Source organism: Furipterus horrens, unplaced genomic scaffold (genome assembly GCF_987537825.1).
Source record: "Furipterus horrens unplaced genomic scaffold, mFurHor1.1.pri manual_scaffold_2, whole genome shotgun sequence".
Classification (NCBI taxonomy): domain Eukaryota; kingdom Metazoa; phylum Chordata; class Mammalia; order Chiroptera; family Furipteridae; genus Furipterus; species Furipterus horrens.
The window spans coordinates 83568679-83712857 of record NW_028327172.1 but is presented as its reverse complement, the minus strand read 5'-3'; the positions used below and the strand labels follow the sequence as shown (position 1 = coordinate 83712857).

The 144179-nt window shown below is 41.3% G+C and overlaps 1 pseudogene; it reads right to left on the bottom strand.

Annotated features, from left to right (window-relative positions):
- Positions 1 to 41600: 41600 nt before the first annotated feature.
- LOC150018945 (glutamyl-tRNA(Gln) amidotransferase subunit A, mitochondrial-like) lies at positions 41601 to 143952 on the bottom strand (annotated as a pseudogene).
- Between the last annotated feature and the right edge of the window lie 227 nt (positions 143953 to 144179).

Here is a 144179-nt window from a genome sequence, read left to right as displayed (position 1 = left end):
CTGGACCAGATGGCTTCATGGGTGAATTTTACCAAACATTCAAAGAAAAATTAACACATGTCTTTCTCAAACTATTTCAGAAAATTCAAGATTCCAGAAAATTCAAGAGGGAAGGATCTCAAGATTATTCTATGAGCTAGCCCAGTATTACCCTGATTCCAAAACCAAAGAGATTATTCAAAACCCAAAAATTATAGGGCAATATCTCTGATGAACAAAGATGCAAAAATCCTCAAAAAAATTAGCATATCAAATTTAACAATACATTAAAAAGATTATACAGCACATTCAAGTGAGATTTATTCTTAGGATACAAGCTTGGTTCAATATCCACAATTCAATTAAGGTGATACTCCACATAAGCAAAATGAAGAATAAAAATTTTATGATCATATCAATAGATGCAGAAAAACATTTGACAAAATATAGTATCCATTCATGGTGAAAACTCTCAGCAAAGTGGGAATAGAGATAACATATCGCAACATGATAAAGGCTATATATGATCAACTCACAGCTAACATCATATTCAACGGGGATAAACTAAAAGCCTTTTCTTTAATATCAGAAACAAGACAAAGCTGTCTACTTTCACCACTTTTATTCAACATAGCATTGGAAGTCCTAGCCACAGCAATCAGACATGATAAAGAAATAAAGGCATTCTAGTTGAAAAGGAAGAAGTAAACCTAGTGTTTTCTGCAGATGACATAATACTATATAGAGAGAACCCTAAAGATTCCACCAATAAACTACTAGAACTGATTAATGAATTCAGTAAAGTAACAGGATACAAAATTAATATGTAGAAATTGGTCACATTTTTATACACCAATAAGAAACTATCAGAGAGAGAAATTACGAAAACAATCCCATTTGCAATTGCATCAAAAAATTCACAGGAATAAACTTAACCAATGAGGTAAAAGACTTGTACTTGGAATAACACATTGAAGATAGAAGTTGAAGAAGGCATACATAAATGGAAGCATATACCATGCTAATGGATATGAAGCATTAGCACAGTTAAAATGTCCATACTACCCAAAGCAACCTATAGTTTAATGCAATTTCCATCAAAATACTAATGGCATTTGTTACAGAATTAGAACAAATAATTTTAAAATGTATGTGGAAACACAAAAGACCCCAAATAGCCACAGCAGTCTTGAGGAAAGAAGAACCAAGTTGGAGGAATCACGCTACCTGATATCAAACTCTACTACAAGTTCTATAGTAATCAAAACAACATGGTACTTGCATAAAAACAGAAATATAGATCAATGGAACAGAACAGAGGATCTAGAAATAAAGCCATGCCTGTATGGTCAATTAATTTATGACAAAGGAGTGAAGGATATACAATAAGGTAAAGACAGCCTATTCAATAAATGGTGTTGAGAAAACTGAGATATGCAAAAAATAATTAGAGAGTCTTCTTACATCACATACAAGAATAAACTAAAAATGGATTAAAGCCTTAAATGTAAGAGAAACCATAAAAGTCCTAGAAGTAAACAGGCAGCAAACTATCTGACATTGCTCTTAGTAATATTTTTTCTCTATATATCATTGGACAAAGGAAACAAAAGAAAAAAAAAAAAGCAAACTAAAAAAATTTTCACAGCAAACAAAATTGAAAAGTGCAAAGACAACCTATTGTTTAGAAGAAGATATTTACCAATGACACATCTGATAAGGGGTTAATATCCAAAATTTATAAAGAATTCATACAACTTAACACCAAAAACATCACATACAATCCAATTTAAAAATGGGCTGAGGACCTGAATAGACATTTCTCCAAAGGGGAAATACAAATGGCTAATAGATATATGCAAAAGATGCTCAATATCACTAATTATCAGAGAAATACAAATTAAAACAATAAGATATCACTTCACACCTGTCTGAATGGCTATTATCAAAAAATCAACAAACAACAGAGTTGGCGAGGATGTGGAAAAAAGGAAAACCTCATGCATTGTTGATGGGATTGCTAATTGGTGTATCCACTATGGAAAAACAGTATGGAGTTTCCTCAAAAAATTAAAAATAGAACTACCTTATGACCCAACAATTCCACTTCTGGGTATTTATCCAAAAAATCCAAAACAGTAATTTGAAAAAAATATATGCACTTCTATGTTCATTGCAGCATTATATACAATAGCCAAGATATGGAACCCAAGTAGACTATTGGATAAAGAAGAAGTGGTACGTATATTCAATGGAATATTACTCAGCCATAAAAAAGAATGGCATTTTACTAGTGTGATAACATGGATGGATCTAGAGGATAGTATGCTAAGTGAAATAAGTCATACAGTGGAAGGCAAATACCACATGATTTCACCTACATGTGAAATCTAAAGAACAAAATAAACAAACAAACAAAACAGAAACAGACACATGCTCAACCCAGTTGCCTGGCACAGCATCAGCTGGCTGGTGACTCAGCCAAGGACTCTCGGGGTGCATGCACCCTATTCTGTTTTAGGGAAGAAACATCTCTGGAGTTCTGTTTATGCGGTCCTTTGGGGTACACTGGAGACCAAGCACAGGCCTCAGGCGTAGAGGAAAGCATCTCTGGCAGCTGATGTGCCCAGGCTTGGATATAGTTCCTCATCCAATCACAAGCACATTCTCCAGAGGGCAGTGTTCTATGTCCCTGGAAATGATAAAATAACAAAGATTCCATCCCTAAATGTAGATTATGTGGTGCTTGACTATGAGGATGGCATGTCTATGAACAAAAAGCTCCTTTGTGTCAAGGAAGACACTACCAGCTCACCTTACCAAGCATGGGTGATGAAAAGACTGTCTCCACTTCTCCCTCATCTTCTCCTTTTCATAGTTAGATGCATGAGAAGATGCAGGACTGTCTAAGCCCCTGCATACTGGAACACGATGAAAATAAGCGAAGTAATTAGATTTCTGGTGAATCTCCATGACACTTGGGTGAGGCCATCAAGGTAGAAGTGGAATAAATAGAAGCAGGATTCCAGGGATGCTATTTTTATTTAAATATTTACTTAATATTTGAGTGGCAAGATGGCTGTGGAGTAGGAGAGTTTATCTTGCACAGTATCCCAGAACCAAGCTGAAAATAAAAAGGGGACTATCCACCTGAAATAAACAACTGAGAACTACCTGAGGAGGAGATATTTAACCAAGGGTGGGGAAAAACACTTTGTGACTGGTAGAAAGGGCAGGGATGTGAAACGGGCCAGCACTGCTTTCACGGGCCATGGCTGAGGCAGCTACATGGCTGAGAAAGCTTCCCCCAGAGAAGGAGTGAGGCCTAGACCTCAGACTGGGTTCCCAAGCACATGCAGCATCCAGCAGTAAGAAGGTCACAGTTTTTGTTTGTGTTTGTTTTCTGTTTTTTTGTTTGTTTGGTTCGTTTTATTGCCTGCTGGAGAAAGATGGAGCCTGCTGGAGACAAAGTCACCTCTTTCCCCTTTCTTTTGTTCTAAGGGGCCAATGCACTGGTTTTGGGTTCTCAGCCACTCACCTTTGGCTTGGGCAAAGGGAGGGCAGCATGGTCTGCAGTCCTTTGAGGAGAGTCTGAAGTGGGAGGCTTGGGGGAGAGATATGGCAGAGTGGCTGCTGGGTTTCCAGTACTGAAATATAACATCATACCACAGCAGCCATTTTTCTTAAGAGCAAGCCCCTCCCAGTGGAAAAACAATAACCCCACTGGTGGGAAAACCATTGGTTCCAGGCTCTGAAGGCCTCCTAGCTTGATCCTCTGGAATCCTGTTTGCCACACCCACCATCTTTCTTACTATCCCTCAACCTGCATCTTATCCTCTGCTGAAGAGATAGCAATATAGGTGTACTCAGGGGCCTTAAAGACTGGCTTCAGGGCACAGCCATTCCATACACTTTTCCAGGAACCAAACTGGCACTTCCCCCTCAAAGGAGAGCCTAAGAATGCCATCTGAATCAAGCTCTGTGCTCTGGAGGCCCCAGCTGCTGCCTTACTAAGGGCTTTGTCCTGCCAAGGTCTGGGGATTTGGGACAGACTCAGATGTGTGAACACACCCATTATCTTCCCTGAAGTCTGAATGACATTTCCCACAGAAGATCCAGAACTTTAATTTTCCCAATTCCACCAGAAGCCCTCTCAGAAACAAATGAGTCAGCAGCTAGACTAAGACTGGGGGCAGGACCACAGGCAGAGGCAGGTGGAGGTGGTACCTGCAGTGCTTTCAGTCATTAGTTGACCCATCTCTAGGCCTTGTGCTGATAAAAAGCCAGCAGTGCAGAGGAGCAAGGACAATCCTGGACACAGCCAAGCCTGAAAGAGACAGCCACAGATTGTGGATTGCTTATAGCTCCAAATAGACTGCCGAGTGCTAGATAGGGAGAGCATCTAACATTGGCTTACACTGGCTTCAGAACACCAGAGGCACAGCATGAAGGAGAAGCCAGCAGGCAACCACTAGAAAGAGATGCATTCTACCTCGGTCTCTTTCATTGTTTGCATTATTTTTTCTCTATTTAAACATTTTTTCTTTTTCTTCAATTTTGTTCCTATTTATTCCCTATTCTTTATTTCAAATCTCATATTTTACTCTTTTTTCTTACTACATTTTGCCTTCTTTCTTCTTTTTCTTATTTTCATTTTAAGTTTTATTTATTCCTTTCTTTCACCTTGTCTCTATTCCTTACTCTTATTATTTCTCCCTCTACAATCCTCTCAAAATCATTTTTTTCCTTTAGTCAACTCATATTCTTTTTTTCTTTCTTATAATATTCTTATCTTTTCCACCTTTATGAATCTTGCTCATTTGTCATTGACATTGCTGTTGTGATTGCAGAGTATTTTCTTCTGGTGTGGGTTTTATTTTCTGTGTTGTTTTGTTTTGTCAGCACCTGTACAACAGCATACAAGACACGGTGGGGTTAGAGACACTCAGTCAGCTAGCCAGAGGGGAGAACCAACCAATGAATGTACCAACAACAATCAAAACCCAGATACAACAGGAGAGCACACATAAACTCCATAAAGGACGTCCCTAGAGCACCCAGCTCAGGAGATCCAGGAGACTGCACCACTGCGTCCCACAGGACTCCTACCACAGTAGGCAACCCCGTGAAGACAAGAAGTCAAAGCAGCTCAATCTAATATATAGAAAAAAAAAGTCACCTAAAATGAGGAGACAAAGAAAAAACCCTTAATTGAAAGAAAAGGAGGAATCCCCACAAAAAGAGATAAATGAAATTGAGGCAAGCAATTTATCAGACCTAGAGTTCAAAGCAATGGTTATAAGGATGCTCAAGGAAGTTATTGAGAACTACAGGACCTTTATGGCATCTACAAAAAACTTGATGAGAACTACATCAGCATGAAAAAGAACATAGAAACTATGAATAAGAACCAGGTTGAAAAGAAAAACACAATATTTGAAATGAAGAATATACTAGGAGGAATTAAAAGCAAGTTAGATGAAGCAGGGGATAAAATCAGTGAGTTTGAAGATAAGGTAGGAAAAAAAAAAAAACACCCAGTCAGAGCAAAAAAATGAAAAAAGACTAAAAAAGAATGAGGATAGTTTAAAGGTGCTTTGGGACAACATGAAATGTAACATAGGGTTACCAGAAAGACAAGAAAGGAAGTAAGGGATAGAACAAATATTCCAAAAATTTATATAGAACCAAAAAAAGACCATAAATAGTCTCAGCAATCTTGAGAAAGAAGAACAATGTTGGAGGGATCACAATACCTGATATCAAACTATACTACAAGGCCACTGTAATTAAAATAGTCTGGTACTGGCATAAGAACAGACACATAGGTCAATGGAATAGAATAGAGAGGCCAGAAATAAACCTAGGTCTGTATGGTCAATTAATACTTGACAAAGGAGACACAAGCATGCAATGGAGTAAAAATAGCCTCTTCAATAAATGGTGTTGGAAGAACTAGACTGGTACACCCAAATAATGAAACTAGACCACCTGCTTACACCATACACCAGAATGAACTCAAAATTAATAAAAAACTTAAATATAAGTTGTGACACCATAAAAGTCCTAGAGGAAAACATAGGCAGTAAAATTTCAGATATCTCACATAGCAATATTTTTGCTGATATATCTCCTAGGGCAAGGGAAACAAAGGAAAAAAATAAACAAATGGGACTACATCAAATCAAAAAGCTTCTGCATGGCTAAAGAAACCATCACCAAAATGAAAAGGGAACTGACAACATGGGAGAACGTATTTGCCAATGATACATTGGACAAGAGTTTAATCTCCAAAATGTATAAAGAGCTTATACAACTCAACACCAGGAAGATAAACAATTCAGTTAAAAAATGGGCAAAGGACCTAAATAGATACTTCTCCAAAGAGGACGTACAGATGGCCCATAGACATGAAAAAATGTTCAACATGACTAGCCATTAGAGAGATGCAAATTAAAACAACAGTAAACATGGACAACAGTGTGGTGATTGCAGGGGGAAGGGGGTATAAAGGGACTAAATGAAAATAAAAAATACAATCAATAAATTATTAAATTAAAATGAAAAACACAATGAGATATCACTTCACACCTGCCAAAGTGGCTATCATTAATAAATCAACAAACAACAAGTGCTGGCGAGGATGTGGAGTAAAGGGAACCCTAGTGCACTGTTGGTGGGAATGTAGACTGGTGCAGCCACTGTGGAAAACAGTATGGAATTTCCTCAAAAAATTAAAAATAGAACTACCATTTGATGCAGCAATTCAACTGCTGGGAATATACCCTAAGAAACCTGAAACATCAATTCAAAAAATTTATACACTCCTATGTTTATAGTAACACTATTTACAATAGCCAAGATTTGGAAACAGTCTAAGTGCCCATGAGTAGATAAATGGATTAAAAAACTGTGGTGCATTTACACAATGGAATACTATGCAGCAGAAAGAAAGAAGAAATTTCTACCTTTTGCAATAGCATGGATGCAACTGGAGACAATTATGCTAAGTGAATAAGCCAATCAGTGAAAGACAAATACCATATGATCTCATTTATAAGAGGAATATAATGAACTAAATAAACTAATGAGCAAAAGAGAACCAGAGGCATAGAATCATGTAATAGCAGTAAAAGGGAGGAGGGAGGCAGGGACTGTTTGAAAGAAGGTGAAGGGATTAGTCAAAGAACATATTTGAAGGGCCCATTGGAAACGGATAATGGCAGGAGGATTGACTATTGGTGTGAGGGCCGCCTGGGCAGAGGGGAGCAAAGGCGAACAAAAAAATTGGGACAACTGTAACAGCATAAACAATAAAATATTATTTAAAAAATAGAAACAGACTCATAGATACGAAGAACAAACTAAATGTTGTCAGATAGGAATGGTTTGGGGGCTGGGTGAAAAAGTTAAAGGGATTCCGTCGTTGGCAGCCGTCCGTCTAGAGAGACAATGGTGTAGCTTCTTAAGAGTCTATCTGCACCGCCGAGAATGGCTGTGCAGTCCGACTCGGGAGTGACACGGTATCTGTCTCCTCCCGTGTTGAATCGACATCTGGAGTGTCCTCTCCAGTGAAGCTGAAGCTACAGAGCCTGGGCAGGGTGATATGGAGGGCCTGCTGTTGCCCATGCAGCAGACCCCCCCTCTCTTCGCAGCTGAAGGGTCCAAGGGAAAGACGGAGTCAATACAGCTTGGCTTCAGGTGCGCCGCAGGAGTTGCCGGTGTTGACTACAACGTCAAACCGCCTTAGGGACTCCGGCTCCGGATTTTCTGTCGGGGTTTACTCCCTTAGCCTTTCCCCTGAAGAGGTATGCTGCAAGGCAGCGGAGGTTTTTTGGGGTCGGAGTTTTCCTTCTCTGATGTGCCCTGACTGGAAGATCGAACCAGCGACACTTAGCTCGCAGGCCGACGCTCAATCCACTGAGCCAAACCAGCCAGGGTTAAAGGGATTAAGAAGTACAAATTAGTAGTTACAAAATAGTCATGATGATGTAAAGTACAGCATAGAAAATGTAATCAGTAATATTGTAATAACTTGTGTATGATGCCAGGTGGATACTTAACTTATTTCAGGAATCATTTTGTAAATTATATAAATGTCTAACTGCTATGCACCTGAAACTAATATAAAATGATACTGAATGTCAACAGTAACTGACAAATTAAAAAGTCCACATTTTTTTTTGTATTCAGCTTCTTGGGAGAATCAGAACCAAGTTAGAAGACTTTTGTAATAATTGAAGCATCATGTTATTTTCTCAAACTTGTTTCCTCTAATCTTTTCATTGCCAAGTATTGCTTGTTTATTCTCTAATGCCCATCTTTATCAGCAATCTGCTTTATACAACCCTCTGATTCCCCAGTTAATCATAACTTCATAATCCTGTTGCTATACCTGGTTTGTAGATGCTTATCTTGTCTCTTCATTTTTCTCTAACCTTTAAAATAGGGACGATGGAATAGTGCATGGCCTTGAGAATCTTTGGTCTCTTGGACTCAATAATCTCACTTTCCCCTCACTAACCCTTGTCAGCTATATGGTCATCATTCATTGATTACTCTCCCCATCCCTCCAGGTTTATCACTCATCATTTATGAATTCCTTGTTAGTAATTGCTCAATAAATACTAGCTTTTGGAGGGGGGAGGTGAGTGGGAGAAAGATAAGTCAGCTAAAGAGACAGAGATAATTCCTAGGGAGAAGAAATAGCCCTGTGGGTAGAGTTTATCTTATGTCATGTGGAGGCCAGGAAAGATCATTACTGTATATCTATTCTGTGCCAGGGATTTAATGACATTGCCTAATCTACTCTCCACAATAAAATTGTATAAATTTGTCTCTGTGTTTTTATTTTACTGAAATAAACTAAGTTCAGTGAGATTAAGTAAAACATTGTAGGTCTTTCAACTCATGGTGACAATGCCAGGCCTTGAACTCACATCTGTGTGATTGCCAGCCCTCTGATATAGGAGATGAAGAACTCATGGCAGAGAGACTACTGCAGGACAACAGGGGCTCAGGACCCAAGTTATGCCCAAGGATCGCAGCTCCACTTTCCAGATTGTAGGTGATTCCCTCTGTCCTTTCAGCTGTTGCTTACCTGCCAATTTCTCTAAAGAGGCTAAAGAGGCCCCAGGCAATGACTAAGCTGGAAGCTGTCCAGTACAACCTTCCAAACCTAGTGGGAGAGACTTCTGAGGTATGTAATGGCTTTTAAAATGTAATTTAATTTAATGCATTGCTGTATTGTTATTAATGTAAGCCACATTTTGTGTGTCTCTGAGGCAGCCGATCATATAAAGTTTTGTAAAGAAAATGTCTAAGCCAAGGCAGTTGCTGTTTTTCTGAACAAATGGAATGGGGTTTAAGCCATCTGGCCAGAGGCTGGCATTGGTGGCCTCAGTGACTGTAGTTGAGATTCTAGGCTTCCAAGAAAATATTAGGGAGAAGGCTCCCATTATCCCTTCAGTAGTAGCACAAAATCCTGTGCCGAGGACCCCTTTGCTCCCATGTCCCCACAACACCAACCCTACAGCCAGCATTGTTGAAACAAGGCTGCCAACATCTCCAAGGGAATTCTGTGTGCACATGGGTTAAATTCTTCACATTAACACAAAGACATCTCAGAAGAAAGAAACAAGAACTTGTAATATTCTTCAGGCTAAGTATTTAGAGGGGGTCTTGTAAAAGATTGCTAGCATCTGAGGATGTAGAGTCCAATCTCAATTCAACCCTCATCTGACTAGTATATAGAGCAGATGCTTAAAATACACTCAGGTAGGGGCTCCACTTACCTTCCTTCCAATTTCTGACATTAATCTCCCCTCCTCTTCCCTCCCACACCAAAGCTGTCACTGAGGGGTTCCACTGGGTTCCCTGCAGGGAGCCATCCTCCCTCCTCCTCTCTGTCACTCAAGCCATGCTTCAAAACTCCTGCTTCAGAGGCAGGGAGCAAATGTGCGACCCACTTCCCAGGAGGGTGTCTTCCCTGTAACATCTACGCTGTAGCCCTATGCGCTGCTGAGATTTCTAAGGGCCACAAATGGGATCTCAAAGCAACTCTCTTGAAATCCTCAGTTTTTAAAATGATGATGGGAAAAAAAATTAGATAATCTGAGTATCCAATGTTAAGAAATTCTCTCTTTGAGACAGTCAGCTGAGAGATGTCCTTCCTCAAGGACTTGGAGGTCAAGGGTCTTTAGGTAGGGCATTTGAAGTGTATATGTTGACATGAAGTGACTAGAGCCACTAAGAAGTGTTGCATGGACAAGGAGAACCTCTATCTGTCCTCAGGAGAGGACACTGGGTTTCAGGCTTTAGCCTCTGCTCTTCCAGCCCTGGCCATCTGAAACTAATGCATCAGAAGTTCAACTAAACACCACAGTCTTGGTCAAGCCTAGGTTGTAGTTTTGCTTCAGGCCCTGCTGTTATATCCAAGACCTTTCATTCATCATCACTCCAGCAATCCAGCAATCTGTTTATCTTCCTATCTGTCTAGCCTTATACTTTTTCCAAATGAGTCAGAAATTTCACCTTTAAGAGTCCAGACTTTGATGAAGCCAGACCTTGTCTCCCTTCCAAACTTGTCTCTCTTGACCCTCTACGTCACGGTCTATACCCCATTTAACTGGCCACATTCTCATCTCCCAGCTGTGGCACATGCTATCTCTCCTACCTCTGAATAGAACAAAAAGGCAGAGAAAGGGTGAATTTACTCCCCATGCTTGAACTGAGACATCCATCTTCTCCTGCTCTCTGATATCAGTGTTCCTGGTTCTCAGGTTTTAGGATTCAGACTGGGATATACACCAGTGGCTGTGATTCTCAGGCCTTCAGACTCAGACTGAATTACACCACTAGTTTATCTGGCTTTTCAGCTTGTAGATGGCAGATTGTGGGACTTCACAGCCTCCATAACTACATGATCTAGTTCTCCTAACAAATCTCTCCCCCCCCACCCCCATATATATGTGTGTGTGTGTGTGTGTATATATATATATATATATATATATATATATATATATAAAATCTCCCATTAGTGTTCTGGTTCTATGGAGAATCCTGACTAATATAGGAGAGTGATATATATTTTTCTTTCTGTACATTACTTGAATCTGGTCTCATGCCTAATCCACGCCTCATAGAGCTCTGCATTCAAGCAGGGTGGGAAGTTATCAGACAGCCCGTATCTAGTCATTCTGAAACTCTAGGGTTCCCAAAGTGTGTGAAGGTGGGAAAGTCAAAGGAGGTATTTTGGGTTGGCTTGTGGAGAGGGAGGTAGGCAGTTCCACTGCCTGATGGCCTACATTTGCTGGTGACTGCAGTCTCATTTCATGTTTCATGGGGTTTATCTTTCCTGTCCAGGTAGACTTTCAAAGCCTGTTGAAGCAGAGAATTCTGGGACAGAAGTAGGAACATGGCACAGGTTTTTATGGCAGAGTCATCCCTGGAATTTTAATTACAATATCTTCACACTATTATATATATACATATTCTAATGATGAGATTACACATTTCAATTAGTATGTAATTATGAGTTCCATTACTTAAAGAAAAATACCTGGGGATAATTACACAATTAGGAAGTACAATTAGAAAATGATATAATTAAAGTTAGAAAAGCTTTTGAAACATTCCCTCTACCCTCCTACCCTGCCTTCCTGTACAGAAGATTTCTTGTATTTATTCGCTTTCCTCTTGTTCAAGTGCAAGTGAAGCAAAGTCCAGTCAGGTATGAACAAGGGGTGGATATTCCCCTGGAGGATCCAGGGACATTGTATCTTGGGGATGTAAGCCCTTATGTCCTCTTGGGGGGTTTAGGAACATCTCTCAACTTTGGAAGCTCTACCTGTGGCTGTGGAATCACAGGGGCATTTTTTTGATCCTGGGCAGTATTGTCTAAGCTTCCTTGGTACTCCATCTGCTGGGAGTGCAGAAGAGGAGAAATTCCAGTGGCTGGAAATGTTGCAGGAGGCTGGGCTTTTGACTGGCAAGAACCAGATTATTGAAGGTCATCTCTTACATGGCTACAGCAGTTTATCATTTTGAAAACATCTTACTTTTCCCCACTCATTCAATTCTCAGCACCATCTGATGAGGCAGGAATATAGGGTAAGTGTTCTCGCTTCCCTTTTGGAACTCATTCTTTTGGTCTCTGTCTCCATGCTCTGGGTTTTTGTCTTTAGTTCTCCAATTTCCCTTTTTAGTCTTATTTATTACTTCTTTTTCTAATTGGCTTACATATCAAACTTTATTGTTCGTCAGCATTCCATCCTGTCTCTTGTTCTTTTTTTCTCTCTTTGGCAGTTCAAATGGGTTGGAAGAAGCAGGTTGGGTGAAGTTGGGTGGTAGTGGGGAAGGCAGTCAGATCGTGCTCAACAGCCACAGTGACAAAGACTGGCCACTATGTACACTCCCATTTCTCTTTCTCTGCAGCAGAGTTAGTGTGTCTTTCTCAGACTTCCTTGCTGCTATGGGGTAGCATGGAACTAAGGAACCCTACTCCTAAACTTGGACCAAAAACTTCCTTTCAATCGACCACTTTCTCTTCCAGCATCTGCTGAATGTTGATGTCCAGGATTACATCCAAAGTCACTTTGAAGAAGGCAAGGACCCCGCAGTCTTTAGAGCAGAACACTCATATCACTCTCCTCTTGCTATGATTTCGAGTTTGAGCAAGAAAAATTTTAATCGCATTAAATCATTGAGATTTCTAGGTTTATCTGTTACCACAGCTGCTGTCTTATTAATATGAAATACAACCTGAACCTTAGTATTTGTATTGGCAGAAGTTTCCTTCTCTCTTCTGGCAGGTCTAAACAGAAATCCAACTTTATATTCAGTAGTTTATAAAATTGGTTAGTGTGGTGGATGTCTTAGTGGCCTCCCTGACATTCATAACCCTTTCATTTGGTAATTATCCCAGTTATATTCAGGTCCCCAAACCTTGCCCACACAGCCCTGTGCTTGAGGGTAAGCTGACCCCACCCTTAGCTTCAAGGTTGGGCTTAATGGGCCTAGGCACGACCTCGCTCCCTCGAGGCAGGAATCCAGGCCAATGTGAGTCCAGGCTTTAGGATTTGTTCAGGAAGGACTACCACACAGGGCAAGTTTTCTGGGTTGCTTGGAAAGATGCTTTTTCACTCTTAAGAGAGAGCCACAGAAGCTGATGAGCCCAGAGTTCTGAAAACAGAAAGCCGAACTTCTAGACCCTGTCCTAGCAATGAGCATGGGAGCATGGCCAGTCTCTCAGATGTGAGTGCTTTGGTCCCTGGGAAGCTGTCTCTATTAGAACTCACTTATTACCATCTCTTACTATGCTTCTAAGCTCACCAAGTACTAACTAAAGATGCCTTCCACTGAAAGGATCAGAAAACCCAACTGAAATCAAATGAAAACAATTACAGGGATTTCTTGATCATGCAACTGAAAGTAGGTAGGGATGAATCTGGGTTCAAACATGGCTCTTGCCTGGTTTTTTGAGTTGCTTCTGCCATACTGTCTTTTCTTTAGGCTGGTACCCCACAGTAATTCCAGGCTGCACAGACATAGACAAGGAAGGTCAAATCAGGCCATTCTGATTGACGTTTTAGGCCATCTCACATTCTCTGGGCACTTGACTATAGACATCTTAGTTTACTCCCACAGTTAGCTCCTCACATTCATTATCCATATATTACTATTTAAATATTAAAAGATGACAGGATTTTCCTATTTCCAAGTACTTGGGCAGAATGAGTACCTCCCTGTGGCTCCCATGTGTGGCCAACATAGGTCATGTTCTCTCCTTGATTGATCTCATCCTCTCCCATGGCTAGAGCCATCACCTGTCCATTGATGAACTCAAACCCACAACTCCAGGGCAGACTCCTCCACAGGCTCATCTCAGTCTTCCAGTTTCAATGACCTGCCGCACAGCTTCATGTGCACACGGGGCAAGTGCCTCAAACACACAGAGAGATCAAGTGGAAACTCCTCGCCTACTCTTTGGTCAGTGTTCTCTGTCTCAGTTAATGGTGTGTTAACTGAGTTAACTCAAGTTTGAAACCTCAGCACCATCTTTGCCTCTTAGTTTTTCTTTCCTCTGACACAGCCACTGGGTTACCAAGTACCCTGATGACATTTCCTAGATTGGTTTTTAATCTTTGCCCTCTTCATTATCTCAATGGCCATAATTTTAGCCCAACCTCTTCTTCTATTTCACTTGGACTATGAAGGTATTGATAATTTCCTGACAGGTCCCTCCACTTCTAGTCTCACTCCCCCTAAATCCATCCTGCTGATTACCCCTAGATCAACTTTTTTACAATACAAATATTCATTTCTTGGTTTAAAATCCCTTCATTGGTTCTCCATTATTGCTAGAGAATAAGATTCAACTATCTTAGGCTGATATTCAAAGCTCTTCACATGGGGCACCAGCCACCTCTACGTGATACTCCTCACACTCTATCTTTCAGGTATACTGAATTATTTGCTCTTCTCTGGGAATATGTTGCTATATTATAACTAGGAGCTTTTCTATACATTTAACTCCCTGCCTAAGATGTCTGTACTCCATACTTTCAAACTCCTGTACTCTCTTTCATTCTTAAGCCCTACTGCGCGGGTCACCACCTCAGTGCGCCCTCCCTGAGCCCATCTGCCACAGTGAGCAGCTGGGTCTTGCTGTCCATCACTGCACACCTTCATGGCAGGCACTGCACTGCACTGCCATTATTTACTTACATGTCTGTCTTCCGTGCTGGAGGATGAAGGTCTTTCACTCATTCCACCAGCATTTATTGATTGAACACTCAGCATGTGCTAGACACTGTGCTAGGTGCTGGGGACATGGAGGTAAACAATACTAACTACTAACATTCATATAATGTTCACTATAGACCAGGTACTACTCAAAGCACTTTTTTGTATATTAACTTAAAGAGCAATAATTTGTTGGGAGCCAGGGAGAGAATGTGACCTATGCACATGGGTGCAACAGTAGGTGCCCATTCCCTCCTCAACAACTTAGAAATACAGTAATTCTTCTAAGAATTAGATAGTAATATATACACACAATTATTTTTTGTAAATTTAGGTTGTAGGAGAGGCAAGGCTTGAATCCAGATCTTTCATCCCTAAATCTTATGTTCTTTCTGCTATGTCACACCTGTTTCACTTAACTTCCTCCCAGCTTCCTCATCTGTCAGGTGGTAATGGAAATAATACCTTTTCTTTTATACTTCGTTTAATTTATGAAGAAGATCCAATACGATGATGATAAACATTTTGCAAACTATTAAGCTCTATGCAAATGTGAGTTGTCATTATATCTATATATGTGCCTGAGGAGCCATATTTAACATCTATTTTTGTCTAGAATAAGGCACCTCTTAAAGTCACTCATCCTTTAGAGTTCAGAATTGCACAAGAAAATACTTTTGCCCTGATGAGGTCAAGAGTCTTTAGTTGCTTCCTGATTCCTCTTGGCACTTGAGGCATAGACATTTTTAATTAAATAGATCACTTGCCTTCATTTAAAGAGTTTTAGTCCCCTCTTTATTCTTCTCTCACCACTGTATGTGCCTCCATACTCTTCCATTTCTCCTTCAGGCTAAATGATTCTGAACTCCCAATTCCAGATTATTGCCATTAGTGGGAAGCCCTACACTCGCTGAGAACTGATGGAGGTTACAACCTGAAGCTTGCTTCCCAATGTCCTCCCATCCTCTCAGTTCCAGGGTAGAAACCCTGCTAAGCTCAGAGGCTGTACACTGTCTTTCTGGGATGGTGCAGCAAGCCTCAGGCAGGCCCTGTAGAAAAGGTGTCTACTGCATAGACAGCAATGCAGTCCTCAGGCAACTTGCTCTCCAGAGTTTACCCTAGGGCAACTCCAGTAGCCTCACTCTGGCCGTGTGCTGACTGAGGGCAGGAGGTATGGGATGCTCCTGGGGGATTGGGGTGTTGGCATGGAGCAGTGTGACTCTTCTCTTTTTTGCACACAAATTCGACTTTATCTGATGCTGGCTGGCTTTTTGGTTGGCTGGAAAACAATGAGAAGTTTAACAGAGGTTCACTGTGGGGCAATGAACAGAGAGGCTGGTCTCGCTGCAGCATCACCCCTTTTCTCCTGGCCTTTCCCTGGCATTTAAAGAAGGGGAGGGCATTTCCTTCAGAGGTAGTAGATTCTAGGGAGCTTTGGACCCTGCAGGCCTTAAGCTGGCTTTGCATAATGACACTTGAATATTAAGGGATTCCTCCCATCTTAAGTCTCCTACCTTCTTTTAAAAAAATGTTTTAGTTTTTACCAATTGCCACAAAAGCAGTGCTGGGTATGTCAAAATAACTAAGAGCCCAAGGTCAAGGTGCTGCCTGTAAGAGCAATGATTCTAAATCACAGGTCTGACAATGTTATTTGTTCCGCATCTTCATTGTCTTCCTCTTCTCCCACTTAATACTATCCAGACTCCTTAAAACACCTATAAACAACCACCCAGCTTCTGTCTCCTTCTCTTGTCCTATCCTCCGTACCCAGCCCCCTCCACCTTTCTGTTCCAGTGAAACTGAACTTCTTTCAATGTCATAGAATATGGAAACTCTCTTTGTCACTCCAAGACCTTGGGGTGAGCTGTCAGAAACACTCATTTATCCCTCTTCTCCTGGCCAATTTCTTTTCTGTCTTAATTCTCAGTTTAGACAGGACTTCCTCCTGGATCCCCACCTGGGTGTTAGGTCTGCCTCCTTTGTGTACTCTCAACACTTCAACTTGTGTGTTTCTGAGAAAACTTATTTAATGTTTTATGATCACAAATTTGCTTGTTTATTTTCCCATTAGAGGAGAAAGACTGCTAAGACCCATGACTGCTGAATGAATGAATGAATGAATGATTAGAAACCTGTCCAGTCTGGAGCTACCTGGGCTTTTGAGAGCCAAAAGATGGTGACTACTAACATCTCTGCTTCCTACTGGGCTAGTTCTTAGATTTCAACCCTCTTTCCTCTGCCATCAGGCCACAATGTCTCCTCATACACAAAGCCCTTGTGCCACTGGAGGAAACTCCAGCCTCTTTAGGGGTTCTTGGAAGCTCTGAAATTGAATGCTTTTGTTTGGCCTTTCAGTATTTGTGAAGGCAAAGCATCCCCGGGGAAGAGATTGCTTCTAGCCTCAGAATAATGGCTTTCTGAGTCTCCCCAGGGCAGGCTTAAAACAACAACTCACTTTATCCCCCCTCCCCCCAATCTTATGCTTTTCTACTTCCTACAGTTAATGAAATCTTTTGAGTACTGCTGCAAGCTCTTGGGGGAGAGCGGCCCTGTGGCATTTCTAAGGTTACCCTGCAGGTAGAGATTCTGAACAGGGAGGAGTGGGCTGGGAGGACCACTCAGGCTGGCTCTGTAGCTCACAGACCTTCTGCTAGGGTGGGGTGAACTAGCCGTTCCTCTGAGCACTCAGAAAATAAAACACTGTTGACATTCTGGTGAAGACTAATGTGACACACAATTGAGGAAGTTTCAAAGCCAGTCCATGAGGGAGGTAAGGAAGTTAGTCATAGGATGACTTATTTGAAACAATTGATCCCCTGAAATCTACAGTGCTTGCCTTGCCCCGGGGCTTGTTCTTTAGCATATCAGATTATGGACCCAGACCTTCCTCAACCCCCATAACAGGCAGCAGAGTTACCACGTAATTGGTTTTGAACTGAACATTCTGACATTTGAGCTTAATGTCTTTTGGAGAAGAAAATATTGACCATGTACAGGTTTGTCTATTTTTTTTTCAATTAATTATGGATTTTATTATGACATGATGATTGTATAAAACCAGTGACCTTGAATGCAAAATCAAGATTTGGTGGTAATAGTTGTCCATTTGTTCTCCATCTGTCTTTTGGTTTGGTGTGTATATTTTTTATCAAGCGTGCCTAGTATTTATTTTTGGTTGGGAACCATATAGCACCTCTAACAAGGAAGGCATAGAAATCCTATAGCAAGTCTCTCTTGTCATACTCACTTCTCGCCTGGTAATGGGATGTGAGGAACAGCAAATGTTAATATTTGGAGCCAAATTTTTATGGTGCTTTGTTAAGAATGCTGGAGTCCTCCATGTATCTTCATTAAAGAATAATAATAATAATAACAACAACAACAACAAAAAAGGAGTACAGAATTAGCAGCTGAATGAAAGAGTAAATAAGCCTGTTGAATAAAGGTGAGGAAATAGGAGATGAATAAAGATGTTAGAGGAAATCAGTCCTCTGAGGAAGCATATGTTCCCATGTCCTTCAGCCCGGGTGTCCTGTGTCTCAGATAAGCAAGCTGCCCTTGCTGATGCCTGCAGCTGCAAGCTGTATCAGGCCGCTGAGCCGTGGTATCCTGCGTGCAAAGAGACCTTGCTGAGTACTCCATCTCCTTGCCTTATAGATAACATCTTGTCTGAAACCAGACCTAAGGACAAAGTTATAAATCTTTAGGAAGTTAAAGCCTCATCATATGTTATCCTGCTTAACTTTTATAGAAAATGATTGTGTTCTGTAAAATTTTTAAAATTCGTTACCTTGAGCCTGTTCTCATTAATCTATTTTTAGTATCATGTTAAACTCAATAAAAGGATGGACTTCTGCGCTGCTCTTGACTGACTTGCCTGAGTGCGCAGCAGCCCCCCATTCATCCAATAATTCTGTCTGCTGGAATTACCTCAGTGGCACTTGATTACACACAACACTACATCTACATAAAGAAATAAAGAATTCTGCTCTATCTTCTTCAGAGGTCAAAGAAGAACTCCAGAATTGGGATTCAGAAGAAGTAAGGAGTCCTACCCAAAAGCAAAAATCTGTAAGAGGTAGCAAAGACTCTTGGTTGAGAAGATGAGTAAGATCAGCCCCAGAGAGAGCCCCTTCAAGGCAGGAGAATAGGACAAGCTAGGCTTGGATGAGAGGAGAAGAAAAATTCCCTGAGCAAGAAACTGATGATCAGATGTACATCTCACAATGGAGATGGCAGTTCCTAGGCTGAACAACTTCAACTCTATGGTTAGAATTTAGGGACCTTCAAGGTCAAATTATTTGCCTCTTCCCAATACCTCCCACACACCCTAAGAGGAAACAGAAGCTTAGTAAGTTGAAGTGGGCAGCTAAGTTGAAGTCACACAGCTAATTTATAAAGATGAACCGAAAGCTAATTGTATCTCTTTGGGGTTGCAAGTAGGGCTCTCAAAGAGTGACACTGGGTTTGGTGAAGAAAGCCCAGGCAGGCAAAGGGGAGCAGGGCTTTCAGGACAAGGAAATGCTGGCATCTGTTAAATTCTAATTTTTCTAGAAAAGATAAAGACTTTTTTTTTTTTTTTGCTGGTGGTAACTTGGAAAATGTTCTTTAGTAGGTAAAATTAAGAAACTCTGCAGGGAAGAATAAAATGACTTCTCAAGAGGGGCTCAAGGTACATTTAGACCTAGGTTTATATGGCTTATAAAAACTACATCTCTTACTCTCATAATGTATGTCAGAAAGAGTAGTGGCTTGAATGGTGACATCCTCCCGGATTTGGCCATGTTCTAACTCATGGAACCTGTGACTTTGACATTAGTTGAAAAAATCATCTTTGCAAATAGTAATTAAGTTGCTCAAGATGAGATCATCCTGAACTTAGAGTATGCCCTAAATCCAATGACAAGTGTCCTTATTAAACAAAGTAGAGGAAGATTTGAGACATAGATAGGCCATGAGATTGGGCAGAGGTTGAAGGGATGCTACTATAAGCCAAGGAACACTTGGAGCCATCAGAAGCTCCATGGGAACAGGCAGGGAAAGATTATCTTCTAGAGCCTTTAGAGGGAGCATGGCCCTGCTGACATTGATTTCAGACACCTGGCCTCCAGCACCATGAAAGAATAAATTTATGTGGTCATAGCCACAAGTTTGTTATGGCAGTCCTAGAAAATCAATACAGAAGAAGACGTTCTACTTTATGTCTTCTGAGGCCTTAAGTTCTCTCTGTTATTTGTGGTCTTCAACACCATCAGGTCTAAATTGGACCATCTCTGACCATCCAGATTTTTTGGAGTAAAGCTCTAGTATCTCTGGTAGCAGCGATGGATAATGGTTAAGAGCACAGATTCTGAAGACAGTTTGTGTAATTCCTGTGCCTTGATTTTCTCATATGTAAAATGGGAAGAACAATTGTACCTAACTTTATAAAGAGTTGGTAAAAATTGAAGACATTTATATATTTAGAATCTTCATATTTAGACCTCTTTGAAGTGCTCAGTCTCCATTTTCCATATTCAGTGATTCCAGAGGCTATTTTAATAAAACAAGCTGACATTCTATTGCAAAGGACCATGGATGCCTACCTTCCTTGCTGAAGTCCTTTACAAAGACCACTGGAAGACCTAGTGATTATGCAAAACTGTGTTTATTAAACATGCTGAGAAAGGAGGAGCATTATCTTGACAGTCTCAGTAGTGGCTTAAAAGGGGGAATTTAGTAAGCCTTTGTGATAGGCTGGTTTTAGGGAAGAAGTTAGTAAGTGAGGTGTGGGTAAAGATTGGCTTAGAATTTATAAACCAAGTGAATTCCTGGAACAGCCAGTTGTCTTGTCTCTGGTACTTGAGTGGACATGGAATTACTGTTAAATGATTTTCCCTGTGATCTTATAATTGAGCCTATAAGTCTGTATGAGTTGGTGTTAAAATATTTTGACCTTAGTTTGTTCTGCAAGACATGTTTTCATACAACTGGTCTATTTTGCAAGTCATAGTACAGCTTTTCATTTTGTACTTTCAGTTGTATTTCTTATCTCTGAGGACAGAAGAATTGGATTTCCAAAGAGCAGCCTCTCCTTTGATTTGATCCCGAAAGAAATCCCTAATGGAAGCAAGAATGAATGCTTATTCCCATTGGAAGCCTCCAATTCACTGCCTCCTCATGCTCTACCAGAGAAAGTCTAAGTCTTCTTGCTGTATTAGGGACCTCCAAGGCCCTGGATTCCATCAATGTTCCATTTGTGTTAATTTCATATAACACAACACTTCACCACCCACCACCCACCATCCACTATTATTACTCACCACCTCCACTGGCATAACCCACCTTCCATCACCATCACTCATTACCACTTCACCCCACTTCACTATTCCCATCACCATCACCATCCAAAACAGCACCACTTATTAAGTGAATACGTGTGCCAGGAATGGGACAATGTGGATTTGTAATGACTGTTTTGCTCAATTTCCTCTGAAGTTTTTTTATATGGTTTAGTGGTTCTCAGTTTAAAAGATACTGATAGGTCCTAGCCCAGAAGTACTGAATTAGAAGTTCTTGAATGAGGGCTCAGGAATCTGGATTTTAAAAATATTCCAGGGGTGATTTTGATGCATAGATAACACCCAAGAACCACAAATGTAAACAATATTATCTTTGTTTTACAGATCGGCTAAAGGAGAGGGGATTAAAACACAAAACAAAACACAAAAACAATTTCCCTTGTGATCCCAGGAATGACTGTATCTAAGATAAGTTTGAAAAAATAATCTTAAAGAATCAACAACAAAAAAGTTACTGCTTCTTAGTGACCTATTATTTATCTCAGTTTATAGAGGAGAAAACTGAAGCCCAGAAAGGTTAAATAAATTGTCCGAAACAGCTCATGAGGTCAGAGCCAGGATTCAGAAGCACATCTGCCTGATTGCATGTGGTGTGCTCTTTTCTGAATACCACAGTGTTCTCCAGGAAGCTTTACTCAGTCTGGCCAAGGTGTTTTCTTTATTTTATAGACATACTGCTCATGTTTCTGCTTCTACACAAGTGGAAACATAGCTTTCCAACTAAGAATGACCTCTCTGATATCCTGGCCTTTATGAGCACAGAATCTCACCATCATCACCTTCCTTTGCCTCTAACAGGTTCTCACAACACTTCTGTCAAGCTCTGTCCTTCTTCCTCGCATTTGGTTTATGACTTTAATATTTTTTCCTAGACTGGCACATGATCTGAAGCCACCAGATGCAGATACAGGAAGTGCAGATCAATCTAAAAAGCATCAACAAACAATAGGAGTCACAAAAATGGGGAGACAGAGAAACAACCCCCATTGAAAGGAAAGGAAGAATCCCCAGAAACAGCGCTAAATGAAATAGAGGGAAGCAAACTATCAGATATGGAATTCAAAACATGGATTATGGCGAATATCAATGAGCTCAGAGAGCTCAAGGAAGACTACAAAGAACTCCAGGGAAACTACAAGGAACTTACTGAGAATTACACCAGCATGAAAAAGGACATAGAAGCTATCAATAAGAGCCAGAAGGAAATAAAGAATACAATTTCTGAATTGAAGAACACAGTAGAAGGAATTAAAGCAGGCTAGAGGAAGCAGAAGATTGGATCAGCGAGATGGAGGACAACGTAGACAAAAACTCCCAGATAGTGCAACAAAATGAAAAAAGACTGCATAAGAATGAAGAGGTTTTAAGACAGTTGCATGACAACATGAAACATAATAATATCCATATCCTAGGAATTCCAGAAGGAGAAGAAGAAGAACAAGAAATAGAAAACCTCTTTGAAAAACTAATGACAGAAAACTTCCCTAACATGAGGAGAGAAAGAGTCACACAAGTCCAGGAAGCACAGAGGGTCCTGATGAAGATGAATCCAACAGGCCCACTTTAAGACACATCATAATTAGAATGGCAACATTCAAAGACAAAGAGAGAATCCTAAGAGCAGCAAGAGAGAAACAACTCATAACATACAAGGGAGCTCCAATAAGGCTATCATCAGATTCCTCAGCAGAAACACTACAAGTCAGAAAGGAATGGCAAAAAGTACTCCAAGCAATGAAAAACAAAGGCCTACAACCAAGAATACTCTACTCAGCAAGGCTCTCATTCAAAATGGAAGGTGAAATAAGGAGTTTCCAAGACAAAAAAGGGTAAAAGAATACATCTCCACCAAACCAGCATTGCAAGAGATGCTAAAGGGTCTGCTTTAAGAAGATGAAGAAACAGAGAAAGACAGAGAGGAACACAGGTACAAAAGGGGAAAATGACAATGAATAAGTACCTATTGGTAACTTAAATGTAAATGGATTAAATGCTCCAATTAAAAGACATAGGGTAACTGAATGGATATGAAAACATGACCCACATATATGCTGTCTACAAGATACCCACCTTAGAACAAAAGATCTACACAGACTGAAATTGAAGGAATGTAAAAAAGTATTCCAAGCAAATGGACATGAAAAAAAAGCTGGGGTAGCAATACTTATATCAGACAAAACAGATTTCACAGCAAAGGCCATAAAAAGAGACAAAGAAGGGCATTTCATGATACTTAAGGGAACAATCCATCAAGAAGATATAACCCTGGTAAACATATATGCACCCAAATTAGGAGCACACAAATATGTAAGAAAAATTTTGAAAGACTTCAGAAAAGATATAGACAGCAACACACTCTTAGTAGGGGGCCTTAACACCCCATTTTTAACAATGGACAGATATTCGAAGCAACGAAACACCAAAGATATTGAGGTGTTGAACAACACTCTAGATCAAATGGACTTAGTTGATATATATAGAACTTTTCACTCCAAAGAAGCAAAATATTCATTCTTTTCAAGTGCACATGGAACATTTTCAAAGGTAGACCACATAGTAGGACACAAAACAAACCTTAACAAATTCAAGAAAATTGAAATTATGTTAAGCATCTTCTCAGATCAAAATGGCTTAAAATTGGAAATAAAGCTCAAGTAAATAACTCAAAAACATTCAAACTCATGGAGAATGAATAACATGCTATTAAATAATGGATGGGTTAACAATGACATCAAGGAAGAAATCAAAAAGTTTCTGGAAACAAATGATAATGAACAAACAACAACCCAAAACCTATGGGATATAGCAAAAGCAGTCCGGAGAGGAAAGTTTAAAACAATTCAGGCCTACCTAAAAATGACAGAAGAATCTCTAATAAAAAATTTAACCCTCCAGCTACAAGAACTAGAGGAAGAACAACAAACAAAGCCCAGAGCGAGTAGAAGGAAGAAAATCATCAAGATCAGAGCAGAATTAAATGACATAGAGACTAAACAAACAATTCAAAAGATCAACAAAACTAGGAGCTGGTTCTTTGAAAAGATAAACAAATTTGACAAGCCTTTAACCAGGCTCATCAAGAAAAAAGGAGAGGGGACGCAAATAAATAAAATCAGAAATGAAAGAGGAGAAATCACAACTGATACCACAGAAATACAAAGAATTGTAAGAAATTATTATGAACAACTTTATGGCAAGAAATCTGACAACCTAGATGAAATGGACAAATTTCTGGAAACATATAATCTTCCAAAACTGAATCAAGAAGAAGCAGAAAACCTGAATAGACCAATAACAACTAGTGAAATTGAAGCAGTAATCAAAAAACTCCTGGCACACAAAAGCCCTGGACCAGAAGGTTTCACAGGTGAATTTTACAAAACATTTAGGGAAGAACTAACTCCTGTCTTCCTCAGACTATTCCAAAAAATCCAAGAAGAAGGAAAACTCCCAAACTCATTCTATGAAGCCAGTATTACCCTAATTCCAAAACCAGGTCAAGACAACAACAAAGAAAGAAAACTACAGGCCAGTATCGTTGATGAACATAGATGCTAAAATCCTCAACAAAATATTGGCAAACTGGATCCAGCAACACATTAGAAAGATTATACACAACGATAAAGTGGGATTCATCCCAGAGATGCAAGGATGGTTTATATTCACAAATCAATAAACATAATATACCACATAAACAAAATGAAAGACAAAAACCACATGGGCATATCAATAGATGCAGAAAAAGCATTTGATAAAGTACAACACCAATTTATGATAAAAACGCTCAGCAAAATGGGAATAGAGGGAGCATACCTCAACATAATAAAGGCCATATACGAGAAACCTGAAGCCAATATCATACTCAATGGGCAAAAACTGAGAGCATTCCGCATGAGGTCAGGAACAAGACAAGGATGTCCACTCTCTCCACTCCTATTCAACATAGTCTTGGAGGTTCTAGCCATAGCAATCAGACAAGAAAGAGAAATAAAAGGCATCCAAATTGGAAAGGAGGAAGTAAAACTGTCATTATTTGCAGATGACATGATAGTGTACATAGAAAACCCTATAGACTCCACACAAAAAAAACTACTTGACCTAATAAATGAATTCAGCAAAACAGCAGGGTACAAAGTCAATATTCAGAAATCAAAGGCATTTCTGTACGCCAACAATAAAATTTCAAAGATAGAAACTAAAAGAAAAATCCCATTTACCATAGCAACAAGAAAAATAAAGTACCTAGGAATAAACTTAACCAAGGAAGTAAAAGACCTGTATTCAGAAAGCTACATAACAATGAAGAAAGAAATTAAGGAAGATACAAATAAATGGAAGCATATACCATGTTCATGTATGGGAAGAATCAACATCATTAAAATATCCATACTACCCAAAGCAATTTACAGATTTAATGCAATCCCTATTAAAATACCAATGACATATTTCACAGACCTAGAACAAATACTTCAAAAATTTATATGGAACCAAAAAAGAGCCCGAATAGCCACAGCAATCTTGAGGAAGAATAGAACAGTAGGAGGAATCACAATACCTGATATCAAAGTATACTACAAGGCCGCGGTAATCAAAACAGACTGGTACTGGCATAAGAACAGACATATAAATCAATGGAACAGAATAGAGAACCCAGAAATAATCCCAGGTCTATATGGTCAACTAATATTAGACAAAGGGGGAAGAAACATAAAATGGAGTGAGAAGAGCCTCTTCAACAAATGGTGTTGGGAGAACTGGACAGGGACATGCAAAAAAATGAAACTAGACCACCAACTTACACCACACACCAGAATAAACTCAAGATGAATCAAAGACTTAAATGTAAGCCATGGTACCATAAAACTCCTAGAGGAAAACATAGACAGGAAGACTTCAGATATTCCACGCAGCAACATTTTCACTGATATATCTCCTAAGGCAAGGGAAATAAAGGAAAGAATAAATAAATGGGACTATGTCAAACTAAAGATTTTCTGCTCAAGAAAAGAAAACATCAGCAAGATGAAAAAGGAACCAACTGTATGGGAAACTATATTTGCCAATGATACCTCAGACAAGATATTGATCTCCAAAATAGATAAAGAACTTATATGACTCAACACCAAGAAAGCAGACAACCCAAATTAAAAATGGGCAAAGGACCTAAACAAACACTTCTCCAAAGAGGACATACAGAGGGTCCATAGACATATGAAAAAATGCTCAACATCACTATCTATCAGAGAGATGCAAATAAAAACCACAATCAGATACCACCTCATACCAATCAGAATGGCCATCATCAACAAAAGAGCAAACAACTTATGCTGGCGAGGATGCAGAGAAAAGGGAACCCTGGTGCACTGCTGGTGGGAATGCAGACTGGTTCAGCCACTATGGAAAACAGTTAGGAATTTCCTCAAAAAACTATAAATGGAACTGCCTTTTGAACCAGCACTTCCATTGCTAGGATTATATCCGAAAAATCCTGAAACACCAATTCAAAAGAACCTATGCACCCCTATGTTCATAGCAGCACTATTTACAATAGCTAAGTGCTGGAAACAACCTAAGTGCCCATCTGTAGATGAATGGATAAAAAAACTGTGGTACATTTACACAATGGAATACTATGTAGCAGAAAGAAAGAAGGAACTCCTACCATTTACATCAACATGAATAGGACTAGAGAGAATTATGCTTAGTGAAATAAGCCAGGCAACAAAAGAAAAATACCTTATGTTATCATCTATTACAGGAGACTAATGAACAACAAAACAAATGAACAAAATTGAACCAGAGGTATGTAAACAAGGAATAAACTAACAGTAACAAGGCGAGGGAGAGAGAAGGGGGTAAGAAGGGGAAGGGTCTAGTCAAAGAATATGTATAAATGATCCACGGACATGGACAACTGGGTGGAAACTGACTGTGGGAGAAGGGGAGGGCATGGAGCAGGGAAGCAAGACAGGGAAAAAAGTGGGATAACTGTAATGGAAAAACAAACAAAAAAAATTTTTAGTGGGGAAAAAGAAAAAATATATAAAGAATTGAAATGTAATTTTAGTGAATATTAGAAGGATAAGGATTTTTCTTTACACTGCATACTTTTCTATCTGATCCCTCCAGAATTTGGCATTCTGAAGAAGTAAGTAATGACATAAGGTTCTTTGCATAAAACTAATAAGACCAGATGTTAATATAGGTTTTGTTGACCAAGACTTTGACTGGAATGTCATGCCTAAAGGAGACATGCTTGGGCTTTGGTTGTTACCAAAAAGCCTTGAGCAACTGGGACTGACTTTCAAAGGTAATAAAAGTCCACGAGATAAAAGGCCTGGTACCTTGGTTGGTTGTGCGGTCCATGGCAATCTTTCCAGGGAAGGAATGAAGGTTGCTTTCCTGAAAGATGACTAGAACGAACCTTAAGGCACAATGGAAAACCTGAAGGACTTGGAGAAGACAGGTGTTTACAGGCAAGGCTGAATGGCAGGTATGTGGCTCAGCTTCTGTGACCTGAAGGGCAGACTGAAGGTCACCCTAAATGTTCCTTGTGGAAGTTCCAGCAAAGCAGAACTAAAGATCGTAAGTGATCATTTGCTGCTCTTGTTGTGTTTATGCAAATGAACAGGATAAATTAAAAATGGACTTAATGCAGTCCCTTTAATGACAAGAAGAGTAATCTTAAGGAGAAAAATCGTGATTCAAGGAAAATCACAATGCTCAGTGGTAGACTATAAAGTAGTGCAGCTAACAGTCTTTAAAGTTTCTTTTCATTTAAAATTTGTTTTCATTTGAAAGTTAAACTATATCTATGGTATCATCAAAGATGTTTAATTTACAGGCAAGAAGAATGTCAAATGCCTTGCAACTGGATGTCTTTCCAATATGACTGTCTTACAGACTTAGAGACTTGCACAAATTAACATGTGTTTTCTGTTTTCAAAGGGCATAAGCCTATAATCTCATTACCTGAGTGACCATCTGTACATATGGCCTCACTTAAACCTGTCTGCATCACTGCCTCCTGAGACTCAACAGTTTGGCTGAACTAAGTGGCTGGGTTGGTGAAGTATGGGGTGGTCTGTGGGCTTCACTTTAAAACTGGTTTCTCTTTTTTATCCTAATGGCTTGGACAGAAAGGGCCCACAGGTCTGAGAGGGGGGAAACCTAAAATATTTCCCTCAGCCCAAACTAAGTATAATGGGCAAAATGGTTTTGGACAGGTGAGACGTGCCTGGCACACCTTCCTCCAAAGAAGCCCTTTTTCCCTAATATGGGACGTTGAAAAATTAATACCTGCCTTTTGTCATCTAATGGTTATGGATTGAATGATGTCTTTTAACCCTGTTGCCCCCAGAATACAACAAGGATGCCAGCCTGTTAAATCAAGCACGCTGTTGTCTGGGGACAGCCAACTGACCTGGAGTCTGAAAGATCCTTCCCGATGTGGGAAGGGCACCCTCCCCTCCACACCCCCATTTTTATTAGGGAGTCCTGGACCCCAAGGGTAGATAGGACGACGACCATGTCCAGCTTGAAGCAGCTAGAGGAGCTCGAGACCTTTGCCCATTGTCCTTTATAGGATTATAAAGGGTCTTAAGTCTGAGAGGCAGGGATTGTTATTTTTTTATTGTTAAAATAACTAATTTATTATTATTATTTTTTAAAGAATAATATAGGAAAGGGCGAAGCCAGGGAACTTGTATGTATGACCCATGGGCATGGACTGGGTGTCGGGTGGGGGGTATTGCTGGGGGATGGGTGGTGCTGAGCAGAGGGGAGCAAAGGGGAAAAAATTGGAACTATAGTAACAATATAATCAATAAAATATACTTAAAAATATTTTTTCCTCCTTTATTTCTGTCAAGTCATTGTTTCCTGCCTATCTTTATTTCTGGTGTATTTCTGTCTTCTGTCTTTCCTCAATTCCACTGCTATTATTCTAGGTCTTCACGCTCTCTAAATCTCTGTAAATCTCTGAAGCTGGCCTTACACCTCCAGTTTCTTCCCCATATCATGTATTTGGAGATAAGAGAAAAAATATATATGTATGTACATGTATGTATATATACATATTGGTCTTTGTCCCTGGTTTCTGACACAGAGCTTCTATAATCCTTGTAAATTCCTAAGTGATAAGAGCACTAGGAGCATCTTTGATTCTAATGAGGTAACTCTAGGTAGGCTCTTGGATGGCTCCTGGATAGGAGCTGATCACCAGAAAAACAAAACCAAAATTACAATAGAGGCTTGGATTTTTCAGTCATCCCTCTCACCCACTTCTCTGGAGAAGGGAAAAGAGCTGGAAGATGGAGTTAATTGGTCATGTCTACATAATGAAGCTTCCACAAAAACCCCAATAGTATGGGGTTTGGAGACCTTCTAGGTTGGCAAAAACTTTCACATCCTGAAAGGGTGATTATCCTCAACTCCATGGGGACAGAGCTCCTGCTCTTGAGACCCTTCTAGACCTTGTCTTATGTATCACTTCATCTGGCTATTCTTCTGTATCCTTTATCATATTCTTTAATAAGTTAGCAAATATAGTGAATGTTTCCCCAAGGGACTTCCCAAGATGGAGGTATCGGTAGACATGCTTTGCCTCCTTGCACAACCACAAAAAGAATTACAACTAACCTCAGAACAGATAACACCCAGAACTGCCAGAAAATAGAACTCTATGGAAGTCTGACAACTAAAAATTTAAAGAAGTAATTCTAATAGAGATGGGTAGGAGGGGTGGAGATGCAGAGTTAAGGAGGAGAGGGGGTGGTGGTGGCAGAATGGGCAGTCCCACATTCATGTGTAGTGGATAAAAATCAGGGATAACTTGTGAGTGAGAAACCTCAGCCCCAGGCCAGACTGCACAGCACAGGGTTCCAGTGCCAGGAAGATAAAGCCCCATAACTTCTGGCTGTAAAAGTCAATGGGGGCTGGGGCAGCAGGAGAAGCTGCTGGTTTCACAGGAGAGTCCATTTAAAGGGCATGGCCCACACAGACTTAGAACATATGCAAATTTACCCACTCTGACATTCACCACCACAGCAACAGCTGGAAGGGTGCTAGTCATATACAGGAAGTGGGTGAAAAGACTGGAAATGGGGTGAGTGCTGGGCAAACCGCCAGAAGACAGGCAGTGGCATTATCCCCTCTCGGAGCCCTCCCCCCACCACAGAGCCACAAAGTGATAAAGCTGGTTGTGCCACCAAGGCAAATACCTAAGGCTCCACCACATACAATTTAATAAGTATGCTAACATAGGGAGTCAGAGCAACACTACCTAATACACAGAAACACAAACAGGAAGGCTGCCAAATTGAGGAGACAAAGAAATATGGCCTAAATGAAAGAACACAACAAAACGCCAAAAAAAGAACTAAGCAAAATGGAGATAGTCAACCTATCAGATGCAGAGTTCAAAACACTGGTAATTAGGATGCTCAGAGAACTCATTGAGTACAGCAATAACATAACACAAGAAATGAAGGTTACACTGAGTGAAGTAAAGAAAAGTCCACAGGGAAACAACAGGGAAGGGAAGGAAGAAGGGATTTAAATCAATAATTTGGAACATAAGGAAGAAAGAAACATTGAACCAGAACAGAAAAAAGAAATGGAATTTAAAATAAATGAATATAGTATAAGAAGACTCTAGGACATCTCCAAAAGTGCCACATTCAAATCACTGGGATACCAGAAAGAGAGGAGGAAGAGCAAGAAATTGAAAACTTATTTGAAAAAATAATGAAAAAGAACTTCCCTAATTTGGCAAAGGAAATAAACATACAAGTCCAGGAAGCACAGAGAGTCCCAAACAAGTTGGACTCAAAGAGAACCACACTAAGGCACATCATAATTAAAATGCCAAAGGTTAAAGATAAAGAGAGAATATTAAAAGCAGCAAGAAAAAAGCAAAGAGCTACCTACAAAGGAGTTACCATAAGACTGTCAGCTGATTTCTCAAAAGAAACTTTGCAGGCAGGAAGGGACTGGCAAGAAGTATTCAAAGTGATGAAAAGCAAGGACCTACAACCTAGATTACTCTATCTGGCAAAGCTATCATTTAGAATGGAAGGGCAGACAAAGTGCTTCCCAGACAAGGTAAAGCTAAAGGAGTTCATCATCAACAAGCCATTATTGTATGAAATGTTAAGGGAATTTATTTAAGAAAAAGAAGAATATTGAAAGGATGAACATTAAAATGGGAACAAATTTAGAACTATCAACAACTAAATCTAAAAAAACAAACTAAGCAAGCAACCAGAACAAGAACAAAATCATAGATATGAAGATCATTTCGGAGGGTTATCATCTGGGAGGGGGAAGGGGGAGAAAGGGGGAAATGGTGCAGAGATCAAGAAGCATAATTGGTAGGTGCAAAATAGGCAGGGGATGTTAAAAATAGTATAGAAAATGAAGAAGCCAAGGACTTATATTCATGACCCATGGACAGGAACAAAGTGGGGGGTGGGGGGATTGCTGGAGGGAAAGGGGGTATTAGGTAGAGGGGAGAAAAGGGGGAAAAATTGGGACAGCTGTACATCATAATCAACAAAATATATCTAAAATGTCTCCCTGAGTTCCATGAGCCACTCTAGAAAATTAATTAAACCCAAGGAAGGGATCCTGAGAACCTCTGATTTATAGCTGATCCATTAGAAGCACAGATGACAACCTGGACTTGCAATTGGCATCTGAAACATGGGGTTAAGGTAAATTTGTGAGACTGAGCACTTAATCTGTGGAATATGATGCTCTCTCCAGGTAAATAATGTCAGAATTAAGTTAAATTATACGACACCCAACTGGTGGTATGGAGAATTGTTTGGTGGAGGAAAACCGCACACATCTGGTGTCAGAGTGTTGTGACTGTGGTACAAGTATGAGAGTAAAGGAGAGTAGAGGAGAGTTGTGTTTTTTCCTACCCAGAAGGAAGGAACTAATATTTTTCCAGTACATCTACCCTACACTCAATGAAAGCTTTATTCTCCAAAAACACTTTTGTTGTCACTCCTGGCTCTAAAACACCATCATGCTCAAACCGTTCATTCAAGGCTCTCCCAAAAGGGGTTCCACTGAGCATATAGGTTCATTAATAATAACAAATGATAATAAACCCATTTTTGTTTAAAAATTACTGCACAAAGACCTAAGCAATTTGGACATTCCACTCAATATTTGTGTTCTTACTGACACATTAACAAATTGTCTTCAACATAATGTCAGTTTTGATTTAAAAAATTAAAGTGAATTTGGACCTAAATGTTTGCTCAAATTTCATATAATACAAACACTTCTAATATTTATTCAGCTTCTGTTCTTATAAATCAGTTTATTTCTATGTAATTAAGATTTTTGTAATGTTCAATATCCAGTGCTCAAAGTATCTTTTATATGCATTCTTTGCTACTTCAAGAAATAGTTGCTTGCCCTGGCCAAGTGGCTCAGTTGGTTGGAGCATCATTCCATGCACCAAAAATGTGAGGGTCCTATCCCCTTTGGGGCATGTACAGGGGGCAACCAACCGATGTTTCTCTCACATCAATGTTTTGGTCCCTCTCTCTCCCTTCCTGTCTTTCTAAAATCAATTAACATATCTTCAGGTGAGGATTGAAAAAAAGAAATAGTTCTCTTCACTTTATATTCTGCTTGAGATAAGATTTCTAACCTAGCACAATTACATTCCATAGGTATATAAAATAAGGCCATTAATTCTAACAACAAATCTATAATCAACAATCATATAAAAAAGAATCTTTGGCTGTTTCAGAAAGTTTCTGAACACTAAATATTTCACTACCCCTCTATCCAAGCCTGTTGAATTTAGTAACAATTCTCTGATTTCATATATAAAAAATTATAGATATGATTTCACCTCTATTCTAATGTAGAACTTTAATTCACCAGTTGGAAAACTAGTTTATACACATAGTGCAAAAACCAACACGACTTTAAACATTATTTTCCAGTAAATGGACATTTTGTATGTTGGAGTGACTCTGAGAAATATAAAAGCAATGACTTTCATCTACTCTTATCTCAAATGCTCAAAAAATCTTAACTCCTTGGCTTCTTGGGCTAGATTCCAGCTTGAACCATATGTTAGAGCTATCTAGCCACTCTAACGAACACCAGTCACTGTTACAATCCTCACATCTCAGTGGCTTATCACCATAAAAATTTATGTTGATGGAGATAGGCTATATCACTGGGCAGCTCACTTCCAAGTGGTGACTCAGGAATCCAGCCAGGCCTCTTTTGTTTTGAGGTTCTACCAGGCTCTCACAGAGGTGCAGCAATGCATTTGATAATATTCAACATTCTTTTGAGATTAAAAAGAAAAACCTTCTCAGTAGATTATTATTAGACAGGGGACAGGAATTTTTTAATCTGATAAGGACACTTCTGAAAGACATACAGTAAACATTATGGTTAATGGTGAGATTGTAGAAGTATTCCCATTAAAAACTGGAATAAGACAAGAACAATTGTCATTGATTCTATAGCCAATGCAATAAACCAGGAAAAAGAGGTAAAGGATTGGAAAGAAATATATAACTCTTTTTCTAGTTCTAGATAAGATTGCCTACATCAAAAATCTAAGAGCATCTACAAATTATTAGAGCTAATAAAAATTTTGGCATATTTGTTGAATACCAAACCAATATACAAAATAAATGACATTCCCACATAAAATGATAACCAATCAGAAACAATAAAATTAGAAAAGAATGTCATTCACAAAAACTAAAGAAGCTTTAAGATATCTATATATAAATTTATCAAGTTTTTGTAAACAAAGTATTTTGAGTGAAAGGTTTAATCTATTTTCTTTCCCTTTTCCTCTATCCTCACCCCTTCTTGACTAGTATTTGCATTTACTTCCTCCCACCTTACTTGGTCCCTGTTCCAGAACTAAGTCTTATAAATAACTACTCAGAGTTCTCTCACAGGTATTGATAGGTTTTTATAGATCCCAGGGTCTGATTTGAGGTTGTCTCTGGTCTCCCACATCTCTGGGCTGCAGCTTAAAAAGAGATGTACTACTCTTGGACAGCATTTGTCAGTAGTAGTTTATAGCCTCTTTTTTTCCACCTGAAAGGGGAACAGGGTGGTAAAAACTCAGAACTCCATCCCTGGGTTTGTGTAAATTATTTAAAGCTCTTTTATCCTCAGGAGCTCAACACCCAAGCTCTATTCCGTGTTCCTGGGCCCAAGCCCAGCAAGCCCATAGCTCCATACAGGCTCACCTTTTATGTTTGTGTCCTGTTTCTGATCAAGAGAGATGCATATCTCATATTTAAGCTTGGTTATGTAATTTTTTGTTTTCACTTTTTACTTCATTGCTGTGTGTTTGATATAGCGGAAGTTATCAAGCATGAAATTACTGCCCATCTTGACCAGAGATATTTCATTCCTTTTTTGTGGAGAATAAATAGGGGAGAAAAGGATGAGAAAAGATACATTGTTCATCTCAATGGTTACCAATTAACACCAATTTATGTAAACATTTATTTTTAAAACCTTTTGGGAAGTGGACAAGATAACAAGTGAAGGGCAGGTGTAGCAGTAATCAGAGATTCAGGTGCTTGGGAAAGGGGAAATAGGTGAGGAACTTGAGCACCTGCTTCTCTTTGGTCATCATGAATTCTGCCCCTTTTCTTTAGTGTGGGCAAGAAGAGCTTTTCTCCCATCCCTCCTGCTCTTTCTATTTCTTCACCCACTTCTTCCCTTTCTTCTAAGAAAGGAAAATTGAGCTTTGTGATCTCTTTTTCCTACTTTCCTCTTGGATTTTTACAAAGAAGACACCAGGAGATGCTCCCAAAAGTCAGCTAGGCTTGTTCCTCTGTTCCTGAATAACAATCTCCAGGTTGGAAAACTAATCAGAAATAAAATTCTCTTCAGAGACCAGATCAAGGGTTTGCATTTATAAACTCTCCCTTATTTTCTTCTTTGTAGTATTTTTGAATAGCTAATATGTTCCAGGCTCAGAGAGCTCAAAGGAAAATTCACAGATAAGAAATGAGTAATGATGTTTAGTAGTCACTGAGTCCTGAAGAAATCTTTGATTTCCAAACTCCTTTTCCAGCCTTTGCTTTTCCTTTCCTCACAAGGCTGCCAGGCTCTGAACCAAGAGGCAAGAGCCAGCCTTCTGGTTAAAGAGCCAAGGCCCCTGCTTATTCCTGCCTCTCTTGTTTTACTGTGAGGGCCTTGGCTTTGAAAGCATATCTACTTTGGCTGCTGGCCATTATCTGCTGAGGTCGCCTGAGTAGGCCAGTGCTGTGACCACAGCCACCAGTTTGTGAGGGCCTGTCCTGGGGCTTATCCAAGCACCTGCTCCAGGAGGCAAACTGCAGATGGTTCTTCTATTTTTAGATCCTGGACGTAGCCAATGAATGATCCAGTGACCTGGAAGAGGCAACTCCCCCTCCAGTCTCTGTTTCAGACTCTCTTGTTTCCCTTCATTGTCCTACCAGAATTTCTCTCTGTTTAGGAAATGAATTTCCCTCTGACTAGGATGAAATGACCCAGAGTTACCTGAGCTGGACCTTGGTTTAAGGACACAGACCTGATGTACCAGGTACTTGCCAAGACTGTGGCTACCAAGACTTGTTTTAGGCATAACACGCTGGAGTGCTTGTTACATCAGGAGTCTTCAAAATATTTCATTATACTTTCCTATTAGTAAAACATGTTTGAGTATACACCCCAGTTTTTGCCTATGTATTTATTCATAAATTCCATACATGCAAATTTTACTGATACATATGTTATTAAGCTTATACAGAAAGTGGGATATTTGTAGGCTGAGATAGCGCTAAAAGATTAGAAGTGCTCATATTTTTTCTTATACCACATAGAATCCTGGCACATCCCACTGTGGAAATCACTGCCTAAATAGAGAAATGAGAAAATGCTCTTTGGAGACATATTTTGAGCTGCAAAATCAACCATTGTTGATTTCAAAAATAATGGAAAGGCCTTTGTTGGTCAAATTATTTCCTCTTTCCAAATAATTAGCAGTATCTAAAAATTCTCTATTAGAGAAGTGATTATCCTTGAGTTAAGCATTGCCTTCTCTCCAAGATTTCTGAGAACTCAGATCCTCCTAAAAGTTGAGAGAAGTAGCATGTTACACTTCCAATCCTTTGGATTGAATCCTAAATCCTTGCTTTCCTCAGAGCCCTGGATGCCTGGCACAGAGCTTGGCCAATGAAAGAGCTCAATGAGTCTTTGCTGAACAAGAGGATGATTGGAAGGAACATAGAAGAGAAATACCAAGAAGAGCAAGAAGGAGAAAGGGTGCTGAGAGATAGGGTGAAGTTGAGTTTTTTCATCTTCCTAATTTTGCTGGGCTGAGAGTAATCATTCAGCATAGTGTGATTCCTCCCAGCACGGGTCTTCTTTTTCTCTGAAATTCTATTTACCAAGATTGCTGGGGAGTTTGGGTCTCATCAGGTTTAAGAATAGACCTTCTACCATCTAGACATCTGGAAAGAGGACCATATCTGCCTTTCCAATAAGCTTAGCAGTGTCATGTTTGGATTTTTTTCTCTTTCTTGTATATCTCTTGTAGATTTCTCGTTTTTGATAAACATGTGTTTTATATATACCAAGCATGTTTATAGCAGTCAGTCTATTTTAATACGATAATCACTTAAGTTTGAACGCATTCTAAAATCACTTCCATTTTTACTCACACTCTCCACATAAGTTTTTGTCATTACTTTTTCACTTCTTTTGTGTGTGTGTTTGTGTGTACCCCTTAATTTATTGTTGTAATTACATATGATCTTACTACTTTGGCCTTTTAACCTTTGTATTAGTTTTAGTGTTGGTTGGTCCACTGCTTTTATTATGTGTTTGCCTTTGTCATTGAGACTTTTTCTTTGTAATATTTTCTTTTCCATATTTAAGAAAGTTTTTCTTCTTAAAAGACACCCTTTAACATTTCTCGTAATACTCCTTGTGTGGTGATTAACTCCTTCAGCTTTTTCTTGTCTTGGAAGTGCTTTATCTGTCCTTTGACTCTAAATGGTAGCTTTGATGGGTAGAGTAATCTTGGTTGTAGGTCCTTGCTTTTCATCACTTTGAACATTTTGTGCCAATTTCTTCTGGCCTGCAAAGTTTCTGTTGAGAAATCAGCTGACATTTTTATGGAAACTCCCTTGTAGGTAACTACTTTTCTCTTGCTGTTCTTAAGATTCATTCTTTGACTTTAATCTTTCTTATTTTAATTACAATATATCTTGGTGTGAGCCTCTTTGGTTTCATCTTGTTTCAGATTCTCTGCACTTCCTGGACTTGTATGAATATTTTCTTAACCAGGTTAGGGAAGTTTTCAGTCATTATTTTCTCAAATGGATTTTCAATCCCTTTTTCTCTCTCTTCTCCTTCTGGTACACCCATGACATGAATGTTACATGTGGTATTATACCATAAGTCACTTACACAATCTTTATTTTAATTCTTTTTTCTGTTCCAGCTAGGTGTTTTCTACTACCTTGTCTTAAAAATCACTGATTTGATTCTCTGCTTTATCTGCTCTCATGTTAATTCCATCTAAGGTATTCTTCATTTCTGACTGGTTCTTTTTTATGTTTTCAATCTCTTTTTTTTTTAATGTTTCCTTTTGCTTTTGTTGAAATCTCACTAAATTCATCTATTCTTCCCCTAAGTTCAGTGAGCATCCTTATAACCAGTGCTTTGAACTCTACATCTGGTAGATTGCTTGCCACCATTTTGTTAAGTTTATTTTCTGGAGTTTTGTCTTGTTCTTTCATTTGGACATGTTTCTTTGTCTCCTCATTTTGGCAGCCTTCCTATGTTTGTTTCTACGTATTAGGTAGATCTGCTATATCTCCTAGTCTTGGCAGAGTGGGCCAGTCACACCGTATCATCGGTCACCTGAGCTAGGTGCTCCAGGGCGTCCCTTGTGTGGGTTGTGTGTGCCCTCCCGTTGTAATTGAGCTTTGATTGCTGCTGTGCCAATGGCATGTCAGTGGATGGGATTGACCCTTAGGCTGACTGGCTGTGAGGACTGGCCATGACTATAGCAGACAAGCTGTTGTGTTGGGGCTAACCCTATGGAGTGGGGTCACTTTAGCAGGGCTGCCATGTTCACTCTCTGGGTGTATTGTTTGTTGTGCAAATTGGATGCTGCTCTGGTGTGGACTAAAGCTGGCCACTAGGTGTGTTAGTTCTGGAGCCTCTTGGGAGGAGCTCCAGTACAGTCCAAAGTTGATACCTGTGCCCAGTCCAGGACCACCTGGTAGGAGCTACAAATTGATCTGCTGTTGATAGCTACCTTTGCTAGGCTTGGAGGCACCTGGGAGTAGTTATGCTGTGAACCAAGGCCAGCTGCCATTAGTTCCAGGCTTAGGATAAGAGGTACAGGGCTTGCTGAGACCATATGCTGCTTATTTAGGTTTTATGGACCTTTGAGAGGTTTTAGAAAAGTCCAAAGCACAGGCCAAAGGCAACAGCTTCTGAGGAACAGCTGCTGAAATCTTCTGAGTTGGATGAGGCAGGGTCTCAGAGAATCACCAGGGTGGGGCAAAAGCAGTGTCAGCCAGATTAACGAAAACTCAGATTTAGGCACTCCTCTGTCTGCAGGCTGGGTATGAGGAGGGCTCAATAAAGGAACGATGTGCCTGCTGGCACGTTAGTCCAAAAGAGAGCTACTCCTCCAGCCTTTGCCCTGAAGCCATACAATTAAGTCCCTCCCCATATGTCCCTGGAACTTTATGACCTGCTGTTACTTTACCAGAGCTTAGGGTGAGTGTTTGTGAATGAGTGAATCTGTGCTTGGTCCCTTTAAGAAGATGCCTCAGTATACAACAGCCCTCTGTCTCACCTGGACTGAGTCCCTGCTGATTTTCAGAGCCATAAGAGGACATCTCTTCTTGAGACTGTTGCTCTGGGCTGGGGAGACCAATCTGGGGTTGGGGCTCCTTGCTCCTCAGGGGGGGACTTCACAGATATCCCTCTGGATTCTTAATCACCGCATGTGGTTATAGGACCAGCCTGGTTTTCATCTATGCCCCACCAGTCTGGATGCATCTTCTTTTTAATATTATTAGTTATAGGACTTCTGTTCAGCTGGTCTTCAAGTGGTTCTCAGGTGTAGTTGTTCTATAATTTAGCTGTAATTTTGATGCGGTCATGGGATGAAGTGTGCAAAGTGTTTACCTACTCTGCCATCTTGACCAAAAGTCCTGGTTTCCATTGATTTTATAGATTTGTATCAGTAAAAATAGAGCTCTCCATTTATTCATCTTGATGTCTTTGAAACAAACTTTTAAGTATTTAAGTTTTAAATTTATGTCCTTAGAAGCATGTGAATTCTTTATTAGTTCATTTCCTAGATATGTTATATATTTTCTTACTACTGTGAACAATATCTTATTTTCTATTTTCTAGGTAGTTATTAGAGGTCTGCAGATATTCTACAAATTTACATAGATTGATTTTGTATCCAGCCATCTTATTGAACTCTTATTATGACTTACAGTTTGTCTTTGACTCTATTGGCATTCCTCATAGATAAGCATATAATTTGCAAATAAGAGCAGTTTCATCACTTTCATTCACTTCTTAAAACCTGTTATTGTCACTGTTATTATTATTATAAGTCTTGTGTACCATTAGCTAGGACACCAAGAAATGATAATATTGAACACTCTTTGCCTAATTTCTGATCTTCTCTGTTAAGTATGATGTTTGCTGTACATTTTGAGTAGAGATTGTTTATTAATTTAAAGCAGTTTACTTTAATTTTTTTCTGAGGATTTTTATCATAAATATATGCAAAACTTAAAAAAATCTCGAGAAATCATTTAATTTTTTTCCTTTGCTTTAGTGTGTAAATTATATTCAATGATTTCTGTTGTCAAGTAATCTTTATATTACTGATGTAAATCTTACTTAATCATGATATATTCCTTTTTTTCGATCTTGTTGAATTAGGTTGGCTTATATTTTATTTAAGATTTTTTTGTATCGATAAGTGAAAAAGAGATGCTCTTTCCTTCTATTCTTAGTAGGATTTGGAATTAATCTAATAATAATTTAATAAAATGAGTTGGGTAGCTTTTATTCTTTCTTGACTCTCTGAAGCAAATTGTTCTAGAATGGAGGACCTTGTTTTTGAAATAGCATCTGAAGAATAAATGATCTAGGTATTTTCCTCCCTAGAGATAGTGGTGTGTGTCTTTTTTTGTTGTTAAGCACTCTGATATCTTTGTTATTAATCTGTTTATATTTTCTAATTTTTCTTAGGCCAGTTTTATATTTTATATTTTTATAAATTTTTTAATGTTTTAATAAATTTTAAAATATATTTTATCTTGGTTTTTATTTTATTAGTGAATGGCTATTAATAATACTCTTTTATTATTATTTTAATGTCTGTGTCTGTTTTTTTTTAATTCTGAATTTTGTATATCTGCTTTTTTCCACTTGGTCACTTTTTGGTGGAGGTTAATACATTTTAGCAATCTTTTCAAATGTCCAGTTTTTGGTGTGGTTATTCTTTTTCTTATTTTTAAAATGACATTTTATTTCTTATGTTATTATAGTTGTAGCAGTTTTTCCCCCTTGCCCCCCTCCACCAAGCCTCCCACACCCACTCCCTCAGGCAATCCACCATCATCTCTGTTCATGGGTCATGCATATATATTCTTTGGCTACTCTGTTTCCTATTCTATACTTTACATCCCTATGATATTCTGTAACTACAAATTTGTACTTCTTAATTCCCTTACCTTTTTTGCATATGCCCCCAACCCCCTCCCATCTGTCAGTAATCAAAACATTCTCTATTCTGCTTATTTGTTTATTTTGTTTTTTAGATTCAATTGATATATAAGTATTTATTGCCATTTTTATTATTCATATTTTTCATCTTCTTTTTCTCAAAGAAGACCCTTGAACATTTTATATAATACCGGTTTGGTGGTGAACTCCTTTAGCTTTTTCTTGTCTGGTAAGCTCTTTTGATTCTAAATGAGAGCTTTGCTGGATAGAGTAATCTTGGTTGTAGGTCCTTGCTTTTTGTCACTTTGAATACTTTTTGCCAGTCCCTTCAGAGTTTCTTTTGAGAAATCAGCTGACAGTCTTATGGGAGCTCCCTTGTAGGTAACTAACTGCTTTTCTCTTGCTGCTTTTTAGATTCTCTCTTTGTCTTTAAACTTTTTCATTTTTATTATGATGTGTCTTGGTGTGGACCTCTTTGGGTTCATCTTGTTTAGCTCTGTTCTTTTTAATAAACATTTTTTCAAAATGTGTCATTTTTCAGGAACGTATATCTTGTGCTATAGTAGAAATCCTGTACTTGGCACTTAGCAGATGCTTAATAAATGCTGGAAAAATACTTATAATTAACTATGTTAAAATAATTTTAAAATGTGATTCCAAGGAATGATTATGTTGACAATGAATCAAGTTATAAGAACTTAGCAAGATCACTTGACTTTTCTAGAGCATAAAATCTTTAAGTCATTTTAATTTGCATGATATATTTATCACTAACTACTCTTTTAGAGAAACAGAAGCTAACTTTTCATTTTAAAAGACTGTTGAACAATCATCCATGATATCCTGAGGTTGAATAATAGGAAATTATACTTGTTTCTCAAACCGTTTGTCAATTTTAAGAAGCTGCTGATCACAAAACGCACGTCCAATAAACTGTAGTCCTGTTGGCAATCCTTGACTTGAGATGGCCATAGGGACACTCTCTGCTGGCAATCCTGCCATATTTATAGCCTGTGTAAAAATGATGTCATCCTGGGCATTTCAGGTTCTGTTGTCTTCTTTGATGAACTCCACATATGGTACTGCCTCACTCAAGGTGGTGGGAGTGAGCAAAACATCCACTCCAGAGTTTAGAATGTTCACAAAATCATTAACAATGAGTCATCACACTTTCTGTGCTTTGACAAAATAATTCTTATAGTTTTCTTTAAATAAAAAATTTTCTGAGAGAATTCATCCTCTCACCACATCATCAAAGCCTTCTTACCTGGTTGCAGCATACATGGCTTTAGTAGACACATTAATGTCAAATCTTTGACCGTATTCTAGCCTGTCAAATCTTGCCATATTTGATGTCTCTCCTGATGTACTTAATACATGGTAGCAAACAATTGAATAACTGGTGTGGGGCAGGGACATTTCAGTTGCTTTGGCCCTTTGGACTCAAAGAGTTTAGCAGCTTTGGACCAAAGAGATTGTACTTCCTTTAAGAATTCTGGTACATACAAGATATTCCTTCAGAATTCCCATACATAGTTTGCTCACAGCTGACAAGCTGGGGAGAATAAATGGTTTAACAAGATTTTGTATTGTGGTAGAATCTTTGCAGTCATTCCCAGCCAGTACACCCAACATAACTGCTGCATCATCCATGTATCTGGTTACGATTCTGGGCACATCCATTGCATTTACCAGCAGAATGAGACCATGATGAGAAACTAAGCTATAGCTTGCTTTTAAACCAACAACCCCACAGTGGGCAGCTGGATTTCTGGTTGATCCTCCTTTATCTTCCCCTAAAGCCACAAAGCATGTGAACACTGATACAGCTGCTGCACACTCTCCTGAGCTTCCTCCCATTATAAGACATTCTGAATCCTCATTCTCACCATGGGGTTTCTGCTTTCTCTTTTCTCTATACTGTTTTGAATAACTTCAGGGATTTTTAACTGGTCCAAATATACCATCTGTGCTTCCAGATCCCATAGCAAACTCATTTAAGTTTGTTTTTCCCATTAGAAGAGCTCCCTGATCTAACAACTTTTGAGCTACTGTGGCGTTATAAGGTAGTACATAACCTTTCAACATGTTTGATGCACATGTTGTCTCAATGCCAGACATGCTAAAGTTGTCTTTTACTACAACAGGAATCCCATCTAACTCCCCCAGTGAGTGACCTTTCTTATATCTTTTCTCTGATTCTTCAGCTTGCTTTAAGGCCACTTCTTATAATACAGTAATATAAGCATTTAAAAACTTGGTCTTCTTGATAAGGGAGACACACTTTTGACAGCTCGATTGGAGTAATTTGGCCTTATTTCAGTGCCACAGAAACCTCTCTGGGCCCTCAGCAGCCAATTTCACTCACTTCTCAGAGGGCCCAGCTCAGCATGGTCCTCATGCCCAGGGGCCAGGTGACAAAGGGTGTGGTTATTCTTATCTGTTTTGTAGTTGCTGCTGCTGTAGTCCACTTGTTTATTGAACACTGCCCTTTTGTTTTCTTACTTTTGTATTTGCTCTATTGTTCATTCTCTAAACTCAAGTTAAAACCTTAGTTCCTTTGTTTTCAATTGTTTTTTTTTAATAAATGTGTTCAAAGTTAAAAATTTTATTGTTAAGGCTGTTTTATCTGCGTTTCTTAAATTCTGGCATGCGCTTTTCTCATTCTCATTCAATTCCAAATATTTTATAGTTTCCACTATATTTTTTTATTAACCCAAGATTTACTTAGTAATATGCCTGATGTACAAGATATTTTATTTTACTTTCCAGATGTACAAAGTTTTAAAGATTTTTATCAATGATTTCTCATTTTAACCCATTGTGTTAAGATAACATGTATAATGTTAACTCTTGGTGACTGTATTGAAGCTCTCCTGGTGATCTTGTAAATGGTAAATTGTTTAAATGTTCTATGAGCTTAATGTATTCAAATGTGCTAAAAAATGTGCTTTCTCCACTTACTGGTTGATGTTGTAAAGTTCTTCCCACTTCCCATATAATTATTATTTCAAGTTCACAAATCACGTCATTTGAATATTCTGTATCATTGGTTATTATTTGTCTGCTTGTTCTCTTGGGTGGTTGCACAAAAGCTCTAATTAAAATTTGTATGTGTTTCTCTCTGTAGTTATGCTGTTACATTTTACATCTGGAAGCAATAGTTTGAGGATATATATGTTAATAATTGTTATAGCTTTCTGATTTTGTTTTCTTTTAAGAAACATCTCTCTTTATTATATTTTGCCTTGAATTCAATTTTGTTTGATATGAAAAATTTTCCCTAGATTTATTTGATACAAAATTGTCTCATAGTTTTTCCATTCTTTCATTTTCTTTTAAATTTTCTGGCCACCTTTCATATTTGGAATGTCCTCTTACAAGACATGTTGCTGAATATTGCATTAAAAAAAGAAAAGTCAATCTGTGAGTCTCTGACTTTTGATTGATGTTTAATCTACTACAAACTGAATTTATTTCCTAAGGCTGCCATAACAAAATACCACAAATTGGGTGGCTTAAAAGAGTAGAAATGTATTGTCTCACAGTTCCAGAGGCTAGAAGCCTGAAATTGAGCTATGAATCCTAGGAGTATCCTTCCTTGCCTCTTCTTTGCTTCTGGTAGTTTGCTGGCACCCTTTGGCATTGCGTGTCTTGCAGCTGGTGGTTCAAGTCTCTGCCTTTGCTATCATATGGCCTTATGCCTGTGTCTGTCTTCACTCTTCATATGGCTATCTTCTTATAAGGACCTTGTTATATTGAGTTAGGGTTCCTTCTACTCCAGTATGACCTCATATATATTTAGCTAATTACATCTGCAACAAACCTGTCCCTAAATAAGGTTACATTCTGAGGTATGAAAATTTAAAGCTTCATTTTATCTTTTCTTGGAGGACACAATTCAATCCATAACACAAATTAAGTAACTAATTTTATTAGTATTTATTTTTAGCTATCTTATTTCTAATTTATAGTTATTATATTTTACTTATCTATTTTCTTTATTCCTTTCTTCTTTCATTGAATACAATTTTCTTCTGCTGGTTTGAAAATCCTGAATTCTATTTTTATGTTCCTAGTAGTTATATTTAACTTATGAAGAATCATATTTATTTACATCTAGTCAAGATGGAGAAATAGGTAGACATGCTTTGCCTCCTCACACAACCATAAGAAGAATCAAAATTACTCTTAAAACAGAAACAATCAGAACTTCTGGAAAATTGAACTGTATGGAAGTCCACAACCAAGATATATTTATCCAGATGAGTGGGAGGGGTGGAGATGGGGAGCCAGGGTGGTATGGCAATGGGGAGGCAGTGATGGCAAGGTAGTGGATGCAGCTGGCAGAACAGATGGTCCCACATTCACATGTGGTGGATAAAAGCTGGGAAGGACTCTTGGGGAGCAATCCCAGCCCCAGGCCAGACCGCACAGCCCAGGTGTCCAGCACCAGGAAAATAAAGCCTCATAACTTTTGGTTGTGAAAACCAGTGGGGGTTGGGGTGGTGGAAGAAACTGCCCATATTTCAGGAGAGTCCATTTAGAGGGCCTCCACAGTCCAAGAATGTACACAAACCCACCCACTCTGGGAAACACCACCATGGCAACAGTTAGAGGGCACCAGTCACATACGTGAAGTGGATAAAGTGACTAGAAAAGGGGAGAGTGCTGAAAATGGGCGAGTGCTAAGCAAGCGGCATTGTTCCCACTCTGATTCCTCCCCCACATATAGTGCCACAAAATGGTGAAATGGGACCCCTGGCACTGACAAATACCTAAGGCTCCACCCCTTACAACTTAGCAGGTGTGCCAAGACAGGGATTCAAAGATACTCTACCTAATACACAGAAACACAAACAGCAAGGCTGCCAAATTGAGGAGACAAAGAAATGTGGACTAAATTAAAGAACACAACAAAACACCAGAAAAAGAACTAAGCAAAATGGAGATAGCCAACCTATCACATGAAGAGTTCAAAACACTGGTGATCAGGATGCTCAGAGAACTCATTGAGTACAGTAAGAACATAACACGAGAAATGAAGGTTACACAGAATGAAATCAAGGAAAATCCACAGGGAAACAACAGTGAAGGAAGGAAGCAGGGATTCAAATCAATAATTTGGAACATAAGGAAGAAATAAACATTGAACCAGAACAGAAAGAAGAAACAGAATTCAAAATAAATGAATATAGTATAAGAAGACTCTAGGACATCTCCAAAAGTGCCACATTCAAACCACTGGGATACCAGAAAGAGAGGAGGAAGAGCAAGAAATTGAAAACTTATTTGAAAAAATAATGAAAAAGAACATCCCTAATTTGGCAAAGGAAATAAACATACAAGTCCAGGAAGCACAGAGAGTCCCAAACAAGTTGGACTCAAAGAGAACCACACCAAGACACATCATAATTAAAATGCCAAAGGTTAAAGATAAAGAGAGAATTTTAAAAGCAGCAAGAGAAAATCAGAGAGTTACCTGCAAAGGGGTTTCCATAAGACTGTCAGCTGATTTATCGAAAGAAACTTTGCAGGCAGGAAGGGACTGGCAAGAAGTATTCAAAGCGATGAAAAGCAAGGACCTACAACCTAGATTACTCTAACTGGCAAAGCTATCAATTAGAATGGAAGGGCAGACAAAGTGCTTCCCAGACAAGGCAAAGGTAAAGGAGTTCATCATCACCAAGCCATTGTTATATGAAATAGTAAAGGGACTTATTTAAGAAAAAGATAAAAACTATGAACAGTAAAATGAAAAATTCACAACTATCAACTAAACAAAAACAAAACAAACAAAGTAAACAACCAGAACAGAAACAGAATTATAGATATGGTGATCATAAGGAGGGTTATCAGTGGGGAGGGTGAAGAGGAAGAATGGGGAAAAAGGTGCAGTGATTAAGAAGCATAATTTGTAGGTGTAAAATAGACAGGAGGATGTTAAGAATAGTAAATGGAGAAGCCAAAAGATTCATATGCATGACCCATGGGCATGAACTAAGGGGGTTGGGGTTGCTGGAGTAAAGTGGAGTACTGGCAGAGGGGATGGAAAAGGGAAAAAATTGGGACAACTGTAATAGCATAATAAATAAAGTATACTCTAAAAAATGAATCCTATTTATGTTTATTTTTTCTCATAAATTCTCCATCAATATTTATTCTCTATAATAAAATAGTTACACTTTCACCTTCTTCAACTGGTCTCTCTTTGAAACAACTATTTTTTATCCACTGCTCACTAATTATGTTGGGGGCTCAGAGGGCTCATGGTGCACCCAGGGCAGTGGGCTGAAAGCATAGAGCACCGCTGAGGGCCCTCTGCCAACAGTGGCACCTGACCCTTTCTGCTCTGAGCTGCTTTTTCTTCTCCTCATTGAGTCATAATCACTCTCTGTCTACGGAGGCTTCCTCACAGTACTTTGCCATTTACTGCTGAGGTATCCCCAGGGCTGGTAGAGAGGAGGAAACCCACAGCACATCTTTAGCTCCACACCTTCACTGACTGTGCTCCCTTTTATTTCTGAGCTTTCTGGCCCCTGACCCTCTCACCTGCATGGAAATGTTCACATCTTACAGTTGCCCTTTCAGGCAGCAAGGCTGTACCACTGCATTTTCCTTTGCTTGGCTAAATTAGTTAATGCTTCTTCATCGACTTTCCGTTTTCAATAATGTTTTAAGTCTTCCAGTCTGCCATTGACTCCTCTCCAGTTCACATTATCCAGATGTGTTTATAATACTTCTCTTCTGCTTTACTGTCCTATTTGTAGGATTTCAGGAAGTCATGTTTAAACAGAAGTCGTCAGTACCTGTGAATGTGACTGTGTGGTTAATTTTATGTGTAAACTTGGCTAGAATTTGGTGCCCAAGTTGCTGGTCAAACACTTGTCTAGATGTTACACTGAAGGTGTTTTGTAGATGCGATTAACATTTATAATAAGTTAAATTTAAGTGAAGCAGATGTGGGTGGGTCTCACTCAATTGGTTGAAAGCCTAAAGAGCAAAAATAGGTTTTGTGGAGAAGGAATTCTGCCTTAAGAATGTAACATAGAAATCCTGTCTCACTCTCCAGCCTGCTGGCTCGGTCTATGGATTTTGGACTTGAGACTGCAACATCGACTCTTAGCTGAATTTCCAACCTCTAGTCTTCTGCTCTACAGATTTTGGACTTGCCAGTCCCCACACTTCCCAAATAAGGTTACATTCTGTAACCAGAAGTAACCTGTGAACCTTCAAGTAATCCCTTGAGCCAAGTCCTTAAACTAAGCCTCTCTTTCTATTATACAATAGCATAGTATATACTATGTAATATATGCTACATACTATGTAATACATGATATATAGTGTAAATACAAACATGTGAATATAAAATATATATACATATATATGTATATATATGTATATGATTGATACAGTGATTTTATTTGGAAGTAGGGTTTTTGTAGGTGTAAACAAGTTAAGATGAGATCATTAACGGGGGACCTAATCTGACACATATGCCTGGTGTTCTTATAAGCTAAGGAAAACTGCCACATGAAGATAGAGATGCACAGGGAGAGCCATGTGACATATGCTCATTATAACATCTCTCAAACTAGAGTATAATTAGTTTTTACTGGTCTTTCTCCATTACCAGACTGTAAAACAAAGCAGAAATTGCATTTAAAAAAATCTTATTGGATAAAACACCTCATACATACTAAAGTCTTCATAAACATTTAAAATTGAATTGAAATACACTACTGTTTTCCTGAAAGCATGAATTCCAAACCTGGAAATACATTGGAATCACCTTAGCAAATTAGCTGGGGGAGAAAGCAAAAAATAAATAAGTAAAAATTACTTCAAAAAAAGATTTTGTTTAAAAAATAGCAAATGAGTAAAGAGAAAGAAATAAGGATACATCTCTCATGTGCTAGCCCAGAGCCCATAAATTAGAATTTCTGGAGGCCTAAAATTTGTGTTTTTAATAAGTTCCCAGGTGATTATTACCCAGCCAGCCTTGTTTGGACTGACAGTCAGTTTGGAGAATCATTGTTTTTGAGTAACAAAGACAACCTGGAGAAAAGTCCCTGTATATTATAAAAATCTATTCCACTACTATGTTTTCCAGTGCGTAAAACCTTTGAAATGGTAGTTGCTTTGCCTAAAGCATTTCAGGTCACCCTGGTTGGTCTCAGGCAAGAGCAGGAAGGCAGATGCTGTTTCCACCTTGCCACTTGACCTCCCTGGAACTCCACGCAACTCTTGGCAGAAACAAACGTCTCAGGATGTTGGGGAAATCTCAGTCATCCCAGCCCCAGCATGTGTAGCAGTGAGCAGCAGGGACAACCAAGGGAGCGTGTTGAGGGATATATTGCCTATAAACCAAACTAAATTTTTCAGCCAAAGGCTTGGATCTGAATTCTGAAATAATTCAAACTCTTGAGAAAGTTATAAACAAACACAAAGCCAGATAGCAGGCAATAATTCTCCAGACCACCTCTGTCAGATGCATTATTTATAAGGTGGGAAATACATTTCTGCATTTCTTCTTCACAGACATTTAATAAAAACCACAAAGCAAACAACACAGTTTATAACATTTGGTTTCCCAGCACCAGCAGGTTCACATCACATACTGACTCACTTCCCTGTGTCCTCCCCTGGGTGGTAGTCTCCCAGACCTGCCTCCACCACAACCACAGAGAATATCCTTGTGGACTACTACTAGGAGGCAGAGGCCCTCAGGATGAGGAATAAAATTGTAGATCATCTGGTATGACAAAGATGGGAGAGGAAAAGTGATTTGTGGGCAGCCACCAGCAAGACAGGTAGGGGAAGCTGAGATGAGGACGGTCTTGGGTTCTAAAAGTAGTGCTTGGGGGCTAAGTGTGCCACCTCAAAGCTCACATGCTAAATCTTCTGTGCTTTACTCCTGTGGAAGAAGTATTTGGGTTTCATCAGATTTGCAAAGGCATCCATGACCCTCAGAGTATTGAGTCACTTTCCAGAAATGTCTAACCCATCACCACCCCATGATCCCCTCTTCTCTCTCACTGCCCTGTCCAGACTCCATCACATATTACCTGCATTCTTACACCTGTCCACATTTTATGCCGGCTCTTCATGCTGCTGACAGAGTCCTCTTCTAAATTGTAAACCCATCCAAATCACTGCCCTGCCTACAGGATCTTAGTGTTCCCTAAGGGCCATCAAGATAAAACCTAAACTGAGTTTATCACACAAGGTCCTCCGTAATCTGGCCTTTTTATATTTTTCTAGTCTCAAAAGTCCCTGTTTTGCTGCTTTTCTGATACAAAGTGAGGACTGAGGCCTCAGCAGAGAGATTTGAACCCACATCTGTTTGATATCAAAACACATGGTCTTTAAATAACAAAACTGTGTCCCATACCAGTGAGAAAGGCCCCTTCATCTCTGTCTTGACCCTCAATATATATTCCTTAGGCTCTTTCTTAAATCCAATGAGGAATCACCCACTCTGTGTGTACACGAGCTCTCACTAGCAATGGAAGTCTGATGTGATTAATTCTAGTACTTAGAACCCAACTATCATGTGTTAAGCACCAATTTTTCCCCAAGCAAGGTGCCTAGTGCTCAGATATAAGCATGAATGAAGCATAGCCCCTATTATTAGCCATCAGGGCAATTCAAATCAAAACACAATAAAATATCACTTCTCACACACTAGAATGGTTATAATAAAAAAGACAGATGATAGCAAGAGTTGGTGAAAATGTGGAAAAGGCAGAGCCTTCATACACTGCTGTGAGAATGTAAAATGATGCTTATGCTTTGAAAAAGAGTCTGGAAGTTCCCCAAATTCTTAAACAGAGTTATCATATGACTCAGCAATCCCACTCCTAGATATCTACACAAGAAAATTAAAAATGCAAGTCCCCACAAACACTTGACGTGAATGTTTATAGCAGCATTATTCCTGATAACTAAAAAGTAGAAACAATCCAAATGGCCAAAAACTGATGAGTAAATGTGGTATATCCATACAATGGAACATTATTCAGCTATAAAAATGGACACGGACAACGGGGAGGGATATAATTATGGGAGAAGGGGTGGGCTGGGTTGGGGAGAGAAATGGGGGGAAAATGGGACAACTGTAATTGGAAAACCAAAAAAAAAAAAAATAAAAAAAAAATGGAATGAAGTATTGATACATATTACAACATAAATGGGCTTTGAAAACATTCTGCTAAGTGAAAGAAGCCAGACATGAAAGGCCACATATGGTATGGTTCCATTTATATAAAATATCCAAAAGAGAAAAATCTACAGAGAGAAAGCAGATTAATGCTGGCTGAAAGCTGGGGGAGGGGGTGGAGTGGGGCAGAAGTGGGGAGTAGGTTTCTTTTGGGGATGATAGGTATGCATTTCTTTGGGGGATGATGAAAATGTTCTGAAATTGATTTTAATGATGCTTGCACAACTGTGAATAAAAGCCACTGAACTTGAAATGGTCCATTGGCCATTATATCTCAATGAAGTGATTATAAAAACAACCACAGGATGCAACCCCCACTCTCTAGGCAGCCCAATAGAGTGACCAACTTGTCCTGGTTTGCCTGAGACTTTCTCCGTTTTAGCACTAAAATTCTCACATTCGGGAAAATCCCCTAGTTTCAGACAAACCGGAAATTGCAGTCACCCTATTAGAATTCCTCTCCACTCACCCCAGCAAGAATTGCATGGGCAGGAGACACAGCAAATCCCACCTATAGGTTCTAGCACTCTGAAGTCAGGTAGAGAAATGACACCTGCAAGGAGGTGGGAGGCTGAGCAGGTAGGCAATCCTCTGTGGGCAGGGGTAGGGTGTTGGGTTCTCTTGGACCTGTGCTGACAAGCTAAACCCATAGGAGAGTGAGCTTGTGGCCAGTCATCTCCACCCCACCCCAGCCCCAGCCTTATATCCCTTGGGTGCTGCTATAACTGAGGGTGTAGGGCTGCTTGTCCCTGGGTTTTGATTATTTTTTAAGCTCACATAATGATTTCAGTCTCACACTCTACTCTGTCATCCCCTCAGCTCTCCCAGCAAGCAACCTCCTCCTGCCCAAAGTGCTGCCAACGCTGCTATGTGCCTCCAAGTGCCTCCAAGAAGGCTTCCCAGAGAGCAGATATGAGAGGCTAATTATAGGTGATTTTTCTAAAGCACTTGTAATCATCTCCAATTTTATAATCCAGTTTTTAAACATGGCGAATACCCCCAGCCCAGCCCGAGTGCCCCTAATTGCCTCTGAGGCTGATAAGGAGGCAACTGGATAGTTTCATCGGCCAGGAGATAGAGTGTGGGCCAGAGGTGGGAGTATCCATCTCCCACTTCCTAGCCCAGAGCCTGCTGAGATGGAAATCACTTTCCCATGAGGAGGTTGCTCTCCCTCTGCCACCCTTTAGCAATCAGACCTCTTTCCCAACTGACCTCACACTCTCTTGCTACAGCTACAGGCAATTCCCTTTAGACAGGTTGTACCATAGTGGGTATACAACATTTATTGTGCAGCCTCTATGTGCAAGAAATTATTACAGGCACTTACAAAGTAGTTCATAGTTTACTCTCCACACAGCAGCCAAAGCTGTTTTAAAACATAAGTCATATCATGTCACAAAACTGCTCAAAACCCTCCTGTGGCTTCCCAATGCCTTTAGAATAGAATCCTCTCCAGAACCCACAAGGCCCTGAATGATCCAAGTCCTAGCCACTCCTCCAGCCTCACATCTGACCACCATCCCTCCCTTGTCCCTCCCTGTGCCCACCACCATGGCCTGTGTGATCTTCACTGAACACCAGGTCTTTGCACATGTGGACTCTTTGACTCAGAATGCCATTCCTTCAGGTATTCCTGAGTCTCCTTCACTTCCTTCAGGTCTCTATACTCAAATGACACCTCCAGGAAGTGGGCTTCCCTGACCGTCCTATTAAATAAAATAACACCCTCCCATTATTCTCCATTCCCTTACCCTGCTTTATTTTTCTTCATTGTATTCATCATTATTTTGAATATTTATTTGTCTCCCTCCCTCCAATAGGACTTAAGAACCACAAGAACACAGGCACTGTCTGTTTTGCTTACTACTGCCCGATATATGACAGGTGCTCAAATAACATTTTTTAAATGATCACCATTTTTCACTCTCCTTTATGAGATTGTAATCAATCTACTTCCACTTCACAGTTGAGGAAATTGTGGTGCAGAAGAATTACATTATTAGTCCAAAATCATGTAACTAGCAAGTGGAAAATACAGAACATGAACCAAAATCTCTCTGAAGCACAACCCCATGTTCTCCCAGTTATGTCACATTGCCTTACTTCTGAAACACAGTCCTTTGTAGAACTGCATGGGCAGGGAACTTAAAAAGGGAAGTGTCTCCACAGAGAAATAAGGAACCTGCCACTCTCCTCTCCACCTCCAGTCCTCAGCTGATATTTTGTGCATTGAAGCTGGGGCAATACCAGCTAGAAAAAATTCTCAATTTCAAGGCCAAGCATGCTGGAAGCACAGTATTATGGCTGTCTCATCTTAGAACTGAAGTTGGTGATAATAAGAAAAAGGGAACAGCCATTATAGCATTTAGGGCTAAAATCTGTTTGGGGAGAAGGCTAGAGTGTAATGGAGAAGTGAACATATTATTACTATAAACTCCACAACCAAAGTCAATTCACAACCTAATATGAAACTTCAAAGAAGCTCCAGAAAATAAATCGGCTATATGTAATTACACAGAGCAGTGAACATTATGTAGGTATTTCACAGGAGACTAAGAGCATCAGGGGTATAAAGGTCTCAGAGTTCAGCTAGACCAGAAATTAGCAAACTTCTTCTATAAAGGGCCAGATAGTAACTATTTCAGGCTTGCAAGCTATACCATCTCTGCAAGTACTCTACTCTGCTCTTGAAGCACAAAGACAGCCACGGACAATATGTCAATAAGTGAGGAGGCTGTGTTCCTATAACACTTTATTCACTAAAACAGGTGGTGGGCCAGGTTTGGCACACAGGCTGCAGTTGCCAGCTGGTAATCTAGATCAATGTGCTTCCGTGACAAATGAAGAAACTAAGATGGAGAGTTGAAGTGACTGTCACAGCCAGTTGCTAAAGAGGGAAAAGAGTTAGAAAGTCATTCAGCATTCATTCAACAAATGGTTTTTAAGCATGTATTACATACCAAACTACTTTAAACATAGGAGAGGCAATGATGAAGAAAATGGAAGAGATTCCTGCTCTCTCAGACCTTACGTTCTAATGCAGGCAGCAGACTGTGTAACAAGTAAATGGATGAGATCATGTCAAACAGAGATAAATGTTATGAAGGCAATGAAACAGGATAATGTGTTGGGAAGCAGTTTTGAGCATGGGGGTATGTGAGAAAGAAGCAATTAAACTGATGGTCAAGGAGGACAGTTGAACCAAACCTACATGATGATAAGTTGCCATCCATGGAAAGAGCAAATCAATGAAGCATCTTCTTTACATAAACAATCATTTAACCTTCATAGCCCTGTTCTTACTGACAGAAAAACTGAGGTCAGGGGAGCTAAAAGGCTTGCTCACAGAGCAATGCAGAAGGATATCCAAGTTAGTCTTGTCTATTTCCAATGGCTTCCTTTCGCAGAAGTGTTTCCTCTGCCATTTCACAGTAAGATGACTCAGGAATCCCCTCCTGAGTTAAAAGCATCATCTTAGACTAACATGTTTGGTTTGGGACCTGACTGTGTATTAAGATGTTGATTAGACTTCCAGGAAAGATGGAGGCTTAGACAGACACGCTGCGTCTCCCTCCACAACTAAGAAGGAATACAACTACCTCAACACCAAAGACAACCAGAAGTTCCAGAAAATTGAGCTGCATGGGAGTCCAACAAAGATATAAAGAATAAATACTCATCCAGACAGGTAGGAGGGGCAGAGCCCGGGTGGAGAGGACATGGTGCCGTGGTGGCAGCAGCGGTGGTGGTAGCAGCGGCGGCAGCGACAGACAAGTGAAAAGTGCAGTCACACGTTTTAAAAAGTGGGGAGGGACACCTGGGGACCTCTCCCAGCACCAGACCAGACCACACAGCTTACAGTCCCAACACCAGGGAAAATCAAGCCTCATTGCTTCTGACTGCGCAAACCAGTGGGGGTGGGACAGAGGCAGAAACTGCTGGTCTCTCAGTAGAGACTGCTTGTTTAAAGGGCCTCGTGGTCCTAGAACATCCACAGACACACCCGCCCTGGGAAGATGGCCAGGGCAACAACTAGAGGGCTGCCAGTCCCATACAGAAGTGGGAGAATTTCCTGGAAAAGGGGCAAGTGCTGAGCAAGTGGCATTGTTCCCTCAGACCCCTCCCCCCCCACACAGCATCACGACATGGTGAAACGGATTGCCCTGTACTGATGAATACCTAAGGCTCCGCCCCTTCCAATGCAACAGGCATGACAGGACACAGAGGCAAACAGAAACAGGAGCCTGTCAAGATGAGGAGACAAAGATGTATGGCCCAAAAGATGGAACGGATCAAGGTTCCAGTGGGACAACTAAGTGACGAGGAGTGAGCCAACCTAACAGACGAGGAGATAGCCAACCTAACAGACACAGAGTTCAAAACACTGGTGATAAAGATGGTCACAGACTTGACAGATATGCTAAAGTATGGCAGATGCACAAGGGAAGAAGTGAAGGCTATGCTAAATGAAACAAAGGAAAACCCATACAAAACCAATGAAGAAGGGGAAAAAACCGAGGTTCAAATAAATGATTTGGAACATAAGGAAGAAAGAAACAGTCAACCAGTACAGAATGAGGAAACAAGAATTGAAAAATAAATGAGGAGGGGATTAGGATCTTCTGGGACAACTTAAAACGTGCCAACATTCAAATCATAGGAGTACCAGAAGGAGAAGAGGAAGAGCAAGAAATCAAAAGCTCAAGTGAAAAAATAATGAAGGAAAACTTCCCAAATTTGGCAAAGGAAATAGACATACAAGTCCAGAAAGTACAGAGAGTCCCAAACAAGCTAGACTCAAGGAGGACCACACCAAGAAACAACATAATTAAAATGCCAAAGGTTCAAGATAAAGGGAGAATCTTAAAAGCAGCAAGAGAAAATCAGAGTTACCTACAAAGGGGTGCCTATAAGACTGTCAGCTGATTTCTCAAAAGAAACTTGGCAAGCAAGAAGAAACTGGCAAGAAGTATTCAAAGGGATGAAAAGCAAGGATCTATAACCAAGATTCCTCTATCTAGCAAAGTTATCATTTAGAATGGAAGGGCAGATAAAGTACTTTCTAGACAAGGTAAAGGTAAGGGAGTTTATCATCACCAAGCCATTATTATATGAAATGTCAAAGGGACTTAATTAAGAAAAAGAAGATCAAAATTATGAACATTAAAATGACAACAAACTCACAGCTATCAACAACTGAACCTAAAAAATAAAAACAAAATCCAATGAAGCAAACCAGAATAAGAACAGAATCATAGGTATGGGGATCATTTGAAGAGTTATCAGTTGGAAGGGGCAAGGAGGAGAAATGGGGAAATGGTGCAGGGATTAAGAAGCATAATCGGTTGGTACAAAACAGACAGGGAGAAGTTAAGAATAATATTGGGAAGGGTGAAGCCAAAGAACTTATATGCACAACCCATGGACATGAACTAAGGGGGATGGAATTGCTAGAGGGAAGGGGGTTGCTGGGCAGAGGGGAGCAAAGGGAAAAAAACTGGGACTACTGTAACAACATAATTAATAAAATATACTTTAAACACCCCCCCCCCAAAAAAAAAGAGATGCTTGTTAAATTCACTAGGTATTGCAGGATGAAAAATGGTTTTGATGACCTGATGGTTGAAGTTACATTTTGCATTTTAAAAATTAAACTGGCTTATTGTTTTGTATTCTGTTTATAAACAAGATAGGACCTAAGTTTTCTGGCTGCTACTTTCAAGCATATCTCTGCAAACAAAACCTTCATGAATAATATTTATTCTCAACAAATGGAAAACAAAAATGAAATGCATGTTTTTTTATTTTTTATATTGGTTTCTGAAGTACTAGAGAGGCTCCAAGGTGCTATATTAGAAATTTTTTTTTAAAGGAGAGCTGATAGCATTTATTTATTTATTTATTTAAATTAATTAATTAATTAATTATTTTTAGAGACGGGGAAAGGAAAAAGAGAGGGAGAGAAACATCACTGTGTGGTTGCCTCTCACTCATCCCCCTAACTGGGGACCTAACGTGCAACCTAGTCATGTGCCCTGACTGGGAATCAAACCAGTGACACTTGGCTTGCAGGTCGATGCTCAATCCACCAAGCCACAGCAGCCAGGGTAGAATTTTGACCAGCTAAATGCAGCTTGCTGATTTGATCAAGATGATCATAAGGCAGATAATTCACATTGTCTTTTTTAATTCAGACACCAGTGTTCCTTATGTTTCCTGGCCTCAACCAGCAGTTCATTAGGAGTAAAACTTTATTTATTTATTTATTTATTTAATTTTATTTATTTTTAATATGCTTTACTGATTTTGCTGTTACAGTTGTCCCAATTTCTTTTTTTTAATGTGTTTTATTGATTATAATATTACATTTGTGCCAATTTCCCTTCCCTCTGCTCCCCTCCACCCGGTGGCCCCCCTCCCTCCAGTTGTCCCCCCCTTTTAGATCATGTCCATTAGTTGTGCATACAGTTCTTCTCAACCTCTCTCTGTCTATTCCATTCCCTCCTACCATGATCCTTAATTCCTATATCATCTCCCTCCCTCTCCCCATTCCCCCTCCCTGTTGACCTCCCCCCAATATGTTCCCCGTACCTATAGTTCTTTTTCCACTCTCGTTGCCTGTTTAGTTTGCCTTTGTTTCAATTCCCTAGCTTCTGTTGTTTCTTGTGATGCAGTTTTCATTTTAGATTTCATTGTCTTGATCCTCCTTTTTCTAAACCAGTCCCTTTAACATCTCATATAACAGTGGTTTGGATCTAATGAACTCTTTCAGTTTTATTTTGTCCTGGAAACACTTTCTCTGTCCTTCTATTCTGAATGACAATTTCGCTGGATAGAGTATTCGTGGTTGTAGGTTTTGGATTTTCATTACTTTGAATATTTCTTGCCAGTCCCTTCTTGCCTGCAGGGTCTCCCTTGAGAAGTCAGCTGATAGTCTAATTGGGACCCCTTTGTACATAATTCTTTTCTTCTCTCTTGCTACTTTTAAGATTCTCTCTTTATCTTTAATTTTTGACATTTTGATTATAATGTGTCTTGGAGTGGTTCTCCCTGGGTCCAGTTTTTTTGGAACTCTCTGTGCTTCCTGGACCTGTAAGTCTATTTCCTTCCCCAAGTCTGGGAAGTTCTCCTTTATTATATTTTCACTCAATTTTTCAAGTTCTAGTTCATCTTCCTCGCTCTCTGGCAAACCAATGATTCTTATGTTGGGCCTTTTATAGCTGTCCCAGAGGTTTCTGATCCTCTCATTGTTGCTTCCCATTTCCTCTCGCTGCATTTGTTGACTGCTTGTTCCTTCTCCATATTCCAGTTTGTTGAAATGAACTCTGGATTTTTTTTCACCATCTGTCTCGTATGTGGTTTTGTTCCTTTCGTTATGAGTGTTTTTCGCTTCTTTCTCATCTTTTTCCAGATCTTTTGTGAATTCTGTAAGCCACCTGATAACAATGGCCCAGAACTGAGCATCTGACAGGTTTCTTATCTGTTCATCTGTCAGGTTCTCCATCTGTTGCCTGGTGAGCTGTGCCACCGGGATTTCTATAGTTGTCTGCCTCATTTTGACAGATGCGTTTTGTTTTCTTGGGCCGGCTGTAGGGGGCAGTGCCTGTGTACTCGTAATGACCCAGCGACCGGTGCCTTTCGGCAGCCTTTCTTGCTGTGCCGTGGTGCTTTGTCGTCACAATCCAGCGACCGGCGCCTGTCCGCGACCTATTTCGCAGCCCTGTGGCGCTTTCTTTGGGGGCGGGGGTCCAAGATGGATTCACACAGTTATTCCGCTAGGAGACCGGGATCCGTCCTCCCGCCCCCCTGGGCCTCACTGTTCAAGGCGATGTGGTGGCTGCTTTCCCCAGCGTTGGGGTCGCGAGCTGCCGGGGGTTCGACTGCAGCCGGGATTGTTCTCCCCACCGCTGTCCCTGGTGCGACCGCAAACAGCACCGCCCCCTTTCGCTCTTACCTGCCCAAAGGGCGCCGCTGGTTTATAACTTCATATGTTGGTCTTCCGTGTAGTTTTATTTTCTGGAATTTCTAGTTATCCTTTGTTTTGAAGTAGTTGTATTCCTCTCTAGTTGTAGAGGGAGACCTAGCGCGTCCGTCTAAGCCTCCATCTTGGCCGGAAGTCCCCCCAGTTGTCCCAATTTCTTTTCCCTTTGTTCCCCTCCACCCAGTGACCCCCCTCCCTCTGGTTGTCCTCCCCCTTTAATCCATGCCCATTGGTTGTGCATATAGTTCTTCTCAACATCTTCCTGTCTACTCCACTCCCTCCTACTATGCTTCTTAATTCCTGCATCATGTCCCTCCCTTTCCCCCCTTTCCCCTCCCTGCTGACCTCCCCCCATAATGTTCTCTATACCTATAATTCTTTTCCCACTCTCGTTGCCTATTTAGTTTGCCTTTGTTTCGGTTCCCTAGCTTCTGCTGCTGGTTGTTATGATACAGTTTTCATTTTAATGTTCACATTTTGACCCTCCTTCTTCTAAACCAGTCCCTTTAACATTTCATATGACAGTGGTTTGGATCTGATGAACTCCTTCAGTTTTACTTTGTCCTGGAAGAATTTTCTCTGTCCTTCTATTATGAATGGTGGCTTTGCTGGATAGAGTAATCGTGGTTATAGGTTTTGCTTTTCATTCCTTTGAATATTTCTCGCCAGTCCCTTCTTGCCTGCAGAGTTTCTTTTGGGAAATCAGCTGCTTGTCTTATTGGGACCCCTTTGTATGTAATTCTCTTCTTCTCTCTTGCTGCTTTTAAGATTCTCTCTTTATCCTTAATTTTTGACATTGTGATTATGTCTCTTGGTGTGGTTCTCCCTGGGTCCAGTTTTTTTTTGAGCTCTCTGTGCTTCCTGGACCTGTAAGTTTATTTCCTTCCCCAAGTTAGGGAAGTTCTGCTTCATTATTTTTTCACATACTTTTTCAATTTCTAGTTCTTTTTCTTCACCTCTTGGCAATCCTATTATTTGGATGTTGGCCCATTTATAGCTGTCCCATAGGTTTCTGAGTCTCTCCCCATTTTCCTCACTTTTCGTTTCCTCTTTCGGCACTGATTGACTGTTTATTCCTTCCCTATGTTCTGATTTGTTGATTTGATCCCTGGTTTCCTTTCCTTCACCACTAGTTTCATATGTGTTTTTGTTTATTTCAGCAGGACTAGCCTTCATTCCTTCCCCATCTTGTTTAAGATCTGCTGTTTGTCTGTAAACATTTTTATAACCAAAGTAACCAAAGCTCTGAACTGTGCCTCGGAAAGATTTTCTATCTGTTGCTTCATTAGATTAGATATTTGCTGTCTGGTCAGCTGTGTCACCAGGATCTCTGTCATGATCTGTGCCATCCTGACAGTTTTGTGTTTACCTTTGCTTCCTGGGCAGGGCCATCACACCTCCTATGCTATAGGGGGCAGAGCCCCATGCACTTGTTACAACCAGGTGACCCTTCTCACCACAGTGTGGCATTTTCTGTGGGGGTGGGGGTCCAAGATGGATTCCTGCCATTTACTGTCCACTGAGAGAGTGGGAGCCTCCTCCTCTGCCTCCACTCCCTCCAGGCCTCACAGTCCAAGGCAATGGGGGTCTGCCTTCCCCGGAGTTGGAATCACAAGCTGATGGGTCTGGTCTGCAGCCGAGGGCGCTCCCCAGGTGCCTCTCGCTTCCCCTTAAATACGGGTGTCTGCTTACTGCCATCTCATCGCGGTTGCTGATGCTGCCACCACCAGCACAGCTTGACTTCTCCACCCTGGCTTCATCACTCCTACCCATTAATTTTATGGAGCTTCTGGTTATTTCTGGCTTTGCAGTAGTTGTATTCCTTCTTAGTTGTGGAGGGAGATGGAACGCATCACTCTAGGCCTCCATCTTGGCCAGAATTCTCCTGTGTGTGTTTGCCTCTGTGTCTTAGGTAGAGTTGTTGCTCCTGTTACATTGTAAGGGGTGGAGCCTTAGGAATTCATCAGTACATGGCAACCTGTTTCACCACGTTGTGGTGCTGTATGTCGGGGAGGTGTCTGAGAAGGAACAATGCTGCTTGCCCAGCACTCGTCCCCGTTCCAGACACCTCTCCCACTTCTGTATAGGACTGGTGTCTCTCTAGCTGTTACCCTGGCTGTTGTTCCCAGAGTGGATGGGTCTGTGGATGTTTTAGGACTATGGAGGCCCTTTAAACAAGCAAACTCTGCTGAGAGACTGGCAGTTTCTGCCTCCGCCCCAACCCCCAGTGGTTTGCACAGGCAAAAGCAATAAGGCTTGATTTTCCCTAGTGCTGGAACCATGAGTTGCGCAGTCTGGTCAGGAGCTGGGAATGCTCCCCAGGTGACCCTCCTGACTTTTTAAAATGTGTAACTGTGGTTTCCACTGGCCTGCTGCTGCTGCTGCCACCACCACACCATGTCCTCTCCGTCCTGGCTCCGCTTCTCCTACCTGTCTGGATGAGCATTTCTTCTTTATATCCTTGTTTGTTGGACTTCCATGCAGTTTGATTTTCTCAAACTTCCAGTTGTTTCTAGTTTTGAGGTAGTTGTATCCCTTCTTAGTTGTGGAGGGAGACGCAGCATGTCTGTTTATGCTTCCATCTTGGCTGGAAGCCTTTATCTCCACATAACTTTCTGAACCATGTTTCTTCACCTATAAAAGGTGGATAATTCCCATCTTCTGGAATTTAATTGAACATTAAGTAAGGAAATATAAAGAACCTGAAATCTGGGAAGCCCTCAGTGAATGGCAGCTGGTATTATTGCAGTATTACTAGTATTGCCCATGAGAAAAGGGATTGCATTAATATTTCCATTTCACTAAATGTGTTAAAAGCCTACTTGTTGCAATAGGCTGCAAGAGATATGTGGGATCAAATAGAAAAGCAACCACTTGCAGACAATTAAAATCTCCACTTACCACCAATTGCTATGATGCTATTTGTTCTTGCAGACCTGTAAGGAGCTCCCTCTTGCAGAGAATATTTAGTGTGGTTACTCAGTGGTTGAGAGAATACAGCTACTTCTGAGGAGGAAATTCTACAGTTAGACTTTCTGTTTATTTTCCCTAGTGAATCCTAATTACTGAGCTTTGTCTACAAGGAAAGAAAACCCAACTGACTGATCACCTGTGAGCTATAAGCTTTCACAGCTATTTCACTCAAGTTTCCCAACCCTACTAGGTAGGTATTATTATTCTCATTTTAAGATAAGACATTTTGGCTTAAGAGAGGTCCAAGAAACACTCTTTTGGTTTGAGATCACAAATAGACCTCTGGGATATCCACACATGTCTCTAGGATGCTCCATTCAGCCAACTGCCTTAATCTTTTTCTCAAAAGGCAACTTCAGCATCCAAAGCATGAGTCATAGCCGGAGGGGGCTCAGGCCAAGTCAGAGCAACCGTATGAGAGTACAGAGGAGAAAAGAAGGAGAATTCACCTCAGTGGTCCTGCTAAAGAGAAACTGCACTGGACACTTCTTAAACGTGGCAAGAAAGACTTTATTCAATATAACTTCAATAGTGGACAGGATTCAACTCAATTCTGAATAAAACAGGAGTAGCTGGTGTAGCAAGTTATAGCCAACTGGCAAGGCAAGGCAGAGAATGGAAGATTACTGGCTAGGTTTCAAGGGTAGAGAATGAGGATTGATTGGATATCAAGGATGGGGGGGTTCTCCCTGAAGTGGCTTAGCAGGATTCTTGCTTGGCAGGCCAAGGGCAGAGCCAAGGACAAGACCTATTGAAAAGAGGGCCCAGAGGAGCCTTACTAAAGTTTGGTCAAGAAGCAAGTTCTTGTCAGTCCAATGTGGTAGATTACAAAAATGGCCACTGTTCTCTACCCCTTCCAGTATCTGTGCCTTTTGTAATGAGACCCTACAGTAGTTCCCATCAAGAGCAGGACTCTGTTGCCTCATCCTTTAAATCTGGGCTGGCTTTATGACTAGCTTCACCCAAAAGAAAATGTTGGCAGCAACAGGGTGTCAGTCTAAGTCTAGGCTGATCTCTCCCTCACACACACACTCTCTCCCACTACCACACTGCTATGTGAATGGATAGCAAAAGAAATATGACCCAGTCCCATGCTTTCCCCTTGCCCTAGCAATCTGCTCTGGAAACAGAGTGTCTCTTCTGATCTGTGACCAAATGAAGACACAGGATTGAGCCCAGTAGCAGCTGGAGGAACTGCAGAGCAGATCCCAGCCCAAAGCACTAATGTACAAAATCATGAGCTAAATAAATGGTTCTTATTCTAAGCTACTACACTTTGGGGCCGTTTCTTATGAGGCAATAGATTACTCTCCGCAGAGTTTCTCATTTATTTGGCCTTGAATGTGACCTTAACATCAAAAGTCTTAAAGGCTCCCCCAAGAAATTCCAATGTGTAGCCAAATTGAGCATCCCTGTCCTAGCTCCTCTGACCTGGGCCATCCTGATGCAGCACATTGTACTCTCCAGGTATGTGGAGGATACACAGTAGTACATATTTTGATATGACTTGAGCTATCTTGAGATCCAAAGGTCTGTGGATCAGAGGTGGTGCTGCTCAAATTTGAATGTGCATACGAATCCACTGAGTCTCCCTTTAAAATGAAGATTCTGATTCAGGAGATCTGGGGTAGGGAGATTGTCCATTTCTACCCCACTTCTAGGTGACTAGTGCTGCTGCAATTTAATTGGTCAGACTTTTCACAAGGCTGGTAGCCACCTCTGACCTGAACTTTTTCACAGGTTTTGTGGTCTAGAAGAGAACGGCCTCCAGGTAGTGAGCTTCAGGTGGACTGCTCTGCAGCTAAGGCACCTGCAGGCTATTCTTGGCCAGTTCAGACTCTCATGGAATCAATCCTAGGACAGGAGCCTCTGCAAAACTCAAGGAAAGGCACTGTATTCATTTGTTAGGGCCATCATAACAAAGTAGCACAGCCTGGGTGGCTTCAGAAACAGAAATTCAGTTCCTTGCAGTTCTAAAGACTGAAATTCTGAGATCAAAGCATTGGCACCATTGGTTTTCTCTGAACCTTGGCTTGCAGATGGCCACTTCAGGGCTGTTTCCATATGTGGTCCTTGTTGGGTACATATCTGCATTCTACTCTTCTCTCCTCAAAAGGACACCAGTCAAATTGAATTCAGGCCTATAACAGTGGCCTCCTTTAACTTAATTACCTCTTTAAAGACCCTATCTCCAAATATGGTCAAATTCTGGGGGTTAGGATTTCAACACATGAATTTCAGGGGGACACAAGTCAGCTTATACTAGGCACCCACTTTTCTCCTCCTGTATGGATCCAGCAACATGACCATCATTAACTATCTGCCTCCCACCCAGAAGATCTGGAATGAGACCCAAGTGCAGGGCTGTGAAGTACTTTCAAGGACAGGGCAAGTACAACAAGGTCACATTTAAAAATGGAGAATAAGCTACTGTGGCCAGAGTGTCTATAGAATACCTGAATAAAAATGGTATTTTCTCTCTAGAACAACCCATGATGGCATGAGTCCATAGTATGAAAATCTATGTCCTGGGAAAAACCACATGTCTGGAAAAAAACTTGATCTGGACTGAAAAAATGGTCAAGAGATGATTCCACTGCCTTCATGGGTTTGGTGAAGATTAAATCATAAGATTTATGTGACTAGAAGCAGATTTATCATTGTGTAAATGTTCAATATTCCCAGACTCCATCCTTCTTTCTTCACCTCCTGATCCCCATCCCACCCCATCTGCTGTAGGAACTTGGTTCAGCTCTTCCTCTCTCTGATCTCTCAGGAGAGTTCTCTCAATGCCCACCATTTCATAGTACAATCATGGATGAATAAAGGAGGAGAAATACAGCTCTACTGAGGTAGAAGGCAGGGAGACATGTTCTTGCTGGTGGGGCAGCCTCAGGTGTAGAGCGTTTGCACAGTGGGCAAGCAGAGGAGAAACCAAACCTGCTGTGAGAGATGTTAATTCTCTCTACCTGGTAGAGACCTCAGGGAGGGAGGAGAAAGCAGCAGCAGAAACACTGAAGCTGAGAACCAGAGAGCAGGCTGGATAATCTGCCAAGTAAGAGCTTCAGAAGTGGGCTGAGAGTGTGGGAGAAGGAAAAATAAAAGGGAATTTTGAGAGATTTTATTTGTCTAAATCCTATCATTTTAATGCTCTTTGAGAGAGACCAATAAAGATTGGAATTCCTTTTTACTTACTGTTGGCTGCTAGAATTTGCTTTCCAAAACATGATCCAATGCAGAGACTGGTGAACATGAGGCCCTGGGATTTATATGGAGGAGCTATATCTATATCTATATCTAGAAATATATTCATATGCATATTCTTATTCATATCTATACCTATCTGATCTCCTTTTGCACAGTTTCTTCCACTTACTAGCTACTTAATAAAATGGTAGCTTATAACTATTAGGCTACTTGCCTAATTCTCTGGAGCCAAGATCCATATCTTTCTGAGAAATTACTCGATATTTTGGAAATCTCCCCTCCCACATCTCTCCAGACCCCGTCTCCCACAAGACTCACCTATAGGAAGTCTGTTTCTGGGTAATGGGATTAAAGAGAGCATTGGCTAGTTACTACCTGTCTCAGCTGTCTGAAGAAACCAGACAACAGGTTCTAGTGCAAGGACTAGAGACTCCAAGACAAAAGATCTCTTTACCCAAGTAGCTCAAAACCACACACACAGTCCCAGGGACAGAAGAGTCATTGAACAATCCACAAATCTGAAGGCACTCCAAGCTTATGGGCTGAAAAAAATGTTACTGCATATACAAGCCATTTTTTAAATGTATGTACTGCTACTAGATTCACAGTACTCTATTATTTTCTATCTTCTTGATTAATATGTACTTGCACACAATTTCAGTTGTGTGAAGAGAAGACCCTAAATTTTTTGTGATGTTGAAGAGTCCTTATAAACAGAAAATGTTAGTAATTTCCAATACAGAATCCCTTAGGGCGGGAGCTGTGCTTTCTCTGGGCTATAAAGTTCTCCAGCCCTGGAAAATAGCAATTGTTTAATACAAAGAATCTCTCAAGAAACATAGAACTCTGAGGCCAAGTGAATAGTGTAACAGTGATGACCTGAGGGAAAGAAACACCTCTCCATTGACCACCTTGCAACTTTTCTGGATGCTCCCTGGGTGCTGGATCAAACTCTACCACTAACTAATATTGGTGTCACATTAGACAATCATCTCTCCCCTCAGGATCTTAGTCTCCCCAACTGAATGGTGAGGGGGTGTCATTAGATGGTCCCAGAGGTCCCTTCCAGTGTTGAGTTTCTAACCAGCAAGCATGGGTGGGCATCCTCAAGCTTATGAGGAAAACACTCTCAAAGCAAAGTGTGGACAAATGCAAGACAGTGAACTAGACCTGACATAGGGCATGTGTACTGAGGAGTGGGAATAAGGAAGCAGAGAATATGGGGTGGTATTGAACGAGGAGGTCTTCATAGGGGAAATGTCCCGGGTTTCAGAGCAATTGTGGGCAGAGGAGCATAACTGAGAACACTCTGTGCCAGGCCTGCAGATAGGCTTAGATTACATATGACACTCATTCCTTTATCATTTGCCATTATGCAAATCACTTTGGTATCTATTGATTGCATTTGCATGGGCAGAGGAATGCTGTTTGTAACAAATGTATTTGCGTGTGCATTTTAATTAATCTGCTGGCTGGAAGATGATGATTACAGGGGTGGGTATGGAAATATAAGTCTCTCCTGCTAGGCGAATTTGGCACCTGGGAGGCCAAGTGCAGTCTGAGGAATAGGATTATTGCAGGCAGGTGGCAGCTGAGCAGCCTATCAACAATTCACACTGCTTGCCAGTTTCCTGAGGCCACTCACTGTCTAGTCCAGTCTGAGAACATGGGGCACTGCAGAGAACAGGTGAGCTCTTGGATAGATGGACTCTGGTGATCTGCCTCAGGTCTGTGTGAGAGGAGCTCCTGTACCATGTGCCTTTACTTCCACATGGCTTGGCAGAAGCCATCAAAAAGCTACCATATTATGTCTGTGGGCTGGCAATAGGCTTCTATGACCAGCAGAAAGCCTCACAGCTGTTAAAGGATCTCATTTGCTCTGTGCTCTTTGAAGCTAGAGTTAATATTATGCCTAATTTGCATCCAACATTTAAATTTACAGCCCAGTCTCTAATGAAGATTGCAGTCCTTTTAGAAGAGCATGTCCCTTTTCAAAGAACATAACTTTCTAAAAACACATTTTACCCAAATAGGAAGGTTTTGCATACAAAGGAATTGGGTGTCTTGGCTCTTGGTTGTCCCCAGGGAGATGTAGAGAGAGGCACAAAGGTGTAGGGAGCAGAGACTGGCCATACTCCTGGCTGCCCTCTCTAAGTCTTATGGAAAGAAGATTTCAGACTCAGAATTTTAAATGTGTTCATTGTTCTTGTTTGCTTGTTTGTTTATTTCATCTGTATGCAAAAAGAAATGAGTGACACTGACCACCAATCTGAAGCTGAGGACTAAGCCTCAGTTCCTAAGGCCTCTATTACATAAGTTCTTCTCCATCCATGAGGACCAGCTGAGGTGCCCTACATGTGCTGGTTTCTGGTTTCTAGGTGTTTGTGGCTCAACAAGAAGCTGGATCTTGTACTCCAAGTAAACAAACTCCAAAAGATTGCTCATGTATATTTGATACATCTATAGTGATAGTAAATAAGGTGAAATATATATTTGAAAAGAGATTCAAGTTTACATTTTTAAAACAAGGCAGAGTCTTAGGATACAAAGTAAAGCATGCAACTAAAAGAAGATTCAGAGATTGGCTGGATGGATGATAGAGAGAGAGACCATTCCATTGAAATTGCAGCCCGCCTCTGCCAGCACCTAACTCCCCTCACTCTGCTGTTGTCTACAGTCTGTCTCCTACTTCTATTGGAACGTAAGCTCCACAAGGCCGAAATTATTGTCCAGGAGTCCCTACACCTAGAACAGCTCTTGATAAGCTGGGTGAATAAATAGATATTTCAGTGGGCCAAGCAATATCCTAACTGTTTTAAATATATTTTTGTATATAATAACTCTATCCCTGTTTTACTGCAGAGAAAAGGAAGACTTAGAGATTAAGTAACTTGCCCAAGGTTTCAGTTAATTAATCATAGGGTTAGAATTGGTATGTAGGCCTGTCTGACTCTAGAACATCAACTAACAAGCATAATTTCTGAAACAAAGAAGAGACTTTTCTCAGAAATCTCACACACCTTAGTGAGGGATGTTACCTGGTCCTCACAGTTCTGTTCCAGGTACATCATTAAAGGGGCAAAGTGCTTCTTCTCTCCAAGGTGGATCACAGAGGCAGATATGGATGGTGGGCACAGCCCTCTGGGTCTACCCATTCAACAGGTGAGCTACACCAACTCAGAATCCAGGAATGGGTCAAACATGATAGAACCCCACCATTAGTAGAAGGAATAAGTGTGAACGATTCTTAACAACTGCTTAATTGTCTTGGATGGGGGATAAAGAAGTAAGGGAGAACTTTGAATGCCAGGATTCTATCCCTTAGAGTACCAAACTTCCACCCAGTGTCATTTAAAAAATCAAATTAAGGCTTATTCCAGAGAGGAATATTGCCTTTAGCTTGGTAGGTCCTAGAATAGGTAACTACTATGTGTTTAGCCCATTACATGATCTCATTTATCTCATTTAACTTTACAATATACCTAAAAGGAAGGTCTTATGTCTCCCTGGAAATTGAGGCTCAGAAAGGTTAAATAGTGTGAATAAGAATAGACATCTACAGACAGCAGAATGGTGGGAAACAAGGAAACAATGGGAACTGAGTGCACAGAGCTTTATCTCAGTGGGCCACTGGGACACAGCCAGCTGCTTCTGGCTAAGTGGGTATTATGATCAACGCTCTATTTTACAGAGATTACCCTGGTAACAATCAGTAAGGTGGGTGGGAAGGAAGTGAGAGAAGGAATCAAGAAGATCAATAAGAGGCTAATGCTGTGGCCAGGCTTGAGGCAGGACGGAGAGGAAAGGACAGATGCTAGAGACACTTTGTGCCATTCCTGGGAGGCTCCAAGTTCTCTCCTGCCTCAGGGCATTCTCATTAGCATGGACAGTTCTCTCTGCCTGGAATCTTCCACCTATACCTCTCCCTGCCTCATCTTACCTACCCTCATGATCTCTGCCTTCCCAGAGCTCCCAAGGTTACAAGTCCTGGTTTTACATACCTTTTCATAGTAATTATTGCCACTGCATTTGCTATTTATGTGTGAGTGGCAGATATCCCTCCAGCCATGCCCACACTGTCCACTTCACTACTCTGCTCCAAGCAACTCCCAGTATGGCCCAGTAGGCTGGGCAGGCAGTGTTCCACTTAGCTCTCTCTGCTGTTTTCAGAAGCACATGGTCTAGGGGTTCATAAGATGCCTGTGCTCACTTGAAGAGGTAACTATGTTCAGGGTGGTGGGGAGGGAGATAGGCTGACTGAAAGCTGGGAGCTTGTGTGGGATCTTTGCTCTCACCACTGTCTCCTCATCACATTGAGGGAAGCTCCTCAATTCCAGAGCCACATCCCTGGCAGGCTTACAGAAGTATTTATCAGAAGTATTTATCATGCTTCCAAAGTAATTGACTTCTGATGAGAGATTTGGGAACTCGGAAAAATGCTCCTGGCTTATAGTGTATTGTGACTGAAAGAAAAGAAATAGCAGGTACTCTTCAAATGTGGGAGATGAAAAAAATGCTAGTTAAAAGTCAGGGCTGGAGTTTAACCCACTTCAATGTAGTGTTTCTATTCTGGAGTCATGAGTTACTTTCTCCTCTCTAAACCTAGGCTCTGAAGCATGTGGCCTGGTTTCAGAGCTTATGGCAGGAGCCTGGTGATAGGCTGGGGGCTGGCTGGGGCCAGGGACTGGGCTGGCACAGCTCTCTTGTTTTTCTCCAAGACTTCAGTGATACAGAGGGGAGTGATAGAGGTCTGTAAAGCTGGGGAAAGTCACAAGGTATCCAAGTCTTCTTCTTCATGTCCAGAGCAGAGAAAAGAAGGGGCCTGGGAGAAAAGATTCATTTCTTGGGTTGGGGAGGAAGGTGGACATGTCTTCAAATCCATCCAAAGGAAGGTATCTGGAAGCAGATGACTCAGGAGACCAGCCCAGCACAGATGAGGCTGATGCGCATGACAGATCTGTCCCTGGCATTACATGTGAGGAGAGGCTGGTCTCACCTGGCCTGAGAGCCTAGACCCAGCTCTTTGCACTGCCGACTTGTATTTTTGTCCCCAAAAGAAAGCCTAATCAGGGGTCCTGCAGGTGAAAGCTAATGCCATGTGGAGGCTTTACTAATGTGCTCTAGCTGGAGAGGCTGGCAGGTGGCAGCTCAGGGCCCTGCACCCCTATAAGCCTAGGGACTCAGATGTAGGAGTCACTGAGAGCCATGCTTGCAGGGCCCGGTGCCTGGGGTCCTGGGGTCCTGGTTCCCTCCAGTTCCGGACCCTCCATCAGCCCACATGGAAAAGAAAAGTGTTTCCCTTCCTGCTCCCTGCCCCCTGCCCCCACCTTCATGTCAGAGGAGCAGGACTGGCAGTAATAAGGGTAATCCCCATCCCCAACACCAGTTCCCAGCTTAGCAGTTCCAGAGAGCTTTCCCCAGCCTTCATTTTTTCTAATCCTCATACTGCCTTTTGAGGACAGATCCATATATGTGTTGTGCAGCTAAGAAAATGGAAGGCCAGAGGTGACATGGCTTACCTAGGTTTAAATGGCAAAATCTGGCAGAGCGATAACTCCTTCTCCAGTGCTCTCTCTCATGCCAAGCCTCCAGAACAGTGCCCTCCAGTGGGGGGATTTCCACACCAGAGCCCAGGACCCTGGCACCGGGCCAGGGAGGTGCCCCCAGTGGAGGTGCTCTACCCCACCCACCTAGAATCACTCACCAGGCCACTGACCCCTCCTCTTCCCTGGGGTGCCCAGGCAGGTGGGATTGGGCTTAGGTGCTTAGACTCCAGCATGAGGGTCATAACGAAACCTGGGCAATAAGCTCTTAAACTAATCCTTATCTTAGCCATCCATTTCAACGTATGTTAACCATCTTTCTATTTTCTCCTCCTGCCATCCACAGGCACAGGAGGAAGGGACGATGAATAAAGATGAGAAATGAATGAAAGGTGAACAAATCCCCCTACTCGAGACAGCAGCATAAACCGCTTATTATTAACAGAGGTCCCGAAGAGGTTTATTTTTCATATGGTTTGGATTAAGCAGAGAGAAGGAACATGTGCTCCCACACACACACTCTGGTATGATTAGTCAGCCGCAAAGGCGGCCTCCCCTCCACAGCCCCAGGGGCTTAGGCTCCAAGGCCATCCAGGGGGATGGAGGTAGGTCTATCCTCTGCCTAAGGGGTTGGAGTCCAAGCCACTTCTGAACCCCAGGGAAGCCAGCTCATACATAATTGACCAGAGACAGATAATGCTACCCTCCAAAGGAGCCACCAACCATCTGCCCTCTTACTGCCCAGGGATTCTCTCTCAAAATGGCTTTTGGTATTTTCTGAAGACAGTAAAAATCACTTGACCAGGAATATGGTCCCAGCACTGCCACTGCACTAACCTCATGAAATGACATTTGCTCTGTCTGTAAGTGTTAATCCTCAAGCCCCTAAGGCCCCATCCAGCTGTGACATCAGATAGAGAGCAGGCTCTTTCTAACTCTAACACTGGTTTTCTGGTATATCCCACCCCTACCTCCACACCAGGTAGCTTCAGAGTGCCCAGCAGTTCAAGGGATCTAAAAAGTGTTTGTGAAGTTAATAAAGGGACTTCCCTTTTTAATCCGTAACCTGGGCAGACAGGATATTCTTCTTTGAGTTTAACTAAGGTCTGCTGCTTTTATGTCAACACATTCTGCCTTTGGGATCCCTGGTGGATATGACAGATCCCGGTTACTGAACTATTCAGTCCTGTAGAAGAGGGTGAGATGTCAAGTCAGAATAGAGGTTAAGTGTGTAACTTGTATTTACATATATTCAGGGGTGGCACTTCACAACTGCATGGGCACAAAATCAATTCAAACAGATGCCTGCTCTAACATTTGGTGCCTCTTCCACAGTGAGGTTTGTGTGCCTCTAACAAAAAGTTTGCATATAATCACGGTGGGTCCTTAATATGTGGGCTGCAATGAAGGGTTTTGCCAGCAGGCATCACTGTCAGGCTGCAAAGCCCCTACAAAATGGGATCCAATGTTTTCACTGTGCTAGACTGTGTTATTGTTCAGCAACTATCCATTCTCTAGAGCTCCCACACCCATGAGAGGAGTTGCTTGATGCGTTGGATATTGGGCTCGGCCTTGTGGTTTGCTTTTGCTCAATTGATGGGAGTGGATATGGCATCCAGGTCCAAAGCTTCTAGAAGGGGTGGACATTTAGGGCAGCCCTCTTTGAGCTTCTGCTTTCTACCATGAGAACAAAATGCCCCAGAGCATGGAGACTCCTTCAGCCTAGTCCTGGAATGAGAACACATATGGAGCAGGCCTGAACTTGACCCTCAGTCAAGCACAGCTAGGGCCAGTAGAGGCACAGCCAACCCACAGACCCATAAGTGAGAATGAAATGTTAATGTTGTAAGCCATGAGGTTTAGGAATTTTTATAATAGCAGATACTGATGCATACACTCACTTTCCTGATTCCTGGCAGGGTGGGTGTGATCTGACTGTTACTGTTCAGGGCCTCACAAAGTGTAGAAATTGATGGGCTCTGGAGGCAGAGAGACCTGAATGCTGATGCCAGTTCTGTCGCTTAGCTGTGTGATGCTAAGCAAGTTCTTTTAACTCTCTGAATCTCAATTTCCTTCTCTGTAAAATTAGACTATCAGAAACCACCTCAGAAGACTGCTATTAACATTGCATTTTTTAAATGTGTGTGTGCATATTGGGGGGCACTTCCCCTTATGTTGATGAGTCTCAACGTGTAGATGTGAGCCAGGCAATCTCTATGGTCTAGGGGCATACTCATTTATTCATTCATTAGCTCATTCACCCAACAGCTATAATTTGAATAGTCTTTCTATGCAAGTACTGTGCTAGGCTCTGGAGACACAACACTACAGAAGACAGATGTACTCATGGCCTCACAGAACCTAGCTCTACTCCTCCCCCACCCCCACCCCCAAGCTAAACTCACTGCTAAAGCTAGGAGCTTACTTAGTAAAGGGCACTCAATTGTTGTGCAGAGAGCTACTGCAAAGTGTGATGGGAAACCTGACCTGGTCTAGAAGCCAGAGATTAGAGATGAGCAGTGAAGGGTGACAGAAATTAACTAGGTGAATGGCAGTTGAGGGAAGAACACTCAGGCAGAGGGAAGAACAGCATATTCCAAATCCAGCATGGCTGGATAAGAGTAAATGCAGGTAGTATTGTCTAAGGGAAGGCAAGGGAGGAGACACGTTACACAGGCCTTCAAGCCGTGTTGAAGACTCTGAGCTTTCATCCTAAAAAACTTTAGAAACCTTGAGTTTAAGCCAAAGAGAGGTAAGATCAGGTTGCTATTTAAAAAGATCACTCTGACATACCAAAAACAAAGTGATTCAGAAAGAGTGGAAATGAAAGGATAGAGTGGATCCAGCTAAAAATGAAGTTATGTACATATTTATCTCCGTTCCTTCCCTGATGTGACTAAAAAGGTGACAGTAAGTGGATGAAAAAAGGCATAATGAAGAGAACAGGAAAGGAGATTAAAAGCAGGCAAGAAATGTAAACAGAATTTTGGAATTTGAAAAAAAAGTAGAAAGAACATTAAGAAATTTAGAATAGGCGCCAACCGCGGGGCAAGCTCTCGGCCGCCCGCGCGTGCAGGGACGCGCGCGCAAGGACACCTCAACTGGCTCCAGCGGGCAGCAAGGGAACGTGCCATGCGGCAACCGCGGGTGCACACCATTGCGGCAACCGGGGGCGCACACCAGTGCTGCAAGCAACAAGAACCTCTGAACTGAACCGCCACACTAGACCAGCTGCGGACGCAGAAAAAGAAGGCAACACACCAAGGCTAAAACGGAGTAAAAACATCCCTTTTTTATTTTTTTCACTTTTTTTCTCTCTTTCTTCTTTCTTTCTTTATTCTTTATTCTTCCTTTTCTTTCTTTCTTCTTTTTTCTTGGGATTTTTTTAAATTTATTTTTTAATTTTTTAAATTCTTTTTCTTCTTTTTTCCTTCTTTCTTCTTTCTTTCTTTCTTCTTTCTTTTCTCTCTTTCTTTCTTTCTTATTTTTTGTTGTTTTTTTTCCTTCCAAAAGAAAAACAAACTATCTCTAATGTGTTGCATATAACCTCTCCTTCTCATCCTTTCTCTTCAATCGCTGTTTATTTGTTTGTGTGTCTAGTTTACCCCCCATCACTCTAAATAATAGAATATGATTACTATATAAACCCAATACAATACAACCCCACTTTCTTACTATGTTATGCATTTTTCCATCCTTTTCTTCTATTTTTATTAACATACAATGTAAATATTACCTACTGGCTTGCATAGTCTCAACTATTATTAATCTATCACTCCCTCTATCAAAAATTATATTTTTCCTCCCTAAAAACAACTCTTATCTATTCTTCTTATAGTATAAAAGCTCTAATCTCTTTACATTTATATTAATATGGGCTCGTTGGCAGATGATAGCGGGATAGAGGGTGGGGGATATTTTTTGAGGGTGTGGGTCTCCTGCCTGGGCTGTGTGTTTGTGTTTTTAACAGCATCTCCACAAAAGAACTCAAGACAAAGTGGATAGAGTGACTCCCAACCAATTAGCCAGAAGGAACATCCTACCAAAGAACATCTGAAATATAACCAGACAGCATAAACAAATGACATAAAGGATAACTCAAGAACATCAGGCTCAGGATATCAAAGAGACTGCACCACTGAAACCCCCAGATCTCCCATAAAGAATCTCATACCACAAAGGAGGGGAGTCAAAGTAGACCATCACCCCCCCCAAAAAACAAATAAATAAATAAAAACAAAAAAAAAGAATCCAACATGGTAAGACGCAAAAATAACCCCTCAATGAAGAGAAAAGAGGAATCCTCAGAAAGAGAGATAGATGAAATAGACATAGCCTAAATGTCAGACATGGAATTCAAAACAATGGTGGTAAAGAAGCTCAATATACTCGACATCCTTAAAAACAACTATGACAACCTCCAAGGAAGTTACCAGCAGCTCCAAGAAAATTATAGGGAACTTGCAGAGAACTACACCAGCATAAAAAAAGACATAGATACTGTTAACAAGGACCAGGAAGAATTGAAGAATTCAATCTCTGAACTGAAAACGCAGTAGAATCAGTCAAAAGCAGACTAAACGAAGCACAGAGGATCGGATTAGTGAGTTAGAAGATAATGTAGAGAAAAACTCCCAGACAATACAGCAAAATGAAAAAAGATTAAAAAAAATATGAACAAGATGTAAGGGAATTACAGGATAGCATGAAAAGAAATAATATCAGGATCATCAGAATTACAGAGGGAGAAGAAAAAGACCATGGAATTGAAAAACTGATAGGAGAAATAGTGACAGAAAATTTTCCCAACCTGATGAGAGAAAAAGTTATACAAGTTCAGGAATCACAGAGAGTTCCAATGAAGAGGAACCCCCCAAAACCCACTCCAAGGTACATCATAATTAAAATGGCAACATTTCAAGACAAAGAGAGGATCCTAAAAGCAGCAAGAGGAAAACAGCAAATAACATACTGATTTCTCAACAGAAACATTACAAGCCAGAAGGGAATGGTCAAAAATATTTCAAGCAATGAAAAACAAAGGCCTACAACCAAGAATACTCTACCCAGCAAGGCTCTCATTCAAAATAGAAGGTGAAATAAGGAGTTTCTCAGACAAAGGAAGACTGAAAGAATACATCTCCACCAAACCAGCATTGCAGATGCTAAAGGGTGTGTTCTAAGAAAAAAGAAGAAAAGAACAAGAGAGGAGAGGAACAGAGGTACAAAGGGCAATGAATAAATACACATCAATAATAACCTTAAATGTAAATGGATTAAATGCTCCAATTAAAAGACATAGGGTAACGGAATGGATAAGAAAACAGGATCCACATATTTGCTGTCTACAAGAAACACACCTCAAAACAAAAGATTTAGACAGACTGAAAGTAAAGGGATATAAAAAAATATTCCAAGAAAACGGACCGGAAAAAAAAAGCCGGGGTAGCAGTCCTCATATCAGATAAAACGGATTTCAAAGCAAGGGCAATAAAAAGAGACAAAGAAGGACATTTCATAATACTTTAAGGAACAATCCATCAAGAAGATATGACATTGATAAACATATATGCACCCAACATAGGAACACCCAAATACATAAAGCAAATACTAGAAGACCACAAAAAGGATATCAACAACAACACACTCATAGTAGGGGACTTCAACACTCCATTATCAACAATAGACAGATCATCAAAGCAAAGAAACACCAAGGATATACAGGTATTGAACAACACACTAAACCACATGGACCTAACTGATATATATAGAACTTTCCACCCCAAAGAAGCAAAATATACATTCTTTTCAAATGCACATGGGACATTTTCAAAGATAGACCACATGATAGGACACAAAATAAGCCTCAACAAATTCAAGAAAATTGAAATCATATCAAGCATCTTTTCAGATCACAATGCCTTGAAACTAGAAATCAACCTCAGAGAAAAAAATCAAAGACACCCAAACTCATGGAGATTGAATAACATGCTATTAAATAATGAATGGATTAACAATGACATCAAAAAAGAAATCAAGAAATTTCTAGAAACTAATGATAATGAGCACACAACAGCCCAAAACCTGTGGGACACAGCAAAAGCAGTCCTGAGAGGGAAGTTTATAGCAATACAGGCATATCTGAAAAGGATAGAAGAATCGCAAATAAAAAACCTAACCATAAAGCTAGAAGAACTAGAACAACAACAACAAACAAAGCCTAGGGCAAGAAGAAGGAACGAAATCATCAAGATCAGGGCAGAACTAAATGACATAAAGACTAAACAAACAATCCAAAAGATCAACAAAACTAGGAGCTGATTCTTCAAAAAAATAAACAAAATCGACAAGCCTCTAGCCAGTCTAATCAAGAAAAAAAGAGAGAAGACACAAATAAACAAAATAAGAAATGGAAGAGGAGAAATCACAACTGATACCACAGAAATACAAATGATAGTTAGAAATTACTACAGACAACTGTATGGCAAGAAATTTGACAATCTAGAACAAATGGACAAATTTCTAGAAACATACAACCTTCCAAAACTGAATCAAGAAGTGGAAAGTCTCAACAGACCAATAACAAAGAAGGAAATTGAAATAGTAATCCAAAATCTCCCTGCACACAAAAGCGCTGGACTGGATGGCTTCACAGGCGAATTCTACAAAACATTTTGGGAAGAACTAACTCCTACCCTCCTCAAACTATTCCAGAAAATCCAAGAAGAGGGGAAAATCCCAAACTCTTTCTATGAAGCCAGTATTATTCTAATCCCCAAACCAGGTCAAGAAACAACAAAGAAAGAAAACTACAGGCCAATATCACTGATGAACATAGATGCTCAAATCCTCAATAAAATATTGGCAAACAGGATCCAGCAATGCATCAAAAAGGTCATACATCACGATCAAGTGGGCTTCATTCCAGGGATGCAAGGATGGTTTAATATTCGCAAATCAATAAATATAATACATCACCTAAACAAAATGAAAGACAAAAATCACATGATCATATCAATAGATGCAGAAAAAGCATTTGATAAAGTACAACACCCATTTATGATGAAAACACTCAGCAAAATGGGAATAGAGGGAGCATACCTTAACATAATTAAGGCTATATATGAGAAGCCTGAGGCCAACATCATACTCAATGGACAGAAACTAAAAGCATTCCCCCTGAATTCAGGAACTAGACAAGGTTGTCCACTCTCTCCACTCCTATTCAACATAGTGTTGGAAGTCCTAGCCACAGCAATCAGACAAGAAAAAGAAATAAAAGGCATCAAAATTGGGAAAGAAGAAGTAAAACTTTCATTATATGCAGATGACATGATAGTATACCTAGAAAATCCTATAAACTCCACTAAAAGAGTACTCAATATAATAAGTGAATTTGGCAAAATAGCAGGGTACAAAATAAATATACAGAAATCGAAGGCATTTCTGTACACCAACAATAAAATATCAGAGACAGAGACAAAAAAGAAAATACCATTTACTATAGCAACAAGAAAAATAAACTACCTAGGAGTAAACTTAACCAAAGAGATAAAAGACCTGTACTCTGAAAATTACATAACATTGAAGAAAGAAATTAAGGAAGATACAAATAAATGAAAGCAAATACCATGTTCTTGGATGGGAAGAATCAACATCATCAAAATGGCCATACTACCCAAAGCAATTTACAGATTCAATGCAATCCCTATTAAAATACCAATGACATATTTCACAGACCTAGAACAAATACTCTATAAATTCATATGGAACCAAAAAAGACCCCAAATAGCAAAAGCAATCTTGAGATGGAAGAACACAGCAGGAGGAATCACAACACCAGGTATCAAACAATACTACAAAGCCACTGTAATCAAAACAGTCTGGTACTGGCATAAGAACAGACATATAGATCAGTGGAACAGAATAGAGAGTCCAGAAATAAACCCAGGCCTCTATGGTCAACTAATATTTGATAAAGGAGGTAGGAACATAAAATGGAGTGAGAAGAGCCTCTTTAACAAATCGTGCTGGGAGAACCGGATAGGGACCTGCAAAAAAATGAAACTAGACCATCACACACGAGAATAAACTCAAGACGGATCAAAGACTTAAATGTAAGCCATGACACCATAAAAGTCCTAGAGGAAAACATAGGCAAGAAAATATCAGATATCTCACGTAACAATCTCTTCATGGATACATCTCCTAAAGCAAGAGAAATAAAGGAAAAAATAAATAAATGGGATTATATCAAACTAAAGAGTTTCTTCTCAGCAAAAGAAAACATCAGCAAGATGAAAAGGAAACCAACCATATGGGAAAACATATTTGCCAATGACATCACAGACAGGGGACTGATTTCCAAAATATATAAAGAGCTGATACGACTCAACATCAAGAAAACAAACAACCCAATTAAAAAATGGGCAAAGGACCTGAACAAACACCCCTCCGAAGAGGACATACGGAAGGTCCATCCATCGTCGTCGTCGTCGTCGTCGTCGGCAGCCGTCCGTCTCGAGAGACGATGGTGTAGCTTCTCAAGAGTCTATCTGCACCTCCGAGAATGGTTGTGCAGTCCGACTCGGGAGTGACACGGTATCTGTCTCCTCCCGTGTTGAATCGACATCTTGCGATGATGCTGGAGTGTCCTCTCCAGTGGAGCTGAAGCTACAGAGCCTGGGCAGGGTGATATGGAGGGTCTGCTGTTGCCCATGCAGCAGACCCCCCCTCTCTTCGCAGCTGAAGGGTCCAAGGGAAAGACGGAGTCAATACAGCTTGGCTTCAGGTGCGCCGCAGGAGTTGCCGGTATTGACTACAACGTCAAACCGCCTTAGGGACTCCGGCTCCGGATTTTCTGTCGGGGTTTACTCCCTTAGCCTTTCCCCTGAAGAGGTATGCCGCAAGGCAGCGGAGGTTTTTTGGAGTCAGAGTTTTCCTTCTCTGATGTGCCCTGACTGGAAGATCGAACCAGCGACACTTAGCTCGCAGGCCGACGCTCAATCCACTGAGCCAAACCAGCCACTACGGAAGGTCCGTAGACACATGAAAAAATGCTCAACATCATTAGCCATCAGGGAGATGCAAATAAAAACCACAATGAGATACCACCTCACACCAGTCAGAATGACCATCATCAACAAACCAACAAACAACAAGTGCTGGCGAGGATGTGGAGAAACGGGAACCCTACTGCACTGTTGGTGGGAATGCAGACTGGTGCAGCCACTATGGAAAACAGTATGGAATTACCTCAAAAGATTAAAAATGGAACTGCCTTTTGAACCAGCGATTCCACTACTAGGATTATACCTGAAGAATCTTAAAATACCAATTCAAAAGAACTTATGCACCCCTATGTTCATTGCAGCACTGTTTATAATAGCTAAGTGCTGGAAACAACGTAAGTGCCCATCTGTAGATGAGTGGATCAAAAAACTGGTACATTTACACAATGGAGTACTATGTAGCAGAAAGAAAGAAGGAACTCCTGCCATTTGCAACAACATGGATGGAACTAGAGAGAATTTTGCTTAGTGAAATAAGCCAGGCAAAGAAAGAAAAATACCATATGATATCACCTAATACAGGAAACTAAAGAACAACACAAACAAAAGAACTAAATAGAACAAAGAGCAGAATAGCAGTCAATGGGGGGAGGGGGGAGGGAGAGAAGGGGGATTAGTAAGTGAAGGGTTTAGTCAAAGAACCTGTATAAATGACTCATGGACATGGACAACGGGGAGCGATATGATTGCGGGAGAGGCAGTGAGTTGGGTGGGGGAGAGAAATGGGGAGAAAAGGTGACAACTGTAATTTAAAAACCAAAAATAAAAAAAAAATTAAAAAACAAAAGAAATTTAGCTGACCTTGGATGGTGTGGTTCAGTCGATTGAGTACTGGCCTGTGAACTAAAGGGTCACAAGTTCAATTCCCAGTCAGGGCACGTGCCTGGGTTTCAGTTCAGGTTCACAGTTGGGGGTGCTTGAGAGACAACCACACAGTGATGTTTTTCTCCCTCTCTTTCTCTATCCTTTCCCCTCTCTCTAAAAAAATTAATATATAAAATATGTTTTTAAGAAAAGAAAGAAATTTAGCAGACTAAAGAACTGGTTTTAACTGCCCACATGGATGGCAGTGGAATGGGGAAGGCAGAAGCAAAACTATTTTAGCAGACAGGATACCAGAGAAACTCCGGTTGAGGAGGAACCAAGGACCTTTAAGGCAGGGCCCAGTGGAAGCTGAAAGTTATGGGATTGACCCAAAGTCTGTATAACCAGCGGTTAGGTCCCTCTCCCCAAAGCCAGGCAGAAAGGAGGGTTAGGTTGCTGAGAGAAAGGCCCAGACAGAGTGGGCATGCTACCCTGTAAACAAGGACACCAGCTGTAAACAAGGACTGCGTGTTAATCATGAGACTGCCCTTCCAGGGCCCACCTTCCCACTTAGCTCAACTCTAAATGATATTTATAGAATCATAATAAAAAAAACATTGAATATTTATTTAGTCCAAAAATTGTAATATAACTATATTAAGAGAAAATAGAGAAGAGCAGAGTGAGTTAAATTCACAATTTTCTATTGTAGGAAGTCAATAGATAGTATCTAAAACTTTAAAACATTAAAAATAGCAATGAATGTGTTATTTGGAAATATAGAGAAAATGTCTGAAAAGCTAAAAGAATTCAAAGTGATTGGTTTGTCTGAGTGCAAAAGCTGTGGCTGGAAAGGACTGAGGAATTTTTCTTACAATATTTTAAAATACAAGCCTCATAGAATGCATGCTATTTGAATCTATTCATAAAAATATAAATTTAATGAAAGGGGAAAAGTAGTGCTGTAAGTAGATCCACTGAGGAGCTCATAAGAAGACAGCTACAGGACAAAAGGATGAAACAACTAAATGCTAAGGAACAAGGATTCATAGCTCGGGAGAACTTTTGCAATGACAACACATAGGGACACAAAACTTGTGGTACTGTAACCTTTAGAAGGGGGTGAAGATGATGTGGTTAGAAAAATTGGGGTAAATGACTCAGAACGTTACCTCTAATAGTGAGAAGGAAACCATAATCTTGAAAATGCATGTGAAGAATTTGAACAATATGATTTCATGAAATAATGAGGGTGGAAGAGACTGCAGGTCTAAATTAAGATTTTATATAATACGTGACTTTAAATATGCATATGCAAGTGAACTAATTGATAAATTAATTTTAGGTTTGAAAAATCCTAAACAAAAATATTCAGGATTATAAAGGAAAGCATGGACAAAGTCACAACAGGCAAATGAAGATTTGAGGTCAACATACAGGCAGAAGTGTTAAACAGAACAACAAAAACCACACCTTATATAAAGGCTACAGTTCACCATGAAGGTCTAACACCCCAAAATATTTGTGCATCAATAATATAACATCTAGATCTGGCCAGGTATCTCAGTTGGTTAGTACATCATCCTGATATGCCAAGGTTGCAGGTTTGATCCCTGGGCAGGGCACATACAAGAAGCAACCAATAAGTACATAAATTAGTGGAGCAACAAATTGATGTCTCTCTGTCTCTCTTTCTCCCCTTCCTCTAAATTAATAAAATAAAAAATGTTAAGGAGAAATGAAAACACCTTTGTTTAATAGCACTCCCTATTGGCAAGGGTGTGGGGGACAAGCTCTCTTATACAGGACTGGCAGAGTGGACAGTCCTGGAAGGACAGTTTGCAAAATCCATCAAATTACCAGGGCACATACATTTTTTGGCCTGGAAATTCTATTTCTATGCACTTATCCTATAGATAGAATTACACCTTATAAAAGGCACCTATGAAAATATTTATTGCAGCATTGTTTATAACGGCAAAATATGGAAAATGGTCTGAATCTTCTCTACTCAAAGGGTGGTCAATGGACCAGAGGATCACCCAAGAGCTTGTCGAAATACAGAACCTCAGGCCTCACCCTTGACGTACTGAGTCAGAATCCACATTTCAACATCACCAGAGATGCATATGCACTGTAAAGTTTGAGAAACATGTCTAACTATCCACTAATAGGAAGCTGATTGAATGAATAAGTGATTGTATATCCATAAAATGAAATTTTATATACACTCATTAAAAATGGACCTTTCTCTATGTGTCAATATAGGACAGTCTACAAGATACACTGTAAAATGGAAAACAAAGCAAAACAAAACAAACAAAAAAAACAACCCCATGGAGCAGAACAGCATTGTGATATACTATCATTGGCATGGGAAAAAATGCTTATTTTCAAAATGTGTGTTGCAGTCACAACCTAACTGGTGACCTAATTGCTCATGCAGATTCTTCTCTTGCCCCAGTTAGGTCAGTGCTTTTTCTCCTCATTCCCTGGTGGTTGTGATCAGCACTGACCATTCATTTTCTTCTTACCCAGTTCCTGGGGGAGGTGGTTAAAGAAAGGAATTGGGAAGGGAGTAGTACCATCATCCCTGGGCCCCATGTAAAAAAATAAATGGGGATAAAAAAGAAGCAACACCCCAAAGCAGCCCTAACCCTTTCGTATTATTTCATAGCCTTGTCTGATGCCATGTAGGAATTAGAAGTGGAATGACGGAATAGGTCAGAGCCCTCCCCAAACTTTTCTCCTCTCTTCTCCTCTCCCTCCACCCCTCCCCCTCCTCCCTATTACTCTCCTCCCCTCCCCTCCCTCACACACACTCCTTCTGACATCCTACACATTCAGTCCCAGGCTGTGTGTCCTGATCCCTCCCCACACCTATGCAGGATGCACAGTAGTAGCTCTACCTGACCTACAGAAAGCTGCGTGTCAAAGTGGGCATTTGTCACTTACAATTATCTTCAATACAGTCATTTTGTACAACAAATGACACACTAACAGCCCCTAAGCGCTGGCTCAGAGGCAGATATTGATTAGGCCACTTTGCACATGGCTGAGTGCTGAGAACAGTGAGCAATCACCTTCAGAAAGATGGAGGGAGGAAGGAGGGGAAAAGGTGATTAATGGCACCATTTATTCCCATTTTCACCAAGTGATTGGCAGGATGGAAAGGTAAAGTAGCCAGGCCACCACACTCAGGCCTGGAAATCAATGCCATGGACCTTCAGCTCACACCTTGCGTGCGATTGAGGAGAAACTTCACAGGGAGTCTAAGAAAGCAAGTTCCCATGACCTTTTGGTCTGCCATGATGTCCAGGTCATCTGTTGCTGTGTAACAAACCACTCCAAACTAAGTGGCATACAACAAAAATTATACTATTATGCTCAGGGATTCTATGGGTCAGGAATTTGGACAAGGAACAGCAAGAAAGGATTATCTCTGCTCTATGAAATCTGGAGCCTGAGATGAGAAACTCAAATAGCGGGGGTTGATGTGAACAGCTTGGGGCTGAGTCATCGGGAGGCCTCTTCACTCTGTGTCTGGTACCTGGGCTGGGATGACTTGAAGGCTGGGCTAAGCTGGGACTTCCAAACAGGTGCCTACATAGGGCTTCTCCATCTGGCTTGGGCTTCCCACAGCCTATTAGCTGGACTCCAAGAAAAAGTACCCTCAGGGGAAACGTCCAGAGAGTGACTGTTTCAAGAGAACTGAGCAGAAGCTGCATGCCCTTTTATGGCCCCAGAAACCTCAAAGCATCTCTACTTCTGTTATTCTCTGGGGCAAAGCAGTCACAATCACACATAGATTCAAGGGGAGGGAACATAGATTCCCCCTCTCAATGGAAGGAGTGGCTAAGAACTTGAGACCATTTTTTAAGACTTCATTATTTTTTTAGAGCAGTTTTAGGTTCACAGCAAAATTGACGGAAATGTTCAGAGATTTCCTATATGCCTCCTGCCCCATACATGCATAGGCTCTCCCCAAACCAACATCCGTCACCAGAGTAGTATATAAGTTACTAATGATAAATATTGAGACATCATAATTACCCAAAGTCATAATTTACATTAGGGTTCACTTTGATGTTGTACATTCTGAGTTTGGACAAATGTATAATGACATGTATCCACCATTGCAGTATCATACAGAGGAGTCTCATGGCCTTAAAAATCCTCTGTGTTCCACCTTTCATTCCTCCCCTCCCTACCTCCTAATGTTACTGTCTCCATAGTTTTGCCTTTTCCAGAATGTTATATAGTTGGACTTATATGGCATGTGGCTTTTTCAGATTGGTTTCTTTCACTTATTGATTTGCATTTAAGGTTCCTTCATATCTTTTCATGGCTTGACTGCTCATTTCTTTTTAGCAATAACTAATATTCTCTTGTTTGGATGTATCACAGTTTATTTATCCATTCAGCTACTAAAAGACATCTCAGCAACTTACAAGTTTTGGTAATATGAATAAAGCTGCTATAAACATGCTTAGATAGAATTTTGTGTGGTCATTTATTTTAACTACCAAATATGGGATCTTGTAAAAGGAGCCCTTTTGAAACAGCTATATAAATTATTTGAGACTCTAAAGAAATAAGGCAGGGAACTAAACTATAATCTGAAGATTTTAAAAGGTTGAATCAGCCTAAACCTCTCCTTGACGCAACCATATCTGGATCCAAGCCTCTGTGTAGCTTCTAAATCTATGAACTCAAGAAGCCTCAGTTTACTCCTCTGTAAAAGGGAATGACAGAACTTTCTCTTCCACCTAGAAGTTGTTACAATAACTGGAAAAAATATATTTGTAAATACCACAAGATAGGTGGCTATTATTGTGTGCAAAGAAGGATTGGATGTCAACAGCATTTTGGCCAAGGGAATTCAATAGGGCATTCAATCTGGGTGGGCATATTCAGTGTGGGGCCAGGACAGAGCTGGCAGGAATGGAGAGGTAGGCAGATCTGGTGACATTAATGACATCTAGCCTGTCATTAAGACTCCTGGGCTTTGATATCTAGAAGGCAAGAGCATTGCTTTCCTTTCTGAATTCCAGCATCTTAAAGGTAGATATGTTAGCTTCTGGGGACAAATCATGTTCCCTGTTCCCAAGAGAAGAACTGACCAGAAAGTAGAATCCTGTAGTAAGAAGGCTGAAGGGGATACTGATTATCTCTGTGACCTTGGTCAGTCACCTTTGCTCTCAGGACTCGGTTTCCTCATCAAGATCCTTTCTAGCTCCAAGGTTTGATGAAGCCAATAAATGTAAGACTTTTCCTCCACTTGACACACTTTTATCAATCATATGTAGTGTGCCTGACTCTGGGGTGGGTGCTGGGATTTGATGCAAGCCAGAGATAGTTCATGTAGGGAGAAACATCCTTCACCTCTCCCACACCACACTCTTGCCAACCCCTAAAAGAGGAACCTATATGCGCTGATCATTACTGGTGTTCAATTAATTAAACAAGGAGGCCATCAGAGTGAGGTGGTTTGAATGCCTTAGTAGCCTACAGTGAAAGAGAAAAATCACAGGCCCCAAATGGAGTCCCTTGTGCTAAAGCCCATGATACTGAGCCTAGAGTTAATACCTTACCTAACTGCAGTCTCAACCTTCTCCAGGAATGTACTGTAATCTTAATAGGTCAATCTGGAATTATCTGGTCAGTACCAATGAGGTAATCTGTCACCTGGGCCCTCTCCATGCCCCAGAGGAAGCTGAGACAATCTGCCTTATAAGACCCTTGCCTTCACCTAAGGGAAGGTATCCTTGCTTGAAATAATCATTTTTTTTCTTTTGTTAATAACTTTTTTGTCCCACTCAGTTTCTGCCTATAGAAACCTTCCATACTGCCCAATATCTTGGAGCTCCTCTCTACTTGCTAGATGGGATGCTGTCCAATTCATAAATTGCTCAATAAAGACGATGAAATGTTCAAATTTATTCAATTAAACTTTTGTTCTAAAGCAAACCAAAATGTGTAATGCCTCAAGGTTAAGAAGTCGAACCTAAGGACTACCAGTCATGAACAGCAAGCTATAATGCAACTGTTTAAGCTATAGACAGTCAAATAATTTCCTTGCTTTGCTTCTTCCTCTTCTCTATAAAAAGTCTTGCCTAAAGCTCTCATTGGTGGAGCACTCCTAACTGTTACAGAACCTCATGGGCTGTTCAGTTATGTTGGGCCTGATTGCCCATCACCAGAAGCATAACTCTCAACACCAGAGTTTGGTGAAAAGAAAAAAAGGATTGTTTATTTAAAGATTATGTGGATTTAGATCTGTGGAGTTGCCAGCTTCCTTGCAAAGAAAGCATGGATCTCTCCTCTATGTCTCTGCAATACTGCGTGATTCTCTTTCTCTCCCTTTCTCTTTGTAAACCGCCTAATTCTCCTCTCCCAGCAGCGTGGAACTCTCTTCTTTTCTTCCTCCTCAAATGTCTGCTGCCCTTTCCTTAAATCCCTAATTGTGGACTGTGAGGCCGTAGGCGTGGCAACTGGTTCTGACCATTCACAGAACTTTCCACAGGCCTTGCTTATTAACTGCTCATTATTCCTCTGAGCTGTGGAAGAACCAAAGCCATTTACATAATTAAGACCCTAGCTACCAACCAGAGATATGCAAAGGCATCCTGAAAGCTGTTTCCCTTCCCCCATCCTCCAAACCACAGGCTCTGGGGTTTTCTGGGGGGCCCCACTCTGTAAGAAAGTCATTCTCATCAATCCAGCTTCATTAACAATAAAAAGCCTAATAGTAATAAAGAACTTGGCCAACTCTTGTGCATATTTCCCAATTCATAGTTATCCCCTTGCCGCTATCCCCCAACCACCACCTTCAACTCTAAAGCCTCACTCACCTGGAAGGCAGGATGGTGGGAAAACCAGACCAGCAATGGGCAGCTGTAATCTAGCATAGCCAATGGATGTTTAACAATCTGTCCAACGTGCTATGGGAACACATAGAAGGCTCCCCAGGCCAGTCCTGCAGGTCAGAGAGGGCTTCTTGGAGGAAAGGATGCCCAAGAAACTGGAGGAGAAGTGGGAACTCAGTAGGTGACAAGGAGAATGTGCCAGAGGCAGCTGTGTGGTGCCCAATCAGGATGAGTACTCAGAAGGAGCAAGGTGTCCTTCATCTGTACAATGAAGGACCTGACAGGGGCAAGGCTGGAGGCAGGTCGGGCAGTTTGGAGGCTGTCACCATGATCCAGATGTGAGCGGATGGTGGTGTGGACTGAGAAGTGGTCGTGGGGAGGGAAGAACTGTGGGAGGATTTGAGGCATAGTCAGGAGGTAAGTCTGTGTGACTCTGTGACTGATATGATGAGGGGGTGCAGGAGTGACGGGAGGTGGGACAACTAGCAGGTTCTAACCCTGGGACACCCTTCAGGTCTAGCTGAAACTTAGGAGGGGAAGAGGGAAAAGGAGAGGGGAGGCAGGAGCAGAACCCTGATGCTGAAGGTGTGTTTATATCACCTCATAATATTCCCCTGATTAATACGTGGGAGGCTGTGTCACCATTTCACTCAGCTGATTTACCTCTTGAGACAAAAGGAAATTGGAATTAAGAGGAGACAATTGAATTGCCAGCAGGATTATTAGCTTCAATGAAGTTAATGAAAGGAGTGGGAGGGGAAGGGGAGGAGAGCCTCGAGGGGACTGTGACTCAGGCTGGGAACTGCTGGGGAGGAGGACTGGGAGAGTCTTGGCTGAAAGGAATCTCTGCACTTCTGGGCTCCAGACGTCCTGGGGGCACACCAAAGTTGGGGGCTCCATAGAGGGCAGGACCCCATGAGAAGAGGATAGGAGTCAGGACTAGGAAGGAGATGTGCCCAAGCAAAAGGAGGGCAGGAAGGTGACAGAGGGGCTACAAGGGGGGCAGGGTGGAGTACAGAGAATCCTTTCTGAAGGCATCCAGGTGTTGGGCAGTCCCAGGTCCTGACCCTCCTGGTGGGGTTAGGTCCAGCTGTCCTCCTTTTAGGGGTAGATAAAGGGGTTGCATTTCTCCAAAGGGGGCCCAGTTGACACTCCAACTCCTCCCCAAGTACCAAGACACAAAGTCCAGGTATTAGAATTCAGCTTGAGTCACTCAAAGTTCAAAAACTATGCCATGGATGGAGAAAGCAGAAATAATTACAGCCCAGGCCAAAAGAAAAGCTGCAGGTCTGCGCACATCAGGGCACATGTGTGTACACACACACATGCTTGCTCACATGCCCACAGGGGTCAACCAACCCACATGAGCACAAACACCCAAACCTGAATGCACACATGTACACATGTGCACTCACATCTGCACACTCACCCAACCTTGGGAAGTTCTAACATTGATTTCAGAATGACTGTCTCTTTGCAAACCCACCCACCGGCCAGCTCTCCTTCCCCAATCAGTAGCCTGGGCTGGGTTTGCCGCCCCAGACATGTGGCTGGTGTCCATCCCTCCTTGTTTCTGCACACTACCTTACTTAGAGGGAGGCAGGGATATGTGGTCACTCCAGTAGTGTTGCCAGGACACAGCTAAGCCCCAGCCTGCCCTCTCTACCAAAATAAAGAGATGAGGCACTCAGAAAACATGGTGCAGTTTAATTTCCAGGATAAGTTTTTTTCTTATATGCAGCTCATGAGTCACTAGATTAGCACCTTTCCAATTCCTTGGAGGCAAAAACCCAATTATCATCTAAACCCTCCTGCAGAATGACGGCTCTATTCTTTTTGAAGGCAGCAGCCAGTCTCACAGAGAGCTGCAGAGCTCAGCAAGCTAGGAGCCCAACATTCCAGGTAACTTCATGTTCTTGTTTCAAAAGTGAACTTTAAAGAACTCACATCAGCCTCAGCAGTGCCTCACAACTTCAGTGAGCAGTGAGACATAGTGAGACAGACAGGCCAAATGGGGAGACTGGAGTTCATCCCAGGAAGCAGCAGCCATGGCCTTGCATTCCTCCAGGTCCATGGCATGGAAGGTTCTGTCACAGCTAAAGAAGACTGCCTGCCTCAGAGACTTATAGGATATGCTGGGAAGAACTGCTGGGCTCTTCAGGAGGTCTTTGGGGCTGAGGCAGTCATCTTCACAGGCAGGTGGCCCTGTCCATCTTGGGTTAGATAAACAGTTGGAGATGTCAAACCTCAGTCACAATCAAGGGCTGCCACAAACCTTAATGAGCTGTGCACACCATAGGCAACGGCCTGACCAGGAACCTGGATCTGAAGTCACCATTTCCTTATTATGTGGCTGTGAACTGCTAACGGCCATCAGAGCCTTCCTACTCTCAGTTGTAAACTAAGCAGAATGCTGATAAGCAACCTTTCGACTATAATGTTCTGTTTTCTCAATGAAGGTAACATCTGGATCCATTAAAACTGCCAGCTGCATCCAGCCGGCAGCTTCAGCCTGACCTCTCAGCTGTGCAGGGAGCCTACTTCTTCCCCGTTACCTTGTTGCCTGTGTCCCGTCATCCTTCTTCCCACGATCCTTCTGGATCCCAGGGACAACCAAACAAATATATTTGACAAATATTGTGTGCCAGGTACTATCCAAGGTACCAGGTATATTAGCTGAGCAGTTGCAGCCATCAGTAACCTTGGTAGATCACTTATGATGAGCCAGGCACTGTATATAGATTATCCCATTATCTCCTCTCACAATCATGGAAGAAGGTACAGTTATCTTCATGTTATGAATGAAGAAACTGAGCCTCAGAGAATTTAAGTAATCTGACCAGCAGAATTCAAGGTAGAATTTGAATTAAAACCCGTGCCCTTATCCATTAGATGTATCACCTCCCAGTGTATATAAATTGTAAGTCATGGTCTTCAAAATCTGATTGGCAGACTGCTAATGACTGTAGCCTTCTGCAGACTTTCTTCTGCCCACCTGGTGGTAGCCAGCTCCAGACGTGGCTCCCTGAGACTAAGGGACTCCCTGTTTATCTCGTTCCTGGAGCCCAGAAGTACTCAGCCTCACACAGGATGCTTCTTTGTGTAAGAAGGAATGTCCTGTGGGGAGATAAGGAGAACCTGATTCCATATCACTTCCCTCACAAGGCTAACCATTTTGCAAGGTAAGCTCAAAAAGTTTACAAGATAACAAAAAGACAGCCTGAGGCAGAGACTCAACCAGAAGCTAGGACAACTGGAAAGGGTTATAGGCTAGTGGGATGGGTGAGCCCTAGACCATTAGAGGTCCCAGTATACCCCACTTTGCACCAGTTTATTATTTCAGTCTTGGTGCAGTGTTGTCCTTTTGCATTGAGAACTGGTGTTTATCTTTCAGCAACCTATTTTTCACACTTTAAGCAGTAGCATGCAGTTGATCATGTCTTTTTCCCCCCGTTTTAATCCATTACCAAGTTCTGAGCTGGAATCAGGAACCCCAGCCTGTCTCTGCTGTCACCAGTGTCTTTCATGCTCTGTTCAAGTTCTTTGTGGGGTCAGTGGACATGGCCCTTCTCCCTTTCGTGACTGAGGGCTGGTCAGATGGCCACTGGCCAGAAGGAATGTGTGTTGTTTTAGCAATGGACTATAACTCCCTCCTTATCTCCTTTTGAGGGCAGCTTCTTGGTCTGTGACTGCTTCTTGACTCTTTTACACAGAGGTAATATAGTTTAGAGTCATGCATAAGACATGTGCCTCCTTTTTCTGGGACCCCTTATAACGAGTCTCAGGCTGGAGGAAGTGGGGTCTCTCTCACACCAACCTGCCACCGTCGGTGCGCTCCCCTGTAATGTGAATAGTAAACAGCAGGTCCACATCTGCTAGGCCTCCTGGTGTTTTTTTCAGAATATCGTGAACACTTAAGCTGTTCCCTGGTTTGGGTTTGGAGCTCCTGTGCTACATTCTTCATGAGCTCCTGGCCAGCGGGCCTGTTCTCCAGCGACATAGCCAACATCATTTTCCAAACCAATGTCAGAGGCATACAAGGGAGTATTAAGTTATTCAACAGAGAACGAGACTGGTTGTGAAATTCTGTATGCATTGTTTTAGCAATGAAACTCCTCTTTCTAGAGACATAAATAAAACTTTCAGGATGTACAATGACAACAGCTTTCAACATTTTTCTGAGCTAGTTTTCACTCAGACAAGAAGATCATTTATGGTTATTGATATTCACTTACTTTTTACAAATAGTCCAACTCTATTAGGGAAATCAGAAATGGCATCAGCACTCATCACATCAATTATTAGGGTTATTTTTTCTGTAAGCGACATATTCTGTAGCTCAGTGAATATCAATGGCATAATTAGAATTAATTGCAATATTTAATTAGTTAGAACATTTAATATTCTCCCAACTGTTCCTTTAAATTCATTTGTGCTTAAATGTAAGTCTACTGAAGAATAAAAGATTTCCATAAATATTGCAGTAAAAATGTAATTGCATTTGCTCCATGGATTTATTTGCATTTGTGGGGAAGTTCTTCTATTCTGGAATGCCTATCTCAGCTTCTCAGCTCTTTCTTAGACCATTAATTAACTAAATAACCATCTTGCTACTTGACATGCTACTTGACAGGCCTCAGATTCTAGTTTCTTGGAAACCTGCAACATCATCCACGGAGATAGGCCCAGCTTGGAGAGGGAGTGTTACATAGCTCATCCTGGCTGAACTGGACTGTCTCATCTTTCCACTGTATCTACTGTGAACTAATAATAATAATATGAAATAACCATGTAATAAGGATTAACAATTTACCAGGAATTGTGCTGAATGTTTATATGTATTATCTACTTTATTTTTCCCATCAACTCCGGGAGGAATGTATTATTATCCCAATTTACTAGTAAGAAAGCTGAGCAAAGAAAAATTATGTAATTTGCTCAAAGATACAGCATGAGTAAATGGCAAAGCTGGGATTCAAATCCAGGTTTCTCGTGTTCTAAAGTTTGTTTATTCCACCAGGTGGCCTTCCCTTTTGCCTTCCAATTTATACCACTAAATAGGTCCTTCTAAAGGATGATATACTGGGTCATACAATAGCCCTTTCCAAATGGTTTTGTTACAGAAACAGGGGAGTCTAGAAACAAACCCCAGAGTTTGTGGCTGGGAGATAGGGAAAAGGAAGCAGCTTTCAGGATGCCTTTGCATGGCTGGGGCTAGTGGCTGGAAACTTCGTTGCACAAAGATCTGCTGTGAAACTTCCAAGGCTCAGGAAGATGGGAGGGGTCTTGGACTGTGGGTTGGTATGGAAGAAGCAGACAGAGCCTACGTAAGGTTCTGTGAATGGTCAGAACTGTTTGCAACAACCACTGCATCAGAGGACGCAGTCAGGGATATATAAGCAGCTGTGGACATTTTAGCTCTCTCTCACTCTCGGGTGCTCCCTCCATGTGGCTTGGATGAGCAGGTTTCTCCAGGCTGCTTTAAGAAGAGGCTCTTGCCATGCGGTTTTGAGGAGAGGAGATCCACGCGGTTTGCAGGAAGAGGGCAGTTTACAAGGAGGCTAAGAATCCAGGCGATTCTGCATTGAGAGCTGGAGGGCACCACAGCACAGAAAGGACCTCCCCAATCAGAATTGAGTGATTGGCAGCTACTGGTAAAACTGAACTGTGCCTAGGAAGTAGGGAAACGGTGCTTCTGACTTTCCTAAGACTGGCCAGGTCTGGGATCGGGAGACAGAACTATGTGCAAATAAACAGTTCTTTTTCTTTTCACCAAACTCTGGCATTGAGAGTTATAATTCTGGCGGCGGGTAATCAGGCCTCTAACTAAACAACCAGTGGATTCTGTTTCAATCAGAGCAGCCCAGGGGTTCTGTTACAGTTTCAGGTCTCTGATCATCACCCAATGGTTATTCTTTGCAGAGGGTGCTCTCATGGAAGGTATTCTCTAATCAAAACCCACGAAGGCTACTTTTGGCACCGCCAACCTCCTTTATCAACCATCCTAGCCACTCTGATGTCTCCCCCTGCCCATGGACCACAGAATCTTAGACTATTGGAGTTGGCAAGGCCCTTACACATCATGTAGTTAACATCCTCAGTTTGCTTCTATGCAAACTGAGACCTGGAGAGGTTTAGGCTACTTGTCAGAGAACACACAACTTGTTAAGGTCAGAGCAGGTTCTACAAGGTAGATTTGGTCATTTTTTGTTGACTAAATTGGTTCTTTCCCTTGCCACTCCTTTCAGGCATTTTTCCTTCAAATGCACCTTCCATGAATAATTCATCTGACCTCTTATAAAGTCCTGAAGGCCTGTCTAAGTTTAAAATTCTGAGGCTTTGACTATATTTTCAGATTACATAAAATCAGCGACAAAGCTTGGAACCACTGTATAAAATAGCATTTCCTCTGCTATACCTCTGTTGAACTTAAAAGGGTGCCTTCCAGACCCATGTCAAATCTCTACCATCTCAGGCCCTGTTCCAACACAAGATCCTCCTCATCTCTGAGTCATCTTCAAGGTCTTTTGCCACCTTTTTTCTATCTTTGGGATATCTTTTTAGGGTGTGGTGCGCTGAATTTTAATTAGCCTCCCTGTCTGGAAGAGAGCTTGCCATTGATTTCATTCATCCTCTCTGCCCTCAGAACCCTGAGTCCTAGAACCAGTCATCCCTTGGTAAAGCTCGCTCACCACACTGAGATCTGCAGAAGCAATTTCTATGGGACACTCAGGACTCTTCAAGCCCCCCACTATCTTTCCTTGTCAGCATCCAAGATTCCTTTGTCAAAGATGGGGCCAGATCCTCTCTGACAAACCCTTTGAGCTCCAAATTTCCTCATCTGTGTAGTGAAGGATATAATTTCCAAGATCCCTTAAACTAGCTATGTGGCTTTGCACAGATGGCTCTCCAAGTCTCAGTTTCCTCATCTATATAATGGGTATAATAATAAAGCTCAATAATTTATATAAACATAATGTTTAACCACAGAGTAAGCTTTAATAAATGTTAGCCCTTATATTATTCTTTTAATATTATCTGAGAGAATGTTTTGTTAAAAGAGAGGAAAAGATGAGCAAAAGACTAGAGGTAGGGCTTATGTGCAACACTGGGCCAGAATCTGCCTAAGGCAAGCTTCTTGGATGCCTGGGCAGAGTGACTCCTATGAATAGGAGGCTCACACTCATTGGCTGATCTCAGCCATCCCTCTGAGAGTAGGGCTAAGGTCTGGAAAATATGATCTCACTGAGGGCAACAAGATATTCAGTGTAGGAAGCTAGACCTCACTCCACCCCACTGGACCTTTGTGCATATTATGGGCTGAATTGTGTTCCCTGAAAGTTATATGTTGAAGCCCTAATCCCTGGTACCTCAGAATGTGACTACATTTGGGGGAAGGGGGATAGGGCCTTTAAAGCGTTAAGTTAAAATAGGAATTTTTAGGGTGGGCCCTAATCCAATATGGCTGCTGTCCTTATAAGACAATATTAAGACACAAAGATACAAGACATGTGCACACATAGGGAGATGATCACGTGAGGACACAGCAGGAAGACTGCAGGCAAGGAGGGAGGCCCCTAGAGAAACCAATCCTGCCAACATCTTGATATTGGACCTCCAGCCTTCAGAACTGTGAGAAAAGAAATCTTTGTTGTTTAAGCCCCCAGTCTGTGGTATTTGTTATGGTAGTCCCAGAAAACAAACGCAGAGTCTTTCTGGAGAGAATAACTTGCTGAAGGTCTGCTGTGGTTGAGAGACCAGCTGGGACTTCCAAACTCACGGTCCTGAGGCAGCTGCTGCTATGAGTGCCTCTTTATTTATCTTGCCCTGCTCTTTATTCAGAAAACTCCAGGGCTCCTCAGGAAGCTGTATGGGGGTGGAGGGGGAGCAGTCTATAAAAAAAAGAATACAGAAGATCAGTATTTCTGTTCAAGGGAAGTGCAGATCAGCTCCTGGAAGCTGAAGTGGTATTTGCAGCAGACAGGTTGTTCATCCTGAGCCTTCAGACATTGGACTAGGCTGATTAAGGAATTGTGGCCTCCAACCTATCTTATGGTGCTCAGACTAATGAAAAGAGACCTCATTACTACCATCTCCCTGCCCTCTCCTAGGCCCCCATGCACAGCAAAAGAGGGTAGAATAGGGGAGAAATCCCCAACCTGGGGGATAAATGACATAAATATTCATCTGGTCTTTCTTCATGATATGGACTGCGTCCCTTGACCCTCTGTCCTCATCTACTAAATGAGGTACTCATCCCTGCCTTCTTAGCTTGGTGTGAGGGTAAGCGTGATGTTATTTCTGCAAGTGTTAAAGATTATTGAAACTGTTGTGTAATTACTCTCTGCAGGAATCTGTGGTTGGTAAATCAGAAGAACTCTAGCAAAACCAAGCAGCAGGCTGAGAAAGGATTCAGGAACTTGTGGGCTACAGAAACTCGGCAGGCATTAAATGAAGTTGAAATTGGTTGATAAGGCCCAGGGACTTTAAATACTGGGTGAGCAGAGGGATCTCTAGAGCCAAGAGATTTTATAACCGTCTACTCTTCTCTAGTTCCGATCCCCAAAGAACCCGATGTTTTTGGAGAAGCTAGAGGTGTTTTTTTTTTTCAAGTATATTTTATTGATTATATTGTTATGGTAGTACTAATTTTTTCCCCCTTTGCTCCCTTCTACCCAGTACCCGCCTTCCCCCCAGCAATCCCAGCCCCCTTAGTTCATGTCCATGGGTCGTGCATATAAATTTTTTGGCTTCACCCTTTCCTATATTATTCTTAACCCTCCAATTAACCCCATACCTATGATTCTGTTCCTATTCTGGTTTGCTTAGTTGGATTTTGTTTTTATTTTTTAGATTCTGTTGTTGATAGTTGTGAGTTTGCTGTCATTTTAGTGTTCATAGTTTTGATGTTCTTTTTCTTAAGTAAGTCCCTTTGACATTTCATATAATAATGGCTTGGTGATGATGAACTCCTTTAGCTTTCCCTTGTCTGGGAAGCACTTTAGCTGCCCTTCCATTCCAAATGATAGCCTTGCTGGATAGAGTAATTCTGGTTGCAGGTTGCCTTTCATCACATTGAATACTTCTTGCCAGTCCCTTCCTGCCTGCAAAGTGTCCTCTGAGAAATCAGCTGATAGTCCTATAGGCACCCGCCTGTAGGCAACTCTCTGCCTCTCTCTTGCTGCCCCCAGGACTCTGTCTTTATCTTTCACCTTTGGAATCTCAATCATGATGCGTCCTGGTGTGGTCGCCTCTGGGTCCAGTTCGCCTGGGACCCTCTGTGCTTCCCAGACCTGTATGTCCATCTCCTTCACAAAATCTGGGAAATTTTTCTCATTTTTTTTCAATTCTTGCTTCCTCATTCTGCACTGGTTGACTGTTTTTTTCTTCCTTATGTTCTAAGTCATTGATTTGAACCCCGGTTTTCTTCCCTTCACCATTGGTTTTGTGTGGACTTTTCTTCATTTCACTTAGCATAGCCTTCACTTCTTCTCTTATGTGTTTGCCATACTCAAGCATATCTGTCAAGCCTGTGAGCATCTTTATCACCAGTGTTTTGAATTCTGCATCTGGTAGGTTGTTTATCTCCTCATCTGTTAGGTTGGCTATCTCCTCGTCGCTTAGTTCTCCCACTGGAACCTTGATCCGTTTTCCCTTTTGGGCCATATGTCTCTGTCTCCTCATTCTTATAGGCTCCTGTGTTTGTTTGCTTCTGTGTCCCAGGTAGAGCTGTTGCTCCTGTTATGTTGTAAGGGGTGAAGCTTAGGAATTTGTCAGTACAGTACAGGGCGACCTGTTTCACCACCTTGTGGCACTGTATGTGGGGGAGGGGCCCGAGAGAGAACAATGCTGCCTGCCCAGCACTCGCTCCTCTTCCAGGTACCTCTCCCACTTCCGCACTGGACTGGCGCCCTTGTAGCTGCTGCCCTGGCCATCGTCCCCAGAGTGGGTGGGTCTGCGGACATTCTAGGACTGTGGGGGCCCTTTAAACAAGTGGACTTTGCTGAGAGACTGGCAGTTTCTGCCTCCAACCCAACTCCCACTCGTCTGCTCAGTCAGAAGCAATGAGGCTTGATTTTCCCTGGTGCTGGGACTGTGACCTGCAAGGTTGACGAGGAGCTGGGAATGCTCCCCAGGTGTCCCTCCTGACTTTTTAAAATGTGTGACTATACTTTCTGCTGGCCCGCCTCTGCTGCCGCTGCTGCCACTGCCATACCATGTCCTCTCTGCCCTGGTTCCGCCCCTCCTACCTGTCTGGATGAGCATTTCTTCTTTATATCTTTGTTTGCTGGACTTCTTCGTAGTTGGATTTTTGGAACCTCTGGTTGTTTCTAGTTTTGAGGTAGTTGTATTCCTTCTTAGCCATGGAGGGAGATGCAATGTGTCTGTCTATGCCTCCATCTTGACTGGAAGTCGAGAAGCTAGAGGTTTTATTTGGACTAGTCTCTGATAAAAATTATTATTATGTTGCTGTGTTTTCAGGAAAAATTTTTATTAAGATGCTGTATTCTCAGTGATGGACACCCTGGATGAGATGCAGGTGATGGAGTCAGGCTGGTATGTGGAAGAATTGGAGGACTGGGTGGTGGAAGATTTATGGTCCTAAAGGTTGGATCCAAGACTAGCTTGTAGTGAAGCCACCACACAAGTCTGTCCTCCATCCAAAAATCTCCCAAGGCCATCAACCAAAACCTTCTGAAGGGAGAAGGCACATAGAGAATGGTAAATTAGAAATAAGCTTGTTTCCTTGCAGTCATCTAAGAAACAAACTTCAAGAAGAAACAAATTGAAACTCTACAAGAGAATTTCCCCCACCATTTTAACCCCCAGAAAAGGATAACCACATGCCTATCTCTCAGAACCTTTTCTCTTTAAGGGTAGAAAGGGAGGGGAAAAGACAGCCTCAAGAGGAAGATCATCCCCGACTAATCTTTCTTTTTAACAGCTTTATTGAGGTCTAATTAAAGTGTAAGATACTGCACAAAATTAAAGTGCACGACTTGATGAATTTTGACATATGCATGCACCAGTGAACCATCACCATAATCAAGACAGCAAACATTTCCATCATACCTGAAAGTTTCCTTGTGCCCCTTTGTAATCCACCCTTTCCACTACCCCCATCTTCAGGCAACCACTGATATGTTTCTTGTCATAGATTAGTTTGCTTTTTCTAGAATTTCATATGAGTGAAATTATACAGTACGTACTCTGCATCAGTAGTTTGTTCCTGTTCTTACTGTATAGCATACCATTATATGGACATATCACAGTTTGTTTATTCATTCACCTTTTGATGGCCATTTGTGTTGCTTCCAATTTTTGACAACTGCAAAAATTGACATAAAAATTACATAAAGTTGCTATGAACATCTGCCAGGGTGTGTAAAAGCAGGCCAGTCTTTGACTACAGCTTGACCAGGTCAGGGCTGGTCTCTTGCATCCATGACAACTGTAAAGCCTTTCAAGGTCTTTCACTTGCATGACCTCATTAGATATTCAAAACAACCTGTAAGGTAGGTGAGGTAGGTTTTAGGCACCATTTAAGTGAGTGAGAACATGCTGATTACTTGCTATGTTCAGGCACTGTGTCAAGTGCTGTGGGATTCAGAAGGTATGCAAGACAGACCCTGAAAGATCTTACACTCTAGTACTTTGTAGGTGAAGAAACTGAAGTTCCTCGCTCAAGGACACACAGCTGAGAAGTGTCAGAGTGGTAAGCAGAGCCCAGGCAGTCAAGCTCCTTGTCCAGTCTTCCCTCCATATGCTGCTTCTTGTGAGTCATTGGTTCTCAGCAACCCCATCTCAATTGGATGTTCACCTGAAGGCAAAAGAAGGGAAGAGAGGGAAGAGGATCAAGAACATGTGTGGAAATTGCCTTGACCCTTGGTTCAACATTGATTTGTGAGGAGGGAATGGTGAGGAAGCTGTTCTACTCAAGCTGGTCCAGGACTTTCCCTTCCTGTGTTATTTTGTGGACTAAACCCTTTGAAGATCAGAGTTCTGTTTTAGGAGAAATTCCTTTCTTCCTGTATCTACCATATTATGGTAGGCCTTGCAGGTGGCCAAGTCTGGAGTGACCTCCCTGGTGGCTGGCTCTTGTTCCCCAGAATCCATGGGCAGCACAGCTGGGAACAAAAGGGAAACACAGATGAAGAAGTCTTAGGCCATGCTCTTGGGGGACCCACAGTAGGGACAAAATACAAGACTCCTGCACATGAATCAGTATTTCATTCCTTTCTGTGGCCGAATAATATTCTATTATATAGATATGCTGATTTTGTTTATCTGTTCACCAACTGGTAGATATTTGGGTTGTTTCTACCTTTAGCTTTTTATGAAAAATGCTGCTATGAACATTCAAGTTTTGGTGTGCATGGCAGGGAGTGCATGTAACAGAGACTGTAATGCCTATATTACAGGCCAGATACAGGAACAGCAAGACTGACAGGCAGTTGGGGGACAGGGAAGTTGGTAGGTTCAATCTTGGAAGACTAACTGGAGGAGACAACTTTTATCACTTTATTTATTTATTTATTTTTGTTTTTCGATTACAGTTGTCTCATTTTTCCCCCCATTGCTCCCCCCTACCCAGCCCACCGCTTCTCCCACAATCATATCCCTCCCCATTGTCCATGTCCATGTGTCAGTTATACATGTTCTTTGACTAGACCCTTCCCTTACTTATCCTCCTTCTCTCCCACCCCCTCCACCCAGATAACTGTTATTCTGTTCCTTGTTCAATTTTGTTCATTTGTTTGTGTTGTTCATTAGTCTCCTGTATCAGGTGATATCATATGGTATTCTTCTTTCATTGCTTGGCTTATTTCACTAAGCATAATTCCCTCTAGTTCCATCCATGTTGTGACAAATGGCAGGAGTTCCTTCTTTCTTTCTTCTGCATAGTATTCCATTGTGTAAATGTACCACAATTTCTTAATCCACTCATCCACAAATGGGCACTTAGGCTGTTTCCAGCACTTGGCTATTGTAAACAGCACTGCTATAAACATAGGGGTGCATAAGTTCTTTTGAATTGGTGTTTAAGGATTCTTCAGGTATAATCCTAGAAGTGGAATTGCTGGTTCAAAAGACAGTTCCACTTTTAGTTTTTTTGAGGAAATTCCATACTGTTTTCCATAGTGGCTGCACCAGTCTGCATTCCCACCAACAGTGCATGAGGGTTCCCGTTTCTCCACATCCTTCCCAGCATTTCTTGTTTGTTGGTTTGTTGATGATGGCCATTCTGACAGGTGTAAAGTAGTATCTCATTGTGGTTTTTATTTGCATCTCTCTCATGGTTAGTGGTGTTGAGCATTCTTTCATATGTCTATGGACCCTCTGTATCCTCCTTGGAGAAGTGTTTGTTCAGGACCTTTGCCCATTTTTTAGCTGGGCTTTCTGTCTTCTTGGTGTTGAGATGTGTAAGTTCTTTATATATTTTGGAGATCAACCCCTTGTCTGAGGTATCATTGGCAAACATGTTTTCCCATATGGTTGGTTTCCTTTTCATCTTGCCGATGTTTTCTTTTCTTGAGCAGAAACTCTTTAGTTTGATATAGTCCCATTTGTTTATTCTTTCCTTTATCTCCCTTGCCTTAGGAAATATATCAGTGAAACTATTGCTATGTGGGATATCTGAAATTTTCCTGACTATGTTTTCCTCTAGGACTTTTATGGTGTCACGACTTACATTTAAGTCTTTGAATCATCTTGAGTTTATTCTGGTGTGTGGTGTAAGTTGGTGGTCTAGTTTCATTTTTTTGCATATCCCTGTCCAGTTCTCCCAACACCATTTGTTGAAGAGGCTCTTCTCACTCCATTTTATGTTCCTTCCCCCTTTGTCAAATATTAGTTGACCATATAGACCTGGCATTATTTCTGGGCTCTCTATTCTGTTCCATTGATCTATATGTCTGTTCTTATGCCAGTACCAGACTGTTTTGATCACAGTGGCTTTGTAGTATAGTTTGATGTCTGGTATTGTGATTCTTTCTGCTGTGTTCTTCAGTCTCAAGATTGCTTTGGCTATTTGGGGTCTTTTTTGGTTCCATATAAATTTTTGAAGTATTTGTTCTATATCTGTGAAATATGTCATTGGTATTTTAATAGGGATTGCATTGAATCTGTAAATTGCTTTAGGTAGTATGGACATTTTAATGATGTTGATTCTTTCCATACATGAACATGGTATTTGCTTCCATTTATTTGTATCTTCCATAGTTTCTTCAGTGTTATGTAGTTTTCTGAGTACAGGCCTTTTATCTCATTGGTTAAATTTATTCCTAGGTAGTTTATTAATTTTTTTATTCCTATAGTAAATGGGATATATATTTTAGTTTCTATTACTGATATTTTTCAGGCACGGGGACTCCCCCATGCATCACCATCGATGGATACACCCTGGAGGTTGTCAACGACTTCACTTACCTCGGGTCCACCATCTCGAGCTCTCTGTCAGTTGACTTGGAGGTCAACCGGAGAATCGCCAGGGCAGCCACAGTTATGGCCAGACTGAACCGGCGAGTGTGGAACAATTCCAGCCTCACTGAGAAAACCAGACTGCGCATCTACCAAGCCTGCGTACTCAGCACTCTCCTCTATGGCAGCGAGACGTGGACCACCTACGCAAGGCACGAAAGGAAACTCAACAGCTTCCACATGAGGTGCCTGCGACGCGTCCTGCATGTCGCCTGGCAGGATAAGGTTCCCAACACCGAGGTGCTGAAGCGAGCCAACATGAGCAGTTTGCATGCAGTTCTTAGTGAGAGACTCCTCAGGCGGCTCGGCCATGTCAAAAGAATGGATGCAGGCCGTATTCCCAAAGACCTCCTCTACGGCGAGCTAGCAGAAGGCCAGAGGATGACAGGGCGCCCAAAACTGCGGTTCAAAGACATCTGCAAAAAGGACATGACACAATGCTCCATCAATCTCAACACATGGGAAGTTCAAGCAGACGACCGCCTAGCCTGGAGGCTCACGGTCAGGCAAGGTACGTCACGCGCAGAGGCTGCGCGCAACGAGGAGGCGGTCCAGAAAAGATCGAGGCGGAAGCAGCGTCAACAGCAGCAACAACAGCCATCTGCCTTCACCTGTAACAAGTGCGGCAGGGATTGTCACTCCCGAGTCGGACTGCACAGCCATTCTCGGCGGTGCAGATAGACTCTCAAGAAGCTACGCCATCGTCTCTCGAGACGGACGGCTGCCGATGACTATGACTGATATTTTATTGCTGGTGTACAGAAATGCCTTAGATTTCTGTATATTGACTTTGTACCCTGCTATTTTGCCAAATTTGCTTATTATGTCGAGTAGTTTTTTCATGGAGTCTATAGGGTTTTCTATGTACACTATCATGTCATCTGCAAATAATGACAGTTTTACTTCCTCTTTCCCAATTTGGATGCCTTTTATTTGTCTTTCTTGTCTGATTGCTGTGGTTAGAACCTCCAAGACTATGTTGAATAGGAGTGGAGGGAGTGGACATCCTTGTCTTTTTCCTGATCTCAGCGGGAATGCTTTCAGTTTTTGTCCATTGAGTATGATGTTGGCTTCAGGTTTCTTGTTTATAGCCTTAATTATGTTGAGGTATGCTCCCTCTATTCCCATTTTGCTGAGTGTTTTCATTATAAATAGGTATTGTTCTTTATCAAATGCTTTTTCTGCATCTATTGATATGCCCATGTGGTTTTTGTCTTTCATTTTGTTTATGTGGTGTATTATGTTTATTGATTTGTGAATATTAAACCATCCTTGCATCCCTGGGATGAATCCCACTTGATAGTGGTGTATGATCTTTTAATGTGTTGCTGGATCCTGTTTGCCAATATTTTGTTGAGGATTTTAGCATCTATGATCATCAATGATATTGGCCTGTATTTTCTTCTTTGTTGTGTCCAGACCTGGTTTTGGAATAGGGTAATACTGGCTTCATAGAATGAGTTTGGGAGTTTTCCCTCTTCTTGAATGTTTGGTATAGTTTGAGAAGGGTAGGCATTAGTTCTTCCCTAATTGTTTTGTAAAATTCACCTGTGAAGCCATCCACTCCAAAGCTTTTGTGTGTTGGGAGTTTTTTTATTACTGTTTCAATTTTACTCTTTGTTATCGGTCTGTTCAGGCTTTCTACTTCCTCTTGATTCAGTTTTGGAAGATTATATGTTTTTATAAATTTGTCCATTTCATCTAGGTTGTCAAGTTTCTTGCCATAGAGTTGTTTGTAGTAATTTCTTATAATCCTGTGTATTTCTGTGATATCATAGATCGTGATTTCTCCTCTTTCGTTTTTGATTTTGTTTATTTGAGTCCTCTCTTTTTTTTTCTTGATGAGCCTGGCTAAAGGCTTGTCAATTTTATTTATCTTTTCAAAGAACCAGCTCCTACTTTTGTTGATCTTTTGAATTGTTTGTTTAGTCTCTATGTCATTTAATTCTGCTCTGATCTTGATGATTTTCTTCCTTTTACTCGGTCTGGGATTTGTTTGTTGTTCTTCCTCTAGTTCTTGTAGCTTTAGGGTTAGATTTTTTACTTGAGATTCTTCTATCCTTTTTAGGTAGGCCTTTGATGCTCTGAAATTTCCTCTCAGGACTGCTTTTGCTATGTACCATAAATTTTGGGCTGTTGTGTGTTCATTATCATTAGTTTCCAGAAGCTTCTTGATTTCTTCATTGATGTCATTGTTAACCCATTCATTATTTAATATCATGTTATTCATTCTCCATGAGTTTGAATGTCTTTGATTTTTTCCTTGAGGTTGATTTCTAGTTTCAAGGCATTGTGGTCTGAGAAGATGCTTGATATAATTTCAATTTTCTTGAATTTGTTGAGGCCTGTTTTGTGTCATACCATATGGTCTATCTTTGAAAATGTTCCATGTGCATTTGAAAAAAATGTATATTTTGCTTCTTTGGGGTGAAAAGTTCTATATATATCAGTTAAGTCCATTTGATCTAGTGTGTTGTTTACACTTCAATATCTTTGGTGTTTCTTTGCTTCGAATATCTGTCCATTGTTGAAAATGGGGTGTTAAGGTCCCCTACTATGAGTGTGTTGCTGTCTATATCTTTCCTGAAGTCTTTCAAAATTTTTCTTACATATTTGGGTGCTCCTAAGTTGGGCGCATATATGTTTACCAGGGTTATATCTTCTTGATGGATTGTTCCCTTAAGTATCATAAAATTCCCTTCTTTGTCTCTTTTTATGGCCTTTGCTGTGAAATCTGTTTTGTCTGATATAAGTATTCCTACCCCAGCTTTTTTTTTTCGTGTCCATTTGCTTGGAATACTTTTCTCCATTCCTTGACTTTCAGTCTGTGTAAATCTTTTGTTTTGAGGTGTGTCTCTTGTAGACAGCATATATGTGGGTCATGTTTTCATATCCATTCCGCTATCCTATGTCTTTTGATTAGAGCATTTAATCCATTTACATTTAAGGTTATTATTGATAGATATTTATTCATTTCCCTTTGTACCTCTGTTCCTCTCTGTCTCTCTTTTTTTTTTTTTTTCTTAAAGTAGACCCTTTAGCATCTCTTACAATGCTGGTTTGGTGGAGATGTATTCTTTTAGTCTTCTTTTGTCTGGGAAACTCTGTATTTCATTTTCCATTTTGAAAAAGAGCCTTGTTAGGCAAAGTATTCTTGGTTGTAGGCATTTGTTTTTTATTGCTTGAAATATTTTTTGCCATTCCCTTCTGGCTTGAAGTGTTTCTGTTGAGAAATCAGTTGTTAGCCTTATCGGGGCTCCCTTGTATGTTATTTGCTGTTTTCCTCTTGCTGCTTTTAGGATTCTCTCTTTGTCTTAGAATGTTGCTATTTTAATTATCATGTCCATTGGAGTGGGTCTTCTTGGGTTCATCTTCATTGGGACCTTCTGTGCTTACTAGACTTGCATGAGTTTTTCTCTCACCAAGTTAGGAAAATTTTCTGTTGTTACTTTTTCAATCAGGTTTTCTATCCCATGCTTCTCTTCTTCACCTTCTTGTATTCCTATGATTCAAATTTTTTTTTGTTTCATGTTGTCCAGCAGTTCTCTTACACCTTCTTCATTCTTTTTCAGTCTTTTTTTTCATTTTGTTGCATTGTCTGGGATTTTTTTCTACACTGTCCTCTAACTCACTGATCTGATCCTCTGCTTCATTTAGCCTGCTTTTCATCGATTCTACTGTGTTTTCAGTTCAGAAATTGTATTCTTCATTTCTTCCTCATTCTTATTGATACCTTCTATGTCCTTTTTTATGCTGGTGTAGTTCTCTGTAAGTTTTTTGTAGCTTCTCTGTAGTTCTTTGTAGTTTCTCTGGAGTTCTTTGTAATTCCCCTGGAGTTCCTTGTAGTTTTCTTTGAGTTTTTCAAGTTCATTGAGCTTCCTTATAACCATTCCTTTGAATTCCATGTCTGATAGTTGGCTTATGTCTGTTCCATCTATCTCTCTGGGGATTCCTCTTTGCCTTTCATTGGGAGGTTGTTTCTGTGTCTCCCCATGTTGGATGCTTCTTTTTTGTTTTTGTTTCTTAGATTTGTCTGCTTTGTTTTCCCACCTTTGTGATATGAGATTCTGTATAGGAGACCTGGAGGAATCAGTGGTGCAGTCTCTTTGATCTCCTGAGCCTGATGCTCTTGGGGTGCCCTTTATACCATTTGTTTAAGCTGCCTGGTTATATTTCAGTTACTCTTTGGTGGATCCTTCCCTCTGGCTGGTTGATTGAGAGTCACTCTGCCCACCTTGTCTTGAGTTCTTTTGTGGAGATGCTGTTAAAACATAAACACACAACCCAGGCAAGAGACCCACACCCTCCAAAATATCCCCCACCCACAATCCCACTATCAGCAGCAAGTGAACCAGTATTAATATAAATGTAGAGGTTAAGACTATTATACTATAGGAGAAACAGATAAGAGTTGTTTTAAATGAAAGAAAGATGATTTTTGAGAGGGAAGATGATAGAATACTAATAGTGGCAAGCAGGGTCAGGGCTATGTGAGAGAGTAAGTAATATTTACATTTTATGTTGAAAAAGGGAGAGAAGAATGCAGAATGAAGTGAGAAAATGGAAGTGTATAACATTAGGTTTATATAGCAGTTATATGCTATATGTTTAGTGTGAAAGGGAGGATAAACAAAACAGACAAACAAACAAACAAAAAATTAAGAAGAGTAGGAGGGAGAGAAGGTAGGAAACAGATTAAAGAAAGATTTTTTACCCAGTACACACTATGGGCACTGTCTTCTTTTTTCTGGATTTGCCCCTGTTCGAAATTCCATGGGTTTTAAATCTTTTCTGGCAGGCTGGCTGTGAGGAGATCCAGCTTGATTCTGGGGTTGCTAGTCTCTCACTCATAGGCCTGCTGCTCTGCTGTGAGCCGCACTTAGTTGAGCCCCCTCCCCCCTGGTCCTGCAGCGCCCTCAGCCCTCCTCAGGCTTGTCTAGCAATGCTGCTCTGCTGGTGGGCCAGCGTACGTATGCCAGTACTCTCTGCCCAGCCTCAGGTCCTGTCTCTGTTCCTCAAAAAAAGTCTCTGTGTTGCCTCTAAGCTGTAGCACTGGCCTGCATCCCTGCCTGCTATGCTGTGTGTGCCACTTGCCTGTCTGGAGTCCCTGCTGAGTCTGCAGTTCCACCACAGCTTTCCTGTATGGGCCCCTCTCCCAGCTCAGTTCTGCATTTTTGTTTGTGGAGCCTTGGTGCGAGTGCCTGGGGTGCAGAGTTGTCAGCCCAGGGTTCCCAGTGAAGGGAGTCCCCACCTAGACTCAGTTAATGCAGTTTCTCGCAGTCCGGGCTGTTCACTGTCTTCCCACACCTTTGGCTGTTTTCAACCAAACCTTCTCACTGACTCCCTCCAGGACTTTGCTGGTAAGTGTGCCTATGGCCGGAGGAAGCTTCCAAGTAGATCCTGGCCAATGAGCTGGTCAGCAGCTGCCCCTTTCGGGTGTGGTGCGGCAGAGGTACCGGGCTGGGAGGCCCAGCGACTCCACTTGGAGAGCGCAGGCCAAGCTTTCTGCCGTCTTTCACGCTGCTCCCACACTCCCTTCCCTGTTTGTGCTATCTGAAATTCGCACTCACTCATTCCTCACTGTGTTTGTACTCCAAGTCCTTCCATGATGGGACAAGCAGACAACACTGCTACCTACTCCACCGCCATCTTTTCTTTGGAGACAACTTTTTAGCTGTTCTTAAAAGCCTTGTTGTGATACAGGGAGGAGATAGGCAAGGTGAAGTGGGCTAAAGGGTAGGTTGTAAGAGATAAGGAGAAGGTATTCCAAACCAACAGAGAATGATCAGACTTTCCTTACAGAAGCTTGAGTATGGATTGGACTATCAGAGAGATCAAGAGGGAAGGAAACTAATTTTTGGTAAGCAGTTTCATGCTTTATGATTCCTACACAAGCCTCACAAGTTTATTAGCCTTATTTCAAAATAAGGCTTATTTTATGGAAAAAAAAGTTCAGGATCTGATTTCAGACAGTCCTAGCTCCTCCTAGTTCTAGCACTCATGTGATTTCAACATTTCTGAGCCTCAGTTTGCTCATACATAAAATGGAGACTACAACAGTGTTCATTCATTTGTTCAATAAATGTGTGTCTGTGGGGTGCCATGGCACATAGTGCTCATTGCATGTTTATAACAACAGAAGCTTTGCCAGAGAAAAGGACTTCTAAGTTGTCGGAAAAATTATACCCTCCTGACAGCTATTTCTGGGTGTTTTCAAACTATCTCTTAGAAAAAGGCCCTCCTGAAACTGCTGCCTGCCCAGAAGACACCCCTCATTAAAACACAATCTGTCAAAGGGAAGTAGATTGATTCCACTTAGCAGGAAAGCTCCTTAAGCAAACTACAGAAAAAGTTGTGGCCACAGATCTTTCAGAGACTTATCTAGGCCTGGGCAGAGCAAGGTGGCCCCCTTTCCAGGGTGAAAATACAGCCCACAGCATAATGGTTGTCCATTGGGCTGAGGCTGTTCCTGCTGCACTTCCCCACTTGGCCTAAGCTGCTGCACAGGCTCCCACCCACCCACACTCCAGACACTGCCTGGGGCACTAATATGCAGGGGTCAGAAGGGCATGAAGCCACCACATTTCTTGTCTGTGACTGTAATCAGGCTAACTGAATCTCTGCAGATGCCAAAATTGGCACCTGACTGAATTCAGAAGTTTTGTTTAATTAATTATCATCCACCTGAAAAAACTGCTGCTTCCCTTAGACAAACTGGTTAATTGTTTGCTCCCTTCAGAGACTCATGGCTTCCCTGAGCTCTCTAACTCTTGACTAAAGAGCAAATCTCCTTTCAAGGAGACTCCTACTCAAGTTTCAAAGAGGATGAAGCAAATGTCAAGAAATCAAAGAAGTGAAAAGGCATCCCATGGTGGGAGAAAATATTTGCTAATCTGGTAAAGATCTAGTATCCTGAATATATAAAGAACTCTTACAACTCAACAATAAAAAAAAGTTAAAAATGACTAAAGGATGTAAATAGACATTAGATATGTTAATATATGTTTTCTTTCAAAAATGTCTTAAAATTACCTTTAATTTTATAAAAAGGATTGTCATCTTGTATGTATTCTTTTGGGGTTTAAGTTTTTCACTTACATGTTGAGAAAGATTCATTCATATTGGCATGTTGATGGTAGTTAACATAATTTAATCCACAGACATTGATGTCCTGGCAAATTTTCAAAAGCCAGTTTTTCAGGAAACAAAATATATGCATTAAATAGGCTCTGATCACCAATTCAGATGAAGGGGAGGTTCCCTCCTCATCAAACAATTCTCCAACATCAGGTGCTGTCCTACCATTCAACTCACATCTGACACTGTTGGCCCAGAGTTTACATTAGATTCCATAGGTTAAGAGTTCGGTCTCACAAGACTGCCCTCTGCTTCACATACTGATTGAAAGTCCAGGTCCTCACCTATGCTTCTAACCAACAAGCTATAGACTGGAGTACCCAATGACCCCCATCCTGGGTTATAGATTAAGATTCAGTCCTACAAATCTTCCCTTTTTCACTTCAGATGCCAATTGCAGGTCTAGGTTGTCACTTGTGTTTCTGAATGAATGGCTATAAATCAGCGGTTCTCACGACCCCCTTCTTGAGTTCAATTAATTTGCTGGAGAGGCTCACAAAATTCAGAGAAATATTTGACTTAATAGGTTACTGGTTTACCATAAAATAACTCAAGAACATCCAGTTGGGAGAGATACATAGGGCATGGTTTGTGGGGAAGGCCCTCTCCAAGTGCACCACTCTCCCTGAATCTCTAGGTGCTCACCAACCTGGAAGCTCTCCGGACCCTGTCCTTTGGGGTTTTATGGAGGTTTCATTACACAGCACACTTGATTAAGTCATTGGTCACTGGTGATTGATTCAACCTCTAGGCTGTCTTCCCTTCCCTGAGATTAGGTGGGTAGTCAGTGGAACTGAAAGTTCCAACCCTCTAAAATAACAGGTCGGTTCTCCTGGCAACCAGCCCCCAACCTTAGGTGAGGCCAAAACTCATCTCCTTCACAGAACAAAAGATGCCTCTGCTGCTCTCGTCCTGTAGGAGATTCTAAGAGTTTTAGGAGTTCTGTGCCAGAAACACGACTAAGACCAAATATTATATATTTCTTATTATAAATCACAATATCACAGCATATACAAGTTTATTGTTAATTTTACTGAATAAAAAAGTATTGCACACAACTTACAAATAATAATAAGTATGCAATGTATTTGATGTAAATTCAATATAGCCATTGATTCATCAGAGAATGCTTTTATTGATGTTTGCCAAATTCTTGTATCTATTGCTAATCTCTGATTAAAGATGAAGAAGTTGAAGTAGTTCTAATATAAATGTTGTCTGATATTTTCATGTATGATAACAAATAAAGTGGCAGTAAAGCAATGAAGATCTATGTCAGACTCCCTTCATTGGTTAATGTCACAGAAACTCCACCACTGAATCAGGTAATAGTTTTCAAATACTGAAAGAATATTTTCTCAATTTTTGTACTATTCACAGTAAACAGGTGTAGACATGATGCATATTGAAATTTAATCACCGTTACTAGCATTTTTCATCACTTTTTAAAAAAATCACCCCAAAAAGAAAAGCCTTGATTTATAGTGTGTGCTCATTTTTGTTGTGTAAGTACTTGCACTGTGTCTGATTTCATTCTTCTAACATGATATTATTGAACAGAGTTGAGAAAAGATGCTCAGTAGAACATATTATAGTATTTCTGTTACCCAGCAAAGTGGGGTTCGATCACATGGCACCCTGGTGTAAGACCCAACAATTTGTGTTGAGAAAAAGAGGCCATTATTTGCAATATTCCAACCTGGGGAGGGCAGTGAGCACTTCAGCTCAGAGCCCTTTTCTCCCACAGGCCCAGCACTTCCCTTGCTCCCCCAAAGGCTAGAAGCCAAAAACATGCCCAGAAGTTCTCCATCCCTTCTCTGTCAGCTCTCCTTCAGGATCTGGGGTACGATATTATCAGTCTCTGTATAATAGTTCAGGAAAACATGATGTCGTGTTGCACTGGATCATGGTGAAGTCCAGGTCCTAGAAGAGACCTTTCCACGTGTCCCGAGTTCCAAAAGTCCAGAGAGAGTCCAGATCTACAAAGCAAAGTCCTTGGTGGCTTCGGAGTCAGCTGGAGCTGGCACGACCAAAGCAGCAGTGTGCCTGCTTTCTTACTAGTCTAGGCCACATGGCCCCCTTTCCTCCTTTCAGACTGCCTGGCTCCCTCACCTTTCAAACCCCATGGCTCTGCCCTTGCTTAATGGCTGCTGCCTTAATTTTAAATCCCTGACCATGGCCTGTGACTCAATGGGTAGGGTGACCAACAGTGGCCACCTGAGAAATCTAGTGCAGACTCTATAAGATTTTCATCACCATTTTATGGTCAAAGACCCTCATATCTCCTTGGCCCCTTGGAAGACCATAGGCATTTGTATAACTAAGAAACTAGCTATCAGCCAAGATATGCAAAAGCATCTCTCAGACTGCATTGTCCCCTCCTCCATTACTCAAACCAGAGGCTGTGGGGAATTTGGGGATGACCTCCTTCCACCCTGTAACATATCTACCACATAGGTACAATACAGAGGTAAATAACCTCAAGATCATAGATGAAAGCATAATAATTAGTTTTGGCTATTTACTACTTTTATTTTTAATATAATTAATTTTATTGTAAGTGTATGTAATTTAATTTTGAATAATAGCCATGTTTAGTAGCCAGATTCCAAAAGTCCTGGTACAAGCTCTGGTACGCCTCTATAGTTTATAGAATATAGAGATGAGATAGTGAAAATTAGAGATGGGATGCAAGGGCCCAGAGATCCTGGACCAAGATCCAATGTGGGAGCTGAAGAGATCCTGGGCTATTTCCCTCTAGGGGAAAGCCTAATGTTTTTGATTTATGCATAGGATAGTCACATGATGGTAGCCAAATATTTCTGGCAGGGGGAGGATCAATGAAAATATAAGAAGACAAAGTATGTAAATCTTGTGTAACCACAATGTTGGTGTGATAGTTAATTTAATGGGTCCACAACTGGGCTGTGGGGTACCCAGACATTCTGGGTGTGTCTGTGAGGGTGTTTCTGGGTAAGATGAATGCTTGAATCAGTAGACTGAGTAAAGCAGGTTGCCTTCCCTCAAGAAGGTGAACCTCATCCAAGCAACTGAAGACCTAAAAAGAACAGAAGGTTTCCTAAGAGGTAACTCCTCCTGCTTGACTGAACTGGGACATTGGCTTTTTCTTTCCTTCAGACTCAAACTGAGAAACTGGCTCTTCTTGGGTCTCCAGTCTGCCAGCTCTCAGACTGGAACTTACACCACTGGGTCTCCTGGGTGTCTAGCTTGCTGATCATAGATCTTGAGTCTTCTTAGCCTCCACAATCATTTGAGGCAATTCCTTATAATAAATTCCCCCACTCCATCAGTCTCTGTCTCTGTCTCTGTCTCTCTCTCTCTCTCTCTCTCTCTCTGTGTGTGTGTGTGTGTGTATGAGTTGAGCCTTGAACAACACAGATTTGAACTGTGTATGTCCACATATACATGGATTTTTTCAATAAATACTGTAAATGTATGTTCTTTATAATTTTCTTCCTTTTTTAAAGTATATTTTATTGATTATGTTGTTACAGTTGTCCCAATTTCTTTCCCTTTCCTCCTATCTTCCTAGTACCCCCCTTCCCTCCAGCAATCCCACCCCCTTAATTCATGTCCATGGGTCATGCATATAAATTATTTGGCTTCACCCTTTCCTATATTATTCTTAACATCCCCCTGCCTATTTTGTACCAACCAATTATGTTTCTTAATCCCTGCACCATTTCCCCATTTCTCCCCCTTCCCTCTCCCAGCTGATAATTCTTCAAATGATCCCCATACCTATGATTCTGTTCCTGTTCTGGTTTGCTTAGTTTGTTTTTGTTTTTATTTTTTAGATTCTGTTGTTGATAGTTGTGAGTTTGTTGTCATTTTAATGTTCACATTTTTTATCCTCTTTTTCTTAAATAAGTTCCTTTAACATTTCATATAATAATGGCTTGGTGATGATGAGCTCCTTTAGCTTGACTTGTCTGGGAAGCACTTGATCTGCCCTTCCATTATAAATGATAGCTTCGCTGGATAGAGTAATCTCGGTTGTAGGTCCTTGCTTTTCATCACATTGAATACTTGCCAGTCCCTTTTTGCCTGCAAAGTTTCCTTTGAGAAATTAGCTGATAGTTTTATAGACACTCCTTTGTAACTAACTCTTTTTTTCTCTGGCTGCTTTCAAGATTCTCTTTTTATCTTGAAACTTTGGCATTTTAATTATGATGTGTCTTGGTGTGGTCCTTCTTGGGTCTAGCTTCTTTGGAACTCTCTGTGCTTCCTGGACTTGTATGTCTATTTCTTTCACCAAATTAAGGAGGTTTTCCTTCGTTATTTTTTCACATAAGTTTTTAATTTCTTGCTCTTCCTCTTCTCCTTCCGTTACCCCTATGATTTGGATGTTGGCATGTTTAAAGTTGTCCCAGAGGTTCCTAATCCTCTCCTCATTTGTTTTTCAATTCTTGTTTCCTCATCCTATACTGGTTGTATTTTTCTTGCTTATGCTCCAAATCATTGATTTGAACCCCAGTTTCCTTCCCTTTACCATTGGTTTTGTGTGGATTTTCCTTTGCTTCATTTAACATAGCCTTCACTTCTTCCTTTCTGCATTTGCCATACTTAAACATATCTGTCAAGTGTGTGAGCATCTGTAACACCAGTGTTTTAAACTCTGTGTGTTAGGTTGGCTATCTCCTTGTCTGCTGTAGTCATTCTAATAAAAATTAGGGAGACACAAGAGTCACTGATGTGATTGAGCATGGTTCTGGAAATTCTTGCTGATATACTGTGCATGAACTAAGATTAGGTAATATAAATGTAGAAAGGAGGAAATATATTGTTATATATTGAAGACCTGTTTGTATACTACAAAACTCAAGAAAATAAGACAACAAGTAATACAACAAGTTGGTAGCTAAAAATACAATACTATACAAAAAAAAAATCTATTGTGATTAAAAGCAGATTAATGGTTGCCTGGGAATGGGGTGGGGGATTTAGGAGGGAGAGATTACAAAAGGGCATGAAGAAATTTGGGGGGTAATAGATATGTTCACTGTCTCAATTGTGGTGATGGTTTCATGAGTATGATCAAATATCAGCTGTATAAAATTCCCACCTTAAATATGTGCAGTTTATTTTAACTCAATTATATCTCAATAAAGCTGTAAAAAAAAAAAGGGGAAAAAATTGGAACTATTGTAACAATATAATCAATAAAATATACTTTAAAAAAAGAAAAAAAGCTGTAAAAAAATACAGTTTCTACTTATCAATAACAACTAATTAGAATGTATAGAGAAAAATCCCATTTGTTATAGCATTAAAACCCATAAAATATCTTGAATAACCATAACAGAAAGGTGATAATTTATACAAAGAAAAGCACAAAACTTTACTAAGAGTCATAAAAAAAGACTTGAATAAATGGAGAGATACACCCTATTTGAATGGAAAGACTGTCTTAAAGGTGTCATTCTTCCTAATTGCCATGCAATTTTAAAACAGTGTCAGTCAAAAGGACAAAGAATTATTTTTTGGGGGGGAGGACTGGAGAACTTGACCAAATGAGGCAACTGTGTGCATGAGTCATGTTTTTTATTTTCTGTATTCTGATGTTTTTTACTTTTGGGGTTTTGTTGATGCTGGAGGAACTGCCTCTCCCAGGGTTAGCCAATTCCTGGAGATTACCTGTGAGTATATCTTTCAAATGCGAACCAACCAATCCAATGCCTACATAGCAATCACCTCATTTATTTGGACTCTCATCCAACCCACCAATCACACCACTAACCCCTGTTCTGATCACCCCAGGTCCAGGTACTCAACAACTAGGGACAGCCCTTAGGTCCTAGAGCCTGATGAAGTTATTCAAGCTAGCCCATCCGACACCTGTTTACCCTGCCTTGCCCAATCCTTCCATTGGAAACGACAAAGAAGACTCTTGCCTGTAGTTCTCCCCTCTCCTACCTCCTGACTGATCCCAGTGCCTCCCTATGCGGTCCTCTGTGGTGTGGCCTGCCCTCGGCCTGGGGATCTCTGAATATAATAAAGTATCCTGTCAATGGCAGTTGTTTCCTTATTTATTGGACTTAACTATGCCTAAATAATAAGAAAATGTAAATTAGAAGACTGTGGTTGGCAGAATTCTAACAACAGCTCCTGGTACCAAGATCCTTGCCCCTGGTTATTCAATCAAACACCAACCTACCTACTGCATCAAAGGGACTTTGTAGATATTAATAAAGTCCCAAGTCAGTTGACCTTAAGTCAGAGATTAATCGAGTGTCCTGACCCAGGAAAAAGAAAAGAGTTTTCTCTGGCTAGTGGCAGGAGAGACATGCTCCTGCTGGCTTTGAGGAAGAAGCAGCAGCTGCTATGCTGTGTGGAAGAAAAGGGGCCAGATATTAACCTGACAAGCTTAGCAGAGGCCTTACAAACTCAGAGACCTAAAGTAACTACAAAGGATGGTCTGAAATTAAAACTTTTTAACTAAAAGAGGTTCATGGCAGGTAGTCATGTCCTAAGGCAGTATTTTTCCCCAACAAAGGTCAACCTTTACCTTAACTAAGCCTGTCTGTTGTCTTTTTTGTATCTAGGATAACATACCTGAAAAACATACCTTTACAACAACAAAGTAATTTCCTTTTTTCCAGACCCCTCAAAGCACAGTCAGCTCTCCAGAGCAGAGACTACACCCCCCGCATAGTTGTTATGACTGTGTTAATTGTTGACTGTTAGCTATCTGGTACTCACCTGTGTAAAAAATATGTGTCTTCATTTTACTTTTTATCCAGTCCCAGAGGTTTACCTGCTTTGCTTTATCTTGCCTTCCTAATCTATCAGCAGTAGATTCCATATAACCCCCATACACCTTTTCCTTTGATTGTAATGTGCAAGGTGTAAAACTGCCATTTTTCTGGAGCATTTTTCAATCCATTGAGATTTTTTTTCCTGGCAATTGTTGTCACTTTGGCTCAAATAAACTCATAAAAATTCTCTATAGGTTTGAATTTCTTGCGTTGACATTAATTGGCATAGGCAGCCAGAGTCCAAAGAAGCTCACCCAGGACCACCCGCAGATCCAGATCTGGTGCTAGGATCCAGTCAGGGGCCTATTGAGCTCCACCAGCTCCCTGCTGCATCAGGTGAACTTGAGTGAGTGGTCTCTTGGATCTAGGACCTTCCCTTGATGTGGTAAAGGGTCTGACTTTATTTGAGCTGTCTTAGAAAATCCTTGAGGTGAACTAAGGTTAAGGGTTGACAGAACCCAGGCTAAGGTGGGAATGGAGGGAAAAAATGGGTGGCTGGTTTTAATTTAAGCTTTTCAATGGGAATTATTTAACTGCAAGTCTGAGCAAAGCCTTTGCTGAAATGAGAGCTTGAAGCCTTTCAGCTCTGAAGATAAAGTGCACTTCCTCCCTCCAGCCGAATCTTGGATGTTCTTAGGTGACTAACAATCTTGGTGGAGGTGTCAAGGGGCAACCCCCACAACGGGCAGGAGCCCCATGGGAATTCCAACTCAACTGAAATTAAACAATTGACTGATCCAGGGATGTGCATATAAAAGTTGGCCATGTAGTGGATGTATTAGACAGCCTGGGAGAGAAGCCGAGGCACGTAAGAGGGTTGATGCAACTCGAGGAGTAAGAGCCTGGTAGAGCTCAACCCATAAGCACTACACTTTGACCTACTGCAAAGAATCCTAGAAAATTTTGTTCAGACTGCAGATATCCAAAGAAGAACTAAAATTAAAATGGGAAAATGTGCCTTTAAGGCTGGAAACTCCCAGACCCCAGCACTCAATAATACTCCTAGTAGGAAGCCTATACTTGCAAGTGCTTTACAGAAATGGGAAGATTTAACTAAAAATGACATGAACTTAAAATGGCCAAAATGCAGTTTTCTTTTGGTACCTAAATTAATATTTTTGTATACAAAATTAGAAAAATGTTAGTTCTAAAATTAAACTGAATGAATGGAAAGCGTATCTTGATTTGGAAATTAGGAGTTTCTGAAAGAAGCACAGATAAATTCTTTTAAAAATAAGAAATTTTAGGGAGTGTCTCTGAACTAAAAAAGGCTTTTGAAGCCAACGTCTGTCTTTGAAATGCAAACCTCTGGTCTCCAAGAACTCTTAATTGAGCCATCTTTTAAAATGAACATTTTTTTCAAAGGTAAAATGTTATTAAAGGGCTTAAAAAACATGGGTCGTATCTGAGTAAATTTGATAAAAGTTATTGAATATCTAGATATTTTGAAATAACGTGAAATACTGAAACATTTATTGCTAGGCAAGTCTTGGACTTGCCTGCTTTTGGCTTTTGTTGCAGAAAAGCTATGGAGTAAATTCAGATTTATGTCCCGATGAATGTCCTGTGCTTTGTTGGAGGTGTATTTCTTTAAGTGAGAGTGTGTTTGCCAAGAGGAACCTATGTTTCTAAAGGTCACAAAATGTGTTCATAAAAGTCACTCTAAGAAATGCTGGTTACTTACTTTCTGATTATCATTGAAAATTGAGGATTTTTTAAGAGCTGGAAGTTTTAATTAAGTTGAAAAGAAATTGTGTGGTTTTGGTACTAGAAGTCATAAAGTATGGAGATAAATTTGAAGGATATGGGAGAAATTAGTTCTAAAGATGGTTATTTCTAAATGGATAAGAAGATTTGTGAAAATATGAAAGCTATAAAAATATTTGCAGAAGGTTGTGAATGTCATACAAGTTTGTGAAAGTCTTGATATTATAACCTTAAACAAAAATCTTAAGTGGCTAAAGTTGCCCTTGCCTTCTCTACAAAAAATTAGTAATTAAGATTATGTGCATGGTCTTGATGTGCATGATTCTGATGTAATGTGTTCATCTGTATGTTAAATGTGGTGCATTTTTTTCTGCCTCTGGGTGGCCTAACTAGGCTGTAATATCTTATTGGCCTAAAGATATTAAATACTTACATAAATTAAGCAGTATCCTGCAGTCTGGTTTAAGTTTGGTTGGTATCTTTTAAAGTTATTACCATAGAATATGTGTTTATTTTACCAGGATTTACAAAAAGTTTGTTATGATCTTTTAGTTAAGTATATTTGACAAACCTTTCCAAAGTTTAAATTTTAAGAGATTTTTTTTAACTAAGGTATTCCAATGGGCCCTGGAATACCTCATGGATTTATTCTCTCTCCTTGTAAAATAAAAGTTTTTTAAACGGCCTAGTTGAGGCACTTAAAATTAGATGGAAAGCTTTGGTGAAATAATAACAACTATATTCTATTTGTATACCTCTTTGCTTTCAGCTAGGATGATTACAAGTTTGCTTGGACAGTAATGCCCCAGGGATATATGGAGAGTCTCACCTATTATCTTAGATACTAAAAGCTGATTTAAATGAGATTCCTCTCTAATCTAATATGTGGATTATTTAGTTTATGCTCTAGGAAATTACTGGACTCTGGAAAGGACACAATAGAATATCAGAGGACAAGTTCTGACTGTGTTTACCCCAGGTAAAATACTTTGGTTATCTGATATGTAAAGATGGGCTACTAATTAACCCTGAAAGACTCAGAGGAATCCTATCTTTTCCTATTCTAAAAACAAGAAAGCAGATTAGAGGATTCCTGAGTTTGACTGGATTCCAAATTTTTATTAATGGTCCAGCCTCTATATGTCTTAAAATCAAATTAAACTGACCACTTTTTTGTTTCTATGAATGGTTTGTAAGAAACTTCCTCATAATGCTGACTTAATTTGGTTTACAGATGGATCTTTGAAAGATAAACAGGAGTGTTACTGAGCTGAATATGCAGTAACTTCCAGGTGGACATAAACAAAAGTTCTCACTTACCTGAATAAGATCTACCCAACTAGCCTAATTAATTTTTTTCAAACTCAGGCTTGTTAATTGGCAAAAGATCAAATAGCCAATATTTACACTGATAATAGCTATGCCTTTGCTGTAGCTCACAACTTTAACATATTATTGAAGCAATGAGGCTTCTTAATTTTCTCATGGCAGCCCATAAAGAATGGAAACTAGATTGTAAAATTATTAGATGCCATACAGACAGCTGTAAGCTGTGGTGGGGGCCACATGTTACGGAACCTGTGAGCTTGGAAGAGGACTCCTGCCTTGGGTGAGGGTTGCAACCCCACCAACTCCTTGATTTCAGTCTCTGAAACCTGAACAGAGGATCCAGCTATGCTACACCCCAGATTCCTACTCCATGGAACTGTGAGATAATAATAAAGGTGCGTTGTATTGCTGCTGCCAAGTATGTGGTGATTCGTATGGCAGTGTATAATGGTGGTTCAGAGGATGGCCTCTGGGCCTCTGGAGCCAGACTGGGTGCGAATATCAGCTCTGCCACTCATTAGCTGCGTGACTTTGAGGAAGCTACTTATTTTTCAGTTCCCTCATTTGGAAAGTGAAGGTAAGTGTTGTCCATCCTTGCTTAGTTGTAAGGATTATATGAGTTAATGCATGAAAAGTGCTGAGAATATGCCTGGCACAGAGTAGTGCTCTTTAATGGTTTGTCATTTTTATGCCTCTAAATTTAGGTGGAAGAATAATTAACCAAACATCACCAAGGATGAAAAGTGTGAAGTATTAATAAAAAGACTAACTCTATCAGATATTAAAAAAATCTTATGAAAGTACAACAATTAAATCAGTAGGGTAATGATTAAACACTAGACCATTGTGCAATAGAAAGAAACAATAACCAGATACACACATGTATCCATTCATTGAACAAATATTTATTGAGTGGGTGCAGTTCTAAACACTGACCACTGGGGATATATCAGTAAAGCAACAAATAAAAGAAGCCAAAATGCAACAGATAAAGTCCTTGTTCTCGGGGATCTTGGACCTTAATAGATGGAGCCAGACAATAAACAAATGCATAATGTTATGTGGGGATAAGCACTATGAGGAAAACAAGTGGGGACAGGAGGGATGGGGAAAAGAGAGTGTAATTTAGGCAGGGTGGCTGGGGAGGCCTCTTGCTAAGTGAATAAGGAGTCACTCAGATAATGGGATGAGTGTCCAAGTGGAGGGAGAAATGAGTGCTGAGGCTCTATGGCAGGTGCAGGTGATCTATTCAAGCTTGGTATGTTTGGAGCAGAATGAGGGCAAAAATGAAGCCAGAAAAGCCTTTTGTGATTTTTAACCAGAGGGTTGCCAGATGAAATACAGGATAGCAGTTAGATTTTAATTTCAGAGACACAACGAATAAATTTTTAGTATAACTATGTCCCATGCAATATTTAGGAAATACTTATACTAAAGTTTATTTTTTATGCCTCTGAAATTCAATTTTAACTGGATGTCCTGAATTTTTGTTTCCTGTCTGAGGAAGATTTGTTATGACATAATGTTAAATTTAAAAATCAGTGTTATGAACTGAAAGTTTATGGTCCCCCTCTCCAAATTCATGTTATAATTCTAGTCCCCAATGTGATGGTATTGGAAGGTGAGACCTTTGAGAGGTGATTAGGTCATGAGGCTGGAGCTTCATGAATGGGATTAGTGACCTTATAGAAGAGACCCCCGAGAGCAGCCCTGCCCCTTCTGCCATGTGAGGACACAGCAATAAGACCAGAAAAGAAGCTCTTATAGATATCAAATCTGCTAGCACCTTGATCATGGACTTATCAGCCACCACAACTATGAGAAATAAATGTCTGTTGTTTGAGGGCTTTCTGCTTTGCTGACAGTGGTTTCTCCCTCCCATGTGGAATGAGGTTTGGCAAACAGTAGGTGCTGAGGAAGTATTGGCTGAACCAATTGGTAAGCAAGCTTTCATTACCTCACCTGGCCTCTAGGGGTGCTCTGCTCACTCAGAGGGACACACGTTTTAACTTTATCTTGGCCCATACATGTTAACATGGTTGGAAAGAAACATTATGAAACAAAAGGGAAGGCTCGGTATATTCAAAAGCTGACTTGTTAATCAAATGTGTATCCTGGAGTAACCTAAACCCTCATGGGCCCCTTCGCTGACACTGATCCTGCTTCATTCTGTTGGTTGGGTGTTAGGCCAGCTCCCCTTCCTCCTGCTAGATTCAGAGGGACTTAAAAGACTCTGTCGGAGCTTGTTGTCCAGCCTCCTCTCTAGGCAAGGACCCAGGACATGCTTCCTGGCCCCGAGTGGCCACATGTATCTCTCTGCAGGAGACCTGGCCTCTAGGGTCGACTCAGGCTTTTGCTGCAGGCATAGTAGCTTTACAGAAACAAGTCCTGTACAGAAGGAACAGCAGATATGGCAACCGCTTATCCTGGAGGAGTCCCTCTCTCTGGTCCTTCTGTTCTCCCTGCACATCTGGAGCATGTCCACTAGCTGAGCTTATGGATGCTTATTTCTTTGTTTCCTTGGGATGAAGGCTGACTTCTTTCCCTACCTGGCCTAAGCCAATGCCTGGCCTGGCTGCACCTGAGGCCCCAGGGCCCTGAAATGGAATATGTCCAATTTCTATGAAGAATCTTAGAATATTTTCTGAGTCTCACTTTGCTCCTCTGTAAAATGGAAGTGATAACATCTGCCTCAATAAAGTTTTGTGAGATCCAAAAAGATATTGTACAGAACCTGGCATGGGGAAAAGGTGGATATGGTTATTGTTATGAAACCTCAGGATCTTCAGCCCCATTACCTTGAGCTCCTGACCTGGCTGGTAGGGGTTTCTGGATTCTCATAATCACAGGTGAGTTTCTGTCTGTCCTTAGGGGGAAGGCACTACCAGGTTCCATCCTAGACAGGCAGCATGGTATGAAGCAAGGACGTTAGACTGGGAGTCAAGACCTGGGTTTCAGCCTGACTCTGGGTGACCTTAATCAAATATTCTCCTGTGTGAGCAAGCATTTCCCTTTTCAGTTCTGCTGTGCCATATTTTTCAGTCTGTGTGGTTTGAAAACTACAGGAAGCTGGAGAGCTGCTTTCAAGGAGTGAGAAAGGAGATGTCCAGCCTTGCAGGCAATGCATGCACCAACCCAAAGGTGATTTTAGCAATGAATGAGCAGATAGAGGGCTTACTCAATCTATGGAAATAACTGTAAGAACTCTCTGAGACTAAATCCCTCTTGACAGCACTATCCACACTGGTTTTCAAAGTTCCTGAGAATGTGGAGAGGGTTCTTTGCTTTTGTCATGAAAAAAGCAGCAGCCCCAGCAGCCCTGATACAGAGACAACTGCGGAATGTCCCACAGGCACAAGGGAGAGAGGCCAGACTGGTCTTCTGGGGGTGGCCCAGGCTCTCCTGTGCTCCTCCACTGTCACGGGCAGTGAGCACACTTCTCTGGCTAATTCCCCAGCTGTCCTGGTCTTCAGGCAGCAGAATGTAAGCAAGAGAATTAAACATCACTTAAAGCCAGTGCTGCCGGTGACAGGCTGGGGCACCCTGGGGAAGCATCTACCCTCCAAGCCATGCTCCCTTCTTCCTTCTGTGAGCTGGAGATAAGGGTGGTGTGATCATTCTTGCCTTGCCCGAATGCAGGGCAGCCAGCGAGATCCAGAAGGTAACTTCCCCACTCAGGGAAAACACATGATGATTGGTGTAACTCCTGGCCAAATGGCACCGATATTTGTTGCAGAGAGAAGGGGCTGAGAGACTGACTGTCTCGGTTACTATTTATTTATTTATTATTTCACACTTCATCACAATTTTGCAAGCATTTATTGTCCTTTATACTTGGTAATACAAAAATGAATAGAACATGGCTTCTGCCCCCTAGGACTCACATCATAAGTCCCCATTTGATTAAGTCTTCTCTTAGTGTAACAATTCCAGTTCTGCCTACCATCCTTCATATGAAAGGTTCTGAGCCCTCTCAGCATGTGGCTTGCCATCCAATCTCCTAGACATGCTGTGTAGTTTCTCTCACTTAGTCCCAATAATGACCAACACTCTGGAGTTGGCATTTGAAGCATTGTTGTGCAAGGAGGCTCTGAGATTATTCTGACGGGGGTGGAGCCTGTGCAAGTGTGAGGATGGGGTAGTACACCTCCAGAGGACCCAGGGCATGACACCCGCCTGGATGTTCACGGACAAATTGAAGGTCACTGGATGCACAAGAGGCCCTGTATATTTCAGGTAGAGGGGAAATTTGCTCAAACGCTTAGAGGTGGGAAACAGTCTCCTATGCTATGGAAATAACATATAGTTTTAGTTGCAGTTTAGAACAGTCAAGAGGGCCCTTCTCTACCAGGCTAAGGAGCTGAGACTTAATCCTGGGGGTACTGATGTGTGTGTGCGCGCAGTGCGACTTACGCTGGGCAGAATCATTGATGGGTTCTGGATTTGATTGCCCCCTGATAAGAGGCAAATGGTGCAAGAGGAGGTGGGGCTGGTGGTAGACAGACCAGTTGTGAGGTTATCACAACTGTCCAGTCATGCTAACTAGTGTTTATTTAACACGTATTCCATGCCAAATACAGTGCTGAGCACTTGACAAGCATTCTCTCAGAAATCTTGCAACAACTGTTGAGGTGGTATTATTATCCCCACATTACCTATGAGGAAACTGAAAATTTGAAAGGTGAAATGACTTGTCCAGGATCACACAGCTACCACCATAAACTAGGATTTGAACTCAGCTCTTTCTAACCAGATTCCAAGCCCTTGGCCATTATTACCTAGAATGACGAGGGCCTACATATGGGCAGGGTTAATAGGATTGAAAGTAAAGGAAAAGCCTGAGAATCATTTAGGAGGTAAAACCAGTTAATTTGGTGAATGGATGGATTTAAGGAATGAGTGAGAGGGAGAAGCTTCTTGCCTAGGTGACTCTGGAGTCTGAAAAAAAAGTTTTATGGAAACAATATTGGTGTCTTCCCCACTCCTCATATTCAGCTGGTGCAATGCAGCTAGATCCTGACTCTTCTCTCCTTCTTTTATTCATAGCTGATTAGCAATCCATCTATGCTCTCCTCTAGTCAATAAGAAAATTGTTGACCAGCCCAGACCAAGTTGAGAGCCCTGCCTGAGGACTCCAGGGCCTCCTCCCAGGTTAGTCTGGCTAACTGCTCTCTTTAGGTAGTCATTCCTTCAGTCACTAAGGAAGGCCCTGGCTGTATCATCATCCAGGTCACACTTCTCATTTTAACAATCCATGTGCTACTTGGAGTCATCAGTTCCATTGTCAAGGTTCATTCTAGGTATTGTACTCTGAGGAGCACTGGCCTTGACAGGAAGATAGAAGCAATAAAGGAGCTGAAGAGTGATACTTGGTGTTCATTTCAAACCATTAGTTCTATGACCACAGGAGGGAACTGATAGCTAACAGTTTTTGAGTGCTAGAATTTTTGTTTGTTTGTTTTTAATGTGTCATCCCATATGTAATCCTCATAACAAAGCCACAGTGTAAGAAATATTATTCCCATTTTAAGGACACGAAACTGGTTCAGAGTGGTCAGGAAAATGGCCGAAGGTCATATGGCCAGTTCTTAGGAGGCAGGTCCAGCCCTTCTCTGTTCTGTTGCTCTGCCTGTATCCAGGGAGGCCTTTTGTGTCATCATCTTCGGCTCCTTTTGGCTTCAGCCTTCCTGACATTATGCATAAAGGTCTGTGTCACTCCTTTGTATTCATCCTGTGCAACCATGCTTCTTCTATATCAGAGTAATTTGCAATTGTATTGTCAGAATTTCATTTTTGAAAGTCATCCCTCCAGAGCTGTCTTCCTTGAGAGTGTAAGATCATGGGGTTTGCCTATTTTTTCTCTGAAGGTTTTGCAATCTGCCTTATAAAGACTAAGGTACATGTCAGATCATGCCCAGCTTTTCCCCTCCATCAATAGCATAAACTTTGAGGTGACCTGGCTACTATTTCTCAGGATTTCTCTCCTCATTCCTTCTCCAAGCAGTATATCTTGTTGGAGCAGAATTAGGCTTAAAATAGATAACTCACCCTTTCCCCAACCTCTGCTTTCTGGAAGTAAATTGCTGAGGTGAATCATGAATGTTTTGAATGTTCACTGTCTTCACCTGCAGTGATAGTTCCTGCAATGAAAAATATTGTAAATAAAATTGGTTAGGTAACTTAGACTTGAAAAAAAAATTTCTGTGTTTCTCTTTTTCTTTCCAGTCCTCACCTGAGGACATGCTTACTGATTTTAGAGAGTGGGGAAGGGAGAGTGAAACGTGTATGTGAGAGAGAAACATGGATCAGTTGCCTCTTGCACATGCCCCAACTGGGGACCAAACTGGTAACCCAGGCATGTGCCCTGAACAGGAATCAAACCTGCAATCTTCGGTTTACAGGATGACCCTCCAACCAACTGAGCCACAATGGCCAGGACTCTGTGAGTTTTTTAAATAGGAATTTTGATTTGTCTATATGACAGCTTGCAGGGACTTATTTGAATCTCTATCTGTGTGCACTTATGTAATATTAACATATGTTGCTCTAAGAAGAGCTATGTTGGAGTATATGTACAGTTTTATGTAAAACAACATTAAGTGATTTTGTATGAGGCAGACAATATAGGAGAGTGGTTAAGAGCATTTATTTTTAGAGACAGAAATGGATTTCAGTGCTTTTTCAACACTTCATTAGCTCTGAGACGTGGGTAGATATCTAACGTCTTTAAGGTTTAGTTTTCCTATCTGTGATGGTGATATGGTACCTACATCAATGTCGTCAGGGTGTGTGAAGACTAAAAGAGATAATGTTTGAAATGCTTTGCACAAAATAAAATGCTCAGTTAACTTTAGATAGTATTATGAGTAACAACATCTTTTCTTATGAGAAATTGTTTTGGTTTGTACCAGTGTATGTGGAACTGAATGTGAAAATCTGAGTACATGCTTCTGGAATGTTTTAGCCTCACAGACACACTATGGTGTGTCCTAAGGACAGGGAGGCCTTAAGAGGTAGGAGACTGGAATCCTTCTAAATCAAGGCTCCGATCTGGGGAGGATTTCAGCCAGAGAAGAGAGCTGGCCTCAGAAGAGCAGGGAACAGAACACAAAAGAGTCCTTCAGAGATGTGAAGGACGGCAAGAAGGCCGAGGCTTCTTGTGCGTGAGCTTTCTCCAAGGGGCTGAACAAAGATCAGTAGTAGGTGAAGGTAGTTTTCAGTTCAAGGAGAGAAGGTGAAACTCTGACCTCCTAGGCTGGCTGTGGGTGGGACTTCTCCCAGGGGAAGTGCTGGGAGTGGCTGGGCAACCCTCTTTCTCCCAGCACCTGCTCAGCCTAAAGATTCCCCAGGTACTTTCCTACCTGTACTTCTTGGGAAAGAGCAGCAGCCTGCATGTTATATTTTCTCAATTGAAACTCCAACTTCGATTTCCAGGCAGCACAACATTTGTTTTTAGAAAAAAACCCAGCCAGCTCAGAGGTGATGAGGGTGACAGGGCTACAATTATCACCTGCTCCTCAGCACCTAATATATTGTGGGAAAGGTGCTGACAGCTCTGAACTCTCTTTGTGTGGGGAGCTGAAGCCCCCAACCTCTGCTCAGAACATTTGACACAGACAGACAGTTGTGGGACCCGCGTGGGGATGGGGGTGGGGGTGGAGGGGGCTGTCACCTCCTCCCCTTCTCATGCTGAGGGAGTGGGCTGAGAGGCCCTCCATGTGTCTCCATTCTTGACAGAGTTTTATGCTACTCAGCTAGACTTTACGTAGGAGTCTCCTCAGGGTTCAGACCTTACATGAAAGGAGAGGAAACCGGTAAGTATTAATTTGAGATGAACTGACCTTTGTAAGGGGGCAGGATGGAGGAGTGACCTCCAGAGGGCGCCAGAGTGATTCAACGTTACGTCGCTGCTAAAGAAGTCAGTGCAAACAGTGGGTGAGTTAGAGGCTTTGGAATCACAAACTCAGGTAAAAACCTGATTCTGTTCCTTATTTGACATGTGGACAACTTACTTAACCTTTTACAGCTTACACTTCCTAATCTGTAAAATGAGGTAGCAATACCTACCCTGAAGGGTTTTTATGAAGACTGAAATGAAGCTTAAATGAGATAACGCAGAGCAAGGTGGGAGGTGGACAAAGAAGTATTGCAAAAGATCTGCGTCCCCACTGGCACATCAAACCCATGTCCACACACTGAACTTAAGCTTCCCACTCATATATGTTGAGCCATTTTTTCCTAAGTATTCAATACATTGGTGCTGTTATAATAAATAAAATGTGAATTCAAAGAAAAGCATGCCACAATTCTTGGTAGACTTTGTGATGATGGTTTTTTTCAATCAACAGCCACTAAGCACTGCACTCTCATGTCGGGTCTGCAGATGTGTTTGCCATGAGATGAGAGTCCTCAGAAGCCCCCTGGAAGGTTGGGAACCACAGAGATAATGCATGTAAAGACCTTAATCTCCACCCACCAACCACACTACCCTCAGCCCAGAGGAGAAGGATGGCCCTTCTTACATGCATAGGGCCCTGATTCCTCTCCTCTAAGGCTGCCAGGTCACAAAAAAATGTACCACACGCCCACTGACAGGCCCTGGCAGGCTTGACCGAACTCCTTGAAAAGTCTGGTGTTGGTTTTTCCCTTTTTTTCCTACAATACCAGCTCCAGATTAGCAGCATTATTCAGGGAGGACTTCTGGTTCATCAGAAAATCACTGTAACTTACTTCCCTATGATTAGTATTCTTCTCCACTGCCCTCTAGTACTGGGGTGAGCAGCAGAGGCTTGTAGCTGGAAAAATGTGCCATTTAATTACTAATCTTTACAGCAACTCCCCAGGAGAAAACTCCCCTGCTTCATCCTACCTCTACCACTCATGAAATAAAATGTCTCAGGTGGTTTTTGCAGTTCCACTGTTTGGCCTCTAGGGAGGGGCCCTAGAGCTGCTGGGGTCGGGTAGCACTGTTACAGAATCCCTGGGCTCTCCAATTGAAAACAAACCCACGGGCTCTTTAGTTAGGGGCCCGATTGCCCGCCGCCAGAATTATAACTCTCAATACCACAGTTTAATGAAAAGAAAAAGAACTGTTTATTTAACAGTTATATAGATTTAGATTATTTGCGGATTTCTGCTGTTAAGTTTTATGTTCTTTAAAACACCCATAAACACATATCCTTGTCTCCCCCCTACCAAACCTGGCCAGTCTTAGGAAGGTCAGAAACACCGTTTCCGTACTTTCCAAACACAGTTCAGCTTTACCAGCAGCTGCCAATCACTCAATTCTGATTGGGGAGGTCCTTTCTGTGCTGTGGTGCCCTCCAGCTCCCAATGCAGAACCGCCTGGATTCTCAGCCTCCTTGTAAACTGCCTTCTTCCTGCAAACCGCATGGATCTTCTCTCCTTCTCAAAACCGCTTGGCAAGAGCCTCTTAAAGCAGCCTGGAGACCCCTTCTCCAAGCCACATGGAGGGAGCACACAAGAGTGAGAGAGCCTCTTAAAGCAGCCTGGAGACCCCTTCTCCAAGCCACATGGAGGGAGCACACGAGAGCTAGAGAGCTAAAATGTCCACAGCTGCTTATATATCCCTGACTGCGTCCTCTGACATTCTCTGATGCAGTGGGTGTTGCAAACAGTTCTGACTATTCACAGAACCTTACATAGGCTCTGTGTGCTTTTTCCATACCATCCCCTGGTTCAAGACCCCTCCCATCTACCTGAGGCCTTGAAAGCATCCAAGCAATTTTGCATAAGAATGACACTAGCCACCAGCCTCAAGCATGTGGAGGCATTCTGAAAGCTGCTTCCTTCTCCCCATCCCCCAGCCACAAATTCTGGGGATTTTTGGACTCCCCTGTTTCTGTAACAGCACCACCCACTAGCCAAGGGGGAGTTCACCAAAGAAGCCCAAACCATGGCCATGCCCATTGCCACTCCCTTCTTCCAGTGGCCATTCCCATGGCTGCCCATGGTGCCCATGGCTCTCTTTGCACTCATCCCACAGATAGTGCTGTAGCCTTTGACTCCCTGGGTCAACAGCAGTGGTCACCTGAGTGCTTGTTCAAAATGCAAAATCTCTGCCCTCCCTCTTCTCCAGACTTACTGAATTAGAACCTTCATATTAACAAATCCCCAGGTGGTCTGTATGCACATAGAAATCTCAGAAATGTGTCTAGCTCAGCTATAAGCTCCCATCACTTGCTAGATACTGCATGGTAAGGATATCTCAAAGGATTAGATTAATCCTACACACCCTCTCTTCAAGGCAGGGTGTTATCTCCATATAAGGAGGAACAAACTGAGGATTGAAGAGGTCTGAAACTAGCTCACCATTCCAGGACTAGCAAGAAGGCTGTGTGTCAGACAAGGAGAGAAAAGAAATTCTGAACACAGAAACAGCGCATATAGAATCATGTGATGGGAGATACCATCATTGGCATTATTGTTAAGAAACACTCTCTGCATTGCACTGGGCTGGGTATTCATTCATTTGTTCCCTCCTTCACTTCACAGCTACTTATTGAGTACCTACTATATGCCTTGCTCTGGGCAAGGTAGTTGCAATGTGGAATAAGACAGACATAGTTTGTGCTCTTGGGGATCTGTCTTTCTACTGGGGAAGAAAGATCCACTAAAAATGACTTACTTATCATTGAAATAAGAGCCATAAGACATAAGAAAAGGAATCTAGCCTAGTCTTGGAGGAGGGAGCACTGTATATAAATCAAGAGAAATACACCCCTTCCTTTAGGGCCCCCTGACCTCTCAGGGCTCCCAGGGCTGCTGTCTTTTCTCTGGGTTGGCAGTTCACCTCTTTTTGCCCAGAAGCTGAAATCATGGATTTGTGCCCATGCTGGATACGCAGGGATGCTAGACAGAGGGAGCAGGATCCTGAGCCTCACCCTGCTGGAGAAGGGGACCAGAACATTGAAATTCCCTTGGGTCTCCACATGGAGGGGTTGGTGCTAAGCATGATTTTATTTTTTCTAACATCAAAAGCCCTGAGAAACTAGAGGTTCCTGTGATTCTGCTGCTATAGGTGTGCTTTCGAGGATGCTCCAGAGAAAGGCAGCATCCAGAAAAGTGTGGCCTGACCTTCCTCTCTTCTCCCTGACAAAGACCACCCACTCATGTTCAGACGCAGCTGTAGCTCTTCCCCAGACGTTTCTATTTTATGGCTGTACTTTGATCTGGAGGCTCCAGTTCCCTCACTTGGGTTTGTTGTTTCTGGCAGCCCTGGTCCCAGCAAATAACCTTGGCACATAGAGCAGTTGCAGTGACCAGTCAGGGTTTCCAGGGAGGCTGCATTGCTGTGTCAGGTGTCAGGGACTTGGGAGTTTCCATATTAGTTTGTTCCAGTTGTTTGTGACTTTAACAAATCACCCCAAAACTGTCATAACAAATGTGGCTTAAGTGAATATTGGCTTATTATTTCTCTCAGTTCTGTAGGTTGACTGGGCTCAGCTGAGAGATTCTTCTCTACTCTACGTGTAGCTGTAGCTGAAATCATTCATGAGGCTACATTTACCTGGGATGCCTGGGGGCTGGATAGGGGCTGAAACATTCCAAATGACCTGTTATTCTTCATCTGTGTGGCCGCTCATCATTCAATAGTCTATTTTGAGTTTCTCTATAACGTGGCCGGAGGCTTCCAAGAGGGTAAGTTCTAGTGTTCAAGCACTTATCCAGCCTCTGTTTGCATAATGCTTGCTAATGTCCCATTGGCCAAAGCAAGTCACATGGCCAAGCCCAGAATTACTGTGGGAGGGGATGATGCAGGGGCACAACTACCAGAAAATGTGGTACAGTTGAGACTATCAATCCAACAGTCTAGTGCATGACCTTTGGAAGTGCAGCTACCAGTAACTGCCCGGAAAAGTAATATAGATCTTGATGAGGCAAGACTAGAGGATGAAAAACAATCCCGGTGCACACGGCTTTAACATATTTCATTCAATCAATTGTTCAATAAGTCACTCAAATTAGTACCAGGCATTGTACCAGACGGCCTAGTAAGATGAATAAGACATTATCCCTCCTCTGGAGGAGCTACCAGATCATCAGCTACAGACAGACAAGTAGGCCATGCTATAGCACATGTGACTGTACTGGAACTAAGTTTTATCTTTGATCATGTAGAGTCAAAGAGGAAAGGGATTTAAATCAGACTGAGGGTCAGAAGAAGCTGCCCTAGGGAAGGGATACTTGTGCTAAATTTTGGAACAATAAAAGGAGTTGGTCAAGTGGATTTGCAGTCGGGCATTTCAAACACAGGAGATCGTGTGTGTGAAGGCCCAGGGATAAAAAATGTCTTGAAATCACCAGAAAATTGGATGTAGTTCCTGCTTTTACATGTCTAGAAGGAAGAGATTGTGAGGGAGATGAGACAAAAAAGGTTGGAGCATGAAGGTTCTTGTACTTTGTCATGCCCCAGTCCTTTGAAACCAAGGGAGAGTATTAGAAAGGCAACTTCTTTTTTCATAATAGCATTTAAATGGTTTAGCCCTGGCTGGTTTGGCTCAGTGGATTGAGCGTCGGCCTGCGAGCTAAGTGTCGCTGGTTCGATCTTCCAGTCAGGGCACATCAGAGAAGGAAAACTCTGACTCCAAAAAACCTCCGCTGCCTTGCGGCATACCTCTTCAGGGGAAAGGCTAAGGGAGTAAACCCTGACAGAAAATCCGGAGCCGGAGTCCCTAAGGCGGTTTGACATTGTAGTCAACACCGGCAACTCCTGCGGCGCACCTGAAGCCAAGCTGTATTGACTCCGTCTTTCCCTTGGACCCTTCAGCTGCGAAGAGGGGGGGGGTCTGCTGCATGGGCAACAGCAGACCCTCCATATCACCCTGCCCAGGCTCTGTAGCTTCAGCTTCACTGGAGAGGACACTCCAGCGTCATCGCAAGATGTCGATTCAACACGGGAGGAGACAGATACCGTGTCACTCCCGAGTCGGACTGCACAGCCATTCTCGGCGGTGCAGATAGACACTTAAGAAGCTACACCATCGTCTCTCGAGACGGACGGCTGCCAACGATTTAAATGGTTTCCTATAATAAGCATGTTTACTTGTGTAGAATGTATTATAAAGGGGAAAACATTATTCTGGCCATCACCCACTGAATGAGAAGGCTGATGCCAAGACATAGTTATGATTTGATGGCAGTCTAAACTTAGTCAAAAGCAGCTGGAATGACAGAAAAGAGAAACATAAAAGAGTCTCTTAGGAGGTTACAAATATAAGATGTGGTGCACAGGAAATATGAGGGCTAACGAGAAGATAAAGATAATGCCATCTCCTGCTGCCCGCTTCCCCATCCATGCACCTGTCTCCAGGGGTAGCAAAAAGTCCAGTGCCAACCAAGGGAAGTGCATGTCAGGGTGGGGACCTTGATGGCGTGTGCCTCTGAGAGGAAGGACCTCTCTGAGGGGACAGGGTGGGTCTATATTGGTACACTGTCCCCTTTGTAGGCACTCTGCAGATAGACATGGTTTAAGCAGTGTATCTGAGTGGTAAACAGATGGGGCTCCTGAATACCCCGGATAGAACCACTGGAATTCAATCCATGCTCTGTTGCTAAGTGCTTTCTAGCTCTGTGATTTTAAACAAATTGCCTAAACTCCCTGTGCCTCCTCAGTCTTTTGTCTCCTTACTCTGTTTCAGCGATCTGTGGGTCGATTCATATGCCATAACTCAATTTTGTAGCTTTTTAAAAATCCTTACCTGAAGATATGTTTTTATTGCTTTTAGAGAGAGAGAAAGAGAGGACGTGGCAGGGGGAGAAAGAGAGAAGCATCAGTGTGAGAGAAACATCAATTGGTTTCCTCCCGTACATATCCTGATGGGATTGAACTCGAAACCTAGGTATATGCCCTGACTGGGAATCGAACCCACAACTTTTTGGTGCATGGGAGGACACCCCAATCAATTGAGCCACTCAGCCAGGGCCAATTTTGTAGCTTTATAGTAAGTTAAATATATAGAAAGGTTAGTGCGTCCTGATTACTCTTTTTAAATAATATTCTAGTCATTTTGTTCATTTTTCCACATGAACTTCCACACAGCTAGGCATTACCTTTTACATTAATTTTACATTAATTTATAGATTGAGAAGAAGTTACATCTTTACAATGTTGCTAAGACCATGCTATGCCTTTTCATTTGTTTAAGTCTTTTAAAATATTTTTTGAGTTTTTATATCAATTTTGCATATGCATCATTAATTTTTATTGCTTGGTATTTTGTCTTTATTTGTAAGTGTATTTTTTGCTGTCATAAATGGGGTCTTTCTTCTAAATATTATGCCTTCAAATTGATTATTCTTTGCAATGTAAAGGTTCTTAAGTTCTGTATACTAAATATTATAGTCAGCCAACTTAATGAATTCTCTCACTGTTATTTTTCTTCTTGTTCAGTTTTTGGGCTTCACAAATAACTTACCTCCTTTTTCCCAATGTTTATAACTAATTTTTTTTTCAATGTCTAAGTGCATTGGTTAATATTTCTAGAACAACATTAATACTGAAGTTAGGGAGCATCTTTTCTACATACTTAACGTTGATGATGTTAGGCTGCTTTTGCTCTGAGAACTTACCCAGAGCGTAGTCTATAATTTTGCACCAAATTTATCGAAGGAAGGGAGAGTAAAAGGGTTAGAGGTAAGAAAAAACCTCCCAGACCAACTTGAAGATCCATAGATGCAAGAAAATAAAAGCAAATGAGAAAAAAAAGAAAAAAAAAAAGGGGGGGGAGAAAATAAAAGAGAGAGAACTTTCCACTCATTTTGAGAATTTGTAACAGTTCCTCATCGATGAATCTGCAGGCGCTGGCTCCACCTACTTCCAAACACACATTTCGGTTAGGGTGAGTTTACCCAGCAACACATTCAGCAGGCTATTTACATCTCCCCGTTTTTTCCCAGTCAATATGTCATGCTAGACCCATCAACATTTCTTTTGGGAACGAGCAAAGTCCATTTTTATTTCTTATGGGAGAAGCTGGGACTTAGGTAATTTGCATACGGTTCATTTGCATATTTCAAAAGTCCCGGAGGACGGTCCAGCCGCCCCCATGTCTTGACAATTGAAAGGACAGAAAGTGTAGGCAGCACAGATGCCCGGAAGGAACTGGACTGGTGGAGGAGCTTTTGGGACGAGATGAGCCACCCTGCGCAGAGCTTGCAGAGCCGCAGTAGAAGCCGCAGTAGAACCTGCGCTCCCTCCTGCTGGTCGCACCAACTGGATCGCCATATTCTGACAGCTGGAAATGTTTTTCATGCTTTCTTATTAAACTTTGGGATTCAGAGAGACATATTTTATCTCATTGAGAGAGTATCATACATTCTTAATTACGAGGTTTTAATAAACGAATGCGGCTAAAGATGTAAACTGTATGACTCCATTTATATGAAAATTCATGAAGAGACAAAAACTAATCTATGGTAACAAAAGTGAAGGTAATTGTTATTTTAGTGGAGAAATTATTGACTGGGAAGGTACATGAGTGACTCTTCTGAAGGGCTGGAAATATTCTGTATGTGGGCTTGGGTGGTGCGTTGGATTTTTTTAATCAGTGTTATGTTTGCTTCATTCAGAAGAATTCATTCTTTTTCTATGATCTAAAAAAGTTTAAGGGCTTTTAGAAATCACTATTTTTCTTTTCCTTCTTTTAAAAATAGTTTAGAAGGCCATCCACATGGTGATGGAAGATGATTTGACTCTGGGTGGTAGGCACAAAATGCAACATAGGGATTATGTATCATGATAATGTACACTTGAAAACTATATGATCCTGTTGACCAATGTCACTCCAATAAATTTAATTTAAAAAGTAGGTTTAGAAAATTGCTTTGTAAAAATTTCTGGCATGTAGTGTTATAGATAGAAGTTTTGCCAAACTTGTCTGTTTATTCTTTTATACTTGGTCTGTTTAGATTGTCTATCTTTTGTAGTCAGTTTAGAAAATTATATGACTTATGCAATTTTATTCCCTTGAAAGTTTCATATGAATCATAGAGTTGAGGGAAGTAGCATTTTAATTTCCTTTATACCTTGATTCCCTCCTCCAGATGCCTTATTTGGTAGCATTTTGCTTTCTCTCTTATTCATTAGATTACTTACTTATGCATTTTCCTAAAATTCAGCTCTTGGATTTATTCTAACATTTTCCCTTTTTTAATTAATACATTTATTTCTGTTCTTGGCTAACAAATCCTTCCTTCTGCTTTCCTAAGCATTGTTTTATTATTTTATAGCATCTAAAATTGAATATTTAACCCATTTATTGTATATGCTCTTGATTATCATTAGTATTTAATAAAATAATTTCCCCTCTTGATATTATTTTAGTGTATCCCATAGAATTTATATATATAGTCTTGATTATCATGTCCTAACTATTCTGTCATGTCTATTTCTTTTCTGACCTAAGAGTTGTTTTAAAAAGGCTTTAAACATTTTTCCAGTTGCAAGAATATTTTAGATTTTATTATTCATTTCTAGTTTTAGTGCCATATGACCAGAGAATAAATTTTGTATTTTTTTACTTTGAGTGCATTTCAAATGAAGATATTTCCTCTGTTTTAAGAGTATAGAGTTTGAAATATACAAATTAAATGTACTTATTAAGCTATATAATTTTGGTCTTCTGTAGATTTAATTTTTATCCATTTAATACTTGATAATAGAGAGTTGAATGAAAGCTTTTAACTATTTATGTGCTTTTGCCTATTACTTCTTGAATCCTTGTTTATGTTTGCTTTGTATGAGTAAATATTGATGTTATCCATTTATGCAGAGGTAGTCAGAACTCTATTTCCTGGTGAATTGTTTCTGTTAGCATTATAAAGGGTCATTCTTTGTCTCAGTTAGTGCTTTTCATCCCAATTCAGCTTATCTGATATTTATATCCTGAACTGTTTATTTTTCTGTGTATACATGTCGTACTGTTGTCCATTCTTTTATTTTCAATCTTTTAAACCCCTTTGTTTCAAGTCGATTTTATATGCAGCAGGATTGGTCTTGCTTAGTGATAAAGTCTGAAGTCTCTTTCTTTTAATAAGTGAATTTAGTTTATTAACATGGATTTACATGACATATAAGTTTGGTCTGAGTTCTGGCATTGTTTTTGTGTTATGCTTCTGATTTTTAATTTACAAACCATTCTCTATGTAGACTCCCCCTGCTCTTTGGCTTGTGTGTGTGATTTAGAAGATTTGTATTTTGGGGGCACTTGCTTCCATAACTATAACTTTACATAATATGCTTAATACCTTATTTTTTAAAGAAAGTATCAGTTAGTTCTCTATATAATACATTCAACCCTTTATTTCTTTAGATAATAGGTAGTGATTTTTTTCACACCTTTGTTCAGTGTTTTTGCTTCACCAAGATAATTGCCTCATTACTTTCTTTTTAAAATCATGGTGAAATATTTAGTCACAATTTATTCATCTCTGTGAAAACATTTTCCTGTTGATTCTCCTTCATCTACATTTTGTTTTTCCTATTACTTTATTCCTTTCCTCTTGCTTTCTTTGTGTAGACCTATGCTGGTTCCTCAATTTTGAAGGAGGGGAGTTTTTCCTCAACCTGCTACTTGCAGTTGGTCTGTGTATGGGTTACATTCCAGGTTACCAGAATTACTCATCAGGATTCAGGGTTCTGAATATAGTAGTTAAAGCTTTTCTTCTCTCCAGCCAAAGAGCACAGGCCGCTCCACTAGCTCAGCTTCTCTCCGCCTCATTTGCCCAAAGATGGACCGTCTCTGTGTGACAGCTGGGCTTGCTCCACCTTCTCTGCTTCCTGGAACTGGGTCCAGAGACTCTCCTGGCACCACCCCATTTACTTCATTTGAAATCACCGGGTTTAGGTTTTACATTTCAAGGAGGGCTTCTCACCTTCCAGAAATGTATTTTGCAAGTTTTTTCTGAGGTCTGCCCCTGTGACTTCCTCTCTCCACTTCTTCAAATTGAACCCTCATTAGTGGGTTAGCATTTCCACCTAGCTATGGTTCCAGGTTTCAGGTCTCTCCTACTTGGCAAAGGCAGAGTTTGTGTTCCTACCTCTCATTTGCCTTGTTGCTTGGAGGTGATTTCTGAGAAGAGAAGGAATGCCAGCTTTCTGTTGCTTTAGTCTCACTGGAAGTTGACTTTCCTAACTGATATTATTATCACTACAACTGCTGCTGGGCAGTGGGTCACTGTATGGAGTGGTCATGTATAGAGACGGAATGGCTTCTAGGAAGTCCTGCCAGGTTTCAGGATGGTCTGAGTCTTCAGGCTTATAGAGACAGGTAACCAGGTGAGGATGAGAATGATCTTCCTCACAAGTGGGTCCTCAGCTCCTGAGAGCCACCCACAGGGCCATGAGCTAAGGGTGCAGATGTGGTTCTGCCTCCTGAAGGCCCAGAATTGAATCTGTATGGTGAGGCTCCATGACCTTTAACATGTTCAGTGCATACAGGAGCAACAGTGTTTACCTTGCAGTTCCAGATAGGGCAGCCAAGGGTTAGAGGGGGAAAATGAGTGTCCCAGCAGGTGAGCTTCCTGACTTCCAGCCACAAACTCTCTCTTTTGAAAGTTCTGCCTCATAAACCATTGAAGGAGCCTGTGGTCTTAAGCATTTACTCCTAGGAAGAGAGCACCTGGAGTACCCTGAAGGCTATTTGCATGCTCAGCCCCTGAGCCTTGGTCTTCTGTTGTCTGCACATAGACTTCTCCTTCCACCAGCTCTGTTCCCATCCCCTGCCAGGCATGATCCCCTTCCACATCCCTCAGCGGTCAGCCCTCCTTGATCCTCCCCCATTCTCTCCTGCACTGGTCTAAATAAGCACCCGGCCTTGATATTCTTTTGTATCTCTTATGTACTCCATTACATTGAAAGACTCTATGCTTGTTTCTTTGCCTGTACTGTTCCCTATGCAGGAACTCTGTTTCCCTTCATTTTTCATTGTTTATTGCCTCATTATGCTTAGATTTCTGCTCAAAAGTCATCTGCTTGTCGCTGTCCCTGACCACCACCAATAAAATAGCACCCCTAATTACCCTCTAACCAATTTACTTTCATTCATAGCAAATTATTTTACAGATGTTCTTGTTCTTGTTGGTTAATCATCTACCTTCAACCACTGGAATGCAAGCTTTATGAGAGCAAGGACTTTATTTGTTATATATGACACCACGTATGCAGCAATTAGAAAAGTGATGTTACATAACAAGCACTATATTTTACAGGAAGGAGGGAAGGGAGGAAGGAAGGAAGGATCACTGTATTCATACATCACACTGACCTGGCATTTTTATCTTAGTTGCCCTATTTCTCTCTTTAGACTGTGAATGTTTTTGTGCCTTGGGCAAAGGCTGCCTCTGCATAGTCAAGTCTCAGTATATGTTTTTTTGAATTGAATCAAGTGCAGTATCTCTGCCCCTAAATGAATCTCAGCATGAAGAAGTTTATGTTCAGAAACCTTGGGGAATAGGGGAAACCTGTTCTGGCATTCCCTATCCTCCTTCTACTCTTAGGCATTCTTTATTCACAAAACTATCAGTTGTGATATGGAGAATTTTTAAATAAGCAATAGATTTAATTTGATAGAGACCAGAAATGTTTCTAGGAGGGCTAGCTAAGGCCTGCCCTTACCCTTCTGCCATAAGTGGGTAGGGTTGGCTCCACCCATCAGCTTGTCCTCTGAATGATTACCTCTTGCTCGTCCAACACACACAGGCATTTACCAGAGGAGTTGGGAAAGAGAAAAATGTCCGGTAACCATGAGAGCTCTGGGAGTTCATTGACCGATGGAGACAATTGAAGCAATGGACTCACTGGAGTCAGGAGTGCCTTTTTTTCCCCCCACTTCTTATAGGAAATTGTTTGGTTCCTCTCTGGTCCCTTCACTCAGTTTCAGCTTCCCAAAGAGAAATTACAACTTTGGAACCATAATTTTTTTCTGAGAGCGTTTCTATACAAAAGATCTATTGGGTGCTATCCAGCCGTGATCCCTCTAGGAGCCTGCTGTGCACAAACCCCGATCGTTCAGGCTCAGATAATTAATTGTAATGTTTACTTTAAATGCAAGAGTATGAAATTGTTCAACATGCACAGAAATTTGCCAAAAAAAGGGAGAGGAGACCTCAAGGCTGCGGAACCAGGTCCCATACACAACGCCCTTGCCTGTCCACATGCTGGAGCTGGTGACAGGCTCTGAAGACCCTGGCAGCTGTGCTAGTGTGAATGTCTCAGATTAAGAGCCTTGCCACAGGTATCTCAGAAGTTTTCTTGGTGGCAGATCCCTTCTACACATCCTTGACATGTCCATCTGGCCCTTGCTTGAAAACTGCCAGTGTAGTAGCCTTCACAAACTCAGATGGCATCTTGATTTGGCAGAAAGCTCTTATGGCCATTGAACTGTCTGCGGTTTCTAGCTCTTGTCTTCATCTTCGCTCCTAGAAAAAGAGGCTCTGTCCTACAAGCTGCCAGAAGCAGAGGCTGTGCTCAGTTGCCACCACCATGTCTGTGTAACACCAGATCTTGCCTCTTTGTGGCAGCTGTGGGAAACCACACCTGCACATCTGAACAGAAGTGCCTGGGGGCTGGGGTTCGCATCTCTCCAAAGGCATTGGTAACCAATGAGTGATGCATACAGGAGTCCCTTGTTCCTTAACTGGAATAATTCTGAGGCATGTATATTGCACCATTTCCAATTTTCCTGCAGGATTCAGCTGCAGTCACCTACTGAAGCTGCTTTACTAACACACCCTTTATTGGCTACCTCCCTCACCTGTATCACTTTTCCCTGAATTTCTTGTGCCTTTCAATAAACTTCAATGTTGAACCCTTGGCTTAGAGGTTGCTTCTGGGAGAACCCAGACCAAACCAACCTAACCACAAAGACACAAGAAAATTGGAGAAAATTGTATTAAAACAAACAAATGGAAAGATGTAACATATTCATTGATGTGAAGACTTCACACTGTAAAAGTACCCTTTCTCCCCAATTCATCTTGATGTTTGGTGTAATCATAATTAGGGTCTCTGCAAGATATTTCAGAAATTTGGCAAAATGATTCCAAAAATCATGTGGTCTTTAGAACACTCCAGTCCCAGCCCTCTGATTTTAGGTCCTATGATGGCTCTTATTCTGGTACTGCTGCCCTCTACCTTGGGCCAGTGGCTCCCTTTGCTGGAAAATTTAAGAACCAGCCCCCTAGGTGGCTTAGAAGGAGTTCCAGATAACCCCTGCCCATCCAAGTCATCCCCAGACTAGGTCAGGAGCCCATGCTTTGGGTGAGTCTGTCCCAGCAAATTTTATTCTAAATATCAGGCTGTGCATCTGTCTTCAACAGTCACCAGATTCTGGGGGCTCTAGGACACAGACCTCCAGGCCTTGGGACATGAGCCTTGCACACAGTTGGTATTTAAGAAATATTTGCTGAGTGATGAATGAATACAGAGCTGAGTGAGCATTCCTCAGGGAGCTGAGTATCAGCCCTGGAGGCTGGGCCCGGAGTGATATGCACCTTATTCTGGCTACCTCTTCCAGATGTTCTCCGCCTTGAGCACACAGCTTTCCCTCCCCTTTCAAAGTCCATAATTAATGTGGCATCCTCAGTAATATACATGCTCCCTGTGGCTCCAATCTTTCTCATTAAAGGCCCAGGCAGATTGCTTCTCTTCATTTTCCTGGTGCTAATAAATGAATCATGTTGCCCAGCAGATGACCCTGTGCTGTCCTGGGGTAAAAGCACTCCATCCTTTCAAGATCTGGTACTAGTATCCAACACAGAACCTCCACATTGGCTAGACATAGGCCCAGGTCTGGTGTTTCTGGGTGAAAAGTGGCCCAGGTGGTGCCCTGGCCCTAATGGGCTTCAGGATAAAGCCTCAACATTCAGCATGACATTCAAGAACCTCTCAGGCTTGGTCTCAACCTACCTCATCAGGTCTTTTATTCTCTACACCTCGCTCTTCAGAGAGTTTCTTTCTTCCCCAGTAGTTTATTCGTGCATTTCCCCTTATGGGTGTCTCTGAAGCTTGGTGATTGTGACAAAGCCCATAAAAGTGGTACCTCCTTTATGAAGCCTTCCTTGGCCAACCCCAGTACAGAATCCCCATGTCTGCTTTCACACTCAGCGTAGAATCTCTTCTAACCCTAGCTCTGCCACTGTTGGCCACTTTCCTTACCTGTGTGTCAGATTTCTTGTCTTTAAAGGAAAGGAAACTCCTTCACAGACTTTTCATGAAATTTAAATGACCATCATTTATTGAACATTATAAATATTTATTCTGTATTTTGTTCAAAACACACAGAACTAGGTGTAGAGAACAAGAAGATGAATAAAAATACAGCTTTACTGTCAAGTAGCTTATAGTTCAGCTTCACATTTATGCTTCCCAGAACACTTAGGCTAAACGCTTTATATACAGACAAACATAAAGGAGATTATAATACCAAGTAATAAAGTGCTTTAAAATTAGATGGAATCACAAAGCAATTAAAGACAATCTCATTACTCCTACTCATCTTTAGATGTCTGTTTGTCTTAGCTCCCATTTAGGCTGTGAGCTCCATGAATCAGAACATGAATCCTCCTTCCTTGTGACCTCCATGGTGCTCTCAGTGATGTATGTCTCAGTCCATGAGTTGCTGATTGGTTCATCTCCATCCAGAACCAAGAGGACTGAAGGAGGTGCTGCCTGGTCAGAAGTGAATGACATCAGACACCTGGCCAACAGGGCCTAACAGAGGTCACCTTGCCCAGCTCCTGCCATAGGCCAAACCCAGCAGATGAGGAGCAACTGTCTTCCTGAAGGGCTTCAGGGAAGGAGCATCTACTTTTCCCAGGAGGTTCTGAATTTCTGACTTTTGTTCTCTGAAAATTCTTCTCTTGGACTCACTCTTCTCCCAGATCATGTCTCCTAAACATCCCTTGACTACAGTGGTTTGTGGCCCATGAGGAAGGCCAAGCCAAGAAAAGAGCAGTGCCCTTCATGTTCCTACCAGTCAGCAGCATCTCCTCCTTCCCAACTTCCAGTCACTCCAAGTTCCACCTTGTGAGAGATTCATGTGCAGTGAGGTGGTGGGAAAGCAGAGCCTGGGTTGGTCTCAATTCTGGAACCACCCCACCTCCCTGCCCCAGTTCTGTCTCTGTAGCTACAAAGAGTATCTCCTGCCCTTCCTCACTTACAAGGTCCTTAGGAGAATCAAATAAGACAGGTGTTAATGGACTTTACCACCTGGCTCATGTGAAACAAAAAAACTGAGGGGTTATTTTTATTTACATTTTAAAAAGAAACCTTTATGTTTGAGTTTTAAAGTGGTTTTTCTAAACCAAGGATGGATGGACATTCAGTCCAAGCAGCCCATGGGAAAGAAAGAAATATTAGAACACCAGGGTTGCCCAGGTCCCATCAAGAGACACCATACAAATAGAGATAAGTCTATGGTCAGTCTGTTTCCCTTCCCTGTCAGTCAGGGAAGGCTCTGCAGGATGATAGAGAAGGGCAAGGTGAAGGCTGTCGTGCTGGGCAGAGAAAGAGCAGGTGGGGAGATCACTGGCCAGGGCAGGATGCCCCTTGGGGCCCAGCCATCCTCTAGGTCACTTCACAAAAGGTCACTACATCTGCATGGAGAATTTTCCAGCTTTTAATGAAGCCACCGAGGCAGTGCATTGGTCAAGTTCAGCCTCTAATCCCCAATTAAGGTACTAGGCCTTAGCTGCATCCGGCATCTGATTGCCAGTGACTACGGTAATTGTGCTTATCACCGTCTCTCTCTCACTTTCCAGTACCATTTCCAGTGGGAGGGGGTCCTTCCCTCAGGATCCTGAAAGCCAGAAACCTCTTCCCAGGTGATGTCCCAGGGTGTGAGCAGGGAAACCTCTGTATTCAGCTTAGCTTCCGGCTCTCCCCACATCCCTGTGCCTATTCCAAGCCCCTCCTCTGCTCCTTCAGGGTCCTTACCCAAGTCTCTTGTGGCCTTAGCCTGTTTATTAAGAACCTATTCTGTGTCAGTACTTTGCATATGTAATTATTTAATTCTCAGAACAAGCTGTGGAGAAAGAGTGACCCTCTCCTCATCCACCAGAGTGGGAGGGCAGAGCTCAGACTCACTGGAGGCTGGGGCCTGTGTGGACCAGGTTCCTCACCACTCCAGCTCCCACTCCACTGCTGATGTGACACGGGCTCTGCAGGGGCCTGCGCCTGAGGACAAGGAAGGCTGACCAGATTGCCACAAAACGGCTTATGACAATGACGACGGTTACCGTTTCTGAGCCAGCGGCCTGGCATTTCATAGGTGCTGAGTATGCAGTTTTTACTTGAAAAGAGTATGTTCAGATACCATCTGGGCACATTACCATATATCTCATTTTAGCTTGACAACAATCCTGCCAGATAAGTAACTACCCCCATTTCACAGATGAATAAACTAAGACAGAAAGATGAAATTCATCTATAGGTTGAAATATATGAAATTTCTGCATCTGTAGGTAGAAAATGAGAAAATGTCATCAACTTCGTATGTCTTAACCTAATTATAAGTAAAACAGCCAATATTTGAACCTAGTTCTTTCTTTCAAAATTCCTGCCTTCCCTCTATATTATAGCCTTCCTTTTGCAGTTTTTTGAAACCATATGATAAAATAGAAGGAAATCGGTGCTAACCTCTGCTAACCTTCTCCTTCAGCTTTGGAAGGCCTCTTTCCTGCTCCAAGAAGCATTGGCCTGGTGAGACTTTCCTGAACAGGGGCCATCTATAAGTGTGTCTCATCAGAAGCACATGGGCTAGACTTTGGACTGGGAACAACCGCAACATAAACAAATAAACAACTCTCTAAGTAGAAATGCATAAGCAATGCCCAAGTAGGTAGAGGTTCTCCCATAGCATTATTCCTGAGGTGGGACAGACTGGAGACAGAGCCCCCTGAAGAATAGAAGCAAATGGGCTGGGGTCTTGCCATATGCTTAACCCAGGCTCAGCAGAATGCATACCTTTCGTCAGAGCCAGATTCCTGGTTGTAGACATGCATTTGGGGTTTACTTTGATTTCTCAAATTGGATAGTTGGGTCAACTTTGGAACACCAAAAAATGTATGTATTATTTACCAGACACTAGAAAAGTCAACTCAGGAGGCAAATAACATCTTTCCATTTTAACCCCTATCAGAGTGTCATAGGAACATGAAATACATTAGAGTCTTTCAGAACCTCAGATATTTCCCTTCATTATGCCCTTAATTTATGAAAAACAAACAAA